The sequence below is a fragment of the Labeo rohita genome, chromosome 5 (genome assembly GCF_022985175.1).
Source record: "Labeo rohita strain BAU-BD-2019 chromosome 5, IGBB_LRoh.1.0, whole genome shotgun sequence".
NCBI lineage: Eukaryota > Metazoa > Chordata > Actinopteri > Cypriniformes > Cyprinidae > Labeo > Labeo rohita.
Genome location: NC_066873.1, coordinates 36,562,847 through 36,684,742, shown reverse-complemented (window position 1 = coordinate 36,684,742; position 121,896 = coordinate 36,562,847). Strand labels below are relative to the sequence as shown.

The 121,896-nt window shown below is 34.7% G+C and overlaps 4 protein-coding genes and 1 long non-coding RNA gene across 6 annotated transcripts; 2 read left to right on the top strand and 3 right to left on the bottom strand.

Moving 5' to 3' along the window:
- Window positions 1–203: 203 nt before the first annotated feature.
- zdhhc8b (zinc finger DHHC-type palmitoyltransferase 8b) lies at window positions 204–79,002 on the bottom strand. Its single transcript, XM_051109129.1, has 11 exons — window positions 78,581–79,002; window positions 14,016–14,137; window positions 13,727–13,884; window positions 13,460–13,632; window positions 11,873–11,975; window positions 11,498–11,589; window positions 8,689–8,821; window positions 8,344–8,455; window positions 7,417–7,526; window positions 5,050–6,098; window positions 204–2,964 (listed from the first exon to the last, which is right to left on the bottom strand). Exons 1-11 carry the CDS (start codon window positions 78,682–78,684, stop codon window positions 2,814–2,816), a joined length of 2,307 nt encoding a protein of 768 aa, XP_050965086.1. The 5' UTR covers window positions 78,685–79,002; the 3' UTR covers window positions 204–2,813.
- Window positions 79,003–81,885: 2,883 nt separating this feature from the next.
- On the bottom strand, window positions 81,886–83,354 carry LOC127164948 (uncharacterized). The gene is made up of 3 exons (XR_007827724.1): window positions 83,222–83,354; window positions 82,972–83,091; window positions 81,886–81,984 (listed from the first exon to the last, which is right to left on the bottom strand). It is a non-coding gene; the product is annotated as an uncharacterized LOC127164948 (long non-coding RNA).
- ascc2 (activating signal cointegrator 1 complex subunit 2) lies at window positions 81,919–92,864 on the top strand. The gene is made up of 19 exons (XM_051109131.1): window positions 81,919–82,007; window positions 82,651–82,795; window positions 82,923–83,081; window positions 83,281–83,454; window positions 84,909–85,038; window positions 85,200–85,267; window positions 85,358–85,471; window positions 85,587–85,699; window positions 85,792–85,863; window positions 85,968–86,072; window positions 86,163–86,231; window positions 86,340–86,414; window positions 86,834–87,059; window positions 88,060–88,256; window positions 88,341–88,460; window positions 88,750–88,986; window positions 90,010–90,094; window positions 92,093–92,187; window positions 92,319–92,864. Exons 2-19 carry the CDS (start codon window positions 82,709–82,711, stop codon window positions 92,488–92,490), a joined length of 2,298 nt encoding a protein of 765 aa, XP_050965088.1. The 5' UTR covers window positions 81,919–82,007; window positions 82,651–82,708; the 3' UTR covers window positions 92,491–92,864.
- Window positions 92,865–94,070: 1,206 nt separating this feature from the next.
- Window positions 94,071–100,839, bottom strand: rnf215 (ring finger protein 215). 2 transcript variants are annotated; one of them, XM_051109133.1, is made up of 11 exons: window positions 100,662–100,839; window positions 100,485–100,571; window positions 98,860–99,009; window positions 98,717–98,788; window positions 98,534–98,619; window positions 98,387–98,441; window positions 98,183–98,287; window positions 97,447–97,563; window positions 96,276–96,425; window positions 96,071–96,173; window positions 94,071–95,962 (listed from the first exon to the last, which is right to left on the bottom strand). In XM_051109133.1, exons 1-11 carry the CDS (start codon window positions 100,716–100,718, stop codon window positions 95,949–95,951), a joined length of 996 nt encoding a protein of 331 aa, XP_050965090.1. In that variant the 5' UTR covers window positions 100,719–100,839; the 3' UTR covers window positions 94,071–95,948. The 2 variants fall into 2 exon arrangements, with proteins under 2 accessions (XP_050965090.1, XP_050965089.1); XM_051109132.1 differs by having other exon boundaries at window positions 100,485–100,839.
- Window positions 100,840–102,610: 1,771 nt separating this feature from the next.
- LOC127164944 (protein HIRA) lies at window positions 102,611–116,991 on the top strand. The gene is made up of 25 exons (XM_051109128.1): window positions 102,611–102,884; window positions 103,449–103,511; window positions 103,660–103,770; window positions 104,044–104,134; window positions 104,543–104,637; window positions 104,735–104,830; window positions 106,171–106,331; window positions 106,494–106,661; window positions 106,853–106,966; window positions 107,789–107,859; window positions 107,968–108,073; window positions 108,611–108,826; window positions 109,907–109,992; window positions 110,085–110,261; window positions 110,359–110,520; window positions 110,602–110,806; window positions 111,838–111,936; window positions 112,220–112,368; window positions 112,457–112,618; window positions 112,816–112,874; window positions 113,419–113,524; window positions 113,635–113,757; window positions 116,255–116,418; window positions 116,509–116,597; window positions 116,711–116,991. The coding sequence occupies exons 1-25, from the start codon at window positions 102,848–102,850 to the stop codon at window positions 116,825–116,827; spliced, it is 3,027 nt and encodes a 1,008-aa protein (XP_050965085.1). The 5' UTR covers window positions 102,611–102,847; the 3' UTR covers window positions 116,828–116,991.
- Window positions 116,992–121,896: the final 4,905 nt, after the last annotated feature.

Here is a 121,896-nt window from a genome sequence, read left to right as displayed (position 1 = left end):
ACGTAAAGAATTGAAAACATACTCATCAAAGATGTGTAATTAAGTCCTTTTTATGTATTTTTAAGAATCCAAAATGAGCAGCACGTACCAAATCTACCAATCTAAAAAGCTTTTTAATTTTTCAGTAAAGAAAATCTCTATCTATCTATCTATCATCTATCTATATTTTTCAAAACAGAAGATAAATAATGAAGAGACAGAAATGAATGTTCAAGTTATATTTATTCAGTTTTTTCCCTTGATGAACAAAAATAATAGATGTACCTAGATACGAAACTATAATGTCTTCATTTCATCTGAACGAAATACTTAATCACAGAAAAAAGTCCCATAGCTGTTCTTTTTTTCTTCTTTTTTTGTTTTAACTGTACACTTGTTTCATTTAAACAGAAGGTGACGCTGTGCCAGACAGCGGCAGTGAAGGACAGAGATGTTGACATGTGACCGAACATAGTGACACATTCACAGAAATGGAGCCTAGCAAACTGTAAAGGCATTTCCATGACCACATGAATTATTTACAATTTCAAGGAGCTGTTTGACTGGAAAAAGTATGGTAATGACCCTTTTTACATGCACCAAAGTGATGTTTGTACTCTGTCAGTGCTTGAGTGTCTGTAGTCTGTTAGACCCCTAAGGCAGATCTGTGAGGAAATCAATACGAATTCCTTGGAAAGTCATCTGATGAGCAGCAGAGAAACTCCACATGCGGTGCATTTTCAGTCAGCAAGACATCTGTAAGATCACCCTGTCAAAGATGTCGATAGCATAAATCAACACTTCACTACAAAATGATTCTTATAAAATTGTTAGGTCTTTAATTGAAACAGGCCACAGTGTGAAGTTCAGTTAACAGGTAGATATTTGCCACTTTCACCTGTGCTGTCCTTTTAATTTCGAGAAAAAAATAATTACATTTAAAGCAGATTTATTTTTCATTTTTAGCTTTTAATTACATAAATGCCTGTCACTTTATTTATTTATTTATTTATATATATGTTTTTAAATCAGCATGTCTTGCAATCTCCAAGATGTATCTCTCTTTTAACCAAAATAAAAAAAAAAAAAAAGAAGTGAGAAGAGAAGGTGAGGCTTTAAATTTCCTTAGCCAAACTGAATGATGTGACAGGGACATACGAACAAATTTCTTTAGATATACACTACCATTCAAAATTTTGTGTCTTGTAAGTTTATAACATTTCTTTTATGCCCACCAAGGCTTTGTTTATTTGATCAAAACTACAGTAAAACAGTACTATTGTAAACTTTTGAACAGAAAAAGTTTAAAAGAAATAATAGAAATTATAAATAGTATGTTTGTAACAATGTAAATGTCTTTACTATCACTTTTGATCAATTTAACGTCAATTTAATCCATTTCTTTCTTTAAAAAAAAAACAAAAAACTTACTGACCCCAAACTTGAACAGCAGTTTATAAAAAGCATGTCATATTATGTCTCTCAAATGGATCCAGCATTCAAAAAACAAGCATCTTCACTTCAACTTTCTTGAACAAAATTTCCTAAAACTTTCTGTAGTAACATCTTAATCGTTCAACATTCATTCACTGAAAAAAAAACAAAAAACAAAAAAACAAAAGTACTGCTTCAAACTAATCAAAATGGCAATGGATACTAATTAATTTGTACAAATAAATTATAAAATATGCAAAAAAGTAATGGAAAATGAAAAAATCCACTCAAAAAATCCAAACACCCACCCATTTGAATATCTGTATAAAAACTGAAATATACCAAACTTTTGAAAGCTGGGTTAAAAAAAGGCATTATAAAAATAAAAGAAATGAAAATATTTGGGATGCAGCCATGAATCACCATCATTATGTATTTCTAATCTATTACAAATAAATGGAAATGGTAAAGCGTTAAAGCAACTTGAGAAGATCACGACTGTAAAACATGGTAAAATATGGCTTTAACGTGTGGCCAGTACTGCTAATACACAGTGGTGTGTTTCGGTTTACATATTCATATTTCTTCCACTATAAAATACTTTTTTATAAAGAAAAAGTTTAAAAGAAAGTTTTAACAAACTGGTGATAACAGCCAGTATCAGTATTTTTTTTTTCCCATTTTCTTTTTTTAAATTGTACATATACACATGTATGTTTATTTTTATGGCAGCTTATAGTTTTACATTACAAAAAGTGTAAATGACCACCATATTTGAAAAATAAAACTTCTGCTTTGTTTTTTTTGTTTTTTTAAAGTACACAAGTGCTGTTATGGTTTGTTTGGAACCTGATAGCTTAACAGAGAAATGCATTTGAGATGACACCCTGATTATTAGATCAGCATAATGACAAAAACATAGTAGTAATGGAGTTACATATACACTCACATTCAAGTGTGTGAAAGATCAGCATATTCAGCGCACTTGCATTCAATATGCGACCTTTGACCTTTTATATACAAACAACTGAAGTGACACTGTACATATTCAGCCCTTATTGTATATATATTTTAAATTTCCATTTTAAGCAATTAAACTAGTATTTTCTGTAGTGTGCGATTTATATCCTGATGGCTGATATTTTAAAAACACACACAACGCTTCTTTGACGAAGCACTCCCGTTATATTTTACATTGGGTCACGTGGAAAGTTGCTTGCCATCTCTTTAGCAAAGAAATGGCTAATGCAAAACCAGAACTGCCCCAGATACTGCGTGTCTCATGATCGGTCAGTTTCAATATTATTTCAAAAAACTGTGGACAGAAAGAGAGCACAAGTGGAGGTGGTGTTGCCATGGCAGTGCTTTTCCTCACAGGCAGTGGCTCTTCAAGCTGTCCGTCAAACGGAAATCTCATATGTAGTGCCGCCCACTCCGGTGACCTTTTTGACACTGGTGTGTCTGCTGGGAGTTCCAGAAGGAGTCCCTAGATGGCAGTCACGTGCTTGGCCCTTTAGTTGCCCGTTGACTTTACCTTGACCAAGGTCATCTCTATGTGGAGAAAATATCAGAAAACAGGAAGACATATTTGAGGAGGGTTCCTTTCCAACTGTATTGTGAACTGTTATCCTTTTCTGTCCTTCTTTAGAAAGGATGAGATTCAAACATGTACTAAATGAACAGGGATGTTACAAATGAAGCGAGTTCATGAAGAAGAGGACAGTATTAAAAAGTGGTGGAAGGAATTATATAATTGAGATGATAATACAGGACTCAAAAATAAGGAGTAAGTTTAGGGCCATTTGTCAAACAGGACCACAAATTATGCCTTCCAAAGATTTTTAAATCATCTTTTTATGTTTTTTTTTTTTTCCTTTTTAAAATATTTTATTTACTTATGTTATGTTATGCTTTCTGATTTTTTCTTTGCTTTTTGTTATCGTTATGCTTTTGTTACCTTTTTCTTCTTTTTATAAAAAGGGATCATTCTTCTTGATGGGATCTATAAAAATGTTGAGCCCTGTAATAAATTATAATTTTAAAGATGAAACAATCATGCAGTCTGATGTTAGTCATTTGCCATTTGTAAAATAATCAAGTCAAAGAAAGGAGCAAAGAAAAATACAGTATGTAAAGGGATAGTGATTAAAAAGCATTATTTAAGCATAAAAAAAAGATCAGAAATCATGATTATTAGAGGTTGACAGATTAATGGCCTGGCTGAATATCAGCCAATATTAAGCAATTTTATGGTTATCGATACTGGTCATTCGCCTGATTTGCCAATAAAATAATTTAAAAGTATAAAAAAGCAACACAAACAGAACAACAAAAAATGGATATGAAATCATGATTATTAGGGCTTGACTGATTATTGACCTGGATGACAATCAGTGCCGATATATTGAGCAATTTTATGGTTATCGGTACTGGTCATTTTTAAAACCAATTTGCAGTTAAAATCATTTAAAATCATAAAAAAGCAAGACAAACAGAACCAAAAAATGGATATGAAATCATGATTATTAGGGCTTGACTGATTATCAGCCTGGATGATAATTGGTGCCGATATTAAGCAATTTTATGGTTATCGGTAATGGTCATTTTTAAAACCAATTTGCAGATAAAATAATTTAAAGGAAAAAAAGGCAACACAAACAGAACAAAAAAATGGATATGAAATCATGATTATTAGGGGTTGACTGGTTATCGGCCTGGCCAAATATCGGCACCGATATTGAGCATTTTTTATGGTTATCGGTATCTGTCATTTTCAGAACCGATTTACAGATAAAATAATTGAAAAGCATAAAAAAGCAACACAAACAAAACAAAAAAAATGGATGTGAAATCATGATTATTAGGGCTTGACTGATTATCTGCCTGGCTGATAATCGGTGCCAATATTAAGCATTTTTATGGTTATCAGTATCAATCATTTTCAAAACCAATTTGCCAACAAAAAGCATAAAAAAGCAACAACCGATTTAAAAACGATTTTCCGATAAAATAATTTAAAAGAAAGAAAGTTGAAGAGCTTTTGTCAGTGACCTTGTTATTCTTAATTTTGACATTAATTTTCATTTTTACACCAGACATATATCGGTTTCAAATAGCGGTTATCGGTCTACTTAATAACTGGTATCAGCATCGGCCCTGAAAAACACATATCGGTCAACCCCTAATGATTGGATATTACATTGATTTCTGACACCATTTATGAGATTACCATGATGCATTAAAATGTACATTATGCCAGAAGTAGATGTCATGCAAAGTGTCATAAACAACAGGCATGCAGAAATGGAAATTGAAAAATAAAAATGGGGAAAAGCAAAAAATGACATTTATTTAACACATAATCAAAACATTTGTGTTTTCATCTCTGCAGAAAGGCCAAAAATAAACCAAAAGCATAACCGTAAATATTCTAAATAGCACTAATCACAGAAATTAATTTATTAAAGTACAAAAAAGCAGTACTCAAAAATTAACAAATAAACGTAACACAACTGAAATCTTTTTTCTGAAGTCTCTTGACCCTGTCGGATCAGAGCGTACATATCAAGACTGTTTAGTCTATGCATCACATCCTCTCTTTTGTGATTGGTTAAAAGTTAATGCTATGCTTCATACCTTGTACCAAGATGTGGTGAGTCTGCCCTCTCCAGAGCACTAATGAAGGCGACCTTCTGATGCGCGTATGATGGGGAACGGGGCACAGCTGTTGGGGAGTGATGCATTTGGTGCACCGGAGAGCGATATTGGTGTTCGCCCGTCCTGCTCACACCGCCTCCATCAGTGTGGAGAGACGTAGTAGAAGTCCTCGGAGCTCTAGCGAGCGAGGATGCGGAGGAACGCAGAACAGGCGTTCGGGGACCGTATCCCACTACCCCAACTCCCATTAAGTTATCCCGAGAGCCGCACACAGGAGGGGTGGGCTCTCGGGATCCAGGGCCTCTAGGGCCATCGGGGTAGCACGTCCCATGTGGGAGTCCATAGGCGGCTCCACTGCAAGTGTCAAACACACCTGAATCGTTGGCGTAGGCCACCGGTGCTTGAGCGTGCCGATGCATGAGTTTCTCCCTCTCCTCAAGCTCCTTCCTCTCCTGGATGGAGGCCATGATGGTTTTAGAAAGGTTGTCGTAGCGGACAGGCGAGGGGTCGCGTTCTCTTGAAAGTGGAGATTGCCGTCCGTACATTGCTCCTACGTGCACGGGACTATACGATGGCGGACCAACGTGGCGTTGAAGCTCAGGCCCTCGTACGTGGCACATTTTGGTGGGCAAGTAGGGTGAATGGAAACCCATAGAGGGCACTCCTGGGTGGGCAGCGCACTCGCCCACAGATGGCGTTACGCTGGGGCTTAGTAAGCTATCGTAGGATAGGCTGCCATTGCGGCCAGATATCGTCCCAGGGGAGAAGACTCCTTTGTGAGGGGTAGAAGTGACCGTTTCTGGTTTGCTGCCACCCAGTGGCATCTGGTCAGCCCTGTTCACTCCCTGTTTCAAACTGAATGAGCGAGATGTCGTGCTGAAAGAGTCCAGCTGGAAAGGTGAGGACTGGTAAGTTCGGTGCAGAGGAGTGCTGCGGAAGTCAGGCATATCCAGATTCGGCTCTGAGCGGTAATCGTGACCTCTCTCCTCCAAAACTGCAGAGGGCTTACCGTTCTCGGACATTACAATCTGAAAATATTAGGAAGAGGAAAAAAACACTTCTAAGTAATCAATCAGAATTTTAAAACATTATTATATTATATTACTGTTCAAAACTTTGGGTAACTTTTTTTTTTTTATTAATTTTTTTAAATTAAAAATTAATTCTTTAAACTTTTATTTAGCAAGGATGCATTAAATTGACCACTCCAGAATGAAGATTTCCTGATAATTTACTTACCTATATTTATTAAAGATGTTCATGTCTTTCTTTCATCAGTCAAATAGAAATTAAGGTTTTTGAGGAAAACATTCCAAGATTTTTCTCCATATAGTGGACTTCAATGGGGATCAACGGGTTGAAGGTCCAAATTGCAGTTTCAATGCAGCTTCAAAGGGTTCTACATGATCCCAGCTGAGGAATAAGGATCTTACCTAGTGAAACGACTGGTCTTTTTTCTAAAAAAATATAAAAAATTATATACTTTTTAACCAAAAATGCTCGTCTTGAATAAGCTCTGCAGCCACGACATAGCGTTACGTAGTCACATTGAAAAAAAAAGTCACGTGTGACGTAGGCGGAAATACCAACCCAGTGTTTACAAAGCGAACGTGCAAAGAAAGTCAAACGCCCTTTTACAAAAAAAAATGTTAAAACAACAATTTTGGATGATTTTGAAGCTGAAGGAAAAAATAACCTACCCTACCTTTTTGAACCAAAGTACACAGATGAAGAAACAAACACGCATGACCTTTCCAAAGTGATTACGTACGTAATGCATGAAATCAGAGCTAGTGCACTTTGTGAGCATTTGTGGTTAAAAAATTCATAAAATTTTATTTTTGGGGGGGATCGTGTAGAGCCTTTTGAAGTTGCACTAAAACTGCAATTTAGACCTTCAACCATTTGATTCCCTTCCACTATATGGAGAAAAATCCTGGAATGTTTTCCTCAAAAACTTTAATTTCTTTTTGACTAAAGAAAGAAAGACAGACATGAACAACTTAGATGACATGGGGATGAGTAAATTATCAGGAAATGTTAATTCAGGAGTGAACTAATGCTTCAACACTGATGATTAAAAAAAGTTTTTTGAGGACCAAGTCAGCATATTAGAATGATTTCTGAAGAGTCATGTGACTCTATGGCTGCTGAAACTCAGAAATAAATTTCATTATAAAATATATAATAGTTGATTAGTTATTTTAACAATACTGTTTTTACTGTATTTTTGACCAAATAAATGCTTCTTTCTAAAACAAATCTTGCAAATTCCAAAATTTTGAACAGTAGAGTATATGGCACAATATTATTCCAGAAAACACTGTTTTAGTCTGTCGCTCCCACCTTCTCTCCGGTTGCGTGGTAGTGCACTTTAGGCATGGTGCCGAAGGAAGGTCGATATTTGTACATGGCTGGGGTGGATGGATTGGTGGGTTTGCTGGACAGGGAACTCTCTAGAAAAGGTGGCACAAATGAAATGAATGACTCAACAGTGCTGCAATATGATGCAACACCAGATGGCAGTAAAAGTACAGTTAAGAAAAGGATGATTCAACAGCCTGCTAAGCGGCTTCAGCCGTGAAGACACAAGCTTTAAATAATTAGGTGAATAAACTATTATGACCACATGTTGTTTAAATAAGAATAAGTATAAATCTCACAAGACAAATATACAGTCAAACCAAAAATTATTCAGGCACCAGATATAATTAATATAATGCATTTTTTGACTAGTGGGTGCAGGACGGCAAAGCGAGGATACTGTGGAACTGTGACATATTATACCCAACAATCCTTCATACAATGGGCTACCAGTAAAATCAAAACTTTGGGACCAAAAATTATTCAGACACTTTGACCTCACCATGTTTTGCTTAAGTGTTTTTTTCTTTAATTGCTAATGCAACCTTTTTACACCACAGACTTGACAAAATTAAGCATTGCTTAATTTTAAATATTGTCATACTAACATTAGTATTGTCATACTAATTTTTGGTTGACTGTAATCCACTACATACCATTCTATCAAGGTTATCTGACATTATCAAGATGAATTTGTCCTGGCACAGATTAACTCTGAGTTCTTGTCACCATTTTTTAAACTATAGCGAATAAACTGATAATTTGAGTTTGAAATTAGAAAATTTTAGTTTGACTGTATGTTTGAATACATAAAGAATTACAAATACATAAAATAGTTACATTTTAGTGCTGACTGCTTTAAAATAACCTGTAGTAACTATTAGGTGAACGGCTGTTAGTGTGACTTACCTTCACTGGAGGTGAGTTGACTCTTGAGCTGGTTGTAGCGGTCTGCTTTGGGTGGCAGAGGTGGTTGTGTATCTATACTTTTATCATCCACACCATCCAGACTGGTCTTAGACTAAAGCACAAGAAAAATCTAGTTATTTAAGGAAGCTTGATTTAGGCAGAGGCACAATATTATTAAACAGGGATACCATTTATTTGTTTTCACTGAAATCTAAATAATGAGCCTGCATTGATGTGATTCTGAACTGCTGGTGTACCGGTACTTGCTACAATAATAGAAATAATTAAACACCATTGAAATTCCAGGTTGTGGGCAGACAGAATTAAAAGCTTTTGCGGACTCACTTTGCTTTGTAGGATGTTACTATGGATACCATTATCACTGACTTTAACACTGATGTGTCGGGTAGAAAGGTCAGGGCGGAGGAAAGGCGGTTTCATGGTGATGGGAATTTTCTTCCTGGGATCAGCGATGTACCTGTAGAGCAGAAACAGTTGACATGATGCATGTATTAAATATTTTTTAGAAAAAGCTTAAGTTCATGGGTCAGACTTGGTGTGTACTGTCACATGCAGGGAATCAAATGCTTAAAAATAGTTGAAAAAAATGACAACTGTGTCATCGTTTACTCATGCTCATGTTGATTCAAACCCATATGACTCACTTTCTGCTGTGGAAAATAAAAGGGGAAATTCTGAAGATTCTGTTTCCATTTAAATGTTTGGGTCGGTATTATTATTATTGTTATTATATTTATTTATATAGAAAGTAATACTTTTATTCAGCAGGGATGCATTTAACTGATCAGAAGTGGAAGACAAATTTATAAAATGTTTGATTTAATGTTTTCTATTTAAATAAATACTGATCTTTTAACCTTTAGCAAAGAATCCTAAAAAATTATGTATTGTTTTTCACAAAAATATTAAGCAGCACAATCATTTCTAACATTAAAAATAATAGATGTTTCTTGAGCAACAAATCAGTATATGTGAAAGATGAAAGCTGAATAAATAAGCTTTCCATTGGTATATGATTTGTTAGGACAGGACAGTATTTGTTCTAGATACAAGGTGCAAAAAAATCGAAATATTGAGAAAATCATCTTTAAAATTGTCCAAATGAAGTTCTTAGCAATGCATATTACCAATCAAAAATTAAGTTTTGATATATTTACAGTAGGAAATTTACAAAATATCTTCATGGAACATGATCTTTACTTAATATCCTAATGATTTTTGGGATAAAAGAAAAATCGATAATTTTGACCCATACAATGTATTTTTGGCTATTGCTACAAATATACCCATCCTACTTACTTGTTTTGTGGTCCAGGATCACATATTAGAATGATTACTGACTGAATTTTTTATTTTTATGTGAACTGTTTTTATAATTTTGGAATCTAGGATTGATTTAATTTGTCTTGTGGAAGAAAGTTTATAGCAACTTCCTTCTGTTCTGCTTTGGCCTCACAGAGGTTGTCCTCTATTGTTTCTGAAGATGCCTTCACCAGTCTTAACAAGACATTAACCTTGGCTCTGAGCTGTGTTTATACGGCAATCACTTTCTCTCTCCATTGTTTCACAGCCTGATTCAAATCTTCAGTGCTATACGCTTTTCCTGCTCGGAGTGTCATAAAACAGGCAAGAAAAACAGGACACAATCTACCTTCCTATGGACCTCTATTCTTCTCAAACCCCTCCAGACTGTCTACTATGATAAACAATCTCTTTTTTCACCTCTGTCTGCTGTTTATAAGTATTACACTAAAAGTTAATGGCTTCACACATATTTCAAAGCATATTTTCTACTTGAAGCATTTTAGATTTTATAGTGTACTGCCACACAGTCTTCATTATACTTGATAGCACTGCATAAAATGTTTTATAAGCCATGGTGTCGTTTTACTGCCGTTTAAAAGTTTGGGATCAGTACGATTTTTAATGTTTTTTTAAATCAGTCTTTCTGCTCATCAAGGCTGTGTTTACTAGCTTAAAAATACAAGAAAAAAAGTAATATTGTGAAATATTATTACAGTTTAAAATAGGGGTTTTTATTTGAATATACTTTAAAATGCAAATCTGAATTTCCAGCATCATTACTCCAGTCTTCGGTGTCACATGATCCTTCAGAAATCATTCTGATATGCTGATTTATTATCAATGTTGGAAACAGTTATGCGGCTTAATTTTTTTTTTTTTTTTTTTTTGGAACCTGTGATACTTTTTAGAATTCTTTGATGAATAAAAAATTAAAAAGAACAGCATTTATTTAAAACAGAAATCTTTTGTAAAAATATACACTACTATTCAAAGTTTGGGGTCAGTAATTTTTGTCAATCAATACTTTTATTCAGCAAGGATGTGTTAAATTAATAAAAAAAGGTGATGGTAGAGACTTATATTGTTAAAAAGATTTATATTTTAAATAAATGCTGTTCTTTTTAACTTTTTATTCATCAAATCCGGAAAAAAAGTATTACAGGTTCCAAAAAATATTAAGCGGCACTGTTTTCAACACTGATAATAAATTAGCAAATTAGAAGGATTTCTAAAGGATCATGTGACACTAAAGACTGGAATAATGGATGATAAAAATTCAGCTTTGCATCACAGAAATAAATATTTTAAAGTACATTAAAATAAACGTATTTTAAATTGCAATATTTCATAATAATACTTTTTTCTGTATTTTTGATCAAATAAATACTTCTTGTCTCTTTTAATATATTTTTGCGAAATAAAAAGTATTTATATCTTTAAAAAAAACTGTAATGTATGTCACCATATCGACATGAGCTGGAACTGACACTGACTAAAATTTTTTAATTTGAGGTTGGTACTTCATAGACCTTTTGTAGCATTTGCCAAAGCATAATGTCTATTTAATCCTGTCTTGTTTTGCAAATGTAAAGTAACACAATCTAATGTAAATTCATTTAAAGTGAAATGAAACACCCAGCCGTCTGTTCCAAAATGAGCGAAAGATAGCTGTCAAGTGCCTGGAAACCAGCTGTCAGGGGTCGTGGAAACACACCGTGCCTGGTGTTACAACTCACTTTCACACATCTCTGGTATGTGTGCGTATTTGCGACACTTACTGATTTTAAACACAAATACGTGTGTATGTGGGAGCCAGTTTTTTCTTTACCTAGGAGCAAGCGGAGTGCATAAGACATGTTTCACGTTGCCACAGCAACCCCGAGTGAATGGATTCACTCCTCCTCGGAACTTTCCTGTCACCTGAGAACAGAGAGAGAGAGGGAGAGAGAGAGGAATTCTACTTTGAGCAAATTGAAGAGAGTGGAAAACAACTGTCCTTGACCTGCAGGACCGTAATGTGCGATGAAAATACCAGGCTTTGTAACAGATGTCGTGCACGAACAACAGAAGGCAATCAAGTTGGAAAGACATCAAGGTGATTCTGAGTGGGTGCACAACATGTGACCGCGATTCTGCCTTTACAAGTGGGCATGTTGTTACACAAACCAGATTAACACATTTAGTGGTGGGTAATTTGATTCACCTGTTCATTTGTGGTTCGTCCTCTGGCTACAAGAACCATGTGGAACCCAGTGAGGCCCACAACAGGGATGAAGAACAGGCCAGTCACACACATAACCACAAGACTGTACAGCAGGAAAGTCAAGGAGCCTGTTGTGATTTAGTTCTATACTTTCTGAAAGAGAAAAGCTGATGGAGCTGCAACCAATCAGAATCTTAAGCTACTGTAAATGCAGGGATGTCGAACCAATGAGATCTCACTATGGCGTGGCAACGCTGTCTACAAACAGTGTTATTGTTAATTAAAATGGTAACACTTTACAAAAAGGTGTCATTTGTTACCATTATTTAATTAACCAACATGAATGAACAATGAACGATACATTTATTACACTATTTATTAATCTTTGTTAATGTTAGTTAATAAAAATACAGTTGTTCATTGTTTGTTCATGTTAACAAACACAAACTTTTGATTTTAATAATGCATTGGTAAATGCTGAAATTAACATTAACTAAGATTAATAAATACTGCAAGTATTGTTCACTCTTAGTTCATGTTAGCTAATGTAGTTAACTAATGTTAACTAATGAACGTTATTGTAAAGTGTTACTATTAAAACTATTACAAACCTGAAATAAAAAAACATAAATATCAGATGAAATATTAGACTGAAACAAAATTAGAAATGATGCAATGGAAATTAACTGAAATAAGCTGAAGCTAAAATACTAAAATTACTAAAACTTTAGGCTGAAATAAAACTAAAGGTACACAGAAATATTAACAAAATTAATAAAATTAAAAATCAAAAAACTAATAACTAAAAATAAAAAAACATAAGCACATACAATTTAAAAAAATACATTTAAATTAATTTTAAAAACATATAATTTTATTTTATTTTTTTAAATATAATATAAAATATGAATAAATACTATAATAGTAAATCATGAACACAATAAGTAATATAACAAGACAATGTGACAATGAAAATTACACAAAATGCTGTTGACGGTGACGCCTGCTGAAAACAAAAAAATCTTTAAAAATTCTTTAAAAATGTGTTAATTTTTTCATCTGATTTCTTTCATTACTAAAATCGAGTTTAAATAGGGGGACAAAAAAAGAAATATACAAACAATGATAAAAACAGTTTTTTTAGGCTAAACTAAAATGTATGATTTCATTCTAGCTAGATGCTACTGTTGCTTTATTTGAAATAGAATTGTAACATTATAACTATTTCTTTTCTTTTTTTTATTTATTATATATTTAACAAAATTTACTGCGTTAGGCTAACTGAGACTTGTCATAGCATTCGCATATCATTTCTCTTTTGTTGATTGCTTCCATTGTCCTCATTTGTAAATTGCTTTTGGTAAAAGTGTCTGCTAAATGACTAAATGTAATTATAAATGTCTTTCCTGTCATTAATGTATCCTAGCGCAATAAAAGTATTAATTTCTTAAAAAAAAGAATCTCTTAAAGACAGCAGTGTAAATCCACAAAAAACAGCCACACATTTATTAAATACAACTAAATGAGCTTTCAACATAGGTGCTATTTGTTATTTACAACCAGAAACTGCATATTGTGGAAGGATACGTCACAGTTGTGTGAAGCGCACTCAGCCTTTCAAGGTGGTGTAAGACGAACAGCAGGCCAAAGGAAAACACGCCCACCATGTGAACACTTAAAGACAGCAGGAACAAGAAGAAATATCGATAATTCCTCCGGCCAATGCAGTTGTTCACCCATGGGCAGTGATGGTCAAACTCCTACAGTGAGAAGGAAAGTATGTGTGCGTGACGCTGGCATTGTGAGCATTTCATATTACGCAAGAATGCTGGTGTGTGTTTGTACGCTTCTCACCTCAACACAGTTGTCACACACGCTGCAGTGCGAGCAGCGCGGAGGTCTATAAAAGTGGCATGTGGCACACCACTTCATCCGCACCTGAATTCCCTTTATCTCCACGTTTTTATAAAGCGGAGCTCGGAAATCATCGTCTTTGTCTTCGTCCTCGTCCGCTGGGAAACAAAAGATAAATTTCAACATTCACATTGTTCTGTACACATCCTAATCATGGACATACTGTTGTATCTCCATAGATATGAAATGGAGAATGGATTGAGAAACCTAAACTACAAGCAGGTCATACCTCTGGGAAAGACTCCGGGATCCATGAAGGTGGCCATGCTGAAGTTGGCCAGCACAAAGAGGAAGACGATGCCATTGTATAGAGGCACAACAGGAGAGATGGCCTTGGTTAACCACGGACACCTGAGAGGATAGGAGAGAAACACAAGAAGCATTAGCATCTAGAATGCTACAGTTAATAAGACAGTCTCTGATGATTTTTCAGCCTGTGTGCAAGACTTGTTCATTTTCAGAGCACAAAGATAATGAAATCTAAGAGCTTTCTGATTTTTCTATTGCACACACCACTGATGTCACATGGGCTATTTTAACAATGACCTTACTACTGTTCTCGGCCTTGAACGTGTCAGTTGCGTTGCTGTCTATGCAAAGTCAAAATCTTGGATTTCATTAAATAATTTCTTATAGATTTGGAACGACATGAGGGTGAGTAATTAATGACAGAATTTTCATGTTTGGCTGAACTCTCTCTTTAAATAAATTCATCATATTTGAAACAGAGATATCACTATAGGCAATTAAACAAGTCTATACTGATTGCCTGCTAACTCAAAAGTGTTGCGTGCAGTGTTTAATGGGTAAACTGTTTATGTTGGAAAGCAATTATCGGTGCCCAACACAAAATGGGACATTTTCCAAGATGTCATGTGATCCACAACTAGTTGTCCTATCATAGCTTCTCTCATAATACACTCTCTAACTGGGCTCTGCTCAGGTCTTATTTAAGATAGGCTATTAGGCAGAGCCAAGCATATATATATCTAAGCACTTCTAAACTTGGACTCCTATTGGAGTCTATTAGATTTCTAGTAGTCTTGCAGTACAGGACTTTTTCTGGCCAAGAACCACCCACCCAGACAGGGAGACACCATTTGATTGACATGAAAAGTGACCAGGCACATTTACAGTTCAAACCAGAAGTTTACATACACCTTGCAGAATCTGCAAAATGCTTATTATTATAGAAAAATTCTTCAGGGCCCACAAATTCTTAGTTTTTTCTGCTTTTTTGTGTATTTGAACCTTTTTCAACAATGACTATGAATTGAGATCCATCTGTTTACACTGCAGACAACTGAGGGACTCATATGCAACTATTAAAGAAGGTTCACTGATGCTTCACGAGGCAACAATGCATTAAGGGGATGAAAACTTTTGGAATTTGAAGATCAGGGTAAATGTAACTTATTTTGTCTTCTGGGAAACATGTAAGTATTTTCTGTAGCTTCTCAAGGGCAGTACTAAATTAAAACAATATGATATTTAGGCAAAATAAGAAAAATGTACACATCTTTATTCTATTCAAAAGTTTTCACCCCCGGCTCTTAATGCATTTTTCCTTCTGGAGCATCACTGAGTGTTTGAACCTTCTGTAATAGTTGCATATGAGTCCCTCAGTTGTTCTTATTGTGAAAAGATGGATCTCAAAATCATAGTCATTGTTGAAAAGGGTTCAAATACACAAAAATGCTGAAAAACCAAAGAAATTGTGTGACCTGATGGATTTTTTTGAAGAACAGCAGGCAGTTTAACTGTTCATACAAACAATGGACTCCCCTGGTGAAAAAAACAGCATATGCTGGTTAGGTAGGTTTTGATGCTGGTCATGTTGCTGGTCAAGGACCAGCATGAACCAGCAAAGGACCAGCATAAACCAGCAAAGGACCATCTTAAACCAGCATCAAAACCTACCTAACCAGCATTCCAGCATCAAAACATACCTACCAGCATATGCTGGTTTTTTTTACCAGGGTCGTAAACAACTATCACTAAACAAAGAAAAAAAAACAGCTGTGGATCATTCAGGTAATAACATGGTATTAAGAATCAAGTGTATGTAAACTTTTGAACAGTGTCATTTTTTATAAAGTCAACTATTATTTTCTCTTGTGGACTATATAATCTTACCCTGGTGAAAAAAACAGCATATGCCGGTAGGGATATGGACCAGGTAGGGATAAGGACCAGCATAAACCAGCATCAAAACATACCTAACCAGCATATACTGTTTTTTTTCACCAGGGTATTCAGATTAGTACTAAATAATAAAAAAAAAAAAAAAAAAAAAAAAAAACATGAATTTTGTATGATCCCTATTATTTTGGTAAAATAATTAACATTTTGCAAATTCTGCAAGGTGTATGTAAACTTTTGTTTCAACTGCATTGTGGTTTCTACATGTCTATAATGCATTCATGGTATAATCACCATGCAACCATTCAAAAGCGGTCATTGTGTTTTTACCAGATTTATTTGATACAGACAGCACAGTTCAACAAATAAGTACATTTAATCGCAGCAACAATTACAATAATGGAAATACTGTTTTAAAGTGATATTGTCCATTAGCCTAACTGCCGACATTTATAGTTGCCAAGCAACTGTTATATTGGCTATTCCACAGCAGCTTCGAACACACCTCATCCAATCAGATTTTAAAGCTAGAATGATCCATAACTCTCTAAAACCGTTTCCTGCTATGTCTATTCTCTCTCGGCAGACAGTAGATCACGCTACTATTCTCTCGAACCCTGAGGGAAACGCACTAAGTCATACACCGTCTGCACTGGAGGAATGCCAGACTCTTAGAATAGGTGAAGTCTGTCACCTTTATCTCACTGATGAGATTCGATACACTCACTCCATTCAGTTTGTTGTTTTCTTCATTTTAATCAGAGGCCTAACAATGGCAGTCTTGAGAATACAAAGTAGTGGAAGGTGCGAATGATAAAGAGGCCAAATTCACCCCCCACAGACACAACAGAGCAAAACTGATGGAATAACTACTCCTTCATGTATAATCCAATCACAAACAGACGACCTCAGAATCAATCCGCGCTGTGGGCGAAGAAATAAATGCCAGTTTTATCGGCCGCCTGAACATCTCCTTGGGGGTAAACAAAAACTTCAGGGAAATTATGGAATAAATACACTGCCTGTGAAATGCAATAACCCTTGATCTGTAAGCGTCTTGCTCTATGTGAGACAGACAGCGGGCTGCACTCATAAAGTGCAGCGGGGTTTAAAGTGCCCTTCATCTGAATGACAATGCACAGATTTTTATTAGGTTAGGGTGGTTACATTATTTCTTCGTTTGCACATCAAAACCAAGAACAGGCTAAACGCTTGGCCACACAAACACAAATTTTAACACTGAGAACAAGAAATGTTTCTTGAGCGGCATACGTGATTGGATTTCTGAAGGATCATGTGACACTGAAGACTGGAGCAATGATGCTAAAAATTCAGCTTTGCCATCAAATGCATTAATGGCATTTTAAAATGTATTAAAACAGAAAAGTTATTTGAAAGTTAAATTCCAGTGACAATTCTAAACAATTTCATTCAACATTTTCAAGGTTACAAAGATTATATTCTTTGAATCACCATCACCTCAACAACCAAAGCACCTCTTTTATAACAAACGATTGCATGGATTTCTGGAATACTCGTTTGTGGTTTGTCAGTCGTGACATTCCAAGGTGTGTTATGTAAGCAATGAAGTACGAGTGGCCGTGCTGTATTGTGAACAAGTCACGGCTGAAAGGTGTTGTTAGGCACAAAGCTAAGCGGAGTGCCTGCAACCCCTTCAGCTGTGACTTACTCACAATACAGCACGCCTTGAATATCTTACTTTGTTTATAAAACGGCTACCACACAATACATTAAAACCAAAAATGTATGCAATGATGTGTTACTTTTTAAAATATAAATTCATTAAATGCTATCCTTCTGCTAAAAACGAAAAAGTTCCTGACAGTGAAAGCTATGGAAGCCTGTTTCTGCCACTGAATAAAAAATAAAAAAGGTAATTGCAACTTTAATCTCACAATTCTGACTTTTTTTCTCCCAACTGCATGATAAAAATGCGCAATTCTGATTTTTTTCTCAGAATTGCGTGATATAAACTCGTAATTGCGAGTTATAAAGTCAAAATTGAGACATAAACTTACAATTCTAAAAATAAAGTCGCAATTTTGAGAAACAGTTAGAATTATGAAATAACTCCTCACAATTCTTTTTTTTTTTTGTATTTGCGAGTTTACATCTCACAATTCTGACTTTTTCTTTAGAATTGGGTGATACAAATTCGCAATTGCAAGTAATAAATTCAGAATTGCGAGATAAATTCACAAATCATTTTCTCAGAATTGTGTGATATAAACTCGTAATTGCAAGTCATAAAGTCAGAATTGTAAGTCAAAATTCTAATATAAACTCACAATTGTGACTTTTTTCTTGCATTTGAGTTTATATCTCACAATTCCGACTATAACACACAACTGCGAGCTATTAAGTAAGAATTGTTAGATATAAACTCACAAAATTGGACTTTATAATTTGCAGTTGCGAGTTTATATCTCACAAGTTTGAGAAAAAAAAGAATTTAGATATAAACTCACAACTGTAAGAAAAAAGACAGAATTGTGAGTTCATATCACACAATCCTCAGAAGAAAAAAAAAAAAAAAAAGAACTGAGATAAAAAGACACAATAACCTTTCTTATTTAAATGTTTTATTTAGTGGCGAAAGCAGGCTTCCATAGAAAGTAGGCATGTTTCCATCTGAAGTTGTGAATTTTACTAATGCACTAAATTGTAATATTGCATAAAGCATTTGCGAATAGAACGACGTTTTCATCCATCGAGTCAAAGAGACCAAAATGGTTGCTCACTGATAAATTGGTACTGAATATTACTAAGAAAAGTAGCCACTGGATACAATAATATTCATCATAATTTACTTATGAAACACAATAAATGCAGTCATTGCTTTCGAAGGTGGATGCAATTGCAGTTCTGGGAGGCAATTGTACAGAAATACTTCAAATGACAGACTTTGTTCAAGCATTTCAGAATGACTATACCATTTCAGATGCTGTGCACTGAGATCGGTCCACTGGTTAGTCAAGTTATCCTATTGTGTAAAGTCACATGAAACGAGCATTGCGCATTAAGCATGAAGTATCATCTTGAAGTATTGCATCAGAAACGAGTAATGGAAACACCATTACTTGTTTCTGATGCGATACTTCAAAATGCAGATAAAACTATGGCCATTAGTGATTCCATTTAAAGCTATACCGACTTAAACTCATACAACTTGATAAAATGTATAACTTCAATGCAAGTTGCTATGGATAAAGCGAATGCCAAATGTGTAAAAGTAAACTCTTTTGCGAAACACTTTCAGATTTAGTAAAACATTTCTACACAACAGGCTTTGTGGAAAAGGGGATTATCATATTAAAGCCCACTACAAAGTGTTGCACACTATGTTGAAAGCACATAATTCTCATATATATATATTTATACAGAGTCTCTCACTGGACATGAACCTAGATGACGTCAACAAATTCATCACTTTGCAAGGGTCTAAAAGTTAAAGTATGCATTTAAACAACATGACTAAAAGTGCTTTAATTACCTTTATGCAACAATCTATGCTTTATTTCTTCTATCAGGGCTGCGATGGAGATCTACTGTTCTCTATTTAACTGGCTGCTTCTATGAAAGATTAAACCAGCAAATCTTGTGTAAGAAGGCTGTATCCTAATTCATGCATTTACAAACAGCACTCTCTAGCATACACAATCCCCTTATTTTAGTGTAAATTACACAGGCATTTTAACAACCCAAGGGCTGTGCTGAAGGGGTGTATATTAGGTTTAATTTAGGCCATTCCCTGCAGTGTGTCTAACGCCTAGCTGCTACAAACATTAGCATATCTGTGCCAGAGGCAGTCGCTGTAAGGAACCATCTATCCGTGAGGATTATAATATGCCAACGAGATCAATATACATAATATGAACAACCCTGTCAACAACAGCTTTAGGGAGCACAAAGCTTTTAAAACAGTGCTAGTTAATTCATAACACTCTAATTGTGAGATGAACAGAAAAATACATTCAAACATGCTAGAAAACATGCAGAAAAAGAAAGAGAGAGACCGACATCACAACCCCAACAAATCTAGTCATTTAATAGATGGAGCAATAATTACAATATAAACAAAATAAATATGAATACATAAATATATCAAGCAGAGAAGCTATTTATTGGAAGCTACCATACTTATGGTTGTAAAATAAAAAAAAATAAAAAACTGTACAGAGAAGAAAATCAGAGCCCCAACAAATCTCTTTAAAATAATAATAATAATAATAATAATAATAATAATAATAATAATTGAAAAATTTAAAAAATAAAAAATAAAGCAGAGAAAGTATTTATTAGCGGTGCTTGAGAAGACAAATACTATGAACCAAATTCATACTTATGGTTGTAAAATATAAAACAAATAAAATAAAATGAACTTCATTTCTCAATAAAATAAAATAAACTGTACAGAGAAGAAAATCACAGCCCCAACAAATCTCTCAAAAAAATTAAATAAAAAAAATATAAAATCATTTAATAATTAAAAAAAAATAAAGCAGATAAAGTATTTATTAGTAATGCTTGAGAAGACAATTACTATGAACCATGTTCATACTTATGGTTGTAAAATGAAAAAAAACAAACAAACAAAAAACCTTAATTTCTTAATTCATTAAAATAAAATAAAATAAAAATGTTTTATACTTATACAAAATATGTTCATACTTACAGTTGTGAAATAAAATAAAAACTCTGCAGGGAACAAAAGAGAGCGGTAGACATTACAACCCCAACAAATAATTTTTAATAATTTAATAATCATTTAATAATTTAAATAAACAAAGCAGAGAAGCTATTTATTAGTGGTGCTTGAGAAGACAATTACTATGAGCCATGTTCATACCTATGGTTGTAAAATAAAATAAAATAAAATAAAAATATAATAAACTTAATTTCTCAATTAAAAAAAATAATGTTCATACTTATAAATAAATATGTTCATACATATGGTTGTAAAATAAAATAAATAAAAAATAAAATAAAATAAAACGAAGAGAGATATTCATCACACACAACAAAACTGGTCATTTAATAAATGGACCAATTACATTTTTAAATGACAATAAATTAAATTTTTATTTAAAAAGAATGAATCAAAGAAAACAAATCGTGTTGTAAATGGTTTACAAAGTTCGATGCTTAGGATTACTGGTTTGTTCTTTAATCTTAAGATTGATCAGTAATAATTGTTAAAGACATCTTAACAACTGCCACTAATAATCATATTTTCTGCTGGGACCTGACAGCAAGCCATCAAACTGTTTTTTTTTCCTCCCCCCCCCACGGTACAGGCGTGTGGCATCATTGATATGCAGCAAACACACCTCCATGACGCACATCTCTCTGAGATGATGGATGTATTTCAGCGATGTAGATTCCATCTGACTAGACAAATAACATATCTAAGTGCCAGAATAGAGGCAAAAGCTTTTGAAGTTCCACCTATCACCTCCGCCAGAGTGTTTCAATGCTGAAAATGCAACATCAATGCTTAGTATATGTTCGTTGTGCATGTTTTTGTCCTCACATTTACTGCATGGCTGCCATCTTACGCCTGCAGAGATAAGGTAGTCTTAACAGCTGAATTCACACCTACTTTTTCCCCCCTTCACTTCACTGCTCTAGTTTTTTTAAAGCACTACGTACCAATTAGTGAACCATAGGAGTCCTGTATCAACAATAAACAATGCTTCATTAATCAACATGTGTGAGGTCTACATGATTTATAATGGAGCAGAGGAGTGCAGAAAAAGAGGAAGATGGTGATGGGCTTGAACGCAGGACATCATTAATCAGTCAGACAGATGCTTACTGAGGGAATGTTAAGGCGCTAACGTTGTGTGGTGAACAGATCCACCCTGGAGCTTCTGACAACAGAGAAATGAAACGCGTTATTCATTAGGAGCACTTCCTGTACAACCGCCCTAAAAGGAAAATGTTTGCCCTACATTTCCCTCATTAGAATCTTATGAAAGTAAACGACCACTCCTGAGAGCAAGGTAGTGTGTGCGTTTGCGTAGAGTACACACACTGGGTCCAAAATTAACACTTGCCAAGCTTCAAATGGAAGTAAAAGTGCAATTTTAATGGTGATTTTTTTTTTTTTTTTTTTTTTTAGGATTTGCAAGTTAAATGGCTTAAAGGAACCGTTCACCCAAAAATGAGAATTTGCTTAAAATAAAGTATACGACTTGCTCAGCAATGGATCCTCTGCAGTGAGCGGGTGCCAGCAGAATGAGAGTCAAAACAGATAATAAAAGCATCACAAGTATCAACACATTTCCAAAAGACTTCAAAGCATTGTTTCTAGTTAAAATATGTCCTAATGCTTTCTTCAGTGGAAAAGTTGTCTCATCTCAATCAAGTGAACAATATGAACAAATCAAGCACTGTTTACAAGCAGAAGCAATCTAAAACATTTCTAATCTAATATGTTGGTGGATTTTGATGTGAAAGGACAAGAAGTGATGGACTTTTTCACTGTTGGAAGAGTAATTATGGATTATGAACTTGTATTGGCCAGAAGTGATGGTTCAAAGTTAAAAAACCTTGAATTTGTTTCTTAAAAACACAGAATTTTTCACTTCGCAAGCTATTAATTGATGGAATGGAGTCTTGTGGATTACTTGTGGATTAATTGTGATGTTTTTAATCAGATGTTTGGACTCTGACGGCACCCATCCACTGCAGAGGATCCTTTGATGAGAAAATGATGTAATGCTAAATTCTCCAGATTTGTTTTGATGAAGACACTAGATCTTGGATTGCCTCTTCAGCAAATTCTTCAAATTCTCATTTCTAGGGCTGTCCCCTAATAGTCGACTGACCGTTAGTCGCCGAGAAGAGGCGTGGTCAACCAAAATTTTATTAGTTGCAGAAAATAAATTCCACAGGAAGTGGCAAAGTCAAGCACTCCGTGATGGACAGATGGTTAACGGCTGGTCTATGAGGTAATATAAGACATCCAAATACTCGCCTATCCTTCATCTACCTCAAATATGACTTTTTATCTGAAATATGCAGGTAGTAGCAACTTTACAAGGCAGATATCTAATGTTAATCTAGAAAAATGTGCACTATTGAAGTATATGTGCGGAGTGGGGAAGCTGAATAGTAGCGCGCTTATACTGCATGACAGATGGAGGTGCCAGTGCAGTCACTTGCTCTTAAAATACTCCATCATTTTTGGTCATACAGATAAGAGCGATACATCTTTTGAATATGTAAAGACTCTACGTTTATTTGGGTGCAGTCAGAACAACAACGAAACGTTGCGCTTTTGTAAAACAATGAAAGCAAACAGGATCCACTTTCTGCCGTCTCGGTCTCTGTGAACTTGAGCGCAAACTGTGTATACTTGCCTTACATTACAAATACATCTATAGAGAGTGAAATGTCTACTTTTAAGTGAACCGACTTAAATAGAAAATAAATATTCTCAGATTATGTAAACCATGCATACAGGTGCATCACTACTGCAGAGATAACAAGTCAGTGTTGCTGACTTCATCTCTTAAACCGAAAGCAAAGGAAGCACTAGTTCATCAATAAATTATTAAAACGTTAATGCAGTGTCTTTGCTGTTTCTCCCTGAAACATTCATACCTATTATATCTGCCGGGGCGCTGTTGCAAGCTTTTTCGCATGCACTTTGGTGCCTTAATATTTTTCCCTTCACAAGCCATTATTGATAGATTAGAGTTGTGTGGATTACTTGTGGATTATTGTGATGTTTTTATCAGCTGTTTGAACTCTCCTTCTGACGGCACCCAATCACTGCAGAGGATCTATTGGTCAGCAAGTGATGCAATGCTGCATTTCTCCAAATCTGTTTCAATGAGGAAACAAACTCATCAACATCTTGGATGGCCTTTTCAGCAAATTCTCATTTTTGAGTGAATTATCCCTTTAAAAGGTGTTTTCTAAGGGTGTCAAAATGCATAAAATGGATCATTCTTCTCGATCATGGATCATTCTCTGTAGTGCATCAAGTCTCTCCAGCTATATTTGTGCATATATTTAAAAATAAGTCTAAACAAATATTTTCATCCATAATGTTTACAATAAAGTTGTGCATCAGAGAATGCTGATTATCTCTATTAATCCATCATTGTTAGGCGTCATAATGTTAATTTGGTCCCTGCATGTACACAAAGACTATCCCCCCATTTCTAATTTAAGTTTGTCTCAGACAGGGGGTGCTTGCTGTGCGGCACTAGCCAGTTTCCACTAATCCTTCCTGGGATGCCAAAGCTTGGTCTTTCCCTTATCAGCCTTAGCAGTGTTTGCCAACTCATTTGCTGAGACCCACAGGATCTCACAATATTCCTCCAGACCTCCAGCAAAACATGTTCACTTCACACACACACACACACACACACACACACACACACACACACACACCAATTAACCTATCATGCCGCTTACAATTAGCTTAATCAGGTATTTGCTGTATCCCAGTGCAGGACTGACTCAGTTATGAAAAATCCTTAATGGACAAACGTCAAAACATTAAAGGGGGCATATCACGGAAATCTCACTTTTTCCATTTTTAAGTGCTATAAATGGATCCTCGGTGCATCTACCTACTCAGAAAACGTTAAAAAAAGGACAACCCACTAACTTTTTGGTAAGCCTTTCTCTCGAACCGCTCAGATTTCCCTCGTGAAGTAGAATAAGGATCTTATAATATTACCGCCCCTTAATCCGCATGTATGGTGTACCAGTTCTAATGCCATGGCAAAAGTTTGAGGAAAGCATGCTAACTGTTCTGTCGTTGGCTGCACAAACAAGCACAGAACAGTCCCTGCCTCAGAGGAAACAAGACTGCAATGATTTGTTGATTTATTTACTGTATATTATGCTGCTGCCACACAGATCTAATATAAACATGCAATTTCTTTCCCAGCTGTTTACCTTCACACACATACCTAGGGCCCTATGATTTCCGCAATGCGGAAAACACGGAGTCCAGTCATAAAAATTGAATTTGTCAAAGTTTAAATGAATTAACCAAAAGTAGGTCATTACACTTAAATCCAACCGCAATATGAACTAGTATCTGTAAATATTACGCCGCAAAAATACCATTTAAATGTGAATCCTGCATGTTCTGCGAATCTCCGTTTTAACGAATGGAGCAGACGAGCGGTTTTGTTTACTACACATACTGAAGCCCGCGTGATGCTCGCAATGATTTCAGCATTTGACCGTTCCACTTTAGGAAAACTAGCATCATATCATATGCTGCGTTCATGCCATACTGTAATTACCGTAATTTCGAGACGACAACATGTGACGCTCTACTCGGAGCTGTTCACGTCCTCAGATTTGGAATTATGCTTTTCTATGGCAACACTATCAACGCCTAAACAGAGCCTATGTTAGTCAGGTGGTACAGTGGTCATGTGGTACAAGTCGTAGCTCTCAGAAGATTCCCAGTTCACAAGTTGTAATTACGAGTTCTATGAGGACGTGAACACTTTTTGCATGTTGGAATCTCATAATTACGGGAACTCGGACATGGCGTGAACGCACCTACATACACACAGAAATGTAAAGGTAGACATGGCAACCCGTCAAAATAAAAGTCCGGTTTAACTTGAAGACATTGTACCAGAAATATATTACTACTATTACTACTACTACTACCAGAATGAAACAAACATTATTTTTTAGGGTATAATCACACAACATTTCTTCCATATTTTAATTTTAATAGTAAATTCCACCTTTGTTTGCCAAAAAAAAGCTTAATTTTCAATTAAAAGAAAAATAAAATTATTTTTTATGCCTTCATTTGATAACCAGAACATTTTAAATACAAAACACAGAATTCTGGGGATAAAAATAAATAAACTTTCATAAGGCTATTTTAAAAATAAATTTGAATAAATTAAGTGTGCTTTCAAATAATTATACATGCTAAAACACAGAATTTGATAACAATAAAACATGGTGAGGAAAAATTAAAACATTTCATAGGGTCCTAAACATGTCATTTTTGTTAAACCTTTATTAAATTGATGTGAAATTGTACAAGTTTAATGATTTTAATTAATTAGACATGCTCTGTAATTAATAAAATTTTATTTATTTTAGTTGAGAAAAATTAAAACAGAAAAAAAGGGAATCCAGAAAAATTAAAAAAATTAAATGGATTTCATAGGGCCCTACATACCCGACTGTTTTTGTAACGTGTGTTTTTAACATAAATTTGTGAATTTGAAATTTTAAGTGCAATAAGACATGAAAAAGAGGTTTAGTTTAGTACTCACATGTCCTGTGAGCCACGTTCTGTGCACGTGCTTCGGATGTGTGCATTTAGAAAACCGCATATCAGACGTTTTAACTAATATGGCTTTAAAACGTATTATTTCAGTGTGATGGACACAATAATCAAAGCCAAACAAATGTTTTTGGCACAGTACCTGACGTACTAGCTGTAAAGGCACAGCCATATTATGGAAAAGGGGGCGGGGAGCAGCAGCTCATTTGCATTTAAAGAGCCATGCACGAAAACAGCGTGTTTTTGCTTCCACTCAAAATAGGCATTTTTAAAATTATATAATAAATGATCTGTGGGGTATTTTGAGCTGAAACTTCACATACACATTTTGAGGTATTTTAATGTAACGAGGCATAAAGGGGCATTTATTGTCATCAATATAAAAACAGTTGTGTTGCTTAATATTTCTGTGAAAAATGTGTGTGTTTATATATGTGCATCTAACATCTCAAAAAATATTTGAACAAACACTGAAATCCACAGTTGAGCCTTGGTTGTAAAAGTCATTTTGATTTTACAACTATTTTTTACAGTGCATTTTCACTGAGATTCTGAATACACAAACTTGCAAACAAGACGCAGTGAGAAACACAAACACAGATCAATCCCATTTTAACCCACCGGCAGTCACGTCTCCCCCACACACCACGAGATTAAAGCATCAGTCAAAACAGCCAAAGGGAGAAACGCTTTCACAGATATAGCCGCAGTGCTGTGAACAAGTCAAAACTTACAGGAGAACTATTACCAGCATAACCTCACCAGTCAAAAAAACAACCAGCACAATACCGCATGGTATTCGATGTGATCCACATCAAAGAGATTATCTTCACCACTAGCCCTTTAAACAATTTAATAACGAGAGCGAAAAGCACCATAAATAAGGTCACAAAGCCCCGCCGGCCTATTAATCACGCTCTGAAAGGACAATAGAAGAGAAGACATCTTGCGCTTTCCTCATATAGATCTGCTTAAAACAGTAGAATACCCCCAACAACAACAGCTTAAATGGATCTGAGCTAAACAGAGGGATGAACTTGAACAGATAAATACGACCCGGTCAGATTTAGCCCTGAGGGAATCTGTGCCCAAACATCTTCACCACTGTTCAAAGAAGCCTCTGTAAATATCTTGACACCGTCATATACTTGTAGACTCAAAGCAAGTTTATACATACATCCACAGGTGTGCCTCTCAAACACACACACACGCAGCTACATTTAAGTTCTGTCCTGACAGTGCATATCTGAGGGGCAGTTGTTGGCTAACCTCATACACATTCCTAACCATGCGTATTTTAAGGCTAGACTGCAGCTGCTGTGGTTACATGCGTGGCAAATATCGGACAGCCAAAACCAGACCGAAAATCGAGAGCAGTGCAGACAGATGTAGAAACTGGAAACTACAGATTACTTTCTCTACTAAGTCTTGCAAATGTATTTAGTGTCAGTTCTGATTTAAGCATCCCATTTAAAAAACAACATTCAATTTAAAATAGACTACATTATCCCTAATAAATGTCCTGGGTCTTCATCAGATTATAGGGTTTTTTTTTTTGGACATGATCATCTGATTCATTCCTGTTCACTTCTGTGAATGGGCTTATATGTATTTTTATGTGCGGGTTTAGTCATTTTCTTGCCTTCAAACACAGACTACAGAACCTCATCTTTTTTTGAAAGAAATAAAAATTTTAATGCAACGATGCATTAAATTAAAGATGCATTATATTAATGAATCTGTTTATCAAATAATCCTAAAAATGATCACAGTTTCCACAAAAATATGAAGCACCACAACTGTTTAAAAGATTAATGATAATAAGAAATTACCATATTAAACCAGCATATTAAAATGACTTTTAAAGGATCAACTGACAAAACATTCAGCTTTGTCATCACATGAATAAATTACTTTTTAAAACATTTTAAAATACAATTTGTTTTTATTTAAAATTCTAATATTATTTCACAATTTTACCATTTTACTGTATTTTTAATCAAATAAATGCAGCCTTGGTCAACACAAGAGACATCTTAAAAAAAAGATAAGATAAAAATAGATAAGATTTTTAATGATATTTTAAAGGAGTACAGCAAAAACACAATTCTGAAATGTTTTCTATTTAAAATAACTGGTTTCTATTTGAATATATTTTAAAACACAATTTATTCCTGTGATTTCAAAGCTTTTTTAGCATCATTTCTTCAGTCACATAATCCTTCAAAAATCATTCTAATATTCTGATTTGATGCTCAAAAACATTTATTATTATGATTATTATGATTATGTTGAAAACAAGTGAGTAGAATTTTTTTTAAGTTCAGAAGAACAGCATTTATCTGAAATAGAAATATTTTGTAACATTATAAAATGTCTTTATCATCACTTTGAATCAATTTAAAGCATCCTTGCTAAATAAAATTATTAATTTCTATAATTATGTATAACATAAAATGTTTCTCGAACAGCAAATCAGCATATTAGAATGATTTCTGACCAATCATGTGACACTGAAGACTGGAGTAATGATGCTGAAAATTTAGCTTTGATCACAGGAATAAGTTACATTTGAAAATATATTCAAATATCAAGCAGTTATTTTAAATAGTAAAAATATTTCACAATATTACTGCTTTTGCTGTATTTTGGATAAAATAAATGCCGGCTTGGTGAGCAGAAGAGACGTTCTTTAAACAAAAAACATTAAAAATCTTACTGTTAAAAAAAAACGTATGACTGGTAGTGTATCTGCTGTTGCAGACACACAAATTTAAAACACATACTGCTTTATATCATTTAAGTAAATGATTCAGTCACACAAAAAAGACTTACGCCATCTATTGGCATAATTGTGTAACTCAGAAACAGTCGCAGAAGAAATCCGAACAAATCTCTCCAGTGCACTGATTCAAAAGATTTGAGTAACCAGCGCTTATCAAAATCCTCAGCAAGCACACATGACACACCAGAGATAAGAATAAAACCCCATCCATTCTTCTGACACCTAGGCATTTAGATGGGGCTTGGAGACCAACCCAGATGGAGTAGCTGCCAAGTACTGAGACTTAATACCTCCTTTCTCCTTGACCTTAAGAGACACTCTATTTATTTGCATGTCCTCTGCTAAAACTACACACTTTACACACACAAACACAAATGTGTAGGCCCACACATACACGCATCTATCTTCAAACACATCGGTTCCAAGCAGCTGGAAAATAGTCCTCAACCATTTTCTAGCCGCTTCCTGAACGGAAGTCTAAACAGAATGAGTCTGAGTGCGAGAGGGGGAAAAATCCGAACCTTCAAGCATTGTTTACTCAACTGCTGTTTAGTGTCAGACTCAATACAGCTGAGTGTTTGTTAAGAGAAGATAAGGTCTGTAAGACAAATACCAGCATTTCTATAAACCTGTCCAACAGAATGAAAGAGGTCAAAAGTCACTGATCTGAAAACTGATGTGTGTTCACGACATCTCGCACAGCAAACACTATAGAGACATATTTAAAGGGATAGTTCACCCAAAAATGAAAATTCTGTCATTAATTACTCACCCTCATGTTGTTCCAAACCCATTCCGTGATGCGGAAAACACGGACGGAACCGTGGAATCCAGTCATACAAACAGAATTTACAGTTTAACGAGGAATGTCACGGAATTTGACGATGTTTGGATGAATTAATATCAAATATAGGTCATTACACTTAAATTAAATCGCAATATGGACAAACATTTGTAAATATTAAGCCACAAAATGACTTAAATATGAATTCTGCGCGTCTCTGTGTTAATGAATGGCGCAGATGCGCGGTTTTGTTTACTACTTGTACTGAAGCACCTGTGACACTTATTATGATGATTATAATTATATATACTTATTATGTGATATTAGCGTCTGCTGTCTCACTAAATGAGGACATAAATATATGAACAACATCTCCACAACTGCTCTGAGAGTCACTTCGTGAGCATTTTACAGTTTCGTTTGAGTAAAACGATCGTTATATCATATACACACAGAAATTTAAAGGTATTCACGGCAAACCATCAAAATAAAAGTTTGGTTTGTGGCAGAAATACATTACTATTGTTCAACAGAATGTGTGTAATACTACTACTGCTACTACTACTAATATTATTAAAACCTTATGTTTTAAGGAATAATCATATATTTCTTCAAATCTTCTAATTCTAATAGTAAATCAAATTTGTTTAATTTTCATTCATTTAAAGATAAACGAAATTAAAGGACAACTTCACTTCCAGAACAACAATTTACAAATAATTTACTCATCCCCTTGTCATCCAAGATGTTCATGTCTTTCTGTCTTTAGTCGTAAAGAAATTGTGTTTTTTGAGGAAAGCATTTCAGGATTTTTCTCCATATAATGGACTTAAATTGTGCCCCTGATTTTGAACTTCCAAAATGCAGTTTAAGTACAGCCTTAACAGGCTCTAAACGATCCCAGCCGAGGAAGAAGGGTCTTATCTAGCAAAACAATCTGTCAATTTTTTCAAAAAATAAAAAGTTGTATATTTTTTAAGCAGAAAAGCTCATATAGCACTAGCTCTGGGATGCATGTCCATGACACTACATACTACAGAGCCACGTTGAAAGGTCAAGCGAAACTATGGACCCAGCGTTTACAAAGTGAATGCGCAAAGACTAGGGACATGCAAGTAAGTCAAACACTGTTTACAAACAAAAAGGTACAACAATGTTGGACGATTCTGAAGTTGTAGGAGAAAATGAGATGTCGCCATATCCTACTTTTTTGAGCCAGAGTACACAGACACTGAACTTAGACGTGATTCGTAGCGTTGTGGACGCGCATCCCAGAGCCTGTGCTACACAACAAAAAAAAAAAACAAAAAAAAAAAAAAAAAAAAAAAAACAGATCGTTTCACTAGATAAGACCCTTCTTCCCCGGCTGGGATGGTTTAGAGCTCTTTGAAGCTGCATTTAAACTGCATTTTTTAAGTTCAAAATTGGGGGCACAATTGAAGCCCATTATATGGAGAGAAATCCTGAAATGCTTTCCTCAAAAACCATAAATTCTTTACGACTGAAGACAGAAAGACATGAACATCTTGGATGACAATGGGGTGAGTAGATTATTTGTAAATTGATGTTCTGGAAGTGGAGTTCTCCTTTTATGCTTTATGTTGCCATTTTATAATCAGAGAAATGCCAATACACAGAATTTCTGTGAAAAATAAACATTTCACAAGACTACTGTAAGAATAAATTAAACTTTTTTTATGCATTCAAATAATTAGACATGCCAGAACACAGAATTTGGTAACAATCAAACATAAGGTGGGCAAAAATAAAACATTTTCTAGGGACCTAAACATGTTTACCTAAGTTTCATGATTTTAATTAATTAGACATGCTTTTCCGATTAATGAAATGCATTTTAACCATTAAAAAAAGACAGTCCAGAAAAAATAAAATGGAAAAAACTGAATTTGGGGAAAAAAAAAAAAAAAAAAGAATTTGGGAAGAAATAAAACAGATTTCATAGGAAAGACTGACACGGAAGAGAAGAAATTGTTGAATAAAATTGTTACTTTTGCTTTCTTTGCTCACAAAACGTACTCTTGTAGCTTCATAACATTTCAGTTGAACCACTGACGTCACATGGACTATTTTATCAATGTCCTTACTACCTCGTCCTTGAATGTGTCAGTTGCGTTGCTGTCTATGCAGGGTCAGAAAGCTCCTAGATTTTATTAAAAATATCTTAACTTGTCTTTCGAAGATGAACAAAGCTCTTATGGGTTTGGAACGACATGAGAGTGAGTAATTAATGACAGAATTTTCATTTTTTGGTGAACTGTCCCTTTAAATATGGCTAGTTTGGCTCTGTTCTCATAGTGTTTCTGATTAGTCCATGAGTAGGTCTGTTCCTGGAACAGTTCCCGCTGAGTTATACAACCATGTTTTGGTCTAGCAGAACTTCTCCTTTCCCTCAGATTTACTGCTTTCTCTACATCATAAAAACACATTAGGCCCAATCTACACACACTATGCCAGCATATATAGTGCAAAACAGAATCTTGGCGAGCATGTAGAACGCAGAAGCCTGATTTACTATCATGTTTTACGTGGGACATTTCGAGGTTGTGGCTCAGTGTGGTACACTGCATCTGGAACACAAATGTAGCAGAACAATACATCCTTTGATAAATATGGCTGTAATGTTGACTATACAAGGTTTACATACAAACAAAAATGTGCACAAATGCACTATGAATTCAAAAAGATGGCAAGGTTAAAACAAACTCATAATGACAGCTTGATGATGTTACCTTTCTTCCTATCTGTCTGCTCAGACTGATCACACACAAACAAGCTCTCAAATTAAATGAGACAATCCAGTTGGATGTTTCTGTACGTAATAAAGACTGCAGAGAGATATCGCCTGTCATGGCCTGCATTATCAAAGCAGAGTGGGTGAGGGAGGGAAAGAGAGACCCTCAGAACAACGAGAAGCTTTCACAGGCTGAGGGCTGTAAAGAGACACAATAACTCTCTTTAGCAATCAGAGCTCACAATCTATTTATCATGAACTACAGAGGGAGGGCGGGAGGGAGAGAGACAGACAGATTATACATGTCTGTGAATATGCCTATGAACCAAAATAAAGTCATAGTCAGACAATCAGACTCAATGTGCTCGCCATGTGCTCGGACAGTTCAAAAAAGCTGGCAAAGAGTGATTTTTCTATGAACAATGACAACCATCTGAAGTTTTAAACTCAATGTCAGATGTAACATACAGTGCAAATTGTGTTTTAAGAGACTCATGGCCTGGTTCCTTATTAAACTGATTACTGTGTGTGTGTCTGAACCAATGTGAGTCTGGGCCAAAACCCACATGAAGCCATCTGGACAGAGACAGAGAGAGAGGTTTAGAAAGAGGGCAAACAGTCACACGTGTGTACTGTATGTGCGCTCTTAAAGGTGCATTCACAAAATTTTAATTATGTTTCATAGGCAGATGTGCAAGTTGTCTTTGAATGACATTGATCAAAATATTCTCTGAGCACAAATAAGGTTACTGTATTAATGGTGTTCGGCTTGACATTTGATCTCAATATGATCTCATGAAAGCTGCAAGCAGCGTTGAATGGGCCCTCGCACTCGGGCTTACCACCATCCAGTGGCTTTAGGAAAACAGCGAATGGTGAGCAATATGCATTTAAAGTGGTAAATCAAGAAGTAAAAGTCATTTATATGTGCTAAACTTCCTGCTACCAGGTGGTGGCACCATGACTATAACAGAATATTGGCATTAAGATGTCTTCAGGCCAGGACTTTGATTAAACATATGAAGTTTGGTGCAGATTGAACATGGTATGTTCGAGTTCGAGTGCAAAGAATGACCTATCCTGTTGCCAACAGGTGGCACTATAATTACAACTGAATATTGGCCTTTAGATGTCTTCAGTCCAGCTCTCTTACCAAACACGGGAAGTCTAGCGCAGATTGGACACTCTATGGCTAAGATCTTTGACATCGAACTTTGTCAGGCCCTTAAACGAAAACTCAAGATCTTCGCAATTTAACATCACAAAAGCCTTTAGAGTAGACTGACCAAATATAAAGCCATTAAATCTCTACGAGGAGTTCGTTAGAGGGTAAAACATGGCACTTCCTGTTGCTAGCAGGTGGTGTTATGTCTATAACTGAATATGGGCATGTGTTCAGGAGAGGACTCTTATCAAACATGTGAAATTTGGGACAGATCGGACATTGTACACTTGAATTAGAACAACTTCCTTTTTCATGGCAAAACATTGAAGTTTGTCGGGCCGCAAGAGACACGCCCTTCAACGAAAACTCAAAATCTTCGCAATTTAATGTCACAAAGGGATTTAGATTACACTGACTAAATCTGGTTTTGATCAGTTTAAATCTCTAGGAGTAATTCGTTTAAATAGAACGCATGAAAATGGCAAAAACGGTACAAAACTTCCTGAGAAATTTTAAAATAACAGACTTCCTATTGGGTTTCAAACCTCATAGCAAGGGACTTTTTTGTAGGTATTGGTGTGTTACATACATCTTACGAATTTCGTACATGTATGTGAAACACAGCTTGAGGGGCACTTTGTTAAAATTTTATAGGTGGCGCTATCAAGCCATTTTGCCACACACACTTCTGAAACCCATATCAGAGGTAAATCTCACCACGTTTGGAGTGTGTGCAAAGTTTCATGAGTTTTCGAGCATGTTTAGGTCCTCAAAAATGCAATTCATTTTGGAGAAGAAGAATCTAAGTAATTCCAATAGGATCCTCGCATCATCGGTGCTCAGGCCCCAAAAATGTTTTCAGAAGCACTAGTCAGTTCTGTGTGTAGAAAACTTTCCTGAGTGCACCTGTAATGAAAGACTAAGGCGTTGCTGAAAGTCTGCAGTATGATATAATCTCGTTTTTTGTGTTGCATCAACAGTCTAGCAATGCATCTGTAATGCTCAAATAAGCATGTATTACAAAACTAAGCAAGGCTGAAGGAAAATGAGCCCTGAGTAGGCGTTCTGACTTTCGTATGAATGCGTGGCACAACTTAAGCCAGAAAAGAACAGCTATATGATTATAAATAGCTCACCACACGTGCCCATTCAGACACATGCAGTTTTCAAATCAAGTGTGCCAAACTGAGCGCCAAATAAACTGCCATTTCCGTGCGCTATAACAAATGTGTAAAACTTGGAGCTTCCAAAATAGAACACAGTACAACCCAAACTGGCATTAGATTTCAAGAATGAATCATTTTAGCATCTTCAGGACTGTGTCAATGGCCATACCCTAACATTCAAACACATGCTCATCATTTGGCATGAGTAATTGGCCACAGTCACTTTATGAAGCTTTTTAATGTTCAAAAATACCTCCCCATATGTGTGTTCTCCTTTTATTATCTTACTATGGGGACATGCAGTCTCTTTCTCTCTCTTTGAGCCAATCGGATCTATTAACCCCCATACTGTTTCAACACCAAGCAGTACCTACAGTACACACACACAAACACACACACACACACACACAGAGGACACCTCCTTATGCCCAGAATAACACTTTGCTTCCTGTTAATCTCTGCTGAACAGGTGCTGCTATTTACAGCACACAAATCCATCCACTCCAACAGAGGAATGAGGGATAGTGAGACAGAGATGGTGAATGAGATGAACAAAGCAGAAGATAAAAGGTCTTTAACAAAGATGAAGAGAGAAATCTCACTATCCAGTATCTCTCCAGCCTCATTGGTATTAACCTCTGTATTGTGAACAGAACAGAATAAAGCAGAGTGTGTCAAACAAAAAGAAACGTAGGACCCTATGATTCCGATGATGTGGAAAACGCAGACGGAATCACAGAATCTAGTCATAAAAAGGATTTTACTTTAACTTATAACATGGAATGTCACAGAATTTGCCAAATTTTGAACAAATAAATCAATAGTAGGTGAGTACACTTAAATAAAAATGCAATATGGACTAGCGTATGTAAATATTAAGCCACAAAAGTACTATTTAAATATGAATCCTGCATGTTCTGAGTGTCTCTGTGTGAGCACATGAAAACATGAACAATCTCTAGACATGCTCTGAGAGTCACTTCAAGAGCATTTTACTGTTACTTTTGGGAAAAACTATCATCATATCAAATACGAACAGTAACTTAAAGGTCTTCACAGCAACCCGTCAAAAAATGTTTAAATTGAATTGAAGAAACAGTGATAGAAATACATTACTTAAATGTAATGATAGTGCTACTACTAATAATAAAATTATTAAAACATTATTCTTTATGTAGTATTTACAAAAATAAGTAAATTAAATAAGTTATATATATATATATATATATATATATATATATATATATTTTTTTTTTTTTTTTTTTTTTTTTTTTTTAATAAAATCAATAATTTAGAGATGATTTTAATTACAATTTTATGAAATCATTAAAATGGAATCCAGAAAGTTAATGGAAAACAGAATTTAGTGAAAAAAAGCTGAATTTGAGAAAAAATAAATTGTATTTCATAGGGCCTTAAAACTTTCTTTTTTGTTAAACTTATTAAATTGCTGCTACATTATGTAAGTTTCATGATTGCAATTAATTTGATATGCCTTTTGATTAATATTTTAATTTAACCATTAAAACAGAGTCTAGAAAAATTTAAATGAAAAAAAGAAAATTAAAATGGAGAAAAAGGAATTTGAAAAAAAAAAAAAAAATAAAAATAAAACAGATTTTATAGGGCCCTAAGAAAAGCAATAATTTGTAGTTTTTAACTAAAAGCAAAATTTGTCAAAGCAAATTTTAAAAGTAAAAGTAAACAATCTGAAAAATGTCTGAATGTTTACAGGCCTTACAGACCAGTTGACAGATTGAGCAATAGAATAACAGACATATAGATAGACCGACAGATAGAACAACAGACAGGTAGAATGATAAAACGACAGACAGAGAAAAACAGAAAGACAGAATGACAGATAGAGCAACAGACAATACAATAGACAGACAGAATGACAGATTGAATGATAGAACGACAATGACTGACAGAACAACAGATAGATAGATAGACAGACAGACAGACAGACAGACAGATAGATAGATAGATAGATAGATAGATAGATAGATAGATAGATAGATAGATAGACAGATAGATAAATTAAGAGAAATAGTATGCAACAAGTGCAACCATGACTAAGATTTACTTTAGCAGAGAATCATGGGTAAAACTGTATGACCATAGCAGTCGATTTTACACAGGAGATCATACAGGGTTTCTAAGCACTAAAGGCTATTATATTCAACAATCCAGAAATCCTTGACCTGAATGACTCAGAGAGTGTGAATATTATGCAAGACTGATAATCTAAATGCAGGGTCACTCATACAGACTGATGAGGTCAGTTATTTGTAACGTGAACATAATAACTCAAATAAAAACTAGATTTTACATTTCATGAAGAAAAAGTACAACTAGCCCTTGGCAAACAAATCTTGCCATGCTAAATTCTGACAGAGGGGTTTTTAGCATGTTTCTAGGCGGCTAGATGGTTGTTTCCTGTTAAAAGCCTAATATGTATCCCCAAGTATGAGCAATAATTATATATAGGCCACATACATATGTAAATATCTGCCAAAACATGCTCAAACATATTTTGTGCAAACATTAATAATCATATTTAATTATAAGAGCGTCTAAGACACAGGAAGTTTCCTTTGAAGTTTTTGTCTTTGGTTTTAATTTGCATCTAAATCGATGCTGCCAGGATATGATTTTGCATGATAAACCCATATACTCATTAAACAAAGCATGAGCGTGTGAGGTGTCCTAACAACGAATAACAAAAGCATAAATAGCACAAAAACGCCCACTGCAATTAGTGCAGCATGCACACTGAACGCAGGCCTCTTGCAGGGAGAGCAAATAAAACTGCAAAGAGAAGGAACAGATGAGGAATGAACATAATCACTGTCTCTCTAGGACCTAAATTTTCCTCTCCATCTATCTAATCTACTCATTAAGAAGTGTCCGAGACATTTCCCCACACAAGAATGGAAGGAAATCAGTTTGGCTGCTGCGGTAATGACCGCTCAGTGGAAATCTCTCTAAACTTCAGTTTCAAAGAGGAACTGCTTTTGTTCCAGAAGGAGATGCTGATAGACGGGATAGAGAAAGACAGATTGTTTACTCTGGCACTTCTGAAATCACCTATTTTCTTTTCATATGACGATGATTGACTTTGCACTGAGAACAATGACAAGAGCTTAAAAATGTATCAGCTCAAGTTAAAGGAATAGTTTATCTAAAAATGAAAATTTGCTAAAAATTTACTCACCCACAAGCCATTCAAAGTGTAGATAAATTTGTTTCTTCACTGAAACAGATTTGGAGAAATGTAGCCTTACATCATTTGCTCACCAATGGATCCTCTGCAGTGAATGGGTGCCATCAGAATTAGGGTTGCAACAATTCCTTGTTTCTATTCGTGTATTCAATTAATAATAAAAAATAAACTTGATTCAATTTTGCTCATGTAGAGTAATCGTCAAAATACCGGAAGCGACGGATTCTACATATTAAACCCATTTAAAAATCATAATAAAGCATAATGCTATTAATAATTCTAAATGCTATGATTCAATTAAATAAATATATAGGTTTAATATATGCCCTTTAATTATTTATATGCTTGTAGGTTACTTAAGTGCTTCTGAAAGTGGATCAGTTCACACTAAATGCTGCTGACAAACATTTACATGTGTGGAGCGTCTCAAACTCCATTTTTGCATATTGCTGTGAGTTTGGGTTTATTGTAATGTTCATTTGGGGATGCAAAGTGCGCTATTTCATCAGATTTGTAAGGTAAATCATTTATAAACCTAAGCAAACACAGGAGAATACATTATTATCTTTGTCAATATGCTAACTGTTCATCACAATTTCAAAATAAAAGTTTAAACCGTCACTCTTTTTTACAGGTTTTGTGAAGTCCACATATTCAAGAAATTACAGTGGCTGTAGTTTTACTATCATAAAGAAATGGGCAAATATTAAAAATTAAGTGGACATGTGGTCTAAATGTTATTGAGTCAATATTAAGTGTAAAAACAATCGTCGGGCCACTGGCGCCCTCTGCCAGCTAAAACAAGCCAACCAGCTTAGGCTGGTTTTAGCTGTTTTTTTTCAGCAGGGTTGTTCACTTAGGTCTATTTTAATTACTACAAAAAGATGTTAAAATGAATTATGAACTCATATTTAAGCTTAAAGCAATGTTTTAAAGTTAAAATGGCTTAATTTGCGTTAGGCTAACTGAGACTTCTAATAGCACTTGCATGTTATTGTTCTTTTGTTGATTTTGATTGCTTCCATTATTCTTTTTTCTGCAAGTCGCTTTTGATTAAAGCGTCTGCTAAATGTCTAAATGTAAACGTAATGATGAATTTGTTTGTTATAAACATGCAGCTTTTTACTTCACAAGACATTAATTTGTGTACTGGAGTCATGTGGATTACTTGAAAATGATTGTGATGTTTTTATCAGCTGTTTGAAGTCTCATTCTGGCGGCACCCATTCACTGCAGAGGATCCACTGGTGAGCAAATGCTGCATTTCTCCAAATTTGTTCCTATGAAGAAACAAACCCATCCACATCTTGGGTGGCCTGAAGGTGAGTACGTTTTCATTTTCAACTGTTCCAACTATAGTCAAGGAGAACTGAGCATAATGAACTCAAATAAGATTGTCTGACATATATTTAAATATATATGAATAAAATCACCTACAGCTTTCCAGAAACTGTACTCTCATAATGAAATGTCATGCGAATACTGCCTCTGCTGCTACAGTAGGCACTGCAAAATCTCCCATAATTGCTCCCTTCCCGTGGCCTCGATCCAATTTGTCTCAATTCTGACATTCTGTAATGTTCTCTACTGCACAAAGAGCAGCCTCAGAGCCATTCAATAAGACATGATGAAAATGAATACATGCTCTCTGTAAGGGAAGAAATAACTGCAGAAAAAAAAAAAAAGCCAAGCTTTAGCTTCCCAGTGACAGTTTTTGGGTCAGAGGTCAAACGGCAATAAAACACATTTCGAAATGCCACATGGGAGACATTCTGACATTCGAGTGAAAGGTCTAGCACTTTATTCTGGAGTCCTAATATACTGAAGACATACAAAATGCACATTTTCAATCATAATTTCAGTCTAATCATCTTTCTTTCAGAAGGCAGCATATTATCAGAGAAACTGCTCAAGCAGTTTTGAAAATCACTAATCAATGCTGTGCTTTTGCATAACAACTGATAATATATCAGCATAATTAAGAACCAAATTTAGCAAAGCTTTTACCGAGGGATGAGATACAATCTCAAGAACAGAATCACTCTTTTGATGTATTAATACCTCAGACGCGCTCTCCTCATGGGTTTAATTCAGATCAACAGCTCTGACGGCACTTTAGTTAAATGTAAATCTTAAGTCTCTTAGACATGAACGTGCAAATTTTCTCCACAAGTAACAGTATGCAAAATCCAAATTATTAAATTGGCCTTATTAAATGCTTTTGAAGCATCTAACTAAATAAATAAAAAAATAAAACTCATATTTCATCAAAAATATCTTAATTCACATTTCGAACAAAGTTCTTATGATTTTAGTAACAACATGAGGGTGAGTAAATAAAGACAGAATTTTAATTTAATTTAAATTTTAATTTAATTTTAACTATCCCTTTAAGAATCTTTTACAGACAAATGCGGAATTAGACCAAATACATAAATAACACATTTATATTATAAATAATAAAATTATACTTCAATTTTACATTTTAAAACTTAAAACTTCTGGGTTTTGCCTGTAGTACACAAAAAAGACTCCTTTGTGGAGTGAGCAAAACGCTTTCAGCCTCCCAGAGCATGAGAAACCCCTGCGGAGAGAGACAGAGAGTGTTCAAAGCTAATGCACATAACCTAGACTCAAGTGACAGAGAGACAAAAAGGAAAAACGAGTTGCTGAAATACTTCTGTGCTGTAAGAGAAAAACAGGAATGAAAGCAGGATGATGGAATTGCAGACATATTCCTCTGAGAGGGACAGACAGGGGAGAGCGTAATGTCTTCCCATGAGAAAAGTTAAAGGAGTCAAGGAATCTTGAGGTGTGTGTCAAAGAGACGCTCTGCTTTCTCTCCCCACAGATGCACACGAAAATAGGACACTAAATCGGAGCGCGTTCTCTCTGTTTGGTCGGCAGAAATGTCAGTGAATGCTGAGCTCCAGAGACGGGGAAACTGTAGAGTGACTGTACACAGCCAAATCAGCACAAAATATGAGGGAGATCGACAGACGTGCACTTCTGTAGAGCTTTTATAGAAAGTTTCAGGAGTTGAAAACTTCATTATTCACCTGCTGTAAAACTTTAACAGTACCCTTAAATTCAATATTTTGTGGACAATGTGGAAAACATAGGTTTATGTAAAAATCAGGCAAAGTAGGCTCATACAGATTTTTTTCCCCATGAAATTGTGGAATGTGTTTAAATAGACTAAACTGTGTCAAACAGCCAACAGTGCTACAAGTATTTGGTAGGCACAGTAAATCTGCAGCCACAAACCTCAAAAAAAACAAAACAAAAAAAAAACCATCACTAATTTCAGCAAATATGTGACCCTGGACCACAAAACCAGTCATAAGGGTCAATTATTGTTAACTCAGATTTATACATCATCTGAAAGCTAAAGAAATAGGCTTTTCATTGATGTATGGTTTGTTAGGATAGGCCAAGGCCAAGATACAACTATATTAAAATCTGGAATCTGTGGGTGCAAATAAATCAAAATACTAAGAAAATTGCCTTTAAAGTTGTCCAAATGAAGTTTTTAGCAAAGCATATTACTAATCAAAAATTATGTTTTGATATATTTATGCTAGGAGATTTACAAAGTATCTTCATGGAACATGATCTTTACTTAACATCCTAATGATTTTTGCCATAAAAGATTTTTGACCCATACAGTGCATTGTTGGCTATTGCTACAAAAACATACCTGTGCTACTTATGACTGGTTTTATGGTCCAGGGTCACATATGGAAAAAGTCATTTTTTTCAGCAAGTCTGTAACCACCTAAATCAATGACTGAAAAAAAGCATTTTTGGCAAATACAGGTAATTTGCCAAGGAAATATGATGAGTTTTTTTTTTTTTTACATTTATGACTGTTCTAGTGCTAGCTGTGGTCCAATCCCCTTAAAATGTTGCATGCTTGTTTAGAATCACCTGTCGCATGTGCTCAGCGGGTTTTGTGAAGTTTTGAGTTTTCCTTTAGGCTTTATAGGATTTTGGGTAAATTTGGACAGGCCCCTTTTCTAAACGACCCCATTATAGCTTCCCAAAGGGTAAATTTCCAATTTTTTTTTTGATAATTATTGGTCTAGAGAGTCCAGAGAATTATGCTGCAATAACTGACGGTTTAGGAGTTATGAGCGATTTTGTCCTTTTGATCACTGTAGTGCCCCTGTCACGCTGATTGGTCACGTTGTAGATGGTGCAAGTACTACCATCCCTCCAAGTTTCGAGTCTTTACAACTTACAGTTTGGTCTTCACGACCAGTTTTACGTGGAGATCGCTGATCTGTGACCATTCTAACAATTACAATAGGCTTTCAGCGCTACGTAAAAAAGCTTGAAATGTAGTGTTTAAGTACAAAAAGGATGCCAAATAACATTCCTATATCATCCTTTAAATTTAGGCATAGTGAACACTGTTTAATATAACACTGGCAATATTCTTCATCTTAGTCTTCGCCTGAATAATCTTCTCAGATAACTACACTACTCATGTAGTGAGAACGGGTATAAGAGTCTCATTCATACTGAGGAACTCTTACATTTGCAGCTGGAGGAGATGACGAAGGGACTTGCATGGATCGTGGGACTACAGCTCTGAGAACAATCCCTCTCCTGCATGGACACAATGGGAGGCACAGATTACTGATGCACAATAGAGCCAACATGCATTGTTCAATGAAAATCTGCCAGCCCAATTCCCACACTGCATGTGGTCCGATCCAACCGCACTTTGTAAAACACGTCACAAACTGCTGATCATCATATTGTTTCATCAGATTAAAATGCAACTCAACATGTTTGTTGTTTATTATGATTTGGTTTGAAGTGTTTAAAATAATTGTTTACCCAGAAATTAAAATGTACTGATCCTCAGGCCATCCAAGATGTAGAAGAGTTTCTTCATTTGAACAGATCTGGAGAAATTTGGCATTGCATCACTTGCTCACCAATGGATCCTCTGCAGCCAATGGGTGCCATCAGAATGAGAGTCCGAACAGTTGATAAAAACATTACAACATCTAATTAACATGACACCAGTCCATCACTTATAGCCTTGACGTGATGTTTTTATCAGCCGTTTGCACTCTCATTCCGACGGCACCCATTTGCTGGGAGAGTCCACTGGTGAGCAAGTGATGTAATGCTAAATTGCCAAATCTGTTCAGATGAAGAAACAAACTCTTCTACATCATGGATGACCTAAGAGTGATTTTTAGAAAATGTTCATTTTTGGGCGAGTTATTCCTTTATTATAAAGCTCTCTTGTGCACTTTTTCCAAAGCAGGTCACTCTGTCATATGAAAAAAACTACTTTGGTGATGTCCCTGCACAGACAACTTAGCAGAAATGTTTAGTATACACTCATATGCAGGACCTCCACCCAGAGTCATGTAAACAGCACGGTACAAACAGTCTCTGTGGGCATAACGGGGATACTCATGCTATCGAAACTGCAGTAAATAATGAGACATGTGTTTAAATCTTGCTCAGCCATTACGTTCTTGAAAAAGACACCTAACTGACCCTAGAGAGCAGCTGTTCCTGTGTTTTTAATGCTCTCTGTCTTTGTTTGAATGATGATATGAGGATATGCATTGTTTGACCACATGCTTGACCAAAGAAATGAGTCAAACATGCAGCACGGGCTGAACATAAATGAATAGGGCCGTCTTTTTACTGTGCTGTGATTATGATTAGGGTTAAAGATGTTTTGAAGGCAGACAGAATGCAGCATGCTAGCGAACCTATATTAAAAGAGGAAGAGACACAGCATGAGGATGAATACAGTGATCAGGGTTTAATTAGGGTTCAAAACGGTTTAATTATCACGTCCAAAAAGGATCCAACACCAATGGGAGCAATACAGTGGAATGCCAATGAACACAAGCACAGGATCCAAAGATTGACCAATTTATAATTTAGGCTTTTAGGAATGGAAATATTCCAGTGCACCTGTGAGTACAATGCCCAATGAGCAACTAGCATGTTCCGCTCCTTCCATTCCTTTAGTGTCTCTTCTTTCAGCAGAGCTACATGATTGACTGGGGCACTTAGTGAATTCCTTGATTTTTTAGCAAAGATCAGCAGATGTTCAGGTATGTGACAGAAAATAAATCTGAGAGGAGAAGATAGACAGATAAAAGAAAAACGATAGACAGATAGAATAACAGACGGAGGGGAAGAACAACAGACAGATAGATAGTTAGAACGATAGTTAGAACGATAGATAGAATAATAGACAGAACAGGGTACGGCAGAACGATAGACAGAACGAAAGAGAGAATGACAGAACAATAGAGAGAACAATAGATTGAACTGTAGAATGACAGATAGAACAATAGACAGAATGATAGAACGATAGAATGATAGAACAATAGACAGAACGACAGAATGATAAATAAAATGATACAATGACAGATTAGATACATAGATAGATATAGATGATAGATAGAATGACATTGAACAACAGAATGACAGAGAAAACAATAGACAGTATAACAGAATGATAGACAGAACCACAGAGAACGGCAGAATGATAAAGAGAATGATAGAATAGAGATAACAGTAGATTGAATGATAGAATGACAGAATGATAGAACAATAGACAGAATGATGATAGATCGATAGATAGATGATAGATTGATAGATCGATAGATAGACAGACAAATAGACAGATAGATAACGACAGACAAAACAAGAGATAGAATGACAGAATGACAGACAGAACCACAGAGAACGGCAGAACAATAGAGAGAACAATAGGTTGAACAACAAAATGACACAATGATAGAACAATAGACAGAATGATAGAACGATAGACAGAATGATAGAACGATAAAACGGTAGAACAACAGAACGCTAGACAGAATGATAGAACAATAGACAGAACGACAGAATGATAGCATAACAGATAAAACAACAGAACAGAGCGATAGAATGATAGGTAGAACGACAGGATGATAGAGCGAACAACAGAACGATAGAACGACAGAATGATAGAACAGAACGATAAAATGACAAATGACAGAACGACAGATAGATAGATAGATAGATAGAACAACAGAAAATGATAGAATAATAGATAGAACAGAATGATAGAGAGAATGACAGAACAATAGATAGAATGATACCTTGAACGATAGAATGACAGAATTATACATAAAACAATAGACAAAATGATAGAACAATAAAACGACAGATAGAACAGATTGACAGACAGAATGACAGATAGAATGATATATAAAATTATAGAACTATAGAACGATAAAACACTAGAACGACAGAAAATGATAGAATGATAAAATGACAGAATGACAGAATGATAAATAGAATGACATAACAATAGAGAGAACAAGGAACAACAATGACAGAATGATATAAACAGAAAGACAGAACCATAGACAGAATGATAAAATGATTGATAGAACAACAGAATGATAGACAATGACAGATAAAATGACAGAACAATAGATAGAACAATAGAAGGATAGATAGAATGACAGATTAACAGAAACTATAGATAGAACAGAGAGAATGATACAACGATAGAACCACAGCTAGAATGAACGATAATGACAGAATGATATAACAAACAGAAAGACAGAACGATAGACAGATAGAATGATAAAATGATTGATAGAACAGAATGACAGATAAAATGACAGAACAATAGATAGAACAACAGAACAAAAGATAGAACGACAGACAGAACAATAGTTAGAATGATAGAACAATAGAACAAAAGATAGAACAATAGTTGGAATGACAGAATGATGAACAAAAATAGACAGAACATTAGAATGATAGTGACAGAATGACAGAAAAATAGATAGAAAGATAGATCGACAGAACTACAGACAACAAAAGAGAGAATGATAGAGAGGATGACAGAACAATAGAGTAATGGATAGATTTTTTATTATTAAAAAATACAATTAAAAACAGAGCTCTTTATTTTGACCAAAACACACAACATATTTTCCCTTAACAATGTCAACTTCCTGCATTCCAGTCCATTAATCATGGCAGCTTCAGGTGGAGAGCCACGCTGAAAAACAACGTGCTTCACAGACCATCTGCAGCTCAAACACAACTACTGCTGCTGCTCACCCTCACACCCATCATCTAAAATACACACAACCTTAAAATAACTATATGACCTCCACATGAAACAATCACGAGATGGAATTTGCAACAGTTCTTTAGAATTCCGATTTCAATGGGAGAATGTCTCTCACCGGGAGCATTCAACCGCTCATTTCATCTCCCAAAGAGGCCCAGCGCTACGTTTCAACACTCTTCTTATCTACAGGCTACCACAGCTCTCAAAGTAAAGCCTGAACGGCTAACACAAACTCTCTCTATCTCCGTCTCAAAAGGTTTAGCATGAATGGGGCTCTTTTGAGCGAAGCAGCTTTCCTCCTACAGTGGAAACTATGACAGGCTACAGCCAGCAGCAGGTAGGAGGCTAGAAGCCAGTTAGCCTTCCCTGTGAAAGAAAAGGGACAAAAACACCCAAAACTTTTTATTCTAACAATTTGCAACCGGTGGTTAGGACAGTATTGGTTGTGATTTAGGGCTGTGATGGGTTATATATAGTGTGTTGAGAAAAATAAATATCAGCTCAACCTCTTGATGCCATTATAGCAAATGCAGCAGGGTTGTAAATAGGTCCTTGTTTAAGGTTGAGTCTGAAGGCAGGTTTAATTTATTGTAACAAAAAATACTGCCTGCTTTATATCTCAGTACACTGTGGAGGCCTGTTTGAGTGGACTGCACATGAATCAGAGTTAAAACCTGAGATTAAACATCTCTGAATGCTCACCTATAAAGTATGACCCGAAATATACAGAGTACAATCCGTTTATTAAAACAAAGCAGCTATGCATGTGAGAAACATGAAACAGAGATCAAGAGTCAACATAATATACTATAATATAATATAATATAATATAAAAATGTTTGATACTAATAAATAAATAATGTTGTCATTGCTATTTAAAGGGAAATTAAAACATGCGCAGACTTGTTACTCAAATTTCAAAATTATTTGAAATTTACCAAATAAATAATATTCAAATAAAAATATAGAATGATTTAAAAATACAATGAATTATATTAATTAATAAATTATTTATTCATTATTATTTAAAAGGAAAAGAAAACGTGCAAACGGACTTCATGTTGCTCAAATTTCAAAATTATTACAAATTTGCAAATAGTAACATAAATGATATTAATAAGTAAATTATTTATTAATATTTACAAGAAAATGAAAACACATGCAAACAGACTTGATGTTGCTCAAATTTCAAAATTATTTGAAATTTGCAAAACAAATATTAAAATAAAAATGCATAATATAAAATACAAAAAATGATATAGATTAATAAATTAATTATTCATTAATATTTAAAAGCAAATTAAAACATGTGCAAACACACTTAAACACACTTAAACAGTCTTGATGTTGCCCAAATTTTAAAATTATTCAACATTTGCAAATTAAATAATATTAATAAAAATTCATGATCATTTAAAAATACAATAAATGATACTGATGACCAGATTAATTATTCATTAATGTTTACAAGAAAATTAAAACATGCACAAACGGACTTGATGTTACTCTGAATTTTGAATTTTTATAATATTAAAATAAAACTAATAATAATTTAAAAATACAATACATTTTATTAATGAATAAATTAATTATTCATTCATATTTAAAAGCAAATTAAAACAGGCAAACAGACTTGATGTTGCCTAAATTTCAAAATGATTCAAAATTTGCAAAATAAATTATATTAAGAAAAATTCATGATAATTTAAAAATACAATAAATTATATTAATGAATAAATGATTTAAAAGTTACTTAAAACAAGTGCAAACAGATTTTATGTTGCTCAAATTTCCAAAAATTGTGAAACTTGGAAAATAAATATTAAAACAAAAATGCATAATGCATATGAAAATAAAAATGTATAATTATTTAAAAATACAATAAATAGTGATTTAGTAATAAATCAATAATTAATTTATATTTACAAAGAAAATTAAAACATGCACAAGCAGACTTGATGTCGCTCAAATTTCAAAATATACATATGTGTATATATATATATGAAAAATTTTAGAAAAATGTTTAAGGGGCAAACAAAAGTTGCATGTTATGTGCATATTTGCACTTATTTTTGAAAACAAAATATTCCTGTCTCAAGAACTGAACACCTTAGACATTCAGAACAAGTGATGCAAACAGTTTAGATTGGATAAATACAAACCACTTTTAAGACACAAGCTAAAAACAAGTTTGTTTTTGTAGATTTCAAAAAGAAGCAAGTGCTATTTTCATGAATCGTTAGGCAGAGGAGTGTCCATAAAAACGCACAAAAATTCTCCCTCGCTTCCATTAAAGTCTGATGTGTGCTTTTCTCAGAGCAGAGCACTATTAGGACACTACACCCAGTTTTATATTTAAGTTTTGTGAGTCATGCCTTCCCATGGGACCACTCTCCCTCTGCGAACAAAACCGGTCCGTTTTTGGAAATGACAAGCAGTGAAGTACAGAAAAAGCTGCATGCCATTCAAAAATATGAAAAGCCTTCATAATACTTTACATAGTCTATATATACACACACAATACATGGGTTATGTACTGCTGAAGAATTTAACATGCAGTTTTCATATCTGTATTTTGTCACTCCAAATGGATTTGACATAAACTGTAACTTCCCATAACAAATATTATGACAGATGACATGCAGAGAATGTAGCATGTTTTAGATTTCATCCTGCGCTGTGGGCCTTTTTTGCTTTCTGTCTTTACTCACTCGCACTCACTCTCTCACTGTGGTTTGCTTCAAAGGGGATAAAGGCACGGGTCCTTAGCATAATTAATCATCAACTAAATTAATTGACTATGAAATGCTCTTAGATCAAGTTCCTTAAATGCTTAAGTCATGCTTGCTCTGTGAAGGTTGAATCAGCATGCACAGGGCACTCGGCTTTGTTTGCACAGAGCACTCGTGTTTTGTTAACACACGATAAGGGTCACAAATGACTTTGAGAACTGCCTAGAGCTATTTGACATGACTGCTCAGCTGAAACACAAGTATCAACATGCTCTGTGTGAAATCAAAAACATTAGGCTGTGTTTTTAAGGGAATACTAACATACATGCTTACTACAAGAAAAAAGGATGCGAAATAGTATGTAATATGCAGCAATAAACATTCTATTCAACATAATGATTTCATTAGATACACTGATAATTTAGCAGGAGGTGGCACGTTATCGCAGTAATAAAACCGGTTATTTTGTTGTTTCGTTTTTTAAACCCAATTTTGTCTAAAAATATCTAATCAAATAATCAGCATGCAGTTCTAAACTAAATAAATAAATAGCAATGAATAAATCACTAAATACATAAATAAATTGCTTGTTTGTTTGTTTGTCAAATACGCCATTTACAATAATGTTTAATTTTCTTAAGCAATCGCTATACAAAGTACAATAGTTCTGATAAAAATCCAATAGAATCTTTCCATTTAATCAATAATAACAATTCTGAAATTCTTATAGGAGAGCCCTTTTTAGAAAATGTCTTTTAGTATATTTTCTGAGTAAAAACATTGCCTAATATCATTTAAAATCTGATATTCTATTAAAATATGCAATATAAATAAATAAACAAACAAATAAATGTTTTATTTGATCCATTTGAATATTTTATATTTTAAATAAATAAATGTTTTCCCTTATTTATATGAAATTATTAATTATTTATTTGCAACAATATTATTAATTTTTAATTATTTATTCGTTGGGGTTAAAATTATTGATTTTTTATTAATAAAAAAAAATCATTAGAATTTTAAGTAAAGCTTATGTTCCTTGAAGATATTTTGTACATTTCCTACTCTAAATATATCAAAACTTTATTTTTGATAAGTAATATGCATTGCTAAGAACTTCATTTTGACAACTTTTAAGACTTTTGACTTATAAAACATGTATTCATTTATTTATGCTTATATTTATTTTATTTTTATTTAATTATTTGTACTTATAAATTTTTTACTTATTTATTTAGTTTTTTTACTTATTAACTGTATTTTTATTTTTATATTTACTTAGTTATTTTTACTTACTTATTCTGGCATGTTTTATTTGATCCATTTAAGTATTTAATATTGCAAATAAATGTATGTTTTCCCTTGTTTATATGTAATTATTAATTATTTAATTACATTTTTATTCTTTCACTTATCATGGTAGTCTTTATAGTCAAGAAAAGGATAATATGTATTTAAGCAACTTAAATATTATAATATAAATATTTAAATAATCATGACATGTTTTATTTATGTATATGTATATATATATATATATATATATCCAAAGTGTTCTCTGTTGTCTATAATGTATTACATCAACTGGATATTTAATGAGTACAAGAAATTTGAAGTCTGTGCACAGTACACATACTGCATACTACAAAAATAGTAAGACTAGTATGGTAGTAAGGTAGTAGGCCATTCCAAACATAGCCACAGCATGGTTCAAGTTGAACTGAGATGAACTGAACCAATTATCAAGGTACAACACGAGTGGCCAAATTAGAAGGTACAATGTTTTTTTTTTTTCCTCCAATACCAGCAGCAAACTCCAGTCAGCTGTTTTCTTTGGAATCCTGTCACCAAGCAACCGCTCTATTTGTGGAAACATCTCATATTCAGTTTCATTCTAACTTTGCTTGTCATTCTTTAAACTTCATGACCATTCACCTAGTTAACATGAATAAATTACAGATGTGCTAGAATCACTGCTGAACATATAGACATTTCCAACAACACTCATTAATGTCTCTGTTACACAGAAAAGCACAACCTCCGTGCATATGTTTTGATGTAGGACCACTAATGCACAATAGATCAAGCTCTGAACACAGGTCACATTTAATACCCAGTAGGTAATGGAAAAAGAAGACAGACACAGAGGGTGGAGGAAACATGAATAGGCTGATAAAAATCTCTTCCATCACTGCATCTGTTTCGCATTATAGATAGATAAAAAAATCAAAAGGCCCCCTACACACTCACAAAGTCATGAGATTTCATCCGAAACCATTCATTATCATATGCAAGAGGTTTGACACCATGATGGATGTCAAGTGTTAAGAGTTTCAATGGGCTGTCCGGAGATTTTAATTAGTGACCCAAAAGCCTTGCACTTCACTTCCGCTCAAAACCCATCCGTCTTCATGGAGAAAGAAGAGACAGAGATGGTAGAGAGGATCTGTATCTAAACCAGCTGACAGGACAAAATAAGAAGGGAGACAGGGGACTTAACTATAAGAAAAAGGAAAAGACAGAAACTACACCTAACATCAATTTATGATTACAGGGTCCAAACTGAGATAATGTGCTTTCTGTTTATTATCAGTACACAGTATGTTCTTCATGTTTATCTCTTGTTCATCCATTTAGTCTGAGTACAAACATGATTTAACAACGTAATTTGTCATAGAACACCCATGAACTAACTACAGGCAAATCCCCACAATACTTTCACCTTTTATTGATTAAAAATGCTGTAGGGAGGCAGGACATCTGCCAGGAAAGTAAAAGGTAGCTAGCAACAAAATAAGAGAATGAAAAGACAGACAAAGAGACACAAAGAAATTGTAATATTAGAAATACTGTATAATGTCTACAACAGACTAAATGATCATGCTGTTCCACATGAAAACTAAACCATTACTATTATAGTTAATGAAACATTAAAAGCATCAGTTCAAGTTGACGGACATCCATTTCTATATTTGATGTGCTATAAATATTTTAACCACTTTCCGGGTCATGAAACGAAATAAAAATGAAATAAAATAAAAAATAAAATAAAAAATAACAAGAAATGAAATAAAATAAAACATAAGATACAAGAATAAAATAAAAAAGAATAACACCAAACTAAATAAAATAAAATTGAAATAAAAATGAAATAAATGAAAAATAAAATTAAATAAATAAAATGAAATTTAAAAAAAAATACAAAATAAAAATAATGAAATTAAATAAAAAATAAAATAAAACAAAAAATACAAAATAAAAAAATAAAAAAATAAAATAAAATAATAAAAACAAACTAAATAAAATAAAAATGAAGTAAATGAAACATAAAACGAAAAATAAAATAGAATGAAAATAAATTATTAAATTAAATAAATTAAAATAAAAATGATAGGAAATAAAATAAAAAATGAAATGAAATAAAATAAGAAATAAAATAAAATGAATTAAAAATTAAAAATGATAAAAAAAAATTATTAAATTAAAAAAACAAAATCTAAAATAAAATGAAAAAATAAAATGAAATAACATAAAAAATTTCAATGAAATCAATTAAAATAAAATAGAATACAATGAAATGAAATACAATGAATAAAACACATTTAAAATAAAATAAGAAATAAAAATATAATATAATAATTACAAAATAATAATGAAATCTGTATATTCATACAAATTCAAATAAGTTCTGATATCAAAATCATCATGTAAAACAATCTTCTGTTTACAATTTTGTATGTAAAATTATTCTGCTCTTCTAAAACCATTGCAAGTTTACCATTTTATACAGATGGATTTCTACTGAAATGTAGGACACATTTTTTTTTAAATAATATTTTTTTTTTTTTTTATTCAGCAAAGATGCATTAAAATTTATCAAGACACTCAATTAATACATTCATAATGTCACAAAAGATTTTTTTTTTCTTTCTATTCATCCAAAAAAAAAAACCTGAAAAAAATGTATCATGGTTTCCACAAACATTAAGCAGAGGGCATAACAGGCTTTTAAAAAAAACAACAACTTACTGGCCCCAGACTTTTGATCATTAGTGTAGGTTTAACAGTGACTAACAAAAAGCTTGAAAACTTGAAATTCCTCCTAAACAGCATGAAATTACCATTATGCTGGGTACACAGTGCTTCATAACAGTCAAACTGAGTATTTAATGATATCCGACACAAAGAGAGCAGAAGGGAACGAGGGCATTTTCCTGACCCTGAAGAGTATTACCTTACTATAGACAGCCAAAACACACATGCTCAAAGAAGAATTTTCACAAGTCCTGACCTTTGACCCTCTAAATGGAGGTCAAACATCGTGGCACAAACATTGTAGAACACAAACAAAATAAGAACATAAACAATAAAAATAGGAGAAAGCACTTTCCATTTTCTGCCTGCCATTATTCTGAGCAGTGAACTCAAGTCACCTGAGGGCCGAGTCAGCGGCTTGACTGATGTAAGATAAGTCACTCTATGGAAACTGCTGACATGGATGTTAAATTACAAGAGAGCAGGAGGCGAAACATATCAAAACATCTGTCAAACAAGAACAGAATCTGTAAAATCAAGTACCAACACAAACAATATGACATTCACTACACCAATGACAAAAACAGACCACAAATGTGGCTTCGGTCATACACAGGTACTCTGACCGCTGTCTGATGTGAAAGGTTTCGACAGATAAGGAGGCAGCGTGTATAATAGGCTTAATCCACATAATAGGATAAGATATAAAATCCTCTCATCTAAAATGTCTCTGTCGTGACTGGACAAAAAAGACTTTGAGCAAATGGGTTTTTGGGCATTCGTGGTCACCACATTCAGCCAAATTCTTCCACCAAACCAACCCAGTAGGCTTGTTCTGGTAGCTTTGTGTGGCTAACCTTCCCCGTCATTCAGTGGTATAAAAAGAACAAAACACTCATTTTGGGAAGAGCTTTTGGCTGGTGAACTGAAAGCGAAAACTTGAGAGAAAAGGAATCTATCAAATCCTTATGAGTTTAAAAACAGCTTTTTGCCTTAAGCACTTTATATTTTCTTGTTTTTAAGGGGTTTCCCATTTGGAAAACTGTGTATTTTTGAAAGTTTCCTTTTAAACAGGGTCAACGCTAAAGGTTAGCCACGTCAGCACAAGCATTAAGGTTTTCTCTAGAAAACAGAAAAGCTTCACACAGAACAACAGGTGTGTTTCTGATGGAGCTGCTAAAATCCCATTTCCATCTGCTTCATTCATTAGTCAGCAAGGCTCATCAGACACACCGAGATGTTTTCAAATGCAGCGTTGACAGCAGGTGCTGTGACATATGCAGCAGGCTGGAAAAATCTGCTGCCATCTCCAAAGGGGGGGAAGCTCAAGAGGCGTGGCAGCTGCTTCAGAAACACATCCACTTCACAGCATCCTAAACACTGCGAGTGTGTGTTTTGTTTTAGCTGATGCAAAGTTTGTATTATGCTTGTGATTTTAAAATGGGCCATTTAGTCATCAGTCAGAAATCATTACATCTCCCTAAAAAGATAAAACACGTTGACTTGCTAAGTCGTGACTTCTTGCCACTAAAAGAAAAAAAAAAATCCCAAAGCTGAAACAGACTTGAAAGAGAAGCCCATTTTCAAAACAAAGATTCACATATAATTTACTCACCCTCTTGTCATCCAAGATGTTCATGTCTTTTCTTCAGTCGTAAAGAAATTATGTTTTTTGACAAAAACATTTCAGCATTTTTCTCCATATAATGGACTGATATGGTGCCCCGATTTTGAACTTGCAAGATGCAGTTTAAAATGTGTCTTCAAATGATCCCAAATAGTTGTAAACGATCCCAGTGAGGAAGAAGGATCTTATCTAGTTAAACGGTCAGTTATTTTCATTAAAAAAAAATACAGTTTAAATACTTTTTAATGTCAAACGCTCGTCTTGTCTTGCTCTCCATGAACTCTGCGTATTCTGGCTCAAGATAGTAGGGGGATGTCGAAAAACTCAGACTGTATTTTTTCCCTCAACTTCAAAAATCATTTAAAAATCACCCTATATCGCTGCAGAAGTACCGACTCAGTCTTTGCAAAGTGAACATGCAAAGAAGACCAAACACCCTTAACAAAAAAGGTAAAACAGTGATATAGGGCGATTTTGAAGTTGAGGGAGAACATGAGATGGAAGTTTTTCATCATACCCTAACTGTCATAAACTGGAAAACAACAGCTCAGGCAGAGCAATAAAAATCGAGTGTTTGAGATTAAAAAGTATATAAATTTTATTATTTTTATGAAAATAACCGATTGTTTCACTAGATAAGACCCTTCTTTCTCGGCTGGGATCGTTTACAACCGCATTTGGGATCGTTTGAAGCCGCATTTAAACTGCATTTTGGAAGTTCAAAATCGGGGCACCATAGAAGTCCAGTATATGGAAATAAATCCTGAAATGTTTTCTTCAAAAAACATAATTTCCTTACGACTGAAGAAAGAAAGACATGAACATCTTGGATGACAAGGGGGTGAGTACATTATCTGTAATTACATTATCTTTTGTTCTGGAAGTGGACTTCTCCTTTAATATCTCAAGTTGTTTTACTTGTAAAGTAAATGCATCTTAATTCAAGAATTTTTAGATATTTATACTAGAAAAAAAAAAAAATTTTGCAGTGATACAACTAATCCAATATCAATATTTGTTGAGAAAAACACACAAATAAAGATAAATATGCTATAAAAAAAAAAAAAATTAAAATTAAACAAAAAAAAATTAAAATTAACTGTACAGTCACAGAAAACAAAAAGACCATTTAAAAGTTTGGGGTTGGTAGGACTTTTTGTGTCTTAAAAAAAAAAAAATAAATAAATAAAAAAAAAAATAACAGTAGTCCATTATGCTCACCAAGGCTGCATTTATTTGATCCAAAATGCAGTAAAAACGCTAATATTGAGAAATAATATTACAATTTAAAATAGCCATTTCCACTTTAATAAACTATCAAATGTAACTTATTTCTATGATGGCAAAGCTGAATTTTCAGCAGCCATTACTCCAGTCTTCACTATCACATGATGCTTCAGAAATCATTCGGATATGCTGCTCAAAAAAAAAAAAAAAACATTTCTTCTTGTTATCAACACTGAAACCAGTTGTGCTTCACATTTCTGCGGAAACTGCAATACATTTTCAGGATTCTTTAATGAATAAAAACTTCAAAAGAGCAGCATTTTTTTAAAATATAAATATTTTGTAACATTTAGTGTTCTTACTTTTTGAGCAATTTAATGCATTCGTGCTAAACAAATATTGCACTTTAAAAAAAAAAAAAAAAAAAAGAATGTTTATATGTGACCCTAGTCCATAATATCAGTCATAATGGTAAAGGTTTTGATTTTTTTTTATTTTTCTGAAAGCTTTCTTTTGATGTATGGTTTGTTAGGATAGAACAATATTTGGCTTTACAGCTTTAATACTGTAAAGCAGCTTTACAGTATTAAACAGGAAAATAGTGTGCTGATAATGCAAAAGGGCAATAGTAAACACTCAATTTTCAGTTAAAAGTCAAAAGTCAGTTCATCATTGATTCAGTGATATCATTGTCCAGCTCAGTTCAGTTCAAATAGTATCTGTGCAATTAAGTTGATTATACTGCTGGAAATTAAGGTGGTGTATATCAAGTTCAATTGGGCCACATATGGACACTTCACATCTATTATGAAGTTTTTTTTAGGAATTTTGCACCTAATGGTATTTTTGCCATTTGGTATATTCAGAGGACACCCACCTGATAGCGTTGTTGCATCTGATGGCAAGACAAAACAGTTCAGTATGTAAAAATACATACAACTTTGCATAAAAGGCATTCACATGTGTTTGCCAGACCATAAGTGCACATCATCACCGTGATTGACCAAAAGAGAGAGAAAGAGAGAGAGACGTCTTCTGCCAGGCATGGGTAGGGAGATAAGGTTTGGCAGGCTGCCAACTAGAAAGTAGCTGTTACAACCTCCTTTGTACAGTCATCTTCACACCAGAAACACAGCATGTGTGTATGCGGGTGCTTGTGGAAAACTCTGATAAACTCTGCTTTTTATCAGTGTTACTTTCTCATCTGAGACTTCCTTTACGTTTATTAATTTCATACTCTTTGAGTGACAACCGGCTGGCAAGATTCGTTGCAAGTCAAGATCATAGAGATGGGAGAACTTCACAGACAAAAAAACTGAGACAAAGTGAAACCAAGTTCTATTTATAATTACTGTATTGACTTAAAAATGAAGAGACCTCGCAGACTGGTCGAAGGCAGTTAATGTCTCCCATGGCTGACTGTCGCCTACAGGCCTAGCTGCTATATTTTAAAACGAAACAGTGCCTTACTCCTGTTCTGCGAGGCTTAAAAATAGTGTTCGCTCAACCAGACACCACACAGTTACCGTGCTGTTCCAAAACGAAGCTCCTGAATGGCCTCTAAGGGTATGACTGTCCTTGTCATGCATCCAAGAGAACAGTTACATCCAACGCCTCGGTTAGTCCTTGGGTTAAACTCTTGCACGGCATTGTGGGAGGCTGCATGTTTAATCAGGTTTTCCAAAAAAAAAAAAAAGAAAAAAAAAAAAAACAGACAAAGAAGCTCTTGAGTTATAACAAGGACACTGTAGGTGGAAAGAATTATTAGCTGTTATTCAGTATCCTGCAAAAACAGAATTTCTCAGATACAGGAATAACAAGAGTCATTTTAGTAATATCAGTATAGTACTGATTTATAGTTATAGAATATATAGTTATATATTCTCATGTCATTGACTATAGCCTTTATATACACTAACAAGTAAACAAATATTTTATAATCTAACAGTCTATACTGTAGGTGCACAGGACTTTAGAGACTGATGGAATATAATCTCAGTTTCAGAGACGTATAGATCTTAGTCTACACCGAAACTATACTACAATTGTTTACCAAGTTTATACACTACTGTTCAAAGTTTGTGGTCAGTGGAAGAAAATAATACTGTAACTCAACAAGGATGTATTAAATGAATCAAAAGTGAGAGTAAAGACTTGTCTGTCTTTCTTCAGTCGTTAAGAAATGATGTTTTTTGAGGAAAACATTTCAGCGTTTCTCTCCATATAGTGGACTTCTATGGTGCCCCCAAGTTTAAACTTCCAACATACAGTTTAAATGCAGCTTCAAAGGGCTCTAAACGATCCCAGCCAAGGAAGAAGGGTCTTATCTATCGAACGATCAGTCATTTTCTAAAAAAGAACTGACAATTTATTAGGGATGCAACAATACAGTTAGTCCACGGTTCAATACGTATCTCAGTTTTTAACCACGGGTCTCGGTTCGGTTGTGATAGCTTGCCACATCAGTGTGTGTTTTTTTTTTTTTTGCATCTAATTAACAACAATATACTCCTGTAAACCTCTGTACACTGGAAAAGCGTGGATTATTATATATGTGCGCTTAATATTTCTTTTGAGAGAGGTCTTTTTTTTTTTTCCTATTTTTACTCAAAATAGGATGGGTTTCATTCATACTGATGTCCAGAGGGCACCCTCGTGCAGAAAATCCACATATGCATCAAAGAGAGAACACTGATGACGTTCCAGGCAGGAAATCTGGATAAAGGCATTGGATAAAGTATGGATAAAAGCATCGCTATTGCTGTAACTGAATAAAAACAAGATTAACGTTAAATGTTTTGAATGATGAAATGCAAGGACAATAAACACTCGTCTGCAATAATATATGGTTTATCTGTGTTCTTCAAGCCATCTCGTGTATTTTCATAATGATTAAGCATATCTGTAAGCCATTGCTAATCGACATACAGTATAGAATATATTGTCTGCCTCATTCTATGACAAGAAGCCACATCAGATCACAAAAGGAAGTTATGTCAAACACTCGACCGATGCTGTGAAGTAAAAATAAGTTAGTGTTCTCTTTTGTTGAACAACAAGTTTAGAAAGATCACTGCATTTCATTAGAAGGGAAGATGCTCTTTTGCTGCTTTTTCAAATATAAATGGGGAGGCGTTTCCTCATCTCAGCATGTGAAATCACAAACACAGCAAATTTCGAGAGAAATAAAACCCGGAAATTATTTAAATACAAAACCGAAAAAACGCAATTCACAAGCGTGTATTGAATCGTGGATGTCGTACCGAACGATTCAATATTATACTGAGTATTGTGACAGTGACATCCCTACAATTTATATACTTTTTAACCTCAAATGCTCATCTTGTCCAACTCTGTGTGAACTCTGTGTATTCCAGTTCAAGACAGTTAGGGTATGTCGAAAAACTTCCATCTACAATCGTCCTACATCGCTGCAGAAGTATCGACCCAGTGCTTACAAAGTGAACAAGCAAAGAAGATCAAACGCCCTTTACAAAAAAAAGTTAAAACAGCGATGTAGAATGATTCTGAAATTGGAGAAAAAAATGAGATGGGAGTTTTTTGACATACCCTAAATGTCTTAAGCCAGAATACAAAGAGTACACACAGAGCTAGACAAGATGAGCATTTGAGGTTAAAAAGTATACAAACTATTTTTTAGAAAATAACAGATGATTTCGCTAGATAAGACCCTTCTTCCTCGGCTTTAGAGCCCTTTGAAGCTGCATTTAAACGGAATTTTGGAAGTTCAAACTCGCGGGTACCATAAAACTAGGGAGTTTAAATCAGCGGATTCAATACATTCAATACATAACAGAAAACCAAGCAAGTTCACATTTGCAAGGTATAAAACACAGTTCAAAACAGTTCTGTCAAATGGCACAAAACCTACCTGATCTTATGACAAAAATGTACTTGTGGGAACTTTTTACACAAAATATGTACCAATAAGTATTATCACTGCAGTTTCCAACAGAAATTAACACTTGTAGTGCACACTTATAGCAGTTTCACATCAAATGTGTCACGAAACGTACATGGCGGTATGTATTTTGCGTCTTACGAAAAAGTTCTCACAGGTGCGTTTTCGTCATGAAATCAAGTTGCACAAAACTCTCACACTGGCCTGATTTGATATATAGGTAATTTAATTCTCCACTAACTGTACCTGTAAAACTCTCCAGGAGTCACTGCCTAAATTAATGATGGCATAAGTAATGACACGAAAAATCTTCAGAGCTATACGGGATTGTTTCTGTTTGACATAATGATGGGTGGCAGTAAAGAGGCCATAAGTTTTCCCTCGCTGCCCTAGCAGGCTTGACATTCACGAGTGGATGTGTTCTTCACGGATCAGAGGAATGTCTCATACACCTGCATACACAAACCTGACAGTCTCACAACTACAGCTGTCTAAAAAACACAGGGCTTTCATCCAACCGTTTGCTGTGACACATGCTTGTGAACAAAGAGGTGCAGAACAAGAGCAACCACTGATATATGCAGATAAATCTACTTGCATTCAAGGGCAAAGCTTCATTGTTCACAAGAACCATGAAGACACTATAAAGAACACTGAAAGGGACCCATAATAAAAAGAAAATGCAAGGATAGACAACATGCGCATAGATAAACGTGATGACAAGTTGAAATCTCAGGGTCAAAGGTCAGTGTCTAAACAAAATATGCATTCAACAATGAGTGTGTGTTAGACTAACAATGAATGAATGTCTAAAAAATTACACAAACTATTGCATCATAAATCGTGCTGAAAGACTCAAAGCTATTAATTACTCTCAGATGCGTTGCACCGTTTTAAACAGGGTTGTGGTTTTGGGGTTCTGTTTGTTTGATTCAAGCTCAGCTTTCATGCGATGAGGACATTTTCCAAGTTTCTGTCTCCCTCTCACATATCTGAGTTTAATTAGCAAGAGCTTTACACTCCATCCATATCCATAACCTCATTCATACTGGTGTGTATACACACACACACACAATGTGAAAACGCTCCATCTTTTTCACTCAAAAGAACACAAAACGCTTGGCTTCCACTTTTTATCCCAAGGCTGTTTTCCCACTAAAGCTCATTATAACACCAGCATTTGAGCACAGAGTGAAGGGCTTTTTCTAACTACTGACCATAAATGGACTGTAATTGTGCTGAGAAAGGCCACTGGGAGATTGCACTCTCATTTAAGAAACAGTGTAGCAGTGGATGATGGAAACTCGGACACCTTATCATCAAATCTTTTGTTGCGCTTCCCTTTTGTACGCAAAGCATTTTCAAGGCAAGCTTTGATTACATCAAAACCATCTCAATTAGCAATCAAAAGCATCCACTTTAAAATCACTGACGTGCATTTTGTCAGCACCCGGACTTTCACTGTTAACGTCAAAGTGACAGCAGGAAACTTCAATATATCTATACTGTGAATATCTTTTTACTGTTCTGTCAGCAACACTCTCTATTCACTTTGCTCATTCAAGCGAGCACAACTGCAAAAACAACAGGACAAGAGTGTCGACCCTGTCTATTTCTTTAGCTGTGGTTTTTACTCCTCATAGCACTCAACTAGACACACACAGTCAAGTGGGGTCAGCTGTCAACACTATCCAGATCAGACCTTTGACCCTCAGCTGCTCATCACACATACACACACAACTCTGACCCTTTCGAACCACTTCACCCAACACATACGCTACATAACACTAAGTTTAACACAGCCGAAAAGAAAACATTCCAGGATTTTTCTCCATATGGTGAACTACACTGGTGCCCAACAGGCTTAAGGTCCAAACTGCAGTTTCAATGCAGTTCCATTTTTTCAAACGTTGATCGTTTCGCTAACTAAGACCCTTATTCCCTGGCTGGGATTGTGTAGAGCCCTTTGAAGCTTCAACTAATAACCCCAAACTCTTGAATTATAGTGTAGGTAAGCACATATGGCATAACAACACAATGGGGTCAGAGCTAACAGAGAAGGTCTTGATTATGAAAGGAAATTAGAGAGGAACATGTTTATTATTTAAGGACAATGACAGTGATTAGGAGTGGGAGGGGAAAAAAAAAAAAAAAAAAAAAAAAATCGATCCACATATAAATCACAATTCATTCTTCTAGCGATTCTCCTAGCGATTTTCTATTTAATATAATATCAATAATAATAGCACGATGTTGTCGAAACAAAACAGCAACAACAACGGAGGAGGAAAAACAAATACACCCTGCCCCATTTTCATCGAGAGCAAGTGTTTGGAAAAATATTATATTAATTATTGATCTTTTGTTATTATGGGAAGTATTCGGAAAGCAGGGGGACCACCTGGGAATAGATCTGTTGCGGGACACAGATGTGATTTTGCGGGACGTGTGTGAGATTTGCACTAGGGCACTAGACATTTGTCATTGAAATAACACCATAGAAACCACATCAAAGAAAGTAATAAAATAAGAAGGAAGTGGCATCTGAAAGCTGCCTCGATTTTTTAAATTGGTTAAATTGAATAGTTCTTTTAAAAGGCAAAAAAATTTACGTTTTCTTAAAGGGGTCATCGGATGCCCATTTTCCACAAGTTGATATGATTCTTTAGAGTCTTAATGAAAAGTCTATAATATACTTTGGTTAAAAATTTTCAATGGTAGTGTAAAACAACACCCTTTTTACCTTGCCAAAATCAGCTCTGTAAAATTCATCCTGTTCTGTTCAAGGTTGCTTTAAATGTTAATGAGCTCTGCTCACCCCGCCCCTCTCTTCTCTCTGTGGAGTGACCAGCCTGTTTACTTTAGCCGCATTTAACTGTTAAACTTGCTAACTAGCACATTATTAAGAAAGGCGATCGCAAAGATTCATAAAAAAAACCCTTGCGACTTTGTATCTCGCAATTCTGACTTTTTTTCCTCGCAATCACGAATTATAAAGTCCAGTTCTGAGGAGAAAAAAAAAGAATGATATGTTCACAAAATTGCAAGTTTATATCTCACAATTCTGACTTTATAGCTCGCAATTGCGACTTTGTTTCTCAGAATTGCAAGTTTTTATCACGTAATTCTGACTCGCAATTCTGACTTTATAACTCACAATTCACAACTCAGAATTGTCAGATAACAAGTTGCAATAACCTTTTTAAATTTTTTATTTAGTGGCAGAAACGGGCTTCCATAGATTCAGACACATCCCTAATGGGAAATATAAAATATTTTTGATGTATTAGTGAGTTGATAGTTAATAGGAAACACTGATTTCTTGAATCAAGACTACCCATACTATAGACTGGTGTGTTATTGTATTAAAATACTGGGGCATTTGATGTCCAGTGTGCACAAAAAATGATGAAAAACTGAATCATGATTAAAAATTGGAAAATCGGTATTGATTTTTAAATCGAATCGTGACCCCAAGAATCGATTTGAATCGTGAGGTACCGAAAAATTCCCACCCTTAACAGTGATAAGCTCTTTATTACAGCCTGGAGTGTGTGAATTCCGAACAAATGTCATGTAGTCACTTGACACCAAATAAAACAGGAGCGTAACTGTAGGATCAATTTATTGTGCACACAGAGACACACACACTCATACTCCAAAGATTTACCCGATATAAACACAGTCATATGAACACAAACACACAGATGGAAGACCAATAAAATCAATCAACCCTGCAAGGCATTTATACACACCCACTTGCTCATCACTTACAATGAGCGAAACACTTTTAAATATATGGATTTTCTTTTAAAATTATCGAAAAGTCCATAAAAAGAAGAACCACTGCAACAATATTGACTGAAGGGGTCTTAAATGTCAAACGTGCTTCATTCTTTTATCCTGAATTTATCATCACTAGATGTGTAGCTCAGCTTGATTTCCCACTGTGATGCCCATAAAGGATCATGGATGTCAGCCACAAAAATACCTTCTTCAGCTTATTTTGGCCACAATACTGGAACATAAACGTGATTTTGAGAATGAAACTGAGTAAAGGACATGTCCCAACAGGCTGCTTAAAACTGCAGGAGACTGCAAGAAACAAAAGGCAACAGTGAAGATCTAAAAGTGAAAAAAAAATACAGTCTTCCAGCCATCCTCTCCGACAATGATGTCCCAGAGGAGAGGAAAACAAACAATCCAGCACAGATAAGACAAGATTCTTCTACTATCTGGTCCCTTCCACCTCATACAACCCAAGCAGGGCTTATACTGTAAAAGCATAGACAAGCTCTTAAAAACAAGTCTTTTACAATTCTGGACTCCAATCGAAATACCTGTATTTTGCACACAAAATTCACTAAACGTCAGTGATTTTTTGTTCAGTGATAGTTGTTCATGAGTCCTAGTTAAACTGCCCACGGTTCTTCAGAAAAATCATTCAGGTCCCTCAAATACTTTTTTTTTTTTTTTTAGCATTTTTGTGTATTTGAACCCTTTCCAACAATAACTGTATGAATTTGAGATTCAGCTTTTTACATTGAGGACAACTGAGGGACTCATATGCAACTATTACAGAAGGTTCAAACACAATGCATTAAGAGCAGGGGGTGAAAACTTTTGAAACGAATAAAGATGTGTACATTTTTCTTATTTTTGCCCTTTTTTCCATTTAGTACTGCCCTTCAGAAGCTACAGAAGATAATTACATGTTTCCCAAAAGACAAAATAAGTTAAATTTGCCCTGATCTTCAAATTCAAAAAGTCCCCCCCAATAATGCATTGTGTTTAGGTGACACAACTGTTTTTAACATTGATATAACAATATAAAAAGATACTTTAAAAAGCTATTTTAAATCGTAGGGCCCTAAGAAATCCGTTTTACCCCGAAATTCTGTTTTATTTTTTTCCAAATTCATTTTAGTCTATTCATTTTTTTGAAACCTACAATATTAAACAGCAATTTATTAAAAGGTTTTTTTTAACCAATGTTTTCCATTAATTTTTCTTGGATTCCATTTTAATGGATTCTATTAAAAAAAGAAAAAAAAAAAAAAAAGAAACAAAGAAAAGTGTTTCCTTCTCGAGCATCAGTGAGTGTTTGAACCTTCTGTAATAGTTGTATATGACTCCCTCAGTTGTCCTCAGTGTGAAAAGACTGAAAAAAAAACAGGTTGTTTAACTGTTCAGGACAAACAAAGGACTCATTAACAAGCATTAAGTATTATTTTCTCTTGTAGACTATACGTAAATATTTTATGTACAATATCTTACTCAGGTCAGTACTAAATAAAACAAAACATGCATTTTGTATGATCCCTCTTATTTTGTTAAAATAATTGACATTTTGCAGATTCTGCAAGGTGTATGTAAGCTTTTGACTTCAACTGTATGCCTTATGCTTGTGTTTCGACAGTGCCGCAGAATCAGATCCTATCATGCTAGTATGGATAAAACAAACCTCAAAGAAACCAAAAATAACATCATTAGTGCATGTAAAGAACTGAAGGAGGATAAATCAGTCTTTGGAAAAGGTGCATTTGCGTTCCTATTCAAGCAATGACGCTACACTTTGAAACCCAACACAGCAGCCACTATAAATATATTTGAAGCATTTATTAAAAGCACTATTCATTTCAGTTATCAACTGAAAAATACGACTTGAGGCAACATGCAAATAAAGGAGTTTCACATCTTCTGACTGCATTGAAGCGCTGTTCAATCTGTTGTGAAAGAAAAAACCCAAACTCTGACTCACAATGGCATTCAGAACACCCTTGGTCAGGATAAAGCTATAATTGTGGGCGCCTTTCAGAATTTTACAGTCAAATTGAAGGGATTTGCATTGGTGATTTAATTCGACAGACAGCGGAGCGCTCTTACGCTGGGTCTCTGGGGTCACTTCTCATTTTGAGTTCTTCTGTGTTTCCTTTTTTCTTGTGCTTCAAACTGGCTTGATTGAAAATGACATAACCGTGAAAAGTGATGAATACAGATGAGCATATCAGAAAGGATACAACATATATATCATGCTCTCATACCCTCCATCACAGACAGACACAGATAAACTTGAAAGATTGTTTTCCTTTAAACAAGATGCAGTTCTCGCACTGATGATGAAATTCAAATTTAGTTCAATTCATTCTAGATTATTATAATTTATGCACCAAACCAAGAACTGAACACATTTCTAAGCATTGCACAATCAACACCAACTCATTATTACAGCATCTGTTTACTACATGCATGAGTTACTACATACTTACATTTGTGTTATTTTGCAGTTTTGCTGACAAACACTAACGTTCAAAAGTTTGGGGTCAGTAAGACATTTTAATTCTGCTAAGACTGATCAATAGTGACTAAAGTTTTTTTTAGACTTAAAAAAAATCTATTTCAAATAAATTCTATTCTTTTGCACTTTCCATTCTATAACTTTCAAATTCACTAAAACATTAAGTGGCACCGCTGTTTTTAGCATTGATATAATAATATAAAAATATACTTTAACAAGCTATTTTAAATAGTAGGGCCCTATGAAATCCTTTTTTCCCCCAAATTCTGTTTGATTTTTTTCCAAATTCAGTTTTGTCCATTTATTTTTTTCTGGATTGCGTTTTTTCTGTTTTAAACTCTTTTTAAAGGTTTTTTAACTTTTCTAGACTTTGATGAAACTACATTTTATTCATCAAAAAGCATGTGCAATTAATTAAAATAATGAAATAATAAAATATGTTGAAATAATAAAATATGTTGCTTTTTTCTCAAATTATTTATTTATTTCTTTTTGTTTTGTTTTGTTTTGGGGTTTTTTTGTTTTACCAAATGTTTTTTTTTTTTTTTTTTTACCAGTGTTTTCCATTAATTTTTCTGGATTCCACTTATGGTTCCATTAACTTATAATAATCACTTAGAATAATCAAAAGCATCTCTAATTACTTGATTTTATTAAAATAAATAAATAAATAAATAATAATATTATATATATATATATATATATATATATATATATATATATATATACATTTTTCCTAAAATACTGTGTTGTGTATTTACATTTTCAAAATAAATGTATTTCAAATATTTCAAATATCTCCCCTTGATCTGTAGATAACCGTTTCAGCCTGTGAAAAAATCCACCGATACAACATACCGTATCTAAATAAAATAACAAGCCCATACGGGCCAAGCTGGTCTTTACATGTCTTACATCAAAGCACCAGAGACCAGTGGCACCTCTGAGATGCTTTTAACAGTTTGATTGACAGCACCTTCTCTCTGATGTGACAGACTCCATGTGGATACTTCATCTTCTGGATTCATAATAGCAGGCTTTGCCTGAAAAGACTTTATCCGACCGACTGCACCAGATATGTTAACCTCAGTGATGAAGTATTGAAATAGTTTTGAAAGGCCAAAAAACCCAAAAGCTCACTGCCCATTTTTCTGATTTATTAGTGTTTTGAAATACAGCAAAAGGCAAAAACGATGATGTACTGCTTTTTTTTTTTTTTTTTTAAATCAAACACAAGAACGGAATACTGCAAATGCAGTGAATTAGTAGGCGTAAAAGGCAGAGCGTTCAGAATGGGTGGAAAAGACTGAGAGAAAGGAGGGTGGAGACAGCTCGGGTGGGCGCAGCTGAGGTGGTTAAATGTGTTCCACATGTTCGTAAAAAAAAAGTCAGAGGCTTTTCCAGCCAGTGGGCAGATGAATGGTTGGAAAGGGGGATGGAGAAAAAGGAGTAGCCCTACTCACTCAGCTCCCTCCCTGCCTGCCATCTCTCTGCCTTTCTCTTTCTCCTGCTCCACTTCCTCCCCTCTTGCTCCATTGCTGCCCTTTTCACCTCAGAGGTAACATACATCCTCACACACACACACACACACAGCCGAGAGCTCCAGTTACCCCAGCCGGTCTGCACAGGCAGCCTCTGTGTTTTAAGGAAGATTTCCAGGCAGGCTATGATTACGAAAGCCAATAGAGGGCGCGGCAGCAAAACTGTATTTTTAGCACTTGTGTGGGGTTGGGAGCCTTTTGTGTATTTAATAACAGAGCAATCACCTGGTTTCATTTGAGTGAAGTGTCCACATTCTGAATGTAAATCCTCTCACCAGCTGGAAAAAATTTATGCAGGTGAATGGATGGAAAGTACTGGCCAAAAACAGACTTATCTACTGGGGCAGATGAAGCAAAGCAAAGCCCAGCAGGACAATTAAGTTCATTATGAGTCTTAGAAGCGTACAGCAGGGATTCTCCATCTTTTAATGGGAGGGAAAAGTACGATGAGGAAGCAAACAATCTGGGGAGTTGCTTTAGATATCCTAAAAATATGTTTTGTTACTTTTAAATTATCCTCACAATAACACAGAAAATTACACTATTCTTATCTGGTATTCACAATCATGCCAGTATTATGTCTCAATTGTAAGATCTGGGTCTGGATTCAGTAACACCACCTTAAATAAGAAGTTAAAACAATTCAAAGAAGTACAATTCTTGAAAAGTTCTTCTGAAGAAGAAAATAACAGGCTTTGGTGTTATCTGATTGTATGGTGATTGTTGTTGAAGACTCACTGATCAACTTTAGAGTTGGGATTCACATCCCAAGTATTACTAATATGCATTATATGCAGCTATTGTTATGTTGTAATGTTTAATATTAAAAAAACAAAAAACAAAACAAAACAATAAATTACCATTATTTTCAGGAATTCAAAGTTTCGTCTTTAGAACAATCCTAATAAAAAAAGATAGGAACATTCTCAAATGTTTTTGGGAATAAAAATATTCCAAAATGTGTTCTTAAGTTAGAGAATAAGCTCAAAATAGCAGAAAAATGTAGCTTTAAAATTACATAGAATATAACTAGAAATGATAAAATGTGACTCTGAACCACAAAACCAGTCATAAAGGTAATTTTTTATTGTATTTGTATTGTTTGTTGGGATAAGACAATATTTAACGGAGATACAACTATTTGAAAATCTGGAATCTGACGGTGCAAAAAAAAAAAAAAAAAATCAAAATAATGAGAAAATCGCCTTAGCAATGCAATCAAAAATTAAAGTTAGATATGTTTACAGTAGGAAATTTAATAAATATCTTCATGGAACATGATCTTTACTTAATATCCTCATGATTTTTGGCATCGATAATTTTGACCCATACAATGTATTTTTGACTATTGCTACAAATATACCCATGCTACTTAAGACTGGTTTTGTGGTCCAGCGCCACAAATAATTTGTGCCAAAATAAATTAAATTTTACCTGACTTGTGAGTCTACATTAAAACCAGTAAGTCAAACAAATGAGTTCCTGGTTTGAATAAAACCAGGCAGTGACAGTGAACTCACTGAATCATCATCTGACTCAGCTACTAAACATCCACTTTTTACTTTCAATATCTGTCTTGAAATGCAGCTTTGTGTAATTAAAGGAGAAGTTCACTTCCAAAACAACAATGTACAGATAATGTACTTACCCCCTTGTCATCCAAGATCTTTCTTTCTTCAGTTGTAAAGAAATTATGCTTTGAGGAAAATATTTCAGGAATTATCTCCATATAGTAACTTTAATGGTGCCTGTGAGTTTGAACATCCAAAATGCAGCTTAAATGCAGCTTCAAAGGGCTCCAAAAAATCCCAGCCGAGGAAGAAGGGTAAAATAGGCTAATTTTTTTTTTACTATTTATATACTTTTTAACTTCAAATGCTCATCTTGTCTAGCTCTGCGATGTGCATGCGTAGTCTATGTAATTCGGGTCAGTACAGTTAGGGTAGGCTGAACATTTCTCCTCCAACTTCAAAACCATCCTATATTGATGCAAAAGTACCGACTCAGTGTTTACAAAGCGAACGTGCAAAGAAGGTTAAACGCCCTTTACAAAAAGGTAAAACAGCAATGCAGTACGATTTTGAAGAAAGAAAGACATAATAGTCCCAGATGACAAGGGGGTGAGTAAATTATCTGTAAATTTTTGTTCTGGAAGTGAACAACTTCTTTAAGGTTCATGAAAATTTAAAAACGATTAAAATTTACTACAAACAGATACACATGATCATCTGACAGCTCCTCCAAAAGTACCTTGAATGACCTTCTGGGAGTCTCTGGGAGCTGTTTACAATCTTAACAACTGGTGTCATGAGGTGATCTAACCCTAATAAATATCCTGCTGGTTTATGATAGAACAGGAATGCAGAAACAGCAAAAAGTTCAAATCTCCTTTACACTGTGTAATAAGGCATGTGTGTCGACCAGCCATAGTGGCGACTTCATCTGTTGTCACTTCTGCCGTGGCACCTTTCAGATGTCAACACCCTGCTGTGCCGTCTTCAGGGGAAACGGTGTCAGAAAATTCTCCTTCACTGAGAAAAGCATCAGAACAAAATTCTTTTAGGAAGTACTAGCTGTGCAATGATTGTAGGATCCGCCGATTTGTCATAATGGACCATGTGAACCATGACACAAACCTATTCACAGCTCTACATTCTCTGACACTTGAGGGTCATCAAAGTTTACAGTCTCAGTAACTGAGCATCAAATTGTTTTTCTGCAAGAAAAAGCTTCAGTTTTTCAACTTGACTCTTTGAATTGGTTTTTAGCCTGTGGCTACAGCTACTCAAAATATTAATAAATCAAGTTGGAACAAGTGTACACTTAACCAACAGAGGCTGTTTAGATTTAAAAGAACAGTTCATCCAAATATGAAAATTTGCTGAAAATGCACTCACCCTCAGGCCATCCAAGATGAAGATGAGTTTGTATCTTCATATAAACAAACATGGAAAAAATGTAACATTACATCACTTGCTCACTGACGGCTCCTCTGCAGTGAATGGGTGCCGTCAGAATGAGAGTCCAAACAGCTGATAAAAAAAAAACCACCACAATAATCAACTAATGCCACGTGAAGCAAAAACCTCTGTGTTTGTAATAAATTAATCAAGAAAAATAAAAATGAACAAAAATATGCACAGATCAGGCATCAACCATTTACAAAACAGTCCAAAATGGTGGATTTTGACATGAGAGGACAACAGGGTATGGACTTTTCAGTGGAGAAAGCATTATTATAGATTATCGACTCATATTTTGGCCAGAAGCAAAAGTTGAAATGCTTTAGTGAGGAATTTCTTTCTTAAAAAACAAGTAGCATTTCTCGTCACAAGATGTTAATTGATAGATTGGAGTGGAGTGGATTACTCATGGATTACTGTGATGTTTTTATCAGCTGTTTGGACTTTTATTCTGACGGCACCCATTCACTGCAGAGGATCCATTGGTGAGCAAGAGAAGTAATTCTACATTTCGCCAAATCTGCTCTGATGAAGAAAGAAACTCATCTAGACCTTGGCCTCAGGGTGTGGACATTCACTGTAAAAAAAAAAAGTTGTTTCAACTTAAAATAATTTGTTACCCTGCTGACTTAAATTTTTTAGTTTAGTCAACTAAAATATTCCAGTAAGATATTCCAAATTTTTTAATTTAGCGGGGTTGAAAACATTTTTTTTACAGTGTTTTCAGCATATTTTCATTTTTGGGTGAAGTATTTCTTTAAATAACAAAATGGGCATTTCTTCATTAACTTGCAGCATTGCTTTACTCCATCAGATGCTAATGCTTTAAAGTATTAGTAAATCTGACCAGTCAGTCGCTGCATTCTTGGCGCCAATATTTTTGTATAAAAACTCAAGTCTACATAGATCCATTTAGAAAGCCTCACATGGACAGCATGCTGATCCGTCTGCATTATCTGAACCCTGGAGTGGCATGGTGATGGAGAAATCATCGGAAATGAGATTAAATGACCTGGTCTTTATCCGTCTGACTCTTTTTCAAATCATCAATACACAGACAGATAACGTTTCTGTGTATTATAGTTCACTGCTGATTGATTGTGTGAGAGCTGCATCAGCAATCAATGAAAACGGGTCCAACAGTTTAGCTGTGCACATTGAATCAACAGTTTGCAATTGCCAGCCTCATTGGAAAACAATTTAATGAAACAAATAAGCATCAGAAAACAGTTATTTTACTATATCAATGGTTTTGGTACTTGGTTCTCCAAACGTCTGAATGGTAGTGCATAGAAAAGCAAAAAAGCCCATGCACATATTCAATCAATCCCTCATCTTTCAACTGAGATCCAACAGCTGCAGGTGTCAAAATGTTACCCCAGAAATTTATGGTCATACATTGGTGTAACTGATAATGGGGCATAACTGTATTTCTCAGAGGGTGCACAGACTAGTTTAAGCCCCAGAAAATCTTCCTATATCAAATTAACACCATCATCTGGATCAGTCTTCACGAGCACCCCCTTTACTTAATGTCAACTAACCAGGGGAAACAGATTTGATCTCATTACTGTCATGTAGCCTCTAGCTAAGAATACATGAGCTATGACGTCCAAAATTAGATTCTCACATCCATTCTAATGTGAGTCCCACATAGGGTGAGAGAATGAGTCATAGCTGTCTCTATTGTTTTAAGCGAGCTTGCAGGGCTCTGAAAGAAACGGATATGATTTAATTTTTGTTTTGCAGTAGACTAAACACATACCTAAGACACAGAATCAGAGTATTTTCAATAATCACAGTATTTTTAATAGCCATGCAGAATTGAACAGCTTTTTCTTATTTAATTCAGTGCATTTTTTAAATTCAGTACACAGATAATGCTACCATATGCTGCACTAAACAGAAACTGCACAGATAACAATAATAAAAACTTTTCAGATTAGTTTAACTTTCATCTTGCATAGCTTCCTCTAGGGAACGCAAAAGAAATACAAATCATTTTAAAATGAATGAGACTTAAAAGACTGCAGCCAAATCCACAAACTGCTCATGGTTATAATTAAAGTTTATGGCCTGTATTCACAGAGCTTTATGAACAGTTACAGATCTGAGGTCGAGCTTTCTCCATCTTTCTGTGCATATGAAGGGAAAAAGGCAAAAATCACTAACACTATTATTAGCACCTAATTCTTATAAGCAGCTTTATAGTTATATTAATATTAAAAAATTAGAATTATGAGAATGATAATTCTGAATTCTGTCTCAGGCTCTTCCCTGATTTGAATAATTTACTGCATATAATTAGATTATTCATGGACATTCACCAACACTGACAGCAGCACAGCACTGTTCAATTCAAAACAAAAATGACCTAGAAATCAAAATCGCTTATCCATATCACACTATGCGTATAATGCTGCAAAATCCGGTGGAGATGTGATGAGGACGGGATGATGAAAGAGTTTTAGGAGATTTAGGACTATTGACTGGTGAAACCAGAAGTAAAAAGTAGGGGTCGACTGATATGTGTTTTTCAGGGCTGATTCTGATATTAAGTAGACCAATAAGAGACATTTGAAACCGATATATGTCTGGTGTAAAAATGAAAATAATGTCAAATTAAGAATAACAAGGGCTCTGGCATAAACTTACTTTCTTTTAAATTATTTTATCAGAAAAACAGTTTTGAATTGGTTGCCCCTAATAATCATGATTTCATATCCATTATTTGGATACGATAACCATAAACATGGTTAATATCAGCGCTGATAATAGTCGACCCCTAATAATCATGATTTCAAATCCTTTTTTTGTTCTGTTTGTATCGCTTTTTATGCTTTTAAATTATTTTATCGGCAAATTGGTTCTGAAAATGACAGATACCGATAACCATAAAAATGCTTAATATCAGTGCTGATATTAGGCCAGACTGATAATCGGTCAACCCTTAATAATCATGATTTCATATCCATTTTTTTGTTCTGTTTGTGATTCTTTTTATGCTTTTAAATTATTTTATCTGCAAATCGGTTTTGAAAATGACCAATACCGAAAACCATAAAAATGCTTAATATCAGCACCGATAATCAGCCAGGCAGATAATTGGTCGAACCCTAATAATCATGATTTTATATTCTTTTTTTGTTGTTCTGTTTGTGTCGCTTTTTTATGCTTTTAAATTATTTTATCTGCAAATTGGTTTTGAAAGTGACCAATACCGATAACCATAAGAATGCTTAATATCGGCGCCGATAATCAGCAAGGCAGATAATCGGTCGACCCCTAATAATCATTATTTCGTATTCTTTTTTTTTTTTTGTTCCGTTTGTGTCGCTTTTTTATGCTTTTAAACTGTTTTATCTGCAAATCGTTTTTGAAAATGACCAATACTGATAACCATAAAAATGCTTAACAGCGCCGACGATAATCATCCAGGCACATAATCGGTCGACCCCTAATAATCATTATTTCATATTCATTTTTTTTGTTCTGTTTGTGTTGCTTTTTTATGCTTTTTATTATTTTATGCTTTAAATTATTTTATCTGCAAATCGGTTTTGAAAAAGACCCATACCTAAAACCAAAAAAAATGCTTAATATCGGCGCCGATGATCAGCCAGGCAGATAATTGGTCGACCCCTAATAAATACTGTTTCATATTCTTTTTTTTCTGTTTGTGTCACTTTTTTATGCCTTTGAATTATTTTAACGGCAAATTGGTTTTGAAATGACCAATACCGATAACCATAAAAATACTTAATATCGGCGCCGATAATCGGTCAACCCATAGGAAAAAGGCAACAATTTCTAATGTGAAAAGAATATTGTGTCATCATTTACTCACACAAAATTTTCTTTATATTTTAAAGAATGTCAGCTGGGCCCAAAGAAACACAGACTATCATTGTAAATAAAATAAAATTGAACTGAATTTTTTTTTTTGGAAATTGTTGCCAAAGCTTCTATGTGACTGTGGGCTACATTTTCATCGTTTCCCCCTAAAACCACCTTCCTTATTCTCTTTCTGTTTCGCCCATCACTCCATCTCTCTGCATGCTGCAGTTTCTGAATGGCATGCGCTAATAAACGACGCTGTTCTGCTCTGTTTGAGTCTCTGTCCCGATGGATTCATTACTGACAGAATTATGTGCAGTTCATCAGCCAAATATTATTCTCTTCCTGACAGTTTGCTAAACAAAAGCAGTGTCTATGTGCATTATCAGACACTTGAATTAATATATCAAATTCCTCCTCTCATTCACATTTCTAAACTCTGCATCAGAACATTAAAACACTGAATTCACAAAAAGAGTTAGTATATTTTTAAGTGCACATACTTGTACTTGTTGCAAGTGCTTATCATGAAATCTAACAGAACAGCATAAAAAAATATTACACGCCCATTAAGAAGAAAGCACAGCAGGGAGTGAACATAAATATAAATGGAGATGAGCACTTTATTAACAGCCTTAAATTTAAAGCCCATTATGTGACCATAATGTTTAGAAATACTACAGACCACAGGACATCTGCACACAGACCACTGTTAATCCAATCTGTCCCTCTTAAGGGAACAAGGGACACAAATTAAAAGGGGGGATATCTGACAGCTCACACTGATATGCTTTCTTTTTATTGGTTGAAAAGTGAAACATTTCAAAGGTGAAATAGTGCCTTATTTTAAGATGGATGAATGTGCAAATCATTACAAAGCTCAAATACCTAACACCATACTCACAATGGTAGAATCCTTCTTGCGAAAATCTATCAGCACTGAATGCTGCTACTTCATAATTCATCTTTTGACTAGCTGCTAAAAGCAGTTCAGGTCGTAATTATAAAGCGATTGCCTCCAAAAGTTAATTTTCTTTCCACACTGATGTTTCTTAAGAGCACTCAAGCAGTTCGTTCTCTATGAAAACGAGGGACTAAACTTGAGCCCTTTGCTTGTTTACCTAGCAAATTTTCAGAAATCAAATCTCAGAAAAACTGATAATATGAACATGTCTTAGAAATTGGTTTGTTTCAGAAACATCTAAAATGACATGTGACCCTGGACCACAAAACCAGTCATAAGGGCCAATTTTTTGAAATTGAGATTTATACATCATCTGAAAGCTGAATAAATAAGCTTTCCAGGATATGACAATATTTGGCTAAGATACAACTATTTGAAAATCTGTAGTCTGAGGGTGCAAAAAAATCTAAATACTGAGACAAATCACCTTTAAAGTTGTCCAAATTAAGTTCTTAGCATATGTATATTACTAATCAAAAATTAAGTTTTGCTATATTTATGGAAGAAAATTTACAAAATATCTTCATAGAACATGATCTTTCCTTAATATCCTAATGATTTTTGCCATAAAAGAAAAATCGATCATTTTGACCCATGCAATGTATTTTTGCCTATTGCTACAAATATACCTGTGCTACTTAAGAATGGTTTCGTGGTCCAGGGTCACATATATGGAAAGATCACAAGGACTACGTAACAAGCCTCCTCACTCCAAACCACTGTCCTCGGCACAATGCAAAGATGTAGTGAGGCCAAATAGGAAAACCAACAGAGATCAACCTTGTCAAGTTCTGTGTAAATGCATGACAACACCCAGATCCCCCATCACTTCTCACATTCAGGAGAAAGTCATCACAAGGCCTTTGTTGCCTTGAAGGTCTATCGACTGCTCTCTAGTGAGCAGTCAGTGAGCAAGTGTGGCTGTAGGTACTGACGTTAGCTTTGATGCTCCACCTGAGTGCTGTTTTAAATACAGATGGCATTGAGGTTTTGGAGGTCTGAGGATGAACACAGATCTACCTTCACAATGGCTGCCAGAGGAAACTGAAAAACCAGTCTGTTTCCTATTATTTGCATAAGGAATTTAACATGTAAAGTTCTACATTAGAACGAGAAACTGAGAAGGGGTAAGAGATTATTCCGTAAATCCTAAAAGTGCATGGATATCTTCAAAAATCAAATGCAAGTGAGTATTAGACATGAAATACTTCTGGGGCGTCAACATATCCTGCAATCCGTGCTAGACTGTTTACAGTATTTTGCTAGATCCTTTATAATTATTATGCACAAGGCTTTATGACCTTATATTAATTATGAGACTACAGACTGCTGCAGCTGTGATGTCAAACCCAGAAGACTCATTTGGATTCCCTTGAGATTTTCCTATGGGCTTTTATAATGGAATTTTTCAGTTAATGAGTAAACTTATAGGTGTATGTACAGTGGTGGCCAAAAGTATTAGAACACAAGTATTTCCATCAACTAAAAAAATAGTTTTAAGTCAGTTATTTTTATCTTTTGCTGTCACTAAGAAATATCAGTTTACATTTCCAAACTTTAATTTTGCCATTAATTGTAATAATCCATTGAGATTTTTGCTTGCACAAGGAGTCTGACAACAGTCAGTGCTCCACACAGACATCTGATCTCATCATCATCCAGTCTGTCTGGAATGACATGAAGAAAGAGAACAAAATGAGACAGACTAAATCCAGTAGAACTGTGGCAACATCTCCAAGACGCTTCAAGAAACCTATCTGCAAAAGCTACTTTAAACGCAAAGAATGGTTACACCTAATGTTGATTTAATTTAACAGATGTTAATTAATAAAGAAAATCTATTTTTGACAGCATCCTCATTTTACAGCATTTTTACACAAGTGCCTAAAACTTTTAAAAGTACTGTAGCTTTGCAGGTAGGTTTCTTGAAGCATCTTGGAGATGTTGCCACAGTTCTTCTGGATTTAGTCTGTCTCAGTTTGTTGTTTCCTAATGTTATCCCAGAGACAGATTGGATGATGATGAGATCAGATCTCTGTGTGAAGCACTGGCTGTTGTCAGACTTCTTGTGCAAAGAAAAATCTCACTGGATTATTATAATTAATGGCAAAATGAATGTTTGGAAATGTAAACTGATATTTCCTACTGACACACTACAGCAAAAGACAAAAATAAATGACTTTAAACCACTTTTATCTGGTGAAAATACTAGTGTTCCAATAATTCTGACCACCACTGTCATTATACTGTAGAGGAGAAAATGTTTCAAATATTGTCAATTTATATTTACGGCAGATTTCATTTTACTCATAAAGAGAAAAATAACATTACAAAAACATATGGGGAAATCTCAATGGAACCCATGGCGAATTTACTTACATATTGAATATTTGTCATTTTAAACAATCGTTTTGTCATACTATTTGAAATGAACTAGCTGGAACAAAAAAAAAAAAAAACCTTGGAAAAACATGACAACCCAATCTGCAAGATGCTCTTTATGCAAAACACACCAAAAGAAAGCGGGTTTATGCCTGCAAGATGATCAAATCTGGACTGTAATCTGAAAGAGAATAGCTAAAACACAAGTGATCCAAAACATTGTGCCCAATGTTGATTCTTCAAACAACTGTTAGAGTAAATCAAAGCCTGCCACAATCTGCTCTATCACACTCAGTGTTTGATGAATGCCTCAACCTTAAAGCAACTTCCTGGCCATCAATACACTTACTTCATAGTGATCCTTAATAATGACTTTAGCCTTTAATAGTAGGAGAAGCTTTTGAAGCAAAGATCAATGCACGCATGCACTGAAGCCTTGTGCATTTAAGCAATATCTACAAAATCATATGCATGCAGTATCTTTCTGTGAATCATGTGAATGCCAAAACCTATTACATTTAAAAATCGCACAAGCACAAGGATTATAAGAAGAATGTGAAGTCTCAATAGAACTGAGCAATATCATTTTAAGATGATAATTCTAATTCTAAAAATGCACACTTATAAATGCACATCAACTGTCTAAATGTTCACATGAAGAAATTCGAGAAATAGCTCAAGGCGTTTAGTCAAACCACAGGCCTTGTGGCCATTTAACTGTCATAAAACTTATTCCAGTGAACAGCTTGCAATCACCTCTCAGTGTTTCACGAAATAGCCTGTGAATGAAATCGCCGCTAACTTACGTGAAAACGAAGAATAAAGTAGTGGATCCCACCAGAAGAGTGGCGGCAGTGGACACCGGGATGTATTTGGTGGGTTTAAATCTTTTTCCAACGCTGTTGGGCATTCTGTAAATCCCACATTCCTCGTTTATTTGATCCCTGTCGTTAGATGCACGCAAACCCGAACACAAATCCTGCACCGTTCAGCGCGAACCGGCTAAACGCTTATTCGCTCCGTCACATACACCGTTAAATCTTGATCCTTGAATACGCGATCGGGAATACGAGCCTGAAAATCCCACCCAGCTCAATTCAGCCCACTGCTGAGGTCACTGCAATGCTTGAAAGGTGGAGCCTCCGCTACGCAAATAGAGGAGGCGACACACGCTCGCTCCATCAGAGGGGCCTTGTCGTGTCTTGAGGTTTGCAAGCGGCGTAGAGAGACTTGGGCTTTTGCTAGGATGGAGAAATCACACACGGGGAGGAGCTGGCTCACACACGCACACACACGCATCTTCTTACTCAAAGGGAAATCATGAATGAAGCCTATAGAATATATAAAGACCTGTAAAATCATATTAAACAAATACCAGAACACATTCACTGGATTTGGAAGAGTGAGTTTGCAGAGCGCTGCCCACTGCAAAACTTAACTTTCAGTGCGTTTGTAGGTTTGTGATGACCTTTGGGTATCGTGTGACCTCTGGTGGTAGATTTGAGAAATTACCCCTTTTACCACTATCATATTGCCTTGATTTCTTATAAACATTTTTTTTTTGCATGTGTGGCTTTAATAATAATCTTCTTGACATAATTTAATCGTTATTTTATCTTTTTCTAGTAAATTTTTTTTATTCAATGATTTTACTTCATATTTCTGCCAATAAACCTACAAAACAATAACGTTCATATTATATTATGAACTGAAATATAACTAATGAAAATAAATAAATGAATGTAACTAAAGGAATTTGTACTGTCAAGCTTATTCACGCAATAATATTGTACATAGACTAATAAACTTATGCAGTTACTTAATTATTGTGCAGCCAATACATTGGACAACAGTGCTGGGGAAAGTTACTTTTAAAAGTAATGCATTACAATATTGAGTTACTCCCCAAAAAAGTAACTAATTACGTTAGTTACTTTTTATGGAAAGTAATGCATTACTTTACTTTTGCATTACTTTCTAAATCTTCTAGGCTTTCTAGGGCTTGCTTGTTTGTTTTTAATATAAAAAGTTATATTTTTGGCAAATGTAAAAGCCTTTTTTACAGCAAAAGCCTCAGGCTTTGAGAAAAGTACATTCACACCTGTACAGTAGACCGCAGAAGAAAAATATCAACTCTTCAGCAATAAACAATAGGAAACAAATGTTAGATTATCTTGAGTAATTTTTGCGTGTTAGTATGGTTGAATTGGATCCTCAAATGTCGGCAGCAAAGACACCGGTTGATAAAATGGGATTAAATGCATAAAGGATATTTGTATTATTTAACATTAGAATTATTCCAGGTTTGCGTCATATTCTGAGTTGAATTTCACTGTTCTTATTCATTTTGAGGAATACTGAATCTGTTTTTTGTGAGTGAGATGAATTAATGCATCTTACTCCTGATTTCTCTCAACTTGGGGACAGGAGAGCTTTTAATCAATAAATGGGGGAAAAGTAACTGGCGTTACTTATTTAAAAAAAGTAACTCAGATATTTTCTTAGAAATTAAAAAGTAATACGTTACTTTACTAGTTACTTGGAAAAAGTAATAATATTACGTAACTTGTTACGTAACACACAATGTTCGCATTAATTAATGAAAACAGGAATTATATGCAGCAGACTTTGGAAACCTTGACCACAGTTACCTCAGTTCACTTGCCTATAACAAAACATATTATTTAAAATATGTCTAAAATCTCTTTTAGGGTTGGGGTTGATATGAAGGGTATTAAAAAGTAAAAACTAATGACAACACTTATCTTTTGGTCGCAGTGCCATTCTGATTCTAACGAAAAGTACTCCAGCAGCAAGCAATGTTTTTCCTTCATCATTCAACTATACAAATGTAGGTTACGCATTGTCTGAAGTTTAGCTGCCTGTTTGGCATTGTAAATATACAGTGCTCTTTCATGCTAATAAGAAATAACTAAATTGAAACAAAAATTAAGACAGAAGGGAAGATAAGAGAAAGACCCAGTCAGCTCTATATTGTAAGTTATTAATAGGTAAATTAGGGGGGAAACTGACTTCACTGACAAGCAAAGATTCAACTTCATTTCACACATCAGTTATTCTGATTTATATAGTAGGTAGGCCTACAGTGAATTTGCTTCTGTGATTTCCTTGGCAAGACTGTAACAACTTTCTTTAAGAATATGAACTAATATTTCTACACTACCAGTTAAAAGTTTTTGAACAGTAAGATTTTTTTTGTTTTTGATGTTTTGTTTTTTTTTTTTTTTTTTTTTTTTAAAGTCTCTTTAGCTCACCAAGCCTGGATTTATTTGAAATAATTTTACTATTTAAAATAACTGTATTCTATTTTAATACTTTCTAAAATGTAATTTATTCCTGTGATCAAAGCTAAATATTCAGCATCATTACTACAGTTTTCAGTGTCACATGATCCTACAGAAATCATTCTAATATGCTGATTTGCTGTTCAAGAAACATTATTATTATTATCAATATTTAAAATTCGGAAATAAAAAGCTAACATTATACATGTAACATTATACTGTATATCATTCAAAAGCCTGGAGTCAGTATATATATATATATATATATATATATATATATATATTATTTAACAAGAATGCTTTAAAAAAGTGATGATAAAGACATTAATAATGTTACAAAAGATTTATATTTCAGATAAATGCTGTTCTTTCGAACTTTCTATTCATCAAAAAAAAACTGAAAAAAATATATTCTATCTATAAATCTAATAATAATAATAATAATAATAAATGTTTTTTTTTTGAGCAGCAAATTAGAACATTAGAATAATTTCTGAAGGATCATGTGACTGGAGTAATGATGCTAAACATTCAGCTTTGAAATTACAAGAATAAATTAGATTTTCAAATGTATTCATATAGAAAACAGTTATTTTAAACAGTAAAAATATTTAAGAATCTTTTACTGTTTTTGCTGTACTTGGATCAAATAAATGCAGACTTGGTGAACAGAAGTAGTGTACATCAAACATTACTTAGCAGATTAGTTATAGATTTAGAAATGAACTAATAAAAATATAATGACAATGTAAGTTCTGTAGTGCTTAAATACCTTATTCAGTGGTTGAACGCCGGTCAACAGCGATTGAAGAACTAACGACTTTTATTTTGAAATGACGTCAGTGCGTGTAAACCGGATATCCACGAAGATAGATGTGATGCCTTGAGCAGGAGCTGTTAAACATCTGTTGAAAGATTCAGTGAAGAGGTGACATTTTTATCACTTTGCTTTTAATAAACGTTATTTTTATTCTGTGTTGTTAAGATGAACAATGTAATTTGTTATTTAAACGCAGGAAAGCTAACTTTTTTCCTTAGTTTCTACTTAATTGTGGTTCTCTGGCGCATTGTCACTAACAGTCAACACAATTGTGCTGTTTTTATTTATGTCTGTCTTTTACTAAAATCATTTGCAGGTCATAACAACTGCTGTTGTTTGTCGTGTTGTCTTTAATACAGATGCTGAGCTCATTGAGACGGCCAGCATTAGCCAGGTCGCTAATACTGTACACATCGAGTCAGTCAGACAGTATGTTATAGTTAGACAGCAGAACATGTAACGAGCCTAAAATCAAATAGAGAAAAGCTCAAATAAAATGTAAGTGTTGTATAGACAGTCTCCACCATGACAGAATATGTTCATGGTGTTGTCAACCTTTTCACAGCTTGTGGATTTCTGACACATTAGCCTGTCAGTGAGGCCCTCTACAGACAGTCAATCTGTCAATCAAAATAATAACAACTCAAAATACTTAGGCTGGATGTTTAGGATCTGTGACTAAGCATAAACCAGAATAACTCTGATTTACCCACAATGCAGACACGTTAAATGATTAAATATGTCTTTTTAGGAGGATTTTCATTGGCGAATTTTCTTAGGGCAAGTCTGTTACTGCCTGGGCAGGTGAAATGGCGTGTGCAAAAGTGCCTTTAGATGAACTGCATGTGATTGAGCCCTTTGGACCACAAGGCAAAGAACGCTCCCTACCAGCACTGGTAAGTGAATATTTTACTTTATGTCTTTTTCCTGCATAATTTACTAGAGTAGACCTGAACCATCACTATAGTCTAGTACTTATATAAACTATGTGAATGATGATGCCTCCTTAATGTCTCCCATCAGCACCCTGACCGTAAAGAAGAGAGATGTTTCTTAACCTATAAAGCCCCACCTGAAGATGGCACACCTGTGCTGGTGGAGGAGTTTCTGGAGAATGCTCAGTTCATCTCAGAGGATCTGGAGTGGCTGCTGGCTTTACCTCATGACAAGTTCTGGTGTCAGGTTCGACTCTCTGTAATACAAAAATTGTTTATGGAGATTTGAGTAAGATAAAGTTATACTTCTCTTGACGAAGAAAAAAAAATCTGTTAGTAATGAAGATACTGTACAGCAAAATAATAATGTTGGTTTTGGACCCTTACATATGGCATGCAGCCAGGCAGTTATCATAGTGTTTCTTTTTTATTCTTTCTCCATTTAGGTGGTATTTGATGAGTCATTGCAGAGGTGTTTGGACTCTTATTTGAGACACGCTCCACGTAGTTTGGACCCGTCTGGTCTCTCATGCACTCCAGCTGTGGCCGACATGCAGAGGAACATTCACCGCTCTGTGTTCATGGTCTTCCTCAGAATGGCTACGCACAAAGAGTCTAAGGTAAACATAAACTCCTGAACGAACTCTTTATTACATAAATTATATTGTGTAACTATATTATGCATTTAAGATTTATAGAACTAATTTATAATTACTGTTCAAGAGTTTGGGGTCAGTAAGATGTTTTAATGTTTTAAAAGGAAGTCTCCTATACTCACCAAGACTCAAAATAAATGTTTAGTATATAAATATATAATTTATTGCTGTGATGTCAAAGCTGAATTTTCAGCAGCCATTACGCCAGTCTTCAGTGTCAAATGATGATTCAGAAATCATTCTAATATGCTGACTTAGTGCTTAAAGTTCACTTCCAGAACAAAAACCCTTGTCGTCCAAGATGTTCCTGTCTTTCTTTCTTCAGTTGTAAAGAAATTATGTTTTTTGAGGAAAACACTTCAGGATTTCTCACCATATCGTCTATGGAGACTTCTATGGTGCCCCCGAGTTTGAACTTCCAAAATGCAGTTTAAATGCAAAAAAAAAAAAGACAATTTATATACTTTTAACCTCAAACGCTTGTCTTGTCTAGCTCTGCGTGAACTCTGTGTATTCCGGTTCAAGACAGTTAGGGTATATCGAAAAACTCCCGTCTCGTTTTCTCCTCCAACTTCAAAATCATCCTACGTCGCTGCAGAAGTACCGACCCAGTGTTTACAAAGTGAAAGTGCAAAGAAGTTCAAACCCCCTTTACAAAAAAGGTAAAACAGTTATGTAAGAGTTGGAGAAGAAAATGAGATGGGAGTTTTTCGTCCTACCCTAACTGTCATGAACCGGAGTTCACACAGAGCTAGACAAGATGAACATTTGAGGTTAAAAAGTATATAAATTGTATTTTTTTTTTTTTATAGAAAATATCTGACTGTTTCGCTAGATAAGACCCTTCTTCCTTTAGAGCCCTTTGAAGCCACAGTTAAACTGCATTTTGGAAGTTCAAACTTGGGGGCACCATAGAAGTCCACTATATTGAGAGAAATCCTAAAAGGTTTTCATCAAAAAACATAATTTCTTTACGACTGAAGAAAAAAAGCCATGAACATCTTGGATGACAAGGGGGTGAGTAAATTATCTGTAAATTTTTGTTCTGGAAGTGAACTTCTCCTTTAAGTAACATTTACTGTTAGCAGTGTTGAAAACAGTTGTTCTGCTTAATATTTTTGTGGAAAGGGAGATTTTTTTTTGATGAATAAAATGTTAAAAAAACAGCCTTTATTTCAAATATAAGTCTTCTGTAACATTATAAAAATCTTGACTGTCACTTTTGATCAATTTAATAAATCCTTGCAGAATAAAAGCATTAATTGTTTCTGAAAGAAAGTATTACTAACCCCAAACTTTTGATCAATAGTGTAAATGTTTTGCTGTTGGTTTTGTATAAAATAATATTAAATTAATATGATTGCAGTATATTTGGCTTTCAGTGGAATTTAAATTTGTTTTTGTTTTTTTCTCCATAGGAGAACTTCATTACCCCTGCAGTGTTTGCAGAGATTATTTACAACAACTACCTATTTGACATTCCCAAAATTCTGGATCTCTGTGTGCTCTTTGGAAAAGGAAATTCCCAACTGCTACATAAAATGATCGGTACATCTGATAGAATAGTATACTGTAATATAGTACATATAGATAGAATTTGCAAAAAATACATGAATACCTTATGAACTCATCTGATTCTTTAATCACTCATACTGGTTTCAATGTTTCCATATTTAAAACTAAAATGTCATACTTTTCTCTTCTTCCAGAGAACATTTTTACTCAACAGCCCAGTTATTATGGAGACCTAAATGAGACTATACCTTCTATCATCCAGGTAGTTACATGTAATCATGGGACATTTCTAAATGCTTTGATTTGTCAAATCCTGCTGAACTTCCTGAAAATATGTGTGTGTACATTCTAGGTGTTTGATACGATATTACAGAAGTGTGGAATTCAGTCAGAGGACACAGGAACCAGTCAACCCCTTAAACTGAATGCAAACAAATGCCTAACTGCCATGACCATGCCAGAGGAGGTAACCATAACAAATCTTTCTTAACCCTTTTTACAAATACAGAGACACATACTGACTCTACTTTTAATTCACAAATTAATTATGCTTATGTTTATATATGTATTATGTCTCGTAGGAGCTTGCAGACTTGGTTTTGTACTTGTGTGATACTTGCACTACTATCCATTCTTTCCTGGACATCTTTCCTGAGGCTTGTTCTACCTTTAAAGAACACAACTTTCTTAACAGGTGATACATACGTTTACAGTGTCCTCAAGGGCAGAATTTCATACCTGATTTTACAGACACAAAAATAATGACTGAAGCATCTCTCAATGCAGATTATCATCATTCTATGAGATGGCAGTTCCAGACCTGGAGAAAGCAGTGAAGAAGAGAAATTTTGATAAAAGGTTTGAATGGCAACCTTGATTTATGTGTTCTTTTACAAACATACTGTTTCATGAATTTAATTGTTACAGTTTGGTTAAACTAGAAGCAATCAGAAAACTCTCAGTTTACAGGAGGACATGTGGAGACGGATATCTCATTCAAGAAAGAAAATGGTGGAGATTGCTCACCTGCTGCTCCAACACACGTGTTTACAACCCATACTGGAGGGGTGAGGAAAAAAGACATGCTTTTAAACCACATTATATAAGCAAAGAGGAATCAGTACCAGATATCCTTAATGTTTCAATCATTTTCACAGCACTGAAAACATGGTATCCTATGTAGAAGATCTTCTACAGAACTTCACAGTTTTCCTTCAAGAGAAAAGGTAAATTATGCAGAACATTTCTCAGCAAGGTCTTGGTTGTAATGTAATCCATCACAGCCAGCGACTAAACTGCATTCTCATTGCACTGTTTCTCTCTTTATCTCCCAGATTTCTGGCAGATTATGATGAACAGTTCCCTGTAGCGGATGATATTAGTCTCCTTCAGCAGGCCTTCCCTCATTTGTATCCTTTACCTGATTTTGAAAGGACTAAAGGGGAAAGCATTCTGCAATATTTCAGGATTTTACTAAAGATGACCTTAGTGATTCCAGGAAAAACCTGTCCTAATTTCAGTTGTTTTCCTACATGCTTCATAATTAGTGGTGCACTGATACTGGTGCTCATTTCCTCAAAAAACAATATCTGATACCTACCATGGATGTACAAAGTTCATTTCATTAAACTGCCATGCCATGAAGCACTGGCAGCAGAACATATAATGTCAGTGGAGTTATTGCAGCATTAACAGTGTACAAGTAGAGAACCACAAAGCACATTCTGCCTGTCTTGCCTTTAAAAATCTTGCCTTTTTACAAAGAGAAATGCCTCTTTTCTAAAATTTTCTATGATTTTCTGCTATTCTCCTTGATCCGTCCACTCAGAGATGACACCAGGACGACTTACCTGTTGCAGGGTGTAGACTCTGCTTGGGAGTTTGTGGGGAAAAAGAAAAGCTTCCCCTCATCAGCCAATCACAGTGCAGGAGCCATGGGCAAGGCTGGCAGAGATTTAGCAGCTTCCCAGAAGGAAGGAGCAGGAGTGTTGGAAGACAGAGAGGAGTTGAGAGGAGCAGAAGCTATGACTGATATTCCCCGTAAGGGTGACAACGTAAGTTCATCAGCAGCTAAAAATATCTGCAACAGTGTTAAAATTACGGTTGAAGTCAAAAGTTTACAGAATCTGCAAAATGTTAATCATTTTACCAAAATAAGAGGGATCATACAAAATGCAATGTTATTTTTTGTTTAGTACTGACCTGAATAAGATATTTCACATAAAAGATGTTTACATATAGTCCACAAGAGAAAATAATAGCTGAATTTATAAAAATGACAAAAAGCTTTTATAAAAGTTCGAAAATTTACATACACTTGATTCTTAATAAAATTTGTGAAAGGTGTACGTGAGTCCCTTGTTTGTCCTGAACAGGTAAACTGCCTGCTGTTCTTCAGAAAAATCCTTCAGGTTCCACAAATTCTTTGGTTTTTCAGCATTTATGTGTATTTGAACTCTTACCAACAATGACTGTATGATTTGAGATCCATCTTTTCACACTGAGGACAACTGAGGGACTCATATGCAACTATTACAGAAGGTTCAAACACTCACTGATGCTTCAGACGGAAACACGATGTGTTAAGAGCAAGGGGTGAAAAACTTTTGAATTTGAAGATCAGGGTATATTTAACTTACTTTGTCTTCTGGGAAACATGTGAGTATCTTCTGTAGCTTCTGAAGGGCAGTACTAAATGAAAACAATATGATATTTAGGCAAAATAAGAAAAATGTACACATCTTCATTCTGTTCAAAAGTTTACACCCCCCGGAATGCCTTGTTTCCTTCTGGAGCATCAGTGACAGCATAATCAAGTGTATGTAAACTTTGGAATGGGGTCTTTTTTATAAGTTCAACTATTTCCCTTTTGGACTATAATGTAAATGTCTTTTATGTGAAAAATCTTATTCAGGTCAGTACTAAATAAAAAATAACAAGCATTTTGTATGATCCTTAATTTAGTCAAATTAACATTTTGCAGATTCTGCAAGGTGTATGTAAACTTTTGACTTCAACTTTGTTTTTAATCGCCTTCTTTTTTTGGGCCTATAGGGGGAAGTGTGCACAGTGAGCTCTGGAGAACTGGAATCTCTGCTGTCCCATATCCGAGACCTGCTTCCGGACCTGGGAGAGGGATTCATACTGGCATGTTTGGAGGAGTATGGCTACAATTCTGAACTTGTCATTAACAACATCCTCGAAGATAATCTGTCTCCTTCTATTGACAAACTGGACAGGACAATGGCCAGGTGATGTGTCTTGTATAATAAAATTTATGGTTCATTTCAGGTCCACTTCATTGTTGCTTACTGTCTCTGTAATCTTTTCTGTAGGCCTGTAAAGGAGGAGCTTCCCTCAGTTTTGAGCACCAGATCAAACGTGTTTGACGATGACGAGTTTGACGTGTTCAACCGTGACCGACTAGACATGAGTCGCATTTGGAAAGGCCGGAGGTGAGTTTTGTGATCATCAGTTAAAATTTAGTTTCAACCTTTTCCACTTAAAAAGCATTGCCCTTTCCTGTCCTCCTGTACATTATTCTAATTTTAGTCTGATTAGTCAAACAAGCTGCTAAATATTTATGTGAATCTACTTGGTCAAAAAAAAATAGTCTTTGACTATTTTAAGTACAGCGTAAGCTGACATTAGAAAACCGCATGAAAGTGGGCTTATGAAATATTCAGCTCAAGCTGTAAAAGATGGTTTGTGTCAGCTTGAAATGAATATCTCTGTCTATTTCAGACAGGGGGAGAGTGTGCGTGCCACGCTCAATGACAAGCAGCACATAGAAGAGCAGAGAGCGAGATATCAAGCCTACCAGACAGTGGTGGATGAGATTCCCATAACAAATGACCCCTCTGGAGACGGTAGTAATGCTTTCGCCATGGAGGATTATGATGATGAATATGACGACACGTATGATACCAACCAAATAGGAGCCAATGATCTGGACGAAGAGGATGAACTATTGAACCGCAGGTACAGTACGAGCCGTGACCGATGTACATAGACTTGCATCCTCCTCTAATGGGGCTGATCAGTATATGTTTTCAAAGACTGTCTCTTACAATCGGTTTTCACTCAAAGTAAAATCTTGATCGTGTAAAAATTAAAAATTTCCTGGTCATTTACTCACCCCCATGTCATCCAAGATGTTTATGTCTTTCTGTCTTCAGTCGCAAAGAAACTAAGGTTTTTGAGGAAAACATTTCAGGATTTTTCTCCATATAATGGACATCAATGGTGGCCAACATGTTGAAGGTCCAAATTGCAGTTTCAGTGCAGCTTCAAAGAGCTCTAAACGATCCCAGCCGAGGAATAAGGGCCTTATCTAGCGAAACGATCAGCCATTTTCTAAAAAGAATACAAATGTGTATATATTTTAACCACAAATGCTCATCTTGCACTAGAAGAAAAAAACATCCAGGATACGCACACAAATAGACCATTTTAAACAATAAACTGATACAAAGACATAAATATGTGTCATTCAACATACATAAGCTTCCACATTGTAAACACTGGGTCGGTACAACATGACTACGCCATGCAGAGCTAGTGCAAGATAAACATTTGTGGTTATAAAGTATATATATATATTTTTTTTTTTAAGAAAATGACCGATCGTTTACCTAGATAAGACCCTTATTCCTTGGCTGGGATCATGTAGAGCCCTTTGAGGTTGCATTGAAACTGCAATGTGGACCTTCAACCCGTTGGCCACCATTAAAGTCCACTATATGAAAAAAAAATCCTGGAATGTTTTCCTCAAAAAACCTTAATTTCTTTTCGACTGAAGAAAGAAAGCCATGAACATCTTTGATGACATTGGGGTGATTAAATTATCAGAAAATTTTAATTCTGGAGTGAACTAATCTATTAACGTTTGAAAATGAAGATTACGGTCATAAATATCAGTATTTTTATAGTAATAATAATGATTGTTATTGCAGTCATATTGATATATAGACTTAAGTTAACATTTTAATATTTTCCATTTAGGCCATTTACTACCCCACAAGTTCTCAGAACAGGCAGACAGGCTCGGGAGGATAATGAAGACGAGGATGAGGAGGAAGAGGACAAGGTTTGAATGAATCTTTTTTTTTTTTTGAATTGCTGTTTTTGCCTCTTAATTTTTTACTGTTCTCTATTTACTCTCCTGTTTTTAGCCCCCCTCAGCAGAATGCTCTGTTTGAATAGGTGTGGTGGATTCTAGACTGAAAACGCCACTGCTATGATTGGTTGACACCGTACATTCATTTCTCATAGATGGACAGTCCTGTGTTAGGTTTAGGTTTAGGTTTAAAACACAAATAACTCCGTACATATCAAACGATCTATAAGAGACAAAGCAATAGTGACCACGTAATGAACACAGTTACTCACACTTTTGTTGCGACATCACTGTCAGATCCAATATAGGTGGCACAGCATCATCATTTAGTTTCAGTCTTTTTGAAAATCCTGTTTCGAATTCTGTCACTCCGGTTACTGACATAACCTTGGTTCCCTGAGATTAGGGAATGAGCGTTGCAAATGTAAATGAATCCGCTGTAAAATTAAGCAAACAAAGGACCGAGTTCTTACTGATGCGGTCTGGAACTTTATTAAAAATCCACAAATTGGCACTGCACAGCTTCCTGTTGTTTTTTAGTGCCATCTTTATCATTTGGTTTCTGCGTAGCCCTGCGCATTCGCCTCTCTGGTAAATTGGTGGGTGGGGCTAAACAAGCAGGGCTAAACAAGCAGCAATGTCGATCTTCTTCTGAGGAGGTGGCACTTAATCTAACTAATACATCATACATAGGAATATTCCTAAAGATGTCGTTTTGGCAGACTGGCTTCACTATAAGCTGTTTTTAGACTAACAACAAAGTTTTGAGTTTTGAAATTTACAGGATGTTTTTAATAGTACAGTGACCTCTAATATGTCAAACGATCAAGGCAATTTTGGTTTCTCAGTTCATCACCCCTTTAAATTAAAGGAGAAGTCCACTTCCAGAACAACAATTTACAGATAATGTACTCACCCCCCCTTGTCATCCAAGATGTTCATGTCTTTCTTTCTTCAGTTGTAAAGAAATTGTGTTTTTTGAGTAAAACATTTCAGGATTTTTCTCCATATAATGGACTGATATGGTGCCCCGAGTTTGAACTTCCAAAATGCAGTCTAAATGCAGCTTCAAGCGATCCCAAATGCAGTTATAAACGGTCCTAGTTGAAGAAGAAGGGTCTAATCTAGCGAAACGATCAGTTATTTTTTTTTATTAAAAAAATACAGTTTAAATACTTTTTAATCTCAAACGCTCGTCTTGTCTTGCTCTGCCTGAACTCTGTGTATCCTGCCTCAAGACAGTTAGGGTACGTTGAAAAACTCTGATCATATTTTCTCCCTCAGCTTCAAAAATCATTTCAAAATCATCCTACATCGCTGCAGAAATTCTGACCCCGTCTTTGCAAAGTGAACATGCAAAGAAGATCAAACACCCTTAACAAAAAAGGTAAAACAGCGATATAGGACGATTTTGAAGTTGAGGGAGAAAATATGATCTGAGTTTTTTGACATACCCTAACTGTCTTGAGCCAGAATACACAGAGTTCAGGGAAAGTAAGACAAGATGAGCGTTTGACATTAAAAAGTATATAAATTGTATTATTTTTATGAAAATAACCGATCGTTTTACTAGATAAGACCCTTCTTTTTTGGCTGGGATTGTTTACAACTGCATTTGGGATCGTTGGAAGCTGCATTTAAACTGCTTTTTGGAAGTTCGGGGCACCATACCAGTCCATTATATGGAGCAAAATGCTGAAATGTTTTCCTCAAAAAACTATTTCTTTACAACTGAAGAAAGAAAGACATGAACATCTTGCATGACAAGGGGGTGAGTACATTATCTGTAATTTGTTGTTCTGGAAATGGACTTCTCCTTTAATTTTGGTCCCTTATGCAGGTCTTTTGTTTTTTTGTTACAGAGCACATGGTGCTTTCAGTATCTGACTTTTTTACTTTTCTTCCCTTCCCTGTTAATAGAAATTAGGCTTTGATTACAATGGTCTTTTCTTGTGTTGTTTTAATCAGAATGAGGCAGTGAAGAAGGATCAGTTCATCCAGGACCCAGCAGTCCTCAGAGAGAGAGCCGAGGCCAGGAGAGCTGCTATGCAAAGCAGGAAAGGGTAAATTTGAGAACACCATGACTGAAATATAGTTATACTGCACATGTGCACTGGCTATTATCTAGCTAACCTAAAAACATGGATCTGTCAGTCATACATTTTTTTTTTTATTACTTGGTTTTTCCTAATAGTTACCGACCGCCGCCATCAAGTAATGTGGCAGGTGGGCCAAAGGGACGGGGCCAGACGCAGGAGACCGTTTTGGACCGGCGCAGAAAAGAAGCGAATAAAAGCAGAGGAGCTAATCACAATCGTAGAACGATGGCTGACAGAAAGAGGAACAAGGGCATGATCCCTTCCTAAGACTTTTACATTAACAACAGCACACTGCACATTCTTGGAGAGCTAAAAGCATAGCACCTGAAGTCAAATGTAGCTCTCCACTTATATAAGATCGATATGCATCGAGATGACACTCTGGTCTATTGCATAGACCTGTTATTCTTTCAGATTGAAAAAGAGTTCTTAATGAGTTTATTTTCTGAAGTTTGATGTTTGAAGTGCTTGGTGAAATGCACAGGGATGTGTGTCTATAAGGGATCAAGATCATATCATATTTTTTTAAATGTTCTTTTTGCTAGTGATAGTCAACATAATGTATGACAAGCAAACAGAGTGTTGTAAGGCAAAGGAGTCGTTGTCTTTTGCCCTGTAACACATGTTTATTGAACAGAGAAGAGGTACAAACAGTTATTGCACTGTTAAGTAAAATTCAATAAATAAATAAAGGAACATCAGGTTTGAGAATGTAGCATCTAAAATAAATTTGATAATGAATTCTACTAAAGATGTGGTACATTAAACTATCGAAGCAAAAATAAGACCTGTTCCAGTTCTCTAAAGGTTAGGAAAGCGATTAAGACTTGACCCCAGAGCAGTCTTTTGAGATGCCTCCCTATTTGAGGTTGAGTCTTGTTTCAATGCAAGTCATATTGTGCCAAAGGCTGTAAGCATTCGTCACTCTAGAAGAAAGAGATGTCTTTTTTCTCATATACAGACTTTGAACAGGCAATGTTCTCTTGCCATGTGGAGCAACATGTTTCTATCTACTAGATCAATTTAAAGCATTTTGTAATAAAAAGCATATTTAAGAATGCTTCTGAAATAAAACAACCCACAGGAAGATAAAACATGAATAAATACTGTTCTTAAGACTGTGTCTCTACATTGTTCCTCTTTGTGCGAATGTTTAATGTGATTTGACATAATGGTTGTCCGGCAGATGCCCTCCTGAGATAGCATGGAGTCAAGACAGCTTGTGTATTATGACTGAAGCATGACAGCTGGGATCAGGAAAAATTCCAATTTGGCATAAGCATAGACTATTAATTAATTTAATGAGATCCTCTGATTGGCTGCCTTGAGATTCCATATTTCTATATTCTGTCATTAAGTACAATTACATGCACCGCTATAATCAAGCTACAGCAGGTTTTTGCATAGATGAACTACAGCCGCCTTCTATCCGTTCTAGTAACCATAAAACAATGCGGAATTGAACATTTAAAAGGGGAACAAATCTTTTGGGGGTATGTCAAATGCTTTTTCACTCTTAAATTTTTATTTTTGAAATAGGTCTCATAACATATTTCAGTATTTAAAAACAACATCTGTTTTAACATATTTTAAAATATTTTTTTTCATGTAAAGTCAGTAATGGCTAAGATGAATTTTCAGCAGCCATTACTAGAAACCTATGGAATCCGTTTTATTTTTTCCCAAATTCATTTTTTTCCATTTTAATTTTTCTTGATTCTGTTTTTCCCTTTAATTTTTTCTAGACTGTTTTAATGGTTAAATGAAATTAATATTCATCAAAAAGCATGTCTAATTAATTGAAATTATGAAATGTACACAATTTAACAGCACAGAGTCATATGGAATATGTTTTTTCTTCTCAGTTTTATTTTTGCCATATTCAGTTTTTTTCACTAATTTTCTGGATTGCATTTTAATGGTTTCATTACATTTTTTTCTGATTAACAGAAATTTTGAAAATACATTTATTTGCATTTTTCTGGTAAATATTCCATAAAAATTAATGTTTTAATAATAATTTAATAACTATCATTAGGCCTAAATTAAGTAATATATTTGTTACAATTTCTTAAAGTTAAACCAAACTTATTTTGACAGGTTGCTGCGAAGATCTTTAAGTTTCTTTTTGTATATCCATTTCCTGAGTAACCGATGAGTGGCGCCATGAAGGATTCTAACTTCTGCTTATGTGCTTTTGTGTTCCGGTCTCCATAGAAATCCATGCATCTGCGCCATTCATTCACACAGAGATGTGCAGAACATGCTGGATTCATATTTAAATAGTATTTTTGCGGCTTAATATTCACAGGCACTAGTCCATATCGTGTTTTAATCAAGTGTACTGACCTACGTTTGATTTATTCATGTGAAATTCAGCAAATTCCGTGACATTCCGCGTTACACAATAAATTCCATTTTTATGCTTGGATTTCACAATTCCTGCATTTTCCACATTACGGAAATCATAGGGTTCTACATTACTCCAGTGTTCAGTGTTGCCTGGTCTTCCAGAAATTAATTTAGAAAACAGCTGTGCTGCTTAAATTATGCAAACTGTGATACATTTTCTGAGAATTAATTTACGAATATTAAGTTTAAAAACCAGTATTTACATGAAATACAAATGTTTTTACTGTTTTTGATCAATATACTGCATCTTTGTTGAATAAAAGTATTAATTTCTTATTAAACCGACCCCAAACTTTTCAACGGTAGTGTGGGTTCATTAGTCTAGCTATGCAAAAACCCGCCTGGCACGATTTCAGAATAAAGCATTTACATGATATTTTACGACAATTCGAAACTAATTTAAAAAGAAACTGAACTTCTAAAACGCATGTAAATGTACTCCCTGCAATTTATATTTAAAAGCGTCAGTAACAGTAAAAGTTGCTCTCTGTGCAACAAGAATGCATAGGGCATCCTTGCAGCTCTTTGTATGGAATACTGATACTCACATATATCTTTGACTTTACTGGGTAGTTTATAGTTACAGGACTGATTTACAGTCCTGGAGATGGAGGTTTAGCTATTGAACAATGGTACTACTACTTTTTTTTTTTATGCATTTCATGTGAACAAACATAATGATAATGTTTCTGCTGAATGGTCCAGAAACATTTTATATGTTCTCAAAAGATTTCAAGAAAACACCTTCAAGTTTACAACCAACTCCAGGCATCTTTTTTTTGGTGAAAAAGGGAGGAACAGGGCTAGGTTGGGCACAACCCCTGGTCTCGTATTAGAGAAAAATGCAGTGTTTGAATACTAGTTGTTATTTTTTCTTGTAGGATTATATCCCAACTTTATGACAACTCTTGTTCAAACAAAAATTTGAGACTTGAGGGCGTATGATTCCTCCTTAATTTGAAGAGATCTGAAATATTACTTCTTTTTTGCTGTGCATATCCATGTATCTGAATTTCTAAGCAGGTTCAACCAATGTAACTGAAGTACTGTGCGCAAAAGAACTGATCCCATGTACAAGGACCTACCTTCAAGAAACTTCTCAAGTGATTTGACCAAAGATCAGGAACTAGTCCTGACTCTTGGGGTCTCTTGAAACAACTCAAGTTTTATAGTCTTTGGTGAGGTCAAAGATCACACAGAGGTATTCTGACCTTACAGTACAGAAGAGTGGTTTAGTTGCCATGAAATGTCTGAATCAGAAGAGTCCATCCAATTCCACAAATTCCTAGTCCACAAATCCATCCTGGTCCAGCTCAATAAAAATTACCTGGGAGGAACAGAACAAGAGCAGGAAGAGTTCAGTTTAAGTTTGGCAACTTATGATTGACTCTGCACGGAGCAAAAATACAGATGAGTATATTTCTGTTTTTCTCACCAAGCACGCTACGTTTGCAGAGAGGACAGGTCTGCTGGAGGAGTAGCCAGGGATCCACACAATCTCTGTGAAATTCATGGAGGCATGGTAACACCCTCAAACACTAAAACACACCCAAAAAGAGCAGTGATTAAACGGTCTCTCCTTATGTAAGAATAATAACTCTAAAGAGCAAAAGCATAAGAATATGCAGAGGATCTGTCACCTGGTTGTTGTTGTATTGCTCCAGACAAACTGCACAACTGTCCGTCTCCACCGGCTGAGTTTGTGTTGGGTCACATCTCACTTTGGGTTGCCGGTATATCCTCGTCTTCAGTGCTGATAATCTCTTTAAAATGTCTTGCTTTAGATCAGACTGTAAGACAAATAGTTTATTTTTAATTTAAGTTATATTATAAACTAAATTATATTATATTATAATGTATAGTGTATAGACTACCAACTCAAAATTTGAGGTCAATAAGCACGTCTCTTATGCTTTTATTTGATAAAAAAATTCAGTAAAAACAGTAATAGTCTGAAATATTATTGCAATTTAAAACAACTATTTCAGTTTTAATATATTATATAAGTGTAATTTATTCATGTGATAGCAGTATAGACATTTTCAATGTCACATGATCCTTCAGAAATCATTCTAATATGCTAATTTGGTGCTCAAGAAACATTTCTTTGTTATTTTCAATGTGAAAACAGTTGTGCTGCTGTAATATTTTTGTGGAAACAGTGATTGGATTTTTTTCAGGGTCCTTTGATGAACAGATATTTTTCTTGTTTATTTTATTTAAGGTAAAATTCTCACTATTAACAAACCATTAACTGACTTTTGTCTCAATCACTTCCAATTTTGCTGCTTATTAGTTGCATTAAAAAGTATATAAACTGAATTATTTTTATTAAAATAACCAATTGTTACGCTATGTTTACAGCCACATTTGGGATCGTTTGAAGCCGCATTTAAACTGCATTTTGAAAGTTCAAAATCAGGGCACCATACCAGTCCATTATATGAAGAAAAATGCAGAAAGTTTTCCTCAAAAAACATAATTTCTTTATGACTGAAGAAAGAAAGACATGAACATCTTGGGTGACAAGGGGGACGTAGTCATGCAAAATATGTGCTTTGTAAGTACTAATAAACAGCCAATATGTTAATAATAGGCAAGTAACTAGTTAATAGTCAGAACTGGTCCATATAATGAAGTGTTAGCAATTTTTGCAATATTATAAATGTCATTAATGCCACTTTTGATCAATTTAGTATGTTTATGATGGGATTTCTTTCCAGTCTCCCATTAACATTGCTTCTTTGTTCAATTTAGTCACATTAGTGTCACAAACTTTTGAAAAGTTTCTGTCACAAAAACAGTGTTCACCTCTAAATCATCATTAAACTGGTTGTCCTGGTACTGCCAGCGTGCATGAACTATGACCCCTGTGGAGAGAACCAGGGCCACCAGAACGACAGTGTTCCAGAGCTGCTGGAGATATTTCTGGACAGATGAACAAAAAGGAAATTAAAAAGAAGAAAAATTCTGGAAAAAATGTCACAAAATGTCACAAAAAAAAAAAAAGTAGAAAAAAAAAAGTATTTCTGAAAAAAAAAAAGGTTTTTTTTAGTAAAATATATTATTTAGAGATGCTTTTGATTATTAAAATGTAATGAGACCATTAAAATGCAACCCAGAAAATTAATGGAAAACACAGAATTTGATTTTTGAAAAAAAATAAAATAAATAAATAAATAAATTTAAGAAAAGAAAGAAATAAAAACTTATTTCACAGGACCTTGAAAATGTAAACTTTTAATAAATTGCTGTTAAATTGTATAAGTTTCATGATCTCAAATAATTATATATGCGTTATATGATTAAGAAAATTCTATTTAACCATTAAAACCGAGTCTAGAAAAAAAAAAAAAAATTAAAAAAAAAAAAATGGAATTCAGAAAATTCCAGAAAAAACTAATTTGGAAAAAAATAAAACCGAATTTGTGAAAACACAAAACAGATTTCATAGAGCCCTAATTCCACCACAGTGCTGACATATTTTGAGCTGTAAGGCTATGACAGTAACCCTGTATTATGTCACATATCTTCATAAAGCTCATACCTGGACCTGAGAGTTGGTCTCCCCGGTGCAGATGACCCCTTGCCATTCCCCATACAACCCTCCTCTTGAACGGCCACAGCTGGACCACAGGGTCAAGGTGGCCCCCTTTGACACAACATTTAGAAATATTACACTCCTACACTAATGAATCATGACAAGCGTGAAACTATGCTACACAGGAATGCATTATCAGTAAAATCTTACCAGACTGTCCTGTAGAAAAGACTTGTAAGTGATTTTTGCTGTTGCATGAAGGCCCCTGATTGAATAAAAGTAGAAAAAGACACATTCCTAAATTCAGTATATTCTTTAATTAGAAGAAAACTGATCATTTTAATAACTGTGGAATACCTGAGGAGTGCTCCAATGAGCTTAGTAACATTTTCTGATGTTTGAATGATAATGATTGGCTTCGAGAGGACCTGAGAGAGATCCATCTATAGTGGAAGAATAGTTTTTTTTTTCTTGATTATACTTGTACTTCTTATACTTATCTAATAACCAGTTCATTGGACAGAACAGCAAAGCTCTCACCTCTCTGACCGTATTCTGGTTTAAAGCCAGTATGATCAAAGCAGATGCACCCAAAACAAGAGCACGCTTCATCTACAGGGGAAAAATATGTCAGTTTGATCAATACTACATAGACATTATGTATAAGTTATCATTTTGAATACCTTATTGACCACGGAGGCAGCAAACGACTCCTGGTTGCTGTTACTGGAAACTGTGCCTTCCTCCATCTGGACAGGTACTACTCCAATCCAAGGATTCGGATCCTTTTCATCACTGCTTTCGCTGTTGGTTTTAAGAGCTTCATCTTTTATCTGCAGAGATAAAGAAGTATGACACTGATGGTTAAAACATTGGACAAGCTTTAATTTATATTAGTATTTAAAATATCAACCTTTATCCTTTATATTATATGAATATATCCTTTATACAACCTTTATATTTTTCGTTAACACAGAAGTAACACTGAAATACGGGGAAGAATAACAACAAGCAGTAAACAGTAAAACTGTTTGCACTACAAACCAGCGTGCTCGTAATTAAGATACAAATACATTAAAATAATATGGTAAGACACACCATTTTACAATATCTTGCAATATCAAGCAGCAAAACGAGCTGTGTTGTACAGCTAAAATTTACGAATGGCCGCGCCCAACCTTACGGGAAGAAAAAGGTGAATACTTTCATCAAAAATAGAAAACATCACTAGAATGTTCTTTAATTTTATATAATTTTCTCAAATTTTGCTTTTATAAAAACTCAAAATAGTTCATACATTTTATTATATTAATTGTAATATTAATATAATATTAATAAAATGTCATATTATGAGATTTACTCCTTCTGCTAGTCATTTTAAAGTCTATATTATTTAATGTTTTAGGGATATGATGGCAACATATTAGTTAATGGCATATGTTATCTGTAGGTTTAAATGTATGTATTATTATATTTAATGCACCACTGTAATGACACAGTGCAAAAAAAAGCAATAAATAAAAATATAGATTTATATAATTTTAGCAGTTTAGCTAAATAAAATCAACTATGTTTCTATTTTGTCAATTAATTTATTTATATAAATTAATGCCATATTTATATGTAATATTTAATATAATAATTTAATGTCAATATTTATATATATTATATATCCATGAATATATATTATTTTTTTGACTAGCACAGACAATATACAAAGACATTTGTTAAAATGCAGATATATTCAACAGGTTTTATTTTACAGCCAGATCAAGATATTCAAAACAGTGAAATTATTTTTTACACTAGAAATTTAGAAAATTAGAAAACTATAAACTTTTTTTATAGTTTTATAAAATTTACAGAATTTTCTCAATTATTGTAATCACATAAGTGAATGCTACATTACCAATATTTGTAATATTTTTTATAATATTTATTATATGTCATTACACTACCAGTCAAAAGTTTTTAAACAGTAAGATTTGTAATGTTTTTTTTTAAAGTCTCCTTTGCTCACCAAGCCTGCATTTATTTGATCCAAAGCACAGCAAAAACAATATAATTTTGAATGAAAATGTAATTTATTGCATTTTTAGCATCATTACTCATCTACTCCTGCTAGTGTATATTGTTTAACGTTGCTGACACAGTACACGATGTGTAACACGTTTAAATGCAAATATAGTAAATAATGCATGTTCTATTTCACAGCCAGAGCAAAAAAAAAAAAAAACAGACATTAACACCAGTGAAACTACTGTAACTTGTCATATCAATTACCTGTTTGCATGCATTGATCACTTACTAATACGAGGTCTCCTTTGAGGTCATGTTTCTTTTTGTTGTGGTTTTCCATGGGGTCGTTCTCCAGACTCCCCTGGACCACCTCACCCTGTAAAACATGCTGATGTTCTTCCAAAAACACCTCCACAAATGCCACCTGTTCGCTGGACACCAGCGGGCAAAGCCACAACCAGCTTACCACAGAAAGACAAGCTAATGCGCCCATGGCTCCCGGCCAGTTGATGTTATAAATCATACTACGTCAAAGAGTGAAAGTTTGAGCCATTCTGTCAGCACAGCCTCTGTTCTGTCATCTCCTGCTGATGTAAACAAACTGAGTGAGTTCTTCTTCTGCGGCTCGCTCCTTCCTGCCTCCACTTCTGAAAGTGAAACTAGTTAGAATGGCAACGGTTGCTACAGCTGGTGGTAAATGTACGTAAGTTCTCTAGGGGGCGCTGTGTGGTCCAATCATTCATTATAACACATTAAGCTCCGCCTACTACTGCTTATATCAAGTTCGTATCCGCATTTCCTTAGTATTTCGATTTCTATTTCTGTATTTCATATCTTCAGCAGAGCCGTTATGAAAAGATGTGAGCTCGCCACCCTGTGGGAAGCTGTGAAATCGTATCATAGAGAATTTTATTATTTTTAAGCTTTATTTTGACATTTTCCACAAATTATTTTTTAAAATATTTGTCATCCAACCTATACTCAACAGTTCTGTACGTTCGCATTTTACATGACTGAATTTTACTGTCTGTAATGAAAATTTCAATCCTTGTTTATAATTTGGTTTATAATTTTGTTTATAAACAAGCAATCTTTTAATTTTAAATAATAATTTCAAATTAAATGTGCTAAATCTGTGAACTGCAGAAACATGTCAAAATTGAACAATGGGGATAGATATATGAAGATGGACAGATACACCACCAGTAATACACAAAGATTTTTGACGTTTTTTAAATAAGTCTCTTCTGCTCATCAAGCCTGCATTTATTTGATCCAAAGTACATCAAAAACAGTAAAATTGATTTTTTTTTTTAATTTAAAACAACTGTTTTCTCTTTGAATATGTTAAAATGTAATTTACTCCTGTGATTTCAAGCTGAATATTTAGCATAATTACTACAGTCACATGATCCTTCAGAAATCATTCTAATATTCTGATTTGCTGCTCAAAAAAATAAAATAATAAAATAAAAAGTATTATTATTATTATTATTATGCTGTTGTTGTTGTTTTTAGGTTTCTTTGATGAATAGAAAGTTCAGGAGAACATTTATTAACAGCAATTATTACTTTCTATAATTTATTTCCCCCAAACAAATAAATAAAATAAAATAAACTGACTCCAAGCTTTTGAATGGTACAGTGTATAATGTTACAAAAGCTTTTTATTTCAGATAAATGCTGATCAATGGATGTTTTTATTCATCAAAGAATCCTAAAAAATTGTCTGTTTTAAATTGGGACTGTTTTAAATATTGATGCTAACAACAACAACAACAACAATAATAATAAAATGTTTTTTTGAACAGCAAATCAGCATATTAAAATAATTTCACTGAAGACTGGAGTAATGATGCTGAAATTTAGCTTTGATCACAGGAATAAATTACATTTAAAAATATATTCAAATAGAAGTTATTTTAAACAATAAAAATATTTCATAATATTACTGTTTTTGTTATATTTAGAATCAAATAAAAGCAGGCTTGCTAAGCAGAAGAGAATTCTTTAAAAAAAAAAAACAATAAAAATCTTACTCTTCAAAAACTCTTGACTGATAGCTAGCTAGCTAGATAGATGGATACATTATTAATATTCAAAATAGTAGTTATTTTGATACTTAACTAATTATTTTGCTAAATAAATGAGCCGCAAAAACAAAATTGTTATTTCAGATGCACGCCAATACCGCACTATGCTACACGTCTAAAACATGGTATTATCGTGGATCTTTATTGTTATTGACCTCAGTCTTATGTAATGTAGCACTGCTAACATTGTTAACTTATTTAAATCGCTTGTATATGTGATTTCCTCATTTGTAAATCGCTCTGAACTACGCTTCTGCTAAACGAAATAATGTAAATAAGGAACACACGAGTTCATTCTTTGTTTCCAAGGGAACTTCGAAGAAGACGGCGAACTTCCGGCGTGACTTCAGTTGCTGCAGCTTCACGCTCACAGAGTGATGAGAGAGAGAGAGAGGGAGAGAGAGACAGACATGGAGTTCAACTGAGCAACAAAGTAACGGATGAGCCGCAGCACTTAAACGGCCGGGCGGGCGGGCGGACGCTGGAAACGATTTTCCTCGGGAGCGCGGAGGGAGATCGCGGGTTGCAAACGGCGGTTTTATAATTGTTCAGCGGGAAGATGAAGCTCTTGAAGCCGAGTTGGGTCAATCACAATGGTGAGAGCAGCAGCCCGACTGTGTGTGTATGTGTGTATGTATGTGTGTGTGTGTTTGTGCAGGAATCCGGGGCTTCAACTTGCGCTTTTGTTATGTAGAGAGACGGATCGGGTCTCTTCTGCAGGGCTGTGCTTACGATCGGATACTCTTCTCCACGTTTTAGCGCTATAAGAATCATAGTAACCGGCTGTTTTTTCAGCTTGGCTTGTTTTTAAGAAGCCACCCGTGAATATATGATATGCACACCACCCATTTTGAAGTTGCTAAAGACAGGCAGACCTCTGACATGGGTCGATGAAGCTGGAGCTTATGGCTGTGTTGTTGTACAATTAAAATTAAGAGTCGATTTAAGAGTTGATTTGGAATTAATTAAAACCTATGACTTTGTTTATATGTGTTATATTCTATTGTGGCTTTATTTGCATGTCATTTCACCTGCTTTGGAATCGAACTGTATGTACTGTGTACATTTGTTGTTTGCTGTTGCGTATTTTTAGATTCTTTGACGTGTTAGATATGTATTTTCAAACTGCATTTGTGTTACAAGTGTATTTTTGTTTTCAGGTAAACCAATATTCTCAGTTGACATCCATCCGGATGGAACTAAGTTTGCTACAGGTGGCCAAGGTGAAAATCTAAACTCTTTAACAATTCTTATGTCATTCTTTGGCTAACTATAGACTATAGTCTGTTAGTTTGTAGAAGTTTTACTTCCATCATAATTTAGTGGCATAGTTTGATATTAGAAAGTAATATTTTCTGTGTCGATTGACAGGTGAGGACTCTGGGAAAGTGGTCATTTGGAATATGGCGCCAGTTCTTCGAGAGGAAGATGAGAAGAACGAAAATATTCCCAAATTGCTTTGTCAGATGGACAATCACTTAGGTATTACTCGATCCTTTATTTTTTATCTCTGTATTCAAGATTAAAATATATGAATAAAGACGAAAATGTTTTTTTGTTGCATTTATACCTTATATTTTGCTCCCAACAATTAAAGAATAATTCAAAGACGACGTCTACATTGTTTTGTCACTTAAATGTATTTTAAACCTCTTTTGGATATGAACTGCACTGGCAGAATGTGAGACAGAATGTGTGACACCGATGAATATTCAGTCTCTAATTAAATGTTTTATGTAACTTTGTGCATTTCAGCATGTGTGAACTGCGTGCGCTGGTCAAATAATGGCTTATACCTGGCGTCAGGAGGAGACGACAAACTGGTCATGGTGTGGAAGAGAGCTGCGTGAGTAAAACTGACTCGTTCTGTGTATCGCTTCTTTCTCTCTTCACACGCACATGATGTATGCATTACTTCTAGGAAAAAAAACAAAACAACAACGACACACAAATGTCACATTTTAAACTTAAAATAACATTTTTAAAACACTATAATAACATTCATATTTTAATTTATTTGCATATTAAAGTTTACAATTAAGGATGCGATGCTTAAAATCGTTTTTTAAATCTGTATACAAGTTGACAGAGTGACCTAGATGCCACTTGTGCAAATGCTTTACTTTGCAAATACATTTTCCCTTACGCACATTGTTGTCTCTTTGTTTATAAGACACAAATAGATGCCACACATGCAGGCCTTTAAGTCATTATCTGTTTTTTTATTTTATTTTATTTTTTTTTTTTTGTGCAGTTTTATAGGTCCAAGCACAGTGTTTGGTTCCAGCAGTAAACTGGCTAATGTGGAACAGTGGAGGTGCGTCACGATTCTGAGGAACCACACTGGAGGTGAGGGGAAAAACGCTGCTCATGTAGATGCTGGATATTGTCTTCAGTTTTGGCACTGTGTGAAGCACATGTGGTGTTGTCTATAAATCTGATTCAGATGTAATGGATGTCGCCTGGTCCCCTCATGATGTCTGGCTCGCGTCCTGCAGTGTGGATAACACCATCGTTATATGGAACGCTCGAAAATTTCCAGGTGAAAATTCCATTTTTCTAGTATTTGTCTGCAGATGCCACTTGTTTTGATATACGGTTGAAGTCAAAAGTTTATAGACCTTGCAGAATCTGCAAAATGTTAAGTATTTTACCAAAATAAGAGGGATCATACAAAATGCACGTTATTTTTTATTTAGTACTATATTGATTCTTAATACTGTATCGTTACCTGAATGATCCAGAGCTCTTTTTTTGTTAAGTGATAGTTGTTCATGAGTCGCTTGTTTGTTCTACGCAGTTAAACTGCTTGGAGTTTTTCAGAAAAATCTTTCAGGTCCAACAAATTCTGTATTAGAAACATTTCCAGCAATGACTATGATTTTAAGATCCAACTTTTCACACTGAGGACAATTGAGGGACTCATATGGAACTATTACAGAAGGTTAAAACACTCACTGATGCTCCAGAAGGAAAAAATGATGGATTAAAAGCTGAGAGGTGAAAACTTTGAATTTGGAGATCAGGGTAAATGTAACTTATTTTGTTTTTTGGGAAACATGTAAGTATCTTCTGTAGCTTCTGAGTGCCAGTACTAAATGGACAACAATATTTAGTATTATTTAGTCGAACTAAAAACTAAAACGAACTAAAACTAACAAAACTAAAAAGAAAAAAAGTACACATCTTCATTCTGTTCAAAAGTTTACACCCCTGGCTCTTAATGCATCGATTTTCCTTCTGGAGCATCAGTGAGCATTTGAACCTTGTGTAGTAGTTGCATATGAGTCCCTCAGTTGTCCTCAGTGTGAAAAGATTTCAAAATCATACAGTCATTGTTGGAAAGGGTTCAAATACACAAAAATGCTGAAAAACCAAAGAATTTGTGGGACCTGAAGGACTTTTTCTGAAGAACAGCGGCCAGTTTAACTGTTCAGGACAAACAAGGGATTCATAACTATCATTACACACAAAAAACAAACAAACAAACACCACAGCTGTGAATCATTCAGATAACAATGCAGTATTAAGAATCCAAGCATATGTAAACTTTTGAACAGGGTACTTTTTATAAATTCAACTATTATTTTCTTTTGTGGACTTAAATGCAAACATCTTTTAAGTGAAATATCTTATTCATGTCAGTACTAAATAAAAAATAACTTGCATTTTGTACTTTTTTTTTTTTTGGTAAAATAATTCACATTTTGCAGATTCTGTAAACTTTTGACTTCAACTGTATTTGTAATGCAATGGCCAGTAGTTTCTAGGAAAGTTTCGTAAGGGAAGTTTACAAAGCTTTGGCTTCTGTATCAAATTCAGTTCTAAATCAATGCTTCAAATACTGTATTTTGAAGTTGTTTTTGTATGTGTATGCCACAGAGATTGTGATGACTTTAAAGGGACACACAGGGCTGGTGAAAGGCCTGACATGGGACCCTGTTGGAAAGTACATCGCTTCCCAGGCAGATGACCATAGCCTGAAGGTCTGGAGGACCATGGACTGGCAGCTGGAGACAAACATTACTAAACCCTTCAGTGAAGTAAGACTTCACAATTCAAACTGCTGGCCAGAAATGCCAGTTTGTGCTTGTATTTATTCTTGTTTTCATCTTGCTTATTTTTTTTCCTTTTTTTAAAAAATTGTTTACATGTGTGTGACCCTGTCCTCTCTCCTTTTCCCCTTCTGTCTTGTTTTGATTCAGTGTGGCGGCACAACACACGTCCTAAGGCTGAGCTGGTCTCCAGATGGTCAGTACCTAGTTTCAGCTCACGCCATGAATAATTCTGGGCCAACAGCTCAGATCATCGAACGTGACGGCTGGAAAACAAACATGGACTTTGTGGGTCATCGAAAAGCTGTTACTGTGGTGGTTAGTATTGTTTCAATCTGTAATATTTCACAGAAAAAGTATGCACTGAAATCTCCATTGTAGTTTATGCTGCAGTGTTTTCCTTTTGTTTTGATGATCGTAAGTTTTAAAATTGGCTAAGCTCTAGAATTTGATTTGATTTTTGTTTCTTACTGATTGGTTTATTAATTCCTTTCCATCTCTTATTGCAGAAGTTCAATCCTAAGATTTTTAAGAAGAAACAGAAGAATGGCAGTACGCCCAAACCTAGCTGCCCATATTGCTGCTGTGCTGTGGGTAGTAAGGACCGCTCACTCTCTGTATGGGTATGAGACTTCTCAATATCAACCATTATTTTTCCCTTTGTTCCCCATTTTTGCAGATTGGTTTGGCTTTACTGCTGCTAAAAAACGTCTGTATGTTCCTACGATCATGAAAATGAAATTATAAATTTGAATGAATGAAATTATAAATTTGTGCAAAATCAAAGGATGCTAGTAAAATCTTAAAATGTACAATTTAAAATAAGTGATGCAAAGCTGAATTTGAAACAACCCTTACTCCAGTCTTAGTGTCACATTTTCCTTCAGAAATAAATGTAATATGCTTATTTGGTGTTTTAAACTGTTTTTATGGAAACCCTGATACATTGTTTTCACAGTTCTATGATGAATAGAACTTTCCATGGAACAGCATTTATTTGAAACAGAAATCTTTTGTAACAGTATAAATGTCTTAACTGTCAGTTTTGATCAATTTGACACGTCCTTTCTGAATACAAGTATTATTTCATTCATTCCAAACAATCTTACTGACCTTAAACTTAGTATAAACAATTCTGTGGTTATGCTCTGACTAAAAATGTTGTTTAATGTTCAATATAAAACAGAAAACTAAAAGCGATAAATTACATCTTGTCCAAGTTTTTGTCCTAACCAGCTGCAACCACGACAGTACATCTTGTAAGTGCCGTTAGGCTGGACTGTGGCGAGTAGCGGCTCCCACAGTGAAACGTTATTGGTCCAAAGTACCACAAAGCTGTTTAAGAACCAAATCTGTTCTTATTCTCTTGTTTCGCACAGTATTTCTAAATTTCTGAATGTTAAGAGGATGCACATTGAATCAGTTATCCTGCTCTTGTTTTTCAGCTCACCTCACTCAAGCGTCCACTGGTGGTCATCCATGACCTCTTTGATAAGTCCATTATGGATATTACATGGTAAGAAAACAGATCTTCTCTCTTCCAAGATTGTAAAGCATAATAGAAAGTGTAGAGGGGTAAAGACTTACATGTATGAGAGTATTGTGAACGGATCGTATCTTTCAGGACACTCAATGGGCTGGGACTCCTGGTGTGCTCCATGGATGGAACTGTGGCTTTTCTGGACTTCTCACAGGATGAACTGGGAGATCCTCTGAATGAAGAGGAAAAGGTGGAGAAAATATGCACACACACCAGTGACAACATTATTTACGAGTATTTACAGCAACAATAATTTTTCAGTTATATAATCAGAATCAGAAAGAGCTTTATTGCCAAGTGTGCTTACACACACAAGGAATTTAGAGAACAAAAGTGAAATCTCACCTAAGTCATGATCTTTATTTATTTAATAAGTGAATTGATTCTTTGAACCATTTGTTGAAATAAGCAAATTAGTTCATTCAGACAGTTGAACTGAATCAAATTTTCCAGGGCTGCTTAAAAAGATACAAAACATTCTAGGAGAGTGTTTGCTAATTGTCTTTGCTTGCTTAATGCAGTGTGACAAAAACAGCAATCCAGCATTTTAATAAAATAGCTTGTTACAGGAAAAGCCACATTTTTTTTTTTTTTTTAAACAGCCAAACTACTGTCACGCTTCTGAAGAATGTAAATGGCTTAATAGCTTTGCTGCTTTTAGTTTGTTGCGCACACACAAACTAATAAGGTGGTGGAAAATAACATTTCTGTATATCTTTTTCTGTAGAATGCTATTCATCAGAATATCTATGGAAAGAGTCTGGCCATTACTATGGAATCCCAACTTTCCAGCACTATTATTGAGAACCCAGAAATGCTCAAGTATCAGCAGGAACGGCAGGGGAACCAGAACCCCAACGGAGCCCAGGGAAGCGGTCCTGAGAACCAGACACCCAAACTCACCAATGTGCTCAACGGAGAGTCCTTGGAGGACATCAGGAAGGTCAGAAGAATGAATATGTAACAATACACACACATCAGTCTTTTTTAAATTGTTAAAATGGATAATATGCTAATTAATGATGTGGTTAAATAATGATTTAATACTTGTATTTCCACCAAGTTTAGAAAGTATAGTTTCCTGCTCTGTCAAATATTTAAAATCCAAACCATGTCTAGCAGAATTTGTTAGCAGATGCTAGTTGGTTTGTTATTTAGGTATCTAAATGTATGAAATTCTCATATGTGATTCGATTCTGGAGTACAAAACCAGTCATAAGGGTCCATTTGTTGAAACTGAGATTTATACACCATCTGAAAGCTGAATAAGCTTTCCATCATTGATGTATGGTTTGTTAGGATAGGACACTATTTGACCGAGATAAAACTACTTGAAAATCTGGAATCTGAGGGTGCAAAAAACAAACAAAAAAAAATCTAAATGTTGAGAAAATCGCCTTTAAAGTTGTCCAAGTTAAGTTCTTAGGAATGCTATTACTAATCAAAAATTAAGTTTTGACATTTAAGGTAGAAAATTTACAAAATGTCTTTATTTATGATACTTATGATCTTTACTTAAAATCCTACTGATTTTTGGCATAAAAGAGAAATCAATATTTTTTGTTCAGTATTTATGTAATCAATATTTTTGACCCATACAGTGTATTTTTGGCTATTGCTACAAATATAATCCTGCTACTTAAGACTGGTTTTGTGGTCCAGGGTCACATATTTTATTTTTATACATATTTTATTCTTCTTTTGGGGACTGTGTGTTAATGAAATGGCACGTAATGAGTGGTTATGTAAAATTGTAATAGTTTACATGCATATTACATGCAAATACATAATGTGTGGGTGTGCGATATTAAATAATTTGCATACACTTTGCATGCACATCTGCCTGTCTCTCTGCCTCTGTATGAATCTGTATATTTATGTATCATTTAATACCATTATGTTCATAGCATAGTAGTTTTGAGAACCTGAAAATTTACCCTAACACTTTTGTCCCGAAATAACATGTTTGCATGGCTGAAATTAACAAATGGCACTTTTTTTTTCTTTTTTTTGGATTGGACAGAACCTCTTAAAGAAGCAGGTGGAGACCAGAACCGCAGATGGGAGGAGAAGAATCACACCTCTCTGCATCGCACAGCTCGACACGGGGTAACGAACACGCACAACAACACGTCTAAAATTATCACTCACCTATACCACAGCATACGTTTGGTGGCTGAATGTCTTTTTCGTTTACCTAGGGACTTCTCACCAGCTTTGTTCAACAGCGTTCCAATCTTGCCGGGGTCATCCGCATCAACTCAGCTCACCTCTCAGATCTCTTCGGATTCCAGTACAGCCAACTCACTTGGCTTGCGACCCTCACACGACCCCACCACCACCTCTCCCAGCAAAACTGTGGAGGAGAACAAGGACAGGTAAGTTTACATGTATGCAATGTCCCATTTCCTCTTTCTCTCAACTGATACTTTGTAAAAATCTGAAATCTTTTACTTTCTATGGACTCTGCTTTAGTGGAACTGCAGCTGTGAACTCGATCGGTATGAAATCAAATCTGCTGTTGACATCTGCTTCCAAGATCGAGCCCATGAAAGCACTAGATTCGCGATTTACTGAAAGGTCAAAAGCCACACCAGGGGTTTCTAGTGTACCACTCACTATCACCCCACTTGACAGGTAATAAAGTCTGGATGATAATTGGTGTGTTCTTCCAAACTGAACTTAGAAACAAACTGAAATTTTGTGGTTCTGTCTCAGGGTAAAAGACAACAGCTCTGCAAAGGAGCCGAAAGGAAAAGATGAAACCAGCAGTGACAGTGAGGACAAAATCATGGTGAAATCACTCTCTATGGCTAAGAGGAAGGGAGAGATGGAGGGAGCGGAGGTAGTAGAGAAGAGGAAGAAGGGAAGGCCAAGGAAAGATGCCAAAATGATGATGCCCATATCACAGCCCTTCCCACAGGTGATGTTTCTTCTTTCAAAAGAGTTTCAAAGTTGACTCCTAGGGCCTGTTCAGGTCTTTTCTGAGAGCGTTTTACTATGCAAACTGTGTAAATGATGAAGCATGCTTTTAGCATGTAAAATAAGCACTATCTTTAGAAATATAAAAATCTAAATATAAATAAGTCTAAACATTTGAATATAGGTTTTTATACATTTTATAAACTACAATTCAACAGTTTAACTGTAAGATTTGTTTGAATTTTTTTTTTTTTAAGTCCCTTAAACAGTAGAAACATATTTAATACATATTTATACATAATATTTAGAAATATGATTACATTTACAATTTAAAATAATTATAAATCATTTCTTTTTTAAAATGTAAGTGTCACATGGTCCTTGAGAAATTATTTCAATATGCTGATTTGGTGCTTAAACACTTATTGTCAGTTATTTAGATAGATAGATAGATAGATAGATATGTGTATTTATTATACGTTTTTATTTAATTTCTATTAATCGCATCCAAAATCTAAAGTTTGTTTACATAATGTGTGTGTGTGTGTGTGTGTGTGTGTGTGTGTACATGTATATATTTAAGAAAAAAATTATATTTATATTTTCAATATATTTATATATTATGTAAATTTGATAAATATAAATTAATACATGTAAATACACAAATATTTTTAAAATATATACTGTATGTGTGCATATATATATATATATATATATATATATATATATATATATACACACACACACACACATAAATATGCACAACATATTGTCTATTGTCTTTACTATCAATTTTGATCAATTTAATGCATCCTTGCTAAATAAAGTTTTTAATTTCTTTAAAGAAAAAACAAATACTTAACCCAAACTTGTGAATAGTGTATAAATGTATACATTTATATACAACTTTGTAATGTAATGACCATGTCACTTAAGAAACCCTGAGGGTCCTTCATTAAAACCCATGTGATGTCAGTGGGCCTCAAAGACAATTTTTGTTTACCGACTTTCGATTTGTCTTTTCTCTTGTAGACTCCAGTCTCAGCAGAGAAGGAGCCGTCTCGATTAACAACACCTGTAGCTGTGTTAAAACTTCCTACCCCATCCATACAGAAATCATTCAGCACTCAGGTATGTCACAAAAACCCTCTACACCCAAAATATCACTCCTGCGAGTGCAGTTAACACTCTTGGCAGATCACACCGTGTAATCAGGAAGCTCAAGTACTATGTCTGTAAGAGTGTAAAATGTAATGTAATTCAAACAGACTCAAAACCATTGCTGGATGAAAAGACAGTCTGGTTAATGACCCAGCTATTAGAGGATTTAAATCAGCTTATAATAAAAACATGGCCTAAAATCCACAATCAACGTTCATTTTGATTTCATGGGGTTTTTAACCTGCGTGTTTAGGTGAGCACAGACGCCGTCACGTATCTGGAAGTGGAGAACGAGGTCTCTGTGGTGTCTGGAGCTCGTCTCAGTCAGCTCAAATGGAGCAGAGAGGGGAGAGAGTGGGACACGCTGCTGCCCAGTCGCATTATCGTTGCAACTGGGAGCAGGTGAGCACACAACACGTATTAAAACACATTGGTTTATGCCTGATTTTGACATCTTGAAAAAAAGTTACTTACTTTTATCTTTTCATAGCGATGTTGTTGCTGTAGCATGCGAAGACCGCACACTCTCTGTCTTCACTACATGTGGACGAAGACTGATTCCATCCATCATGCTGCCCGCCCCCATGTCAGCACTTCATTGCTCGGGACATTTTGTAATGGCGCTGACGGCATCAGCCACGCTGTCTGTCTGGTACTGGCCCTTTCTCTAAGGTTCTCAATAGAAAAGTCCAGACGAGTCATTAGTTGATTGATGCTAGAAACTTGGCTGTATTTGTAACAGGAGTCAGATTGATTTGTGCCTCAAAGGTCTGTGATTATTACATAAAATTCTGAAAGATCTAGATCTGACATTGTTAAATGGCTGGTATTGTCTTGTTTCTCCTGCAGGGATGTTCAGAAACAGACGGCTTTGGTCAAAAATGAATCTTTGAATCCAATCTTATCAGGTGAGATTTTGTTTTCTTTTTTTAAATAAATTAATGAGATCTTCCAACTTTTTATACCTTTATGTAGACCTTAATAATTGTCTCTTTACTAAAGTCCACCCCCTTGATTTCTACTGTTCATATACATTTAGAAATTGATTAGATATTGTTAAATGGGCTGGGAAAATATTTTATCTGCCATTTGTTAATGTGTCGTTAAAAAAAAAGTGTTGAGTGTTGAAAGTACAGTTTTGCATCACAGGAATAAATTGCAATTTAAAACAAAATTTGAATATAAAACAGTTATTTTAAACTGTAGTAGTATTTTGCAATATTACTGTTTTACTGCATTTTAAATAAAATAAACAGGGCATTAGTGAGCATAAGACTTCAGAAACATTTTAATATCTTACTGACCTCAAACTTTTGAATGGCACTGTACACAAATCTGCTGAATCACATGAAAAGAGCAAAAGCTTGTCTGACAAAATGATGAGTAGCAATAATTTGAATGAACTATCATAAATCAGTTGAAATTGAATACCTTATCTCTCTCTCACTCCAGGCACAGACGCCACAGTAAGTCACTCTTTTTTGACTCAGCAAGGTGTAGCTGTGGTGTCGTTGTCAAATGGAAAAACATACTGCTTTAACTCATCACTGGAGACCTGGTGAGTGATACACAAACCACCAGAACCACCAGAAACTGCCCAAATAATTTTCAGGGCTGCTATGATTGTTCTGCCTGATATTTTGTGTCTTTGCTCTTCATCTCCAATAGGAATTTGATCGCAGATAAGCAGGACTCTCTAGTACAGTGTGCAGACTTTCGCAGTTGCGTGTCCTCTCAGGATGCTCTGGGCTCCACGGGGCCACTGGCGCTTACACAGGGCCGTAATCTAAGGTAAAAGCCATTTCTGTACTCTGCTAATGCTGCCTTCTGATTGGACAACAATCAGCCTTGTAGAGTGAATGTCCATTCACACTACAGACTATCACTATAAATAGTTTAAAGGAAGTTTAAAAAATAAAAAATAGTTTAAAGTCCACTTCCAAAACAAAGACTCGCATATGATGTACTCACCCCCTTGTCATCCAAGATGTTTATGTCTTTCCTTCTTCAGTCGTAAAGAAATCATGTTTTTTGAGGAAAACATTTCTCCATTTTTTTTCCCCATATAATGGACTGATATGGTATCCTGATTTTGAGCTTCCAAAATGCAGTTTAAATGCGGCTTCAAATGATCCCAAATGTGGTTGTGAACGATCCCAGCCGAGAAAGAAGGGTCTTATCTAGCGAAACGTTTGGTTATTTTCATTAAAAAATATATAATTTAAATACTTTTTAATTTCAAACGCTCGTCTTGTCTTTCTCTTCCTGAACTCTGTGTATTCAAGACAGTCTGTGTATTCAAGACACAGTCTGTGCCAAGTAAACATGCAAAGATCATCAGACACCCTTAACTAAAAAGGTAAAACCACGATATAGGGCCATTTTGAAGTAGAGGGAGAACAAGAGATGGGAGTTTTTCAACACACCCTAACTGTCATGAACCGGAACAAAAACAGTCCAGGCAGGGTAAGACAATGTGAGTGTTTGGCAATAAAAAGTATATAAATTGTATTATTTTTATTAAAATAACAGATCATTATGCTACATAAGACCCTTCTTTCTCGACTGGGATCGTTTACAACCACATTTGGGATCGTTTAATGCTGCATTTAAACTGCATTTTGAAAGTTTAAAATCGGGGCACCATATCAGTCCATTATATGGAGAAAAATGCTGAAATGTTTTCCTCAAAAAATGTTTTCCTCTTTACGACTGAAGAAAGAAAGACATGAACATCTTGGATGACAAGGGGGGTGAGTACATTATATGTGAATCTTTGTTTTGGAAGTGGACTTCTCCTTTAATACTCATTCTAAATTTATGAGAATAGGGAAGTCCACACTAAAACTATGATAACAACACAGGAATTACTTTAAAGAGCTTATGCATTTAAAAGGCTTGTTCACCCAAAAATGAAAATTGTCACCATTTAATCACCCTCATGTTTTTCTAAACCTGTATGAATTTCAATCTTCCGTAAACTAATTGTAAAGATATATTGAATGATTACTGGTAACCAGCCTGTTGCTTGTAGCCATTGACTTACACAGCATTTTTTTCCGTACTGTGGAAGTCAATGTCTACCAGCAAATGTTTGATTACTAAAATTCTTTCAAAATATTTTCTTTTGTGTTCAACAGCAGAAGCAGGTTTAGAACAGCTTGAATAAATGTTGACAATTTTTATTTTTGGGTGAACCATCCCTTTAAAGCAGCAGATGACGTAACAGAGCACACACTTGTAATAAACAGAACAATATCTTGTGTTGTTGTTGACGCTAATCTACACGACCAGTCAAAAGTTTTTGGACAGTAAGATTTTTAATACTTTTTAAAAGAAGACTCTTCTGCTTACCAAGCCTGCATGTATTTGATCCAAAGCACAGCAGAAACATTAAAACTTTAAAATAACTCTTTTCTATTTAAATATATTTTAAAATGTAATACATTCCTGTGATTTCAAAGCTGAATTTTTAGCATCATTACTCCAGTCACACGATCCTTCAGAAATCGTTCTAATATTGTGATTTGCTGCTCAAAAAAAAAAAAAAAAAAAAAAAAAAAAAAAATTATTATTATTATTATTATTATTATTATTATTATGGTGAAAACAGCGGAATAAAATTTTTCAGGTTTCTCCGATGAATAGAAAGTTCAGAAAAATAGCATTTATCTGAAATAGAAATCTTTTGTAACATTATAAAATGTCTTTATCATCACTTTTGATCAATTTAAAGCATCCTTGCTAAATAAAAGTATAAATTTCTGTAATTTCTTTCCTCCAATAAATCATATTGGCTCCACATTACAAAAGCTTTTTACTTCAGATAAATACTGGTCTTTGGATCTTTTTATTCATCAAAGAATCCTGAAATTTTTTTTTAACTATAATATATACTATGTGTTAATAATAATAATAATAATAATAATAATAATAATAATAATGTTTCTTGAACAGCAAATCAGCATATTAGAATGATTGATTTCTGAAGAATCATGTGACACTGAAGACTGGAGCAATGATGTAGAAAATTTAGCTTTGATCACAGGAATAAATGACATTTTAAAATGTACTCAAATAAACCCATTTATTTTAAATAGTAAAAATATTTCACAATATTACTGCTTTTGCTGTATTTTGAATCATATAAATGCAGGCTTGGTGAACAGAAGAGAAAAACATTAAAAATCTTACTGTCTGAAAACTTTTGACTTGTAGTGTACTTGTCTTTATAGTTGCCACACTTAGTGTGAACAGAACTTAACTGTCTCTCTTTTGTTTCTCTCAGTGCGGGTCGGTTGGCATCTCGCTTGTCATCGACTCCTCACCACTTCCAGCAGGGAATAACTCTGGCCTTCTTGGAGAACCAGCTCTCCGCCGCCCTCATCCTCCTCTCAGCAAGCGAGTACAGACACTGGCTTCTCATCTACGCACGTTTCCTTGTAAACGAGGGTGAGTAAGAAGGTGGTCAGCTGGTAAAAGAGTCAAGAAGGGTACATTAGAAAAAAAGCAATAGTTCAATAACTCTGTCTGTCTGTGCAGGTTATGAGCAGAGGTTAAGAGAACTATGTCAGGATTTACTAGGACCAGTTCACAAATCCAGTAGCAGCTCCTGGGAGCCAACAGTCCTGGTATGAACTTACAGATTTATGTTTACAGAATTATTGGTGGAGTTGTTGCATTTACTGATAAAACCAAACGTGTTTTTCAAATTCATTTTTTCATTCTTGTGTGTCTATTTCAGGGATTAAGAAAGAGGGATCTTTTGACAGAGGTGTTACCTGTGATTGGTCAGAACTTGCGGTTCCAGAGACTCTTCACCGAGTACCAGGATCAGCTCGAATTGCTGCGTTTGAAATAGCACTTCACCTTTGACTTTTTGATGTTTCACCCCTGACCCTTTCCTCGCCTGTACATGTGCTAACAGTCTGCCTTAGCTTTACTGACAGCACTATCTTTAACGCAGACATGGACACTAATTAAAATGGATAAAAATAATGATGCTTTTTTTTTTTAAAGAATAAATTTGTTAAATACGTTTATTAATTATGTTTGTAAACTTTGTGCCGGTGGTAAGGAAGGACAGTAAAGGATGGGTTAACTCACATTATGGGATAATTTTGATCAAGCACAAAGTTTGCATGTCAGTCATCCTAAAACTGGACGTCTTTACTTCTACAACTAAAAGTTGCTATAAGTGGTGATCCAGCTCTCCCTCCATCCTTTCTTTGGTCTTTCTCCTTCAGTTCTTATTTGTACAGCCACTTGTCATTTATTTGTAAATGTTTGTAAAAGGCAATTTCTTTTTTGTCCGTTTTCTATAAAATTAAGAAAATGGTAAACCTTCAATTAAAAAAGGAATAAACAATTTACCAATTCTAAAATCTGTTGCTTTTTCTCTTTTATGTCTTATTTACTGCTGGTGGTACAAACTTACCAACATCAGGGCATTGTTGTATTGGTTCTTATGTAGTACTACCTTGTTTTGGGCAGGTGGTGGTAGTAGAGATCTGATTGTTTCAGCCGGGTACAAAATTACCACTCTCTTAACAGGAAAAAAGGGCTTTGGCTAGAAAAAAAAAAAAAAGTGTTAGAAACTTTTTCTAGGAACTGCAACATGGTTTAAAGTAATAGAAATATAATCTGAATCTTGATATTATAAGTGTGACGCTTGACTGAAAAAGTTGTACACTATTGTTCAGATGTTCAAAAAACACTTGGTGTCTCAGATTTTATAATACTTTTTTAAACAAGTCACCAAGGCTGCATTTATTTGAAAAACTGTTTTTGTTTTTTTTTTACTTTTCAATTTTAATAGATATTAATATCATTTATTCCATTGACATAAAGCGGAATTTTCAGCAGTCATTACTCCAGTCTTCAATGTCACACGATCCCTTAGAAATTCTAACTCTTTAGAAATGATAATTTGCTGCTCAAGAAAACTCTTATCAATGTGTAAAACAGCTGCACTTTTTATTTTCATGGAAACTGATTCTTTTTTTTCCTAGAAATTTCTGATGAGTACAAAGTTCAAAAGAACAGAACAAAAAATACATTTTTTTTTTTAATAATGTAAAAGTCCTTACTGTCAATTAAATTTATGTAATGCATCCTAGTTGAACAGTAGTGTACAAATCTAAAGCAAACGCCTTAGTGAATGGTCCCTGGATCCATTATCCTACTCCATTATTCCTCAGACCAATGACTAGCCTTGCTTTACTTTTTATAATATTCAATAGAACGATTATAATTATGAAAGTATCTGATTATTCTGACTAATGCAATACTTCAGCAACTTTGTAAGGACATCAAATATCTTCTCTTTTAAACTAAAATGATGAACATTAACTGATGTTAAAGGGATAGTTCATACAAAAATGAGAATTCATGTTATTCCAAACCCGTAAGACCTTTGTTTATCTATGTAACACTAAGATATTTTAGATGGAATCTGAGAGCTTTCTGATCAAAGCAATGCAACTACCACGTTCAAGGCCCAGAAAAGTAGAAAGGAAATCGTTAAAATAGTCCATGTGACATCACTGGTTCAGCCGTAATGTTATGAAGCTACGAGAATACTTTTTGTGTGCAAGGAAAACTTGCACTTTACTCAACAATATATTTCTTCTCTTCCATGTTAGTCTTCGATGCATCATTCACGAGAGTATCACGACGTAAGTATTCTTGTAGCTTCTAGGGAAGCAACGATAGCAAAACCTCACAATACGATAATGTCGTGATACACTGTCAGAAAAAAAAGGTACAGTTCTGTCGCTGGGGCAGTACCCTAAGGTACAAAGTGAAAATGTACAAATATGTACTTTTAAAGTACTAATATGTACCTTTAATGTACCAATATGTACTTTCAAAGTACTAAAATGTACATTTAAGGTACTAAAATGTACTGTTCAAGGGTTGGTAAGGTACAAAGATGTACCTTTTCACTTTTATACCTTAGGGTACTGCCCCAGCGACAGAACTGTACCTTTTTTTCTGAGAGTGTATGAAGTCCACAATACAATATTTAGACAAGAATTGGAAAAAGAGAGAAAATTTAGTACATTTTAAAGTTAAATTATTCTATCTAATGCACTTTGAAAGTTTAAAATTAAGAACTCCAACCCATGTTCTTAACTAAGAAAAAAACAGTCAGTTAATTGACTTGTACCTGAACTTTAAAGGGGACTCAACCCTCTTTTTATTTGTGGTATACTGTCTCAGTCTAAATTACATTCACACTGGTGTTTTAGGAAGCCAAACAATTTAGAATATAATAATAATAATAATAATAATAACAACAACAACAACAATTTTATTTGAGTGTTATTTCTATGGCAGCAATAGCCATATATTGTAAAACAATTGCACTGTAAAATAAATGAAAATTAATATTTCGTAGGTATATTATTTTTTTGCTTTACACTACAATAGGGAAATAACAATACTTCTTTCCTAATTTCTACACTTGAAAGAGATATTTTGAATTTGGACAGCATTTACCCAGTTACCCATTTAAACCGCTAGCTGTCAGCAATTCATGCTTTAAGCTTTTATTTTGAAGGAAAACAACAGTTTCAGTGAAAACAGACTTACAAAATCGCATGTCACTACAAATCTAGTGAAATGCTGTAATCATCCGCCGCGAAAATAAAGCATAACTGGTGGCCGTTGCGTTCCCAAACGCGCGCTAAACTCACAGCAAATCTAATAAACAAGTTCACTGTATTCATTCACTGTGAACGAAGCCGTTCTAAGGTGCGAAAAACACTGGATTCACAAGCTGATCGCCTGAACGAAAGTGCACGCTTCATCCATTTATGAATGGATGAAGCCATATTGTGCTTTCGGTTTTAGTTCGTTTGACAGATACTGTGCCAATGCATAATGGCCCAAAACACAACTTTAAAGACCTTTATGTTAGAATAATAAGTTTAAATACATTTTCTTTTTTTTTTTCCCCAGAAGACCTATCATTTCATATCATCATGTGACCATGATAATATCGAGACTATCGCGATATCACGATATTGATATTAATAATATAGTTACATTCCTAGTAACTTCATGACGTTAACATTACATTTGAACCACTGATATCACATGGACCATTTTATCAATATCCTTACTACTTTTCTGGGCCTTAAATGTGGTAGTTGCGTTGCTGTCTATGCAGGGTCAGAAAGCTCTCAGATTTCATCAAAAATATTGTAATTTGTGTTCTGAAGATGAGCAAAGGTCTTACGGGTTTGAAGCGACAGGAGTGCAAGTAATTAATGATAGAATTTGTCATTTTTGGGTGAACTAACCCTTTAACTAGCATGTCTGAAAGTTTGTTTACTTTTTTGTATATCAAACCCCAACACAAGTGAAATGCTTGTGACCTTCATAAATGCCACAGTATCCACAGTACTTGCATACAGAATATTCACATTAATACAAAAGCATTCGTTTCTCACAATGCGCATATACACAAAACGTAACACTCGTCAAACATGAACAACTTTCTTTTCAAGTGGCCAAGAGTTATGACCCTTAGCATTTAATGGATGGCTTAGCATTGTGCGAACAATGGAAAAGTCTCTTAAATGCAGGAACAGCTGCGTCTTAACACTAGAGGATAAACACCTGAGATCCGCACATTAACACACACACAAGCTAATTCATAAAGAGACCTCTAGCACGGACCATATGCCTCTTATATAAGTCAGAAGTGTCTGTGTTTAGTGTTCAAAGGCTTCATTTCAAATTCACATTTCTCTGCTTACCATATCAGTCCAGAGGCCTTGCCTAAGGGCTTTTTAAAGTGTCAGCTCTCTGGGGCTCAAATGCTTTTTTGGCGCCGTAGTTCGGAGTAATGCCATTTTTCTGAAACAAACACAGCTGTAATGATTTCAATCTTGTTGATCCAAACATTTATATAAATGTTAGGAAATGCCAAAATGCCATTTTGGTTTGTTGCACAAGCTTTTTGTTATTTACTTACAGATTCTAAAGGGAAAAGTAGTTTAAACTCAAGAACAAACATCTTTTAAAAGCTTGGGGTCAGTATTTATTTATTTATTTATATTAAATAAGAAATGAATACTTTTATCTAGGCAAGAATGCATTAAATTGGTCAAAAGTGACAGTAAAGACAATGCTAAGACATTTATATTTCAAATTCATGAACTAATCCTGAAAAATAGTTTCTGCAAAAATATTAGGTGACTGCTTCCAGCATTGACATTAATAAGAAATGTCTCTTAAGCACCAAATCAGCATATTAGAATGATTTGAGAAGGATGATGTGACATTGAAGACTAAAGTAATGGCTGCTGAAAATTCCACTTAGCATTACAGGAATAAATTTAATGCAACAATATTAACAATATTACTGTTGTTAGTACATATAAATAAATTATATATATATATATATATATATATATATATAATTTAATTAAATAACTTAAATAAATGTTAATCAAAAACTTAAATAAATGTTAGTTTGAGACTATGAAATCTAAAAACAAAGCAGTCCAGCTCTGAAACACACCCTGTAAAACACACTTAAAAATGCAAGTCTGCACTGAAATGTCAGTCAAAGCAGCAGCTGATAATAAAATAAAATAAAATAAAATAAAATAAAATAAAACAAAATAGTAGTTTGAGACTATGAAATCTAAAAACAAAGCAATCCAGCTCTGAAAACACACCCTGTAAAACATACTTAAAAATGCAAGACTGCATTGAAATGTCAGCAGCAGCTGATCAGAAAAACAAAACAAAACGAAACGTTAGTTTGAGACTATGAAATCTATAAACAAAGCAATCCAGCTCTGAAAAACACCCTGTAAATCACACTTAAAAATGCAAAACTGCATTGAAATGTTCAGAAAAAATATAAAATTAAATAAAATTAAATAATAAAAGTTACTTTGAGACTCTGAA

Excerpts from the sequence above, each read along its gene's own strand:
- zdhhc8b (XM_051109129.1), bottom strand. The coding sequence starts at position 78,684 with ATGCCCAACAGCGTTGGAAAAAGATTTAAACCCACCAAATACATCCCG. Across the intron at positions 13,633-13,726 it reads TGTGTGACAACTGTGTTGAG|GAGTTTGACCATCACTGCCC; the intron begins GTGAGAAGCGTA and ends TTCTCACTGTAG. Across the intron at positions 2,965-5,049 it reads TCACCACATCTTGGTACAAG|AGATGACCTTGGTCAAGGTA; the intron begins GTATGAAGCATA and ends TTCTCCACATAG.
- ascc2 (XM_051109131.1), top strand. The coding sequence starts at position 82,709 with ATGGCGTGTGCAAAAGTGCCTTTAGATGAACTGCATGTGATTGAGCCC. Across the intron at positions 85,268-85,357 it reads CTATACCTTCTATCATCCAG|GTGTTTGATACGATATTACA; the intron begins GTAGTTACATGT and ends TGTACATTCTAG. Across the intron at positions 85,864-85,967 it reads AAGAGAAATTTTGATAAAAG|TTTACAGGAGGACATGTGGA; the intron begins GTTTGAATGGCA and ends GAAAACTCTCAG.
- rnf215 (XM_051109132.1), bottom strand. The coding sequence starts at position 100,718 with ATGATTTATAACATCAACTGGCCGGGAGCCATGGGCGCATTAGCTTGT. Across the intron at positions 98,288-98,386 it reads CTTTTCTACAGGACAGTCTG|GGGGCCACCTTGACCCTGTG; the intron begins GTAAGATTTTAC and ends GTTGTGTCAAAG. Across the intron at positions 97,564-98,182 it reads AGACCAACTCTCAGGTCCAG|AAATATCTCCAGCAGCTCTG; the intron begins GTATGAGCTTTA and ends TCATCTGTCCAG.
- LOC127164944 (XM_051109128.1), top strand. The coding sequence starts at position 102,848 with ATGAAGCTCTTGAAGCCGAGTTGGGTCAATCACAATG. Across the intron at positions 108,074-108,610 it reads CTCTGAATGAAGAGGAAAAG|AATGCTATTCATCAGAATAT; the intron begins GTGGAGAAAATA and ends CTTTTTCTGTAG. Across the intron at positions 111,937-112,219 it reads AGAAATCATTCAGCACTCAG|GTGAGCACAGACGCCGTCAC; the intron begins GTATGTCACAAA and ends CTGCGTGTTTAG.